We start from the raw sequence: 123,794 nt of genomic DNA on the forward strand, positions 1-123,794 counted from the left end.
TGTAGGTAACGTTTCCATTGGCACCTTCATCGGGATCGAGAGCTGATAGGGTGACCAAGGTTTTTCCAAGTGCCGCTGTTTCCAACACGTCACTCCCGTACTCCACTTCAGAGAACTTTGGGGCGTTATCGTTGACGTCAGTCAGGTGCACTGTGATGGTTGTTGTGTTCTGGTGAGAAAAGTGTAGTTTTCATGAGGAATGAGAATAAATCACTTCGTAATGATGATCAGTCTAATGAGATCTGATTTGTGTGTTTTAGTTTTTCTGAGCCTTAACGGGGACGTTGATCAGTGAAACTCTTTTTAAACCTGTGAACACCATTGAATAGTCTGATACCAATGTGAAACGACACCAAAGTGTCAAGTAATAAGGTTCATGTCTTTGGCCGCAATCCCTGAAAAATGTTCTGCCTGGCTGTGAACGCTGTTTCGCTGAGTTTTCTTTTCAAGCCGGACCGTTGTGACGTAGATGTGATCCGGGATTCCTTATATGGTCATGCTGAGACCCCTGACTTCTCTGTGCCTGGTGAGTGTGTTGGTGTTAGATCCAGAGAACATGACTCCCAGAAAATGTTTATTTGGATGTCCTGGAAAGGCATTTTTATTTGGCTTTCCTGAAGACGAAATCTTCCAGGCAGCAGTGGAAATTATTTCTTTTTCCGGGTCAGAAGAAGACAAATCCTCCAGTCTCTGTCTGCCAACGGCATTTTGCACGGCACTGTTTTGCAAGCGGTAAGTTAGAACTTTTCAGTGTCCTGTGTTTGTTTTGTGTTCGCTATAAAAGTTATTTTAGATGGTAAGGTTGAGTGCTCAATGAAATCAGCTGATAGGGGAATAGCGCAAAAAAGTTAGAATTACCACCAACGTCCGAAATTAACAGCCGTCAACGGAAGATGAATTTTCTGTTTGGCAAGTAAATAGCGGGGTTATCTGCCACACGGGGCAAGCGGGTGAATGTTTTCTACCATAATAATAATAATAGTAAGCGTTTTGGGACGCAAAGTGTGGGATCACTACAAGTTGAAATGAAAGCACAGTGCAGCAGGTCTGTGGTGCATCGGAGTTATCCTAGCATAACAGCACATCGTATGCTACACCCAGACGTAGCATGTTTATTATCAGAGCAGTGTCACTGCAGCAGGTTAGTGAAAATACAATCGTCCCGTAAGGGTTTCTGCCAGACCTTTTCAGTCCGGGCGCCCGGCCAGCGCTAAATTCTGCAGCGCCCGGACAAAGGACAGCGGGAAAAAAAAGCGCCGCGTTTGCAACTAATTAGCAGTTGTGCACCGCAGAGCAGCAGTGGCGGCCGCTTGGACACTCCGTGTGAGCAGCTCACTGATCGGAATCGCTCCCCACTCTCGGCAACGCTTGTTCCCCCCCCAACGTTCCCCCCTGGCTAAACTTTTATCCTGCAGGAAACACTGCAGAAAGCAAATAAATACTTTTACAATCAGCTGTTTACACGTCTGAGTCCCAGAGGAGAGCCAGCAGTCGTCACCAACTGTCTTTGAATGCACCACACCACCGAGGAGGTCCTTGAACGCAATGCGAAATTAAATGGAAGTGATTCCACAGAAGAGGCTCAATGTGTTCAAAAGTTAAGGCTGGATTTCTGAAGAATGTGCCATTTCACAAACAGCTGATATGGCAACGCTTGTCAGTTATCTCGACTTCCATACCGGCAAAGTGGGTGTGACCAATCACAGCGAGTGGAATGCGCACATGGATGAGACTGGGATGGAGTCAACTGAACAGAGCGTTTTCGGAGGAGGGAGGAAAAGCAAGGAAGCAGCGCAGTAAAAGAAACAGATCTAAGAAGCTTTCAGTGCCGGTTATCCTGTATAGGCCCTCTAGGGGGGGCTAGAAATGAAATACGAATGAGCAAAACCGGCCGATCAACGTCCCCATTAAATAAAGACTAATTAGCAACGACACACAACTATTTACATTCTAATAATCAGTAATTCATGATAGCCCATGATTGGTAGGATCATTACCTCCTAATCCTGACCTATTTCAACTTTAACCAGTATGAACACACTGATCTGACATTTCCTCATGATCCACAATATTTAAACACAAGTGAAATGAATCTGCAGTAACTTGCTAGGAAGCTACTGTGGAAAAGACACCATGTAGTCTTTACCACAGCCTGCAGATAGGTTTGAACTGGTAGTTAAAACCTGTAAGCATCATAAAACCATAAAAGTGTAAACTGCTATCAGCACAATGAATGTACTACAAGTTCAAAACTAAAATAATGTATTTGAAAATAACAGCAGATGTATAAAAGCAGTTGCCATGAAACTAAACCTCCAAATGTTTGGTTGCCAGTTTTATCAGGTGATGTTATCCAATCATGTATTTGATGCTTATCAGTGCAGAGATTGAATAATTTCAACATCAAGTATGTAAATATTTGTTCAGAGTAGTTTAACAGTAGTGTTCAGTTTTACAATATTTTACACTATATTATATGAAATACCTCATATTTTTACACAACTATAGCAGGTGTACTTATTTAACAGCTGGTCCCGTTAAAAGAATTGCTGTACATTTAAAACAGTGATATATCAGTATTGCAATGCACATAATTCATTGTATTTACTAGGGCTGTCTTCAAATATTCGACGATTCGATGATCCGTTCAAAGGGGCCTGATTCGAAGGCCAATCATACAGTCGAAGCATCGCAAAATGTGGTTATGAAATGAGGACCACTCCATTACAGCTGTATGGAAGATGATGAATGACTGATTTTACATTGAATTGCTTGTTTTTTTTCGAAATAAACATGATAAACCCTATTTGATGTACATGTTAGCCTATCAAATTTACTGTGGAAAATTCCCTTAACTTGTACTTTTATTCAACATTCTATCTATTTAGTGTTTGTGGATGAACCACCATGGTGTGTGGCACAATCCGATTTTGCGCAGAGCTCCATCACAGAGCAGCATCTCGGTGGTGATTTGGCTTAACTTTAAAAGGCTCACAATGTCGGGAAAAAACTTCAGCAGTGTGGAAACATTTTGATCAAGTCAAAAATGATCCAAAAAAAGTCAAATGCAAGTTTTGTCAGCAGCTCCTTTCATATCACTCCACAACAACTAACATGACTTTCCACCATAAACGGGTAAGTAGCCAGATAATTGGCGTAATAAAAGACTGTTCTGTCACTCACTTCTCATTTTTAATGCAACAATAGTACACCAGGTTTCATATCATGCTATGTGTGCTTATAGGACATATAATTATTTTTTCTAGATTCACCCGCACTATCAGAGTGGTGGCAGCTCATCAAGCTCATTTCTTTGATGTTTAGAGTTACCGATACTTTGTTCCAGTCTTTGTTTCAGTTGTGTGTAGGAAAAAATAAGGGCTGTTTTAGCTGCCTGTGCTGTTTTTATTTATTTATTTATTTTTTTAAATTATGGCAACATTCTGCTGTAGCCTATATTCAAATGATTATAAAACAAAAGGAAAAAACAGATGACACATTTGACTGTCAGTCGACGATCAGCAGGATCGGACGAATCAGATTCGAATATGTAAATTCTTAGTCGAGGACACCTCCAGTATTTACCTCCCTCTGTGGGCTGCCGTTGTCTGTAGCTTTAACAAGCAGTTGGTAGGTATCCGTCGTCTCTCGATCCAGAGGGCCGACAGCCAGCAGCGTCCCATTCTGCAACACAAGACGTCACCTCAGGAAGTCAAAAAAACATGCTGAAATATCACCTGTAGTAACAAATTCAGCTGAGTCTGAAGTTCTGGATTCAAACTGCCAACTACAGAAAGCACACTGAGTCACACTGAGGGACTCAGGACAGAGAACACGGTTCCTGCTGAGGCCAAGACATATTCCCACATTCAGTCACCTGTCTGAACCTGAAGAGTGGGTGTGGAGGCGAGAGGGAGAGCGTGACCTCTCCGTTGGCGCCCAGGTCAGCGTCTGTGGCGACGATGGTGAAGACTTCCCCTGGGGCTTCCTCTGAGTAGCTGCCCTCTGGGATCTGCAGGGGGTCTGGGATGGGGCTGAACTGGGGCGCATTGTCATTGTAGTCCAGGACGGTGATGTTGACCTGAGCTGTGGAACTGAGACCATTAACAGCTTGATCCACGGCTACAACCTACAGATGAAGGCAAACATACAGACTGAAGTTAGAGGAAAAAGAAGCAGTGGCCTTCTGCAAAGGGACGAGGCTGGTGTGAAATTACAAGCACTGAGTCCTACGAATTGACTCCATGGAGTAACTAGCTTGATGATGCATTTTTGACAACAACTGCTCCTCAGATGTGACATTGTCCAGAAAATATCGTAAGGAAAAAAAATTGCGATGGCTGTAATGTAAGCAATTTACACACAATCATGTTCGTACCTCAAATACATAATTGTCTCTTGTCTCTCGGTCTAAGGTGACCTTATTCCTCAGAGACACCACACCATGTTTAGAAATGTCGAAAGTGTCACTGGAGTGGAGGAAGGACCCATTGGAAAATCCACCCTGAAAAAGAAGAAACATTTTCATATTATATATACTGAATAAATCAAATTAACGTCTATTCAAGAAACATTTGAAATACATGCATCAAAAATGAAATTCAGTGAATTCTTTTAAAAATTGTTTGGAATGATGTTGTGAGCTGACTGAACTCACCTCGTCCTTGTCGGTGACTTCCAGAGTCAGAATGTACGAGCCACTCCCCAGGTTCTCAGGGACATCCACAGTATAGGTTTCCTGACTGAACTCAGGTCTGTTGTTGTTTACATCCGTGACCGTCACCACCACGGAGCTGTTGGCCACCAGAGCAGGATCCCCCCCGTCAGAGGCTTGAACCGTCAGATTGTAGACCTTCACCTTGCTGTAGTCCAGAGTCTGGGCCAGCGTCAGGGCCCCAGTCGAGGAGTTCAGCACAAATGTCTCAATGCCTGATGAGGGACTTCCTTGGAGGATGCTGTAGGTAACGTTTCCATTGGCACCTTCATCGAGATCGACAGCTGATAGGGTGACCAAGTGTTCTCCAGGTGCCGCTGTTTCCAACACTTCCCACCGATACTCGATGTCAGAGAACTTTGGGGCGTTATCGTTGACGTCAGATACTTCAATCACCAGGGTGGTGCTGGCTGATCTGGCTGGTCTGCCCTGATCTTCAGCCACCACTGTCAGGTTGTACTCTGACTGGGTCTCTCTGTCGAGCCCAACCGCCACACTGACCGTCCCAGACACGGCGTCAACAGAAAACCTCCCCTCGCCTCCGTTCAGAGAGTACCGGATTTCCTGGTTGAAGTTGCTGTCTTTGTCTGTAGCTGTGAGCACAGTGACACTGGAACCTACGCCTGCATCCTCGCGGATCACGTGTGTGAAAGAGTCAGAAGCAAAAACAGGGCTGTTGTCATTGATGTCCGTGACCTGAACCTCCACCGTGGCACTGTCAGTGCTGGCGCCGTCTGTGATGCTGATTTCCACAGAGTAGTTGTGTGGGCCGTTGTCATAGTCGAGCTTTATCGCTGTGGTGAATTCACCAGTGTCGGTGATGCTGAACTTATCAAAATGGGTCCCAAGTTGGAGTCTAACTGGCATTTCAGCAGCAATCGCAAGGAAATCAACCTGAAATTATAAAGAATGTCACAAAAGAATTCACAAAATGCCACAACGCTCCAATGAAAATTAAGAAACGTACTTTGAGAATCACGACTCCTGGATCCTGCTCCTCTTCAACAGTGCCACGGTACACCTTCTGCAAAAACTGAGGTTTTGAGTCACCAGGAGCTCGAATGAAGACCAGCGCTGAGGAGGAGAGGGGTGTGATGCCCCCTGGAAGAGAGGCAGAGACAGGTATCTTCACACATGTGCTCATGAAGCAGCGGCACAACTTCCATTGACAAACCAGCTTGAGATGTCATCGTTTATTGTTTTGCAGTTTTGACACTGTACCAAATATGTTTCAGTGAACCTAAATACTGCATGATCATAAACTCAGCTTAATATCTGTTAATATTTGTTCTGTAATGTTACACAAAGAAACTTGTCATTGGGGCAATCTTCTTGGCAGGATCCCTGGCTTTTCTTCAAGATCGTGTCATATTCATTTATGTTCATTTGGATGAAAAGATGAAAGCCTATTCAGCTTTAGATCAGATTTAGATTTTAAAGTTGTTGACTGTTTTTTGGAGATTAATATTAGGGCTATTGTATATCTATTAAATATATATTTGAGATCATAATCACAGCAATTTAGACAATTTTTGATTTCAAAGTGTTGCAAAGATTGCTGCAACAATGCAGGGGAAAAAATGGATGATTCAGATTTACCATCTGTGGCTGAGACATAGAGAGGGAACTCCAAAATCCTATTTTCCTCAAGAGGTATAGTTTTAGCAAGCGAGATCTGTCCAGTGGTCGCATCGAGTGAGAAATATCCATCATCGTTCCCGAAGTCAATGGAGTATCTGACCTCTCCATTCACACCAACATCTGGATCTTCTGCCTGAACCTTTGAATTACACAACAAAATTCACAGTCTTGACAGTAATCCAGACAAAAATAAAATGCCAACATGAGGAAACAGCACAAAAGTCAAGCTGTGGACGCAGATATTTAACGACAGAGGCGAAGTTTGGCCCTTGTGCTGCAGCAATGAGAACACACAGAATAAGGGTTAAAGGCGAAAATAAATGTTATGGGAAGATACAATGAACAACAAGTCTTAGTTTAATTTAGCTCAATTTAGATTGATAAAAAAATACAGTGAAGCCAGGATGTGTTTCCACCAGCATATAGAGAAAGAGAAAACAATCCTGAGTTTCACCTCGAAAAATCTGAAATACATTTCAGACTACTACAGTATTAACATGTAAATACAAAAAAAACAAATGTGGAAAAGACAAGTTGATTGTGATCAGACTTCACAAACAGCTCATATGTGCAGCAGGCTGAAAAGGCTGAAGTCTTGGGAACTGCCTCGTCTCCGGACGATGCTGTAGAAATACATTTGAATTGCCTTGTAGTGTAGTTACTGTCTTACAGTTTTTTTTTTTTATTGCTAAAACACGTTTTTCAAAACTGTACATTTTTTTCAAAACTGCACACACAAAACTCCAAATATCAAACACAAATTGCTAAACCCTGACATCCCCTTGCAAAACAACTCTGCCGTCAAATCTCTTAACATCTTGGAACTCATGGTTTTTTTTGGTAAACACAGCCATTTTTTCACATGACACACACATACCATTCATTGAATAAACACAACTAAGCTGTTGGCTGAACAGGAGTAAGCATGTACAGAACACTGTCGAGCAAAATTGAAAACACAATTAGAGAAATGAAACAAACTGAATTAATGACAATGCCCCCTTCTCTCATAGACGAAGAAAACATAGAAAATAAGGTCCGCCGACAGGGGGGGACAAACGGGTCTGTTGTCCCGGGCCCAGGGTTGGGGGGGCGGGGGGCCAGAATTAAAGGTGGGGGGGCCCATCCAGCACCACATTCACGGATCCCGACGCAGCATGCAGGCAACGCACTGCTACGCACCCCCCCCCCCCCCCCCCCCCCCCCCCCCCCCCCCCACCGCCTGCCCGGTCCAACGGTAGGGACTGGGCCCAACTAAAATTATGTTGTCCTGGACCCAGGCAAAGCTGTCAGCTGGCCTACATGCCATACATATGGGCGCTCCCCCCTCCGATGCTCGGTGTAAGCACTGCAACCCCCCCACCCCCCCACCCCTGCCCGACGCCCGTGTGGGCACCGCGCCAACAGCTCATCAGTGCCATTGAATTTTTTTAAAAATTACCAGTCCAGTTGATTTATCTTGTGACAGACGTATGAGGACTTATAATGAACTACAGGATGTGGACTCCTCATGTTTAATCATGGACATCAGCAGAAAAGGAAATTCAGATCGGCAGGTTATCACCAGCAGCGGCGCGCCGTGAAATTGGGACCTTTCACCTTTAAGAATGAAACAGGCAGCCCTGTTCCTATGAAGACTTCAAAAGTGGCTGCTGCTCTTCTCTGGTCAGACACTTACCCAACACAGGGCGTGTATGGAAATTTTCTTCATAACAGGGTGAGGAAATCAAGCTGTTTATTTCAGTGTGACGGTGCACTTTATAAAGAAGATAAGGAAGAAGAAATGACTGGATCATTCAACGTGCCACGCCCTTTCACAACCGCATCTCATAAAAATCTATTTCTGAAGGAACAAAGTGTGTTCTTGATAAAGACTGGCATTGCAGCGTTGAGAAAATTTAGACTTCTTTAGACTCTACAAATGAAAATCAAATGGAGCAAAAAAGAAAGAGAACAACTTTTGTAACACTGACTTGCATTCATATGTAACATAAAACAGTGAGGACGAGCTACAAACCTGAACCAGCAGCATTCCTTCAGTCTGATTTGCGTAGACTTTTCCCTCGTAGCGCTTGCTGGTGAACGTGGGACGGTTGTCGTTTTCATCTGAGAGAGAAACTGTGACCTGCGCCGTCACAACATGGTTTGGAGGGTCGCTCTCCGTGGCTTCGATCTTTAAATTCACCAAAGTAAAGAAGTTAGGAGCATGTAGATCTTGAAATGCCACTGTATGTATACAGTTAGGCCTCTTTCTATGATTTTGTTTCCGTCTGTGTTAAATCTGGTTTTACCTGAAATGTGAAACTTGGTGTGGTCTCTCGGTCCAGGGCTGTGGAGTTTCTGACCTTCACTGTACCATCAGAGGCGACAGAGAAAGCTTCTGATTCTGGATCAATCCGCAGAGTTCCCACAAACCCCCCCTGGAAGACAGTCCCATGAACGGTGAGAAATGAATTCAAGATCATGAAAGACTTGAGGGACATGATCTGGAGATGTACCTGATCCAGGTCTGTGACATGAGCTGTAAACACAATGGTATCAGCAGGAGAGTTTTCTGGGATTTCTACGGAGTAGCTAGGCTCATCAAATTCCGGACTGTTATCGTTGACGTCTTCAACGGTGACCAGCACCACAGCTTCAGCTGTCTTCGTGCTGTCGTCGCTTTGGGCTGCCTGGAGCGGGAGCAGGAAGACATGACAGAAGACCATCGAGGAACAATGTCTGCTTTCTCTGATTAGCTTGTGAGAAGAAGGCAGCTTCAATACTGGGAGGTCGGGATGTCCCACTTTACCTTGATGCTAACGGAGATCATGCTGCTGCTCATCTCCTCTCGGTCGATAGGAGTCAACACCGACAGAACTCCACTGCTTGAGTTAATATTAAAGTTTCCCTCATACTTCTCAGGGGACACTAAACAAAAACATATAGCAACATTAAGGTATCAGAGGAAGCTCACTCAGTTGGTTTTGAAGCTGTCTATATGAAAGGGAGCAATTTGCGCACATACACAACAGCATTCACAAAAATCACAAAATATGGAGTTCCCCAGGGCTCCACTTTCAGACTACTTCTTTTCATTCGTTATATAAAAGATTTTGGAAATTCATCTCAAATCACCCATAATGTCATTTTTGATGATGATACCAACATTTTCATGTCACACAATAATTTAGAGAAACAACAAAGTTCATGAAATCTTACTTAAGATAGACTGCTGGTTCAAGTGCAATAAACTTTGATTTAAATGTAACTTAAACACATTATATCATATTTTGATTCAATAGAAGCCAAAATTCTTTGAAAATATTCAGATCAAAAACAATGGTAGACCTATTGAGCGAGTAGAGAATATCAAATAACTAGTAATACATATTGTTTGAAAAAAAAAACCCAAAAAACCCTGATAACCTTACAAATAAACTATTCAAAAACTGGCCTTTTCCTCCAGCTCAGGCGTGATCTTCCTCTTGAAGCACATCATTAGCAATTAATATTTGAACCACATTTAAACTGCTGTATTGTCATATGGTGCAACACATATTTGGACAAATTACATACTTTACACAAGACAGTCAAAGGAGTGAAATCATGGGCAGATTTTAATGCTACCTCTGATTTAAGATTCTGAAGCTCACTGAGTGCAATAGTTTCCAACATGCTTATATAATGTAAAATGTAGTTTATAGACTAAATCCACAACTCTTCACCTCATTCCAGTCACCTCTTCACCTCATGAACACAACACGAGAAAGAAATACCTGAGAGGGAAACAGCCAAAGCTACAATGTACCAAGTTAAGTACTGCGTTTAAGGATCAAACATCACGAATGTGCTAGATCAGAAAATACAAGAATCAAATAGTCCCGATGTTCTTAAAAAGAAAATAAAAACACAATTGCTTCACAAATATGCTGAATACCGAACCCTGAAAGAAAGACTATGAAGCTTGTTTTTTTTTTTTTTTTGATATTGTATGTCTGATACTGCTTAAAAAAATTGAATATTTGACTAACATTGTGGAATCATAGAGACTAGATCATGGAAGGAACAAACTGTTTTAATTATGAGTTGGCTGATTTTATTTTTTTTTTCTTCTTTTTTGTTGAATTGTTTGAATTATGGTTGGTGATTAATATAAAATGAAGTAAAATGACAACTGTGGTCTGTGGAAATGGACAAACGGTGTCCTGTCTGTATTGATTGTTTATTAGGAGACATCTTGTTGATTTTGTACCGAAGCAGAATTGCACTGCACAAATGTAATTTATGGACTTGATAAGTTCTTTGAGATTGACAGGCGGATCGGTGCAGCGGCTGCAGTGATGCGGTCGTTGTATCGGTCCGTCGTGGTGAAGAAGGAGCTGAGCCGAAAGGCGAAGCTCTCGATTTACCGGTCAATCTACGTTCCCACCCTCACCTATGGTCATGAGCTTTGGGTCATGACCGAAAGGACAAGATCCCGGATACAAGCGGCCGAAATGAGCTTCCTCCGTAGGGTGGCTGGGCGCTCCCTTAGAGATAGGGTGAGGAGCTCAGTCACCAGGGAGGAGCTCGGAGTAGAGCCGCTACTCCTCCACATCGAGAGGAACCAGCTGAGGTGGCTCGGACATCTGTTTAGGATGCCTCCTGGACGCCTCCCTAGGGAGGTGTTCTGGGCATGTCCCACTGGGAGGAGACCCCGGGGAAGACCCAGGACACGCTGGAGAGACTATGTCTCTCGGCTGGCCTGGGAACGCCTCGGGATCCTCCCAGAGGAGCTGGAGGAAGTGTCTGGGGACAGGGAAGTCTGGGCATCCCTGCTGAGACTGCTGCCCCCGCGACCCGGCCCCGGATAAGCGGTAGAAAATGGATGGATGGATGGATGGATAAGTTCTTTGAACTTTTTTCACTCCTATTCGGAACAAATCTTTAATTTTCTTATGGAAGCAAACTTTACATGTTTATATTTAAACTGAATAAACAATGTTGAAATGAAAAGAATAAACAGAGCAAATAGGCCAAAGAAAAAAATCATAGTTGTTTTCATTTCTCTTTTTCTTTTTTAATTAAACTGGCAACTTTCATTAAATGACTGGGGATTTACCGGGGCCGATGCTGTAGGTTACAGTCGTGTTGATGCCAGTGTCTCCATCCTGGGCCTTTATGGCCTCTGGGTGAGTTATCGTCACAAACCCAATCTGAAATACAGAACATAGGTCAGCAAAACTGAAAGCAACCCTTCTCTGTAGCTCAAAAAGAGAAAGACTTAAAAAATTTGAAAATTTTGTGTTCCAAAAATGTCAGTTTTATGTTTTCTTCCTTTACCACGTCGTTTTGGTATTTCATTTGTGAGACTCACCTCATTTTCTTTGATAGCAGCTTCATACAGACTGTGGCTGAAATAAGGATTCAGATTATCAAAGTCTTCAACTTCAATCACCACTGAAGTGGTGTCGCTCAGCCCACCGGCGTCCTGCAGGCAACCCAACCATGTCAGACACTCAGACACACCCCAGCAACGACCAAACCGCTCCAAAGGTCAGAGTTCAGGAGGTGTGTGTACTCACCTGGGCTGTCACTACAAACGGTACTCTTTAATTAAGTTGTAGTTCAAACGTCTCTGCAGAACAAATCTTCCGTTGGTAAAGGAGAAGTCTTCTGGTGGAGGTTCCTTAAGAGAGACAACAGCCTTCACATTTCTCCACAAAACATTTTCATCATCTTTCTGTTTGTACAAATGCAAAGAGGAAGCGTGGACTCTTCAAAACACACACAAATATATTCCATGTAATCATTTCTATAGCAGCAAAACGAAATCTAAATAATGAAAAGTTTCCATAGATTATTCAGTGGAAAATCTCCATGACGGAAATTCTTTCTCTGTTTCTTCCTCAATCCAAACAGAAACATTTTAATTGCATGTTTGACTCAATGACCAGTTTGTCTGCCTGCCTATGATAGCTGTGTACAACCCGTAGCAAAAAGTATGGAATCACCAGCCTTGGACGAGCACTCACTCAGATATTTTATTCTGGAGAACAAACTCAGACAAAAAGCATGAAGCAATAATGAAGTTTTTCAAAAATGCAGTTCCTTGGTATTCAGAAACACTAAAAGAAATGAAGAAAAAACATTGTGCTGGTCAGTAAATGTTACTTTAATAGACCAAGCACAGGAAAAAAAATATGGAATTACTCCATTCTGAGGGAAAAAATATGAAATCATAAAAGAAAGACAAAGGAAAAACAATCCAAACACATCAGAACACATCACTAGTATTTAGTTGCACCTCCTCTGGCTTTTATGACAGCTTACAGTCTCTGAGACATGGACTTGATGAGTGACAAACAGTATTCTTCCTCAATCTGGTGCCAACTCTCTTTGATTGCAGTTGCCAGATCATCTTTGCAGGTTGGAGCCTTGCTGTCGACCATTTTTTTTCAATTTCCACCACAGGTTTTCAGTTGGGTTGAGAGCTGGGCTATTTGCAGGCCATGACATTGACTGGATGCATCTTTCTTCAAGGAATACTTTCACAGTTGTTGCTCTGTGGCATGATGCATTGTCATCTTGGAAAATGATTTCATCATCCCCAAACATTTTTTTCAATTGAAGGGATAAGAAAGCTGTCCAACATCAATTTAAAGTTGTGCATTTATTGAAGATTTAACCACAGCCATCTCCCCAATGCCTTTGCCTGACATGCAGCCCCGTATCATCAAGGACTGTGGGAATTTTGATGTTTTCTTTAGGCAGTCCTCTTTTTAAATCTCACTGGAGCGGCACCAATCAAAAGTTCCAGCATCATCACCTTGTCCAATGCAGATTCGTAGGGATGGGACGAGATCTCGTGTCACGAGATCTCGCGAGATCGAATGCCGCGAGATTAAGTACGTTTATATAAAGGCAAAAACTCTTTATTAACTGGAATATTGACAGAATAATACATTACATGGTGCACAGCCATATAAACACGTGCAAAACCCTGAATATGCTCATATTCATATTTAAAATCCAGTCGAAAAGGACATGAAATACTGTTCTGCGCATGTTCTATCTGCAAGGAATCTTGGTCTTTTGAGTACACAAACTACTTGTGACACAGTTTAATTGATACGACGTAAAGAAAATGTGCGGAAACGATCGTCCAGTTCTTCTTTTTTATTGAAAAAACGGTGCATCGCATCAATGCACATTTTACCACGTCTTGCCGGCTCACACTCTTTTTCTAACAGCATGCAGAGAGAGCCTGCAGCGGCTGCGGCACCCTTCTTCCTCTGTGGTGTCTGTGTAAAATAAGGTTGAACATGCAAACAGCGCACCTAGTGGCATGAAGTGCAAATGCAGTCATGGCGTCGTCTGTGCGCCGCGGTTTGAATGGGAATAGGGGAACTAGACGGCCGCCTAGGGCGAAGTGTACAGGGGTGGGGGGGTGCCGTGGCCGGACAAGGGGCACTCCGACATGACACTCCGTGCTCCGACGCTGCATGTCAGTACCGCCCCCCGCCCCCCCCCCCCCCCCCGTCTCGTGTCGTCTCGATCTCGTGGACTCAGTCTCGCGAGACATCTCGTCCCGAGAAATTTGTGTCTCGTCCCACCCCTACAGATTCGTGACTCATCACTGAAGAGAACCTTCATCAAGTTATCCATAGTCCATGATTGCCTCTCCTCAGCCCATTGCAGTCTTGTTCTTTTCTGTTTAAGCATCAGTGATGGTTTCCTTTTAGCTTTCCTGTATGAAAATCCCATTTCTTTTAAGCCATTTTGCACAGTTCTGTCGCATACATTGACTCCAGCTTCCTCCCATTTCTTCTTCATTTGTCTTGTTGTGCATTTTCTGTTTTCAAGATATATGGCCTTTAGTTGTTTGTCTTGACGCTTAGATGTCTTCCTCGGTCTACCAGTACGCTTGACTTTAACAACTTTCCCATGCTGTTTGTACTTGGTCCAGATCTTTGATACGGCTGACTGTGAACAGCCCACATCTTTGGCAACCATACGTGTAGAGTTAACTTCTTCAAGAAGTTTGATAGTCCTGTCTTTGGTCTCAAGAGACATCTGTCTTGTTGGAGCCATGATTCTTGCCAATGCTCTTGGTCCAGTAGCCCTCCAAGCTGTGATAACTGCACTGTTTTTAACTGCTGACTAACGAGCAGATGGAATCTGAGGCAGGTGCCCAATTAAGGAAAGGAAATTGACTGTGTGTGTCCTTATTTTCTACTCAAAATGGAGTGATTCCAAATGTTTTTCCTCAGAATGGAGTGATTCCATATTTATTTCCCTGCACTTGCTCTATAAAAGTAACATTTACTGACCAGCACAATGTTTTTTCTTCATTCCTTTCAGTGTAGATGTTGCACTTTGGAATGACCTCACGATTGTTTCATGCTTTTTATCTGAGTTTGTTCTACAGAATAAAATGTCTGAGTGAGTGCTCGTCCAAAGCTGGTGATTCCATACTTTTTGCTAGGGGTTGTAATACACTAATGATCTACTAAACATGCTCAAACCACAAACATTCAACATTTCCACCACTGTTTTGATGATCATATGTGATTGCTTCTAGTCTTCAAAGTTTCTAAATAAATCCCACTAATCCCCAAAAGTAAATGGACTACACTTATAAAGTGCTTTTCCTCTCGATTGGGAGACAAGTGCTCTCCTCCACTGAACAACAGCTGCTTTAAGTAATATCAGAAAGTGACTAAAACAGAACAACGACATGTCTATACGAAGAGGTTGACTTGACTGTGAATGTCAACGTCATGGTAACACTATCTCCATGCTTCACCGGTGTGATTAATAGTTGGAAAAATACTTCAGAACCACCAGTGAACAAAATCAAAACGAGGTCAACGTATTTCACAGTTAACGAGCGGTTATGAATTAACTTCAACAGTTTCCGTGTTGCCATGAAACAAAACACTTGCTGAGACTTCTCCACAAATAAAACTGGTTATTACGATTGAATATGTCACTCGGCTGTTTATTGGCGTGCTGTCTTCATCCACAGCTTCTACTTGGAGAACGAGTGAGCCCACAACATGAGTCTGAAACAGAAAAGATATAATGTTCACAAATTAAAGAAATACACACATTGCCAGTTTTACAAATAATAATAATAATAATAATAAAACGAGTTAGACTGGTAGATTTACTTTCCCATTTCTGGATACTCGTAGCCACAATTTGCCTAAACAAATGCTCAGTGCCAGACTGCACACGATAAGAAGAGCAGAAGAAAATTCCAGCTATAAGAGCAGTTTTAGACCAGCTGATTCAACTAAAGACTTGTTCTGTTAATAATTCCATTTTGGAGCATTGGTTAGAGTTAAACAAGTAAGAAAAACCTAATGTATGCAAAATTAATTATTCTATAGTTGCTCAAGAACTGTTATTTTCATCTGTCATTTTGTCTAAATTTGTGTTGCCCCTTTAATTAACTCCACATCAGCAATAGCCCGGCTCTAAGCTCCAACAAGCTGTACGTCGCTATAACACAGCGATCGTAGCATGATCCCAGCATGATTTTAGTTTAATTGAATATATTCATCTGTTTCCATTTCATACTTTAGAAATTAAAAAAAATCAAAGGATCATGATTATTTTGCGGTGACTCAAAACACAAAGTTAATTTTACATAATCAGAAATGTAATTTATAACATTGAATCGGGTCCACCATGTCATTACATGTGGAGCAGAGAGCTTGAAGCAATTAATAGTCTTAAAATACAAGTCCCCTCTACTGTTAAACAGAATTTATCCAAATACATGTTGACAATGTGGCCGTCGTGATAGTTTTCTGCCTCTACTGATTGAAACTGATCTACAAAAAAATACTGTGTCTGAGCAGACAGATGGAATTTAAAAAGGTGTTTAGTACGTCAAAGTTTGTGCTACAGTTAGACTTCCATAAAAACAACACATCCTTTAAATAATTAAAAGGTAGAAAACAATCACAGAGGAATGGGTTCACCTGGTATTTTTCTTTTCTCTGATCATTTATAGTCATGTGGCTCTCAATCAAGAGGTCTATTGAAGTTATTCACATTTTATTGTTATTAAAATGTGAATAACTTAAATAAAGTCAATTTCTCTGTCATTAATTTAATAACAGAGAAATATACTTCACAAAAGAAATGAATAAGATTAATTGCAGAGACACTAGTAGCTAACAGGTGTTATATTTTATGTTATTTAACTAAATATGATGACGAAAATGAGTTTGACTCTCCTGATTCAGGAGATCTTAAGTCCCTCCTTTTGAAATGTCTGTGACTTACTTCAGAAATCGTTTCTTCGTACAACTTCTGTTTAAATTTTGGTCCATTGTCATTGAGATCGTTGAGTTTCAGCTTCCGATAATTGTTATACTGTGAAGGTACAAACATCAGTGTGAACTTTTTGTTCTGTATAAGTCCGGGAATAATGTAGAAAGGCCTGAGATTTCACCCACCTTGGTAACATCGTCACACATGATGGAGTAATATAAGGTCCTATCGTTCTGTAAGATGATAAGCACAGTGAACCTTAGCTCTGAGCTGACGACTGACAGGAAGCTGCTCTAACCTCAAACTGAATGGAACTGAGTTAAATGATGAGACAATATGAAGCATGAACTGAAAAACTTCACGCTGCTGCTGCTCAAGTGGTGCCAACTTAGCTTAGTAAACCAGCCCCACCCACTCCTCATCCATATTTGGATTTTGGAGTTGCGCTCAGTCTGGCTAGGAGCCCATAGAAACTTCCTGCAGGGGGCGTCGGTTACTCCTCTGACTGACAGCGTACTTCAGCCAATAAGCGCTTCAAAACAAATACGTCATCAAAATGTGTTAGCTTCTCTAAGGGTTAGCTTTAGCTCTTAGCTCTAGCTTCTCTACTCGCAAAGACATGCAAAAACGTCTTTTTCTATTAGAAACTCGCCAGGCAGAGTCTTGCTCTTGCTTGATTGTTGTAAACACTTGGTATTTTGGCTATAACTTTACTTATTGCAGCTTTCAGACGATGGATAAAGTTTAACTTGGTAATCTCCGCTACGCGTAGTGATGGCGTCACTTCTGGTTTAGCCACCGGAATTCTCAAAATAATTTGAAAACAAAAAGCAACAATGCTGATTGGCTCAGCCGAGCGAGTCACATTCTCTTTCTATGTTTTCCTGCACAGACTGAGCCCAACTCCAAAATCCAAATCTGGATGAGGAGTGGGCGGGGCTGGTTTACAAGGCTAGTGCCAGCTGGCCCAATGGACAAACTCTCACTAACCACTACGTCTGCGTCCAGCGGCTTCTTGGTGCGAACAGTCGCATTTGTTTCCCCAACAGTGAAGTTCAGCTCCAGAAACTCCAGGTGTTCATCGAAGATGTAGGGCACCAGCTTGACATTGCTTCCTGCTTTGATGCCAATCACGAGCTCCACATCTCCTGCAGGACCATGTTAGGAACAATGGAGTGGTGAAAGATTCACACATCTGCTAATTGTTGCTACAGGTATGCTACATTGTTTCTCTATCCATGCATCATCCACTCATTAATCCATCCATCCATCTTTCCACCCACCAGTCCTCCTATTAATCCATCCATCCATCCATCAACTTTCCTACCCATCCGCCCGTCCATCCATCCATCTATCCATCATTCACGCATCACTCCATCCATCCTTCCATCCACCTATTCATCATCTACCCATCAATCCATCCATCATCCACCCATTACTCCATCCAACCACCCATGAATCTATCCATCCATCTATCCATCCACCCACCCATCCGTGCGTCCATCCATCCATCTATCCATCCACCCACCCATCCGTGCGTCCATCCATCCATCTATCCATCATCCACCCATCAATCCATCCATCAATCCGCCCCTCAATTCATCCATCATCCACCCACCGATCCATCCATCCATCCATCCATCCATCATCCATCTGCCCATCTATCCATCATTCACCCATCAATTTATCCATCCTCCACCAATCAGTCATCTATCCATCCATCCATCCATCTATCCATTCATCCATCATCCATCCATCCACCCATCCATCATCCATCCATTCAGCTTCTATAGAGTGTTTGCAGTCACGTGACCCGGGAGCTGGCAACCGGAGGACCGCCGCCATGTTGAAGTGAAAACAACCAGTGATACGCGTTTTCATTCATAGAGAGTAGTGCACGTTCGGTGTTCTTTAAATGCTGAAAATGTCGACTGATAAGGAGAATAGGGATATTGTTGTGTTGTCAGATCAAGTGGACAATCTTGACGTAACACACAAAGACCGATACTCAAGGCCGGATTAACCATTAGGGCAACTGGGTAACTGCCCAGGGGCCCAAGACCTACAGGGGCACACAGCAGGAGCCGCATAACCAGAGCAGAGGCGTAACTTACAGAGGGTTATGTGGTTATGAAAACCCACGGGCCCTCTTTTGGTGAAATCCACTGCAGAGGATTTTTGTTTGTTTGTTTGTTTAAATCCGAGGCGGAATGAGCAGCAGCTGCTTCTCTCCGGCCAGAGGGACGGCTGACATCAGTCAATTTCAATGACAAATTAAAGGCGCTACGCTAGACGCTGCAACGACAGCGTGTGGAAAATCCCCCTGATGGGGCCCTTTCGAAGTGCTCAGTGGTCAGTTGCTGGTAGGAGGGCCCCGACAGACGGCAGATATCAGTGACACAACTTGAAACCCCTGGATAATTTACAATGACACTTCTGGATGTGTTCAATGATGCGATGCAGCATTTTTTCAGTAAAAGAACGACCTGAACTTGTTCCCTTTGTAACCGGGTTGAAACGATAAAAAGTGGTTGTAAACAGTAACGGTCCACATGTCATGGGCTTTATGTTTGCACTTATGAGCGTTTCCCATACATCTGTTAACTCGTGATTAGATCTTTTTTTTTTTTTTTTTATGTAATGCAAAATTGCACTTAAGAAACATGGACATGTAAAAATAATTGTCGCTCTTAGAATTCTGAACTAGTCCTTTTTTTTGTTGTGAGAATGACTTTATGTTTGGTAATGAAAATGCTTTGAGCGTTTTCCGGCAAACTGCTGATTATTTCAGATTTTATCTTTTTCTTTTGTCCATGAACTGTGACTGCAATGAAATAATTAAAGCAAAAACTTTTGAACTGCTTTCAGTATCACTGTCCCTGTTATTTAGCCTCCTTTATATGTTTCCCCAAATTCAAGATTTTTACAAGTACGGTATTTGAAGTTTTCAGAGTGGTTGCTTTCTTTGAATAAAAAAGTGTGTTACTTTCTATGCAACCGGAGGGCTCATAGATCACCTTAGACCAGGGTACTTGCTCTTGTTCTAACACTAAATGTGTGTTTTGGAGGGCAATAAGAGCTTTAGGATTTTGTAGGCGTCAGAATTTTAGCTTTGGAGGGGGCACTTTGAAAGAACTTGGCCAGGGGCACGTTGGTGTTTTAATCTGGCTCTGCCGATACTGGGAGAAACTACGGATTTCAGGCTGCAGCAAGACCCGTACTTAATGCAGCCGCCTGTTCCAGCCATGCACGGCTGAGACTCAAGAACTCCCCAATTTGGAGTACGCACACATTTACTGTTATCTAATCGACAGTTCTTCGGCGCACACAAAAGCAGCGATGAAAGCATACAAGAGCCTGGATTCCTACAAGCATTTGTTTCCGGCTTTGTCGGAGCACTGGGACAACACGGACAACGTTCTTGTAAAGACTAAGGTGTGTAGATCTGCTAACTTACATGTCAGTGTTAAACTCCAGGTCAGAATGAAGTTGTTCATCACTCAAGTCATTTAACACGTTCGGCCCGATGGACCCTGTACCTGGTCCAACAGCTGTCTGCTCCAATTCAACGAGTGTAAGAACTGACTAAAATGCTGTGAGGATGATTTCTTTCAATTGTGTCTCAATATTTTACATACTTTATATTTTATGTCCTTACCATTTTGTGGTCATTTTCCATCTATTCCTGCTCTCCTCTGACCAAAATTAGGCGCAAAATCCTCTTGAATAGTGAAAGAGCGTCATGCTCCTGAATGTTTGTTTTCACTCCAACATGGTGGCGACTGTCCGGCGTGCATTGCGAGGCCGGGTGTGAAGAATGTGGTGTTGATCCAGGCTGAAGGCTGTAGTTAGCACCAGACATTCTTATTTGCCATTTCAATCAATCAATCAATTTATTTTTGTATAGCCCAGTATCACAACAACAGCTGCCTCAGAGGCTTCAAGATGTTACATTGGTTGGTAAAAATAAAAACAGTGAATAAGCATAATGTTAATATGTCAAATTCACAGTAACGAGACAAAACGAAGCAACCACCGCCTTAGACCCTCACATCCGGCAAGAAAAAACTCCAAAAACCCAGTGGGAAAAGAAGAACTCTCGGGGAGAACCACAGTATGGAGGGATCCCTCTCCCAGGGACAGACAGCTTTGGCAACAGCTAGCATGAGACAATAAGAAGTAAAGCCTAGGACTATGTTGAGGACAGTCCATTTGAAATGAACTTGAAAGCAATGTCACAATAACCTTACCTGAGTAGTTTTCATCCACAGGACCAATGTCTATATCTTTTGATGATGCGTCACAATTTATAGTGGTAATATCTTCAGAAACAGAAACAAAATAATAAGATTAGGCAAACCAAATTAAATAAACACACATTCTGTCACAGCAGACATCATTGTTCAAGGCACGTCATTTCTTCTTTCACGCTTGAAGAGTAGTCGGTAGGTTTGATCAACGGAGGAGCCTCTGGAGTTTAAAAAGTCACATCAAAACATAAATAACATGAACATCTGTTGAAGTGACTTAACATAATTCATTTCATTCTGGTGAGACGTATGAGGGACATTTTCGTGATGAACTTTACATTACATTTACTTTCACTGACAAGATTCCCAGTGATTTTTTTTTTTTTTTTAATTTAACGTGTTTGGTAAATATTCAGGAGGAGCTCCACTCTACAGTGGGGCTGAACAAATGGCTCTCGTGCCGTTATCGCTGCCATGTGTGGTTTTTTTTCCAGGATTCTGATGGGCTTGCATGTCTTTATCCTTCCTGCTGCTCTGCCCTTTGCTCACAGCAGCTGTTATGAGGTTTTTATGTAATTTCAAAACTATAACGGGGAAGTACTGTATCCAGTTTTGTAAACCCCGGCTGTGTGTTAATGTGGCCTCGGTGTAACAAATCCATCCAGACCTCTGAGCTTTTCCTCGCTAACACCGAAGGGGTGAAAGGAAGGGCCAGTACACACTACAGGATTTTTTTCAATCTTCCCCGATTCAGAGACCACATACTAGAAGACAACAGAAGACAGATCGCACCAGATTTTCCTCTCTTGATCTTCTAGTATGTGGTGTCACTCTGGAGCAGAACACACACTAACAGATTCTTCATCAGAGAATCGGCTCCTCACTCTTCCAAATCTGACGTAGTCCAGGGTGCAGCAGTAAAAGTTATCAGTAACAGTCTGTCACAAATACAAACTACTTTTTTGTTTAAATCACACCAACTATCTAAAATCATTCTTTTTGTCCCCAAGATTGGATAGTTTGAACCAGAATAAAAACTTATTGAGCTTTGATTAGGAAAAGTTTCATTAAATGTCCGCTCTGTCGCTCTGAAGGCTACGGAGCCCCGGACATGACATGGTAAAAACAAAAAATTAAATTGTGGCCACGAATTACTAATTCGTTCCCTCGAATAATTAAATCGTGCACACGAATTACTAATTCGTTCCCACGAATTAGTTATATCATTCATATACTGAACAGTTCAGTAAAGTTGGCAGCATGTTGACAGATACGGACTTTCAGTCTCAATAACTCTTTAACAAAATGTCAGTAACATACAAAGGGCGCTGCATCCCATCGTTGTGAGGTGGACGATATGCTACAAGTTCATTTTTATTAAAAATATCTGTCTATCAAGCAGCAGAAACAATATTGATTTCAATCAGCACCCGGTAGTGCTACGGGCTTCAGGGACTGTCTACAATTTACAAGACGCAGCAACAGTGAAGACAAATAGCTCAAAAAAAAAACAAACAAACAAAAAAAAAAACCAACAACTAAAACAACAACAACAAAAAAACGTAATACCACCACTGGGATTTACTACAGTGTCACCATAATCGCTACAACCTTCATTTGTCTCCTATCAAATTTATTGGATAAGGTATTTGTCTTCACTGTTGCAGCGTCTTGTAAATTGTAGACGGTCCCTTAACCCCGCAGCACTACCGGGTGCTGATTGAAATCAATATTGTTTCTGCTGCTTGATAGACAGATATTTTTAATAAAAATGAACTTGTAGCATATCGTCCACCTCACAACGATGGGATGCAGCACCCTTTGTATGTTACTGACATTTTGCTAAAGAGTTATTGAGACTGAAAGTCCGTATCTGTCAACATGCTGCCAACTTTACTGAACTGTTCAGTATATGAATGATATAACTAATTCGTGGGAACGAATTAGTAATTCGTGGGAACGAATTAGTAATTCGTGGCCACAATTTAATTTTTTTTTTTACCATGTCATGTCCGGGGATCCGTAGAAGGCACAGAATCAGCCGAAAGTTTTTTTTTTTAAATTCTTTTTCATGATGTTTTAATAATGGAGATAAATTAAAACATTGGGATTATTGCAGGAGTTGCAGGTTATGCAAATATTAAATGCGAAATGTTTGTATGAAATATTAAACATGTTCATTATCTACGATCTCCCCTCAAGATGCCTCCCGAGCAGCTCCGACCGGAAAAAATCTCTCTGAACACACTTCACACCACAGGAAGATCGGATCCAAGCTCATTTGCATACTACCATCAATCGGACCTTGTCGGCTTCGATCGGGGGAGGGGATCGGGGCAAAATTCGGCCCGATCATCCTGTAGTGTGTACTGGCCTTTAGGTGTGGCGCTTCATCATTCACACTTTTTCTGTTTAGCGTTTTACATTTAGCCCCTTTTAGAACTGTGTTTCTTCAAGTGTTTTTATTTATTTATTTTATTTTACTCTGTTAAGCGCCTTGTGCTCCATTTGGCGGTTGGAATGCGCTTTATAAATACAATTTGATTGATTCATTGATTGATCATTCAAACACAACACGTCGGTTATTGTAGTAAATTTTGGTATTGATAAATTTTCAGTATATCGCCCAGACCTAATGTGTATTTTTCGTCCAAAAAACACTTATAGTGGCATTTGACCAGCTTGTATTGTGTTATTAGTCGATACCCGAACAGTTTCATCACTTTACTTGAAGCACCCAATGAGCATTTACAGTAACTTAGAATCACATAATAATGCATTATACAAGTTATTATAATGCATCATAGCAGTGATTATGAGAAATTGTAAAGAGTTCTAATTTATAACAGCTTTGATAATCACAATACCCTTTGATCCTTGCAACAAAAATCGGTAATCAAGCGACCATCAATCATAAGGTCTATAGTACCTGATCTAACAAGCCTTTGTAAAATACTCTATAATGTGTTAAGCACATTCAATAAAGACTTAAGATTTAAGAGTGTTTCTATTAATAGACATAGACGTTTATAAGCATAAACATATGTATAATTCATTATGTATGAGGGCATTGTCAGTGAGTTGCTCACAGTTCAAATGTATTGTAATACCTGACCTTGTAAGTGATGATAAAATGTTGTATAGTGGGTTGTGACTCTTGTTATAAAGTATTATGATCATTTATGAGTGTTTATAACTCTGGTTATACAGTGCTATAATGGTATTATAATGCTTTATAAATGTACTTGTGATGCATTATAGAGGTGGGCTTCAAATAAAGTGTTACCGTGTGGTTATAAACCAGATAGTGACTGGTGATCTAAAAAGAGCCTCAAGCAGCAGCCAGAGTGCCCGAGCCCCCTCTCTTGACCAGCTGCTACTGATAACACAGATAATCACACACAGTATGGGAAGTTAGGATTTACCAAATAACCAAACAAGCAAGTTGAGAATAGGAGAAATGAGAATACTCAAAAGATAAACCCTGTAGCAACAAGGGTTAATGCAACAGCTCGGAAAGGGTGAGACACGGGTCTGCCGCCGTGCCACCAGCGCCTTAACAAGCTGAAAACAAGCATCTCTGCTATGTTGACACACTCTAACAAACACAACACAAGAACACTTTGAGCGATATTTGAAATAGGTGAGATTGAAATTTAAATGTGACATGAACCATGAAAACACGATTTGTGCTGCTGTTCAGATTTCCATTCCACAAATGCTACATCATGGAGCAAAATGTGATAAAAAAATGTAAGGAGTGTGAAGAAAATCTTGGTTTTCAGAAGTGTACTTACTGATTGGACTGGCAGAAATAACACACACACAGGCAGTGACAGCCAGGAGCAGGAAAGTGGACGTAAATCCACCGGCGTTCATTTTTGCTCGGTCGTGTCTCCTGTACTGCGGAGATCACCTGAAGCCCAGGTGCTGAAAAGCATTTGCACTTTACTCTGCCCACCTACATAACAGGCATGTTTTTATGACTGGTTGTAAAGTGCTTCACTGATAATGTCTGAGTTTCATTTCACCTTAAATCTATTAATCTCTCCCCAGAGGAAGGTGTCAGGACAGCATGTGTCCTTCTGTGAATTTTGACCCCGTTTATAGTTTTATGTGATTTTTTTATTTTTTTTTTATAGAGTTTATCTTTAGTGGATTGTCAAGTCTACTCCATGTGAGGCATGGGGAAAAAATGCTTATTCTTTATTTCATAAGAGATATCTTTCCAGTCAACCACAAAACAAGGCGTAGCCAGGAGGAAGTTCAGTGACTAAACCATAATAAACAGGTGAATAAACAGGCCCAGTCAACAACAGTCAGCTAAATGCAATAAATGTCAAAAACTATCCTGTAGGACGATGTGCAGTCAGAATCAACACAGAGACACTTTTATTTTCATGTGTCCCACAGCCCGTTGTTTCCTCAAGAAGAAGTACAAACATGATCACAGATTTATTCTGTTTAATGATTTCAACTCGAAATCTGAAATTCCTTTTGTGTTTGTCTTTTTTCTGCAAACCTCCTCCCGTCAGGCGTCTAGTTTCTCTGTTCTCCATGTGCCTTTTGTCGATTACTTACTGAATTCTGTCAGCTGTGCCTCATTGGCCCAGTTTACATGGGTGTTTTTTTCAATCCGATTGTAAACAATCGTATTAAACGGAGTGTATACATGTACAGCATACAAAGCGATCCACGATGAATCCTCGTTTACAAGGACCCTGGGTGAAGCGGATTATACAGCGTCCTGTGACATGCGCACAAAGTCTCACGAGGAACTTGTAGGTCTTTAGCTCCGCAGCAGCAGTCCTCAGCGCCGAGCAGAGAGTTTTTATCTGCTGATATCTGCTCAAATAATGTCCCAACATCTCCATGATACGCTGCTGAAGGAGCGGCTGCTCCCCTGGCTGCAGCACCGCTGCACCGAGCGGCACGTCTCGTTGTAAGCTCTGCTCCGCGTGTCGATGTTTCGAGTTAACTGGTGCCCGTGTTAACTTGTGACCAATACATGATTGAAAAATGTAGTCGTTCTGGCGAACGTCGGTTATCGACAGTTACAGTGAGTTTATACGTTTAAAGTCATTTGTTAGTCTTACTTTAACAACTGCTGTAATCAAAATGTGTTTACACAGACCTCTGCCGTCATTCGTTAACACGGAAACCAGTTAATCCATAACACCAGCCGGCGATCGCTTGTATTCTGCTATAGAGCTCTTTATACAACTCGCTATTGCGCGATTTGGTTCTATCTCGCCTCTCCAATGTTTTTTCTGTCGGGGTTTTTTACTAAAACGGTGTTTTTCAACCACCGTGGCGTTCTCTGCTGGTTTTTTGACTGTGCTGCTTCCCATTGTAACAGGCATGTGCAGAACAAACACTCCCCCAGTACAATCCGCTCCGCTGTCAGGCTCGTTTATAAGGGACACGGAGCGGATTGTCGATCGGCGTAGACCACCTCATACAATCGGCTCCAAATTACAATCCGCTCCGAGTGAAGCGGATCCACTCGGTCGTTTACATGACACATTTTACAATCCGCTCCATGTACAATCTGCTTATACGTGGTCCATGTAAACGTGCCTATTGTCTCTCTGACTCCCTGTGTGTATGGAACTGGTTTAGTCTGCGCTGTGTGTGAGCACAGTGTCCTTTGGAGACAGTTCTTCTGGCAAGATGAAGACAAAACAAAAACCTGTTGTGAGTATTTAACATTAACTTGGCACCAACAAAAATGAGACAACACGACTAAATATTAGCATAAAACACAAAAAGTTAAAAACGAAAGGTACATCACAACAAAGTCAATGCCGATCCCCCTCAACACTAACATTCAGCAAGACAAAAGTACCTTTACCAGGAGTTTGATGTTTTTGTTGTTGTTGATTACGATTATTGAATAAAACAACTTGTGAATGGATTTTGATGAAAAAATGACGGGGAAAAACATGAAGTGAAGTTTAAATGATCCAACTGCAGTGTCAATATGTACCACGTGAAGCAGACAGCTGGAAAGGAGGAATTGTTCCGCCAGCTTCCAATAATAAAACAAAGCAAAAGGAGATCTCATGACTAAGCTGCACAAGACCTGCAAACTGAGCACATGTGACTGAAGGGAAGAGTTACCAGAGTGAAAAAACTATATGAAGGATCAGGAACACTTCTCTCATCTTTTAATGAGGCCTTCATAAATGCTTAGAAATTTCAAGTAAAACATTGCGAAACTATAAAATTTTCTCTTTACACCCCCCCCCCCCAAAAAAAAAAAAAAAACATTTGGTAACACTTGAAGCCCCCCTGTATAACACATTATAAGTACATTATAGCACTGTATAACTATAGTTATAGACACTCATAAATGATCACAATGCTTTACAACATCCCAACCTAACCCTAACCCAAACCCTAACCCTAAACCTATGCTGTATAGTGGGTTATAAAGCATTACGATCATTTATGAGCATTTATAACTACATATAATGTGTTATACCTGGTGCTTCAAGTAAAGTGTTACCAAACATTTCAACAGAAGAAAACATTGAACTCAACAGACATACAAAATAATGGAGCTCCAACCTGTACTGCCATGCACATAAGCTGTAGGGGAGAGCGGGGTAATTTGTGCCAAGGGGCAAGTAGTGTCACCCCTATTATTTAGAAAACCATAGTAGTTTTTGGTCATGTGACCACATGTTTCTGAAGAGGCGTCCATTCCGCTCATCTTGCAAAAAAGGGAGACACATGGCTGGAGAGGTCAATCAATCAATCAATCAATTTATTTTTGTATAGCCCAGTATCACAACAACAGCTGCCTCAGAGGCTTCAAGATGTTACATTGACTGGTAAAAATAAAAACAGTGAATAAGCATAATATTAATATGTCAAATTCACAGTAACGAGACAAAACGAAGCAACCACCGCCTTAGACCCTCACATCCCGCAAGAAAAAACTCCAAAAACCCAGTGGGAAAAGAAGAAATCTTGGGGAGAACCACAGTATGGAGGGATCCCTCTCCCAGGGACGGACAGCTTTGGCAACAGCTAGCATGAGACAATAAGAAGTAAAGATCCAAAGTCAATTCTCCCAGGGATGCACAACATCCTAAACTGTATGAACATATTTTAGTTGCAGGCATTCCTGTAATCCTCTTGTGTTAAAGGCACTTTAAGTAAAAACTGGCACTACTTACCCCACTCTCCCCTACACCTTTTAGAAGTAATGAACAAACATTTATAAAACAACCACGTGGCAAAGTAACTCAAAAACTGTAATAAAAACTGTTTTACAGTGCAGCACATGTAAAAGGTAGAAACCAGCATATCAGTGTCGAGAACAGCTTTGTCACCCTCGTTGTTGATGTGCATCAAAGCAGAAGTCCAGAGTTGCACAATAAGGCCTGCTTCCCCATTTCGCATTTCTGAATCTTTGTTTTCAATCTGCAAGTCACAATGAAGAAATAGAATCAATTTTATCTGTCTTTAACACAAAACAAGTTGACCAATAAGCAAATAGTCTCTGAGGGGACGTTGTGAGTGAGACTTTCTTGGAAAGGTTTGATGCCTCTTGTAAATGAGACCCTGGGTCTCAATGGGATAACCTGTACAAATAAAAGTTAAATAAAATAAAAATAAAAATGCCAGTTCATACAATAAGGAAGTATCATAAATGAACCAATAAACAATGTTGTCATGACCTAAATTGATATGAGACACGATTATCTCACCGACATGACATAAAAACTAAAGCACTGTTATATAACTTAGAGAGAATTGTTATAAAAAGTAAGGCTTTAGATCAACACTTTGTGATTTTCTCAGTTTTTGATTCAGTTGCATGGAATGTCACTGGCTGTGGTTTGAGCCCTGGTTTGGGGCCGTCTCTTAAACAGTAAAAATAAACATTTTTAATGGAGTTTTATGCAATCCAGCCAACCAACAAGCCAACCAACCAATCAACCTATCAACCAACCAACCGACCAACCGATCGACCAACCAACTAACCAAACTATCAACCAATCAATCCACCCACCAGCCAACTAACCTATCAACCAACTGACCGACCAACCAACCAACCAGCCAATTGACTGACTGACTGATGGACCAACCTATCAACCAAAAGAGAGACCAACCAACCAACCAGCCAACCAGCCAATTGACTGACTGACCGATGGACCAACCTATCAACCAAAAGAGAGACCAACCAACCAACCAGCCAACCAGCCAATTGACTGACTGACCAATGGACCAACCTATCAACCAAAAGAAAGACCAACCAACCAACCAGCCAACCAGCCAATTACTCTGTCAAACAAGCAACCAACCAAGCAACCAGAGACATGAAAAAGAGGTCAAAAAAGAAGAAGCAAGATTTAGAAAATCTTTACAAAAAAAATCTATTTTCACAATTGTCACGTTAAGGAATCTGCAGACTTCCACAAACACCTACAAATGATTTCCCTTTCCAACATGAATGTTGTTTCAATCTAGTGCAGTTTGCATGATCTCCCTGCTAATGCATCTTTTTTCTCCAGGTACTGTGTTAACCGGTGTATCTATCAGGCCTGTAGGTGTGAATATTGAGTGTATTTGATTGCGTGGTTGCAGTGTGATGCACTGCTAACATATCCAGATGCTCACTAACCCTTCCTCTGTAGATTGGCTCGAGTTCCCTACATGACCTGAAGCTTGATGAAGCAGTTGGGCGTGTGTCTGCATGCTATTGGAATTTCTTTGCTTTGTTTTTTTTTTTTTTCTGTTGAACAAATTTCAACAGCAGATGACAAATCATCTTACACACCTGTTTAGCTTCCTGAATTAGACTGCGTGATGTTGCTGTAATTGCAGATCTTCCTCCTGATAAGGACATGTGGTGGGTTTAGAAACAGTATACATTACTTGTTAGTGTTGTCACTTCTTCACTGTCTACAGCTGACAGCTTTCATCAGACGAAGTCATTGAACAAAGCAGGTAAAAAAAAAAAAAACTATTCTTTTTCTAGTCGTTACTTGGTAAGAATGCTAATTATTATGTAGAGGAAATGTTTTTAAAGGATTCCAGCTTACTCATCATGACATTTCACTGTTTCTGTTTGAACTTGGGTTTTTCTCTTTCCCTGTCAGATCCTACCAACAGCAGCAGAGGTAAGATGAGCAAACACACCAACACACACCTACTGAAGTTTCACACACCTATAAAGACAAGTAAAAAGAGTTGAAAGAATTTCCAAAGCATTTAGTTCCGGGTTCCTCAATTAGTGGACCGCGGTCCACGACCGGACCGCGGCACACCTTGCTGCGGACCCAGGGCAAATGTATGGAAAAAAAAAAAAAGAAAAAAAAAAATCTTTCTTTAAACGCTCCGTGTTCCGTGTGAGCACCGTTCTGCGCCGCGCCGCTCTGCGCGTGGTGTAATCCCCGCTCTGCGGCACGCTCCGTCACACTGCACTGCTCGGGACCGCTCGGCACTGCCCGGCATCCCTCGGTATAGGAATTTCTAAATGAGGGGAAGAAAAAAAATAAATTGCAAGCAGCACTGGTGGGGACCTTGGCGACCCGTCAGATTGTGATTGAGACCGTCCTCCTACCCTGCTAACTGAAAAAACTATATTTAAAAGCTTTGAAAAGTTATTTTTAGCAAAGACCTGATAAAAGTTTGATGACAGCTGCTCCCAGCTGAATGATGTCATCAGTCTCATTCCATATATGGTCATAACAGTCACATGACCCCAGAGTGTGAATCAGGCAAAATGTAAGAAAATATGATCATTTCCAATAGGAGAATTGGTTATTTCTCAGTCAGTTTCATAGTTTAGACAGAAGAGGCCTCAGTTTGTGAAAAACGCGACATTTCCCCCCATCTGGCTCCATTATAACTGACAGCAAAGATGTTTTCACAAGGAGTGATTCTGAATGAAATTTTACTTTGAAAGGCAAATTCTCAGAATTCCTGTTGGATTTAGGTCGGAGGTGTCAGTGACTGGAAGATCTTGATGAGATCTAAGTGGCACTCGAGAGCATATTTGGGCAGTGATGGGGTTAATTTTTCCATGTCATTAGATTTTGAGCCTGTTATAATGTGTGTGCCAAATTTGGCGAGTTTCCAGGCTTAGTTTAGGTATAGAAATTTGGTTAATTTACTTACATGGGGCATAATAAACACAAGAAGAACAATAGAGACCTTGCCCTCTGGGTACACCTTGCTGAATCACTGAGCAGCCTTGCCCTCTGGGGCTCAGTTCCTAATAAAAAAAGCTAAAAAAAAAAACAAGCAAAACTGCTTCAGAAATAGATGAAGTTGACTCAATTTTCCTTTAATTTATTCTGAGTGAAGCAATGCTTAAAGGAATTTCCCTCCGGGAATGATAATGTGTCTATTCTATTTTAAAAAAAGGATCAAACACCCAAAAATTAGGCACAAAACCAGCTGAAAGTATAATGAAATGTGGACCATCCTATTTTGTAATTGAAGCTTCATAAATGCAACATGAGACACAGGGTTTGTACATGTTTCTCAACTACTGTAGGTATAACTTTAGAAGCCGCTCTCACGTCATTTTAAAAGTTTAGAACTGTTTTATGGCTTCAGGTAAATTTGATTCTGTGATAAATCAGTAAAATAGCTTTTTTAGTCATGAAGGTTTGACTTAAATTGTATTATGGTAATAACTGATTATCGATAATTATAATCAATGTATTTCTTAAAAGGGGGTGACATCTGCTTTATTTATGTGCTCAGATGACTGGAGTCTCATGGCTGTTACTCTCAGCAGCCTTGTTGCTGCTTGCTGGAAACTCAGACTCTGTGGACCAGAATCTACTGGCGAACATCATACAAGAGATCTGGACTGAGTAAGTTCACTGCAAAGCACATTCACAGAGAGCACTTCAAAACATCACTTTATAATGGAATAACGGTCTTGAGACGTGATCAGCCATTGGCTAAGTCCACCAATCTGCACCGTCACTTTAATTCAATCAGCGAAGACCATTTTAAACAGCACATCCATCTATGCAGAATCTGAATCAAATGAATACAAAACAAATATTTGATCTAAAGTGGGGCTGGACGATATGGCCAAAAATGTTATCATGATATAGGTCTTAATTTCGGTCGATACAATATAATTCCGATATCGATATAAATAATACAAAAGCCTCAGAAAAACTGTTAAGAATCATGTACATAAAATACTACCTGTAAAACTAGAAATTATTTATCCAGGAAGCTCCTCCAATATAACATTTTAGAAATAAAAACTACAATAAATTAAATGTTTACCTTTTATTTAAGAAATATGAAATCACCGTCAAATAAACAGAAGTTTCACCTTTTTCAATATAAATAGTTTAACTTGACACTTAAATACAGTTATGTTATTGTTATGGATTCAAACAAAGCTGCTTCAACCAGGAAGGAAAATAAAAGTGTTCAGAATTACTGCAATAAACAGAAAAAAGAGTGAGCAACTACAAACAAATATTACTGGGACAGGGGAGTTGAAATAACTGCCATAAACTCACCTTTTCAATATTAATAGCTTGTCTAAATTACAAGTTTTTATTATAAAAATAAAAGTGCTCAGAATTACTAAGGTTAAGTACAGAATTAGTTAAGGTTGTAGTGATTATGGTGACACTGCAGCGATTCCCTGTACTTTTTTTTTTTTTTTTTTTTTTTGTGGTGTTTGTCTTCACTGTTGCAGCGTCTTGTAAATTGTAAACGGTCCCTGAACCCCGCAGCACCACCGGCTGCTAATCGAAAACAATATTGTTTCTGACGCTTGATAGATACTTTTAATGAAAATGAGCTTGTAGCAAACAGTCCCCCTCACAGCGATGGGCTGGAGGCTCCTTTGTGTGTTACTGACATTTGTTAAAGAGTTATTGAGACCGAAAGTCCGCATCTATCAACATGCTGCTAACTTTAATAGACTGTTCAGTGAATAATATACCTAATTCGTGGCCACGAATTAATATTTCGTGAGCATGATTTATTATTTCGCGGCCACAAATTAGCTTGTGGAAGCTTGTTCAGTCGCGTTTACATCACGAGTTCTCATTTTGGAGCTCAAACTTACCGCGGTGGAGCTTAGCTTGTAGCCTGAGCTGAGGACAGCCAGCTGTGGCTGCAGAGTAGTGATCACTCTCTCGCTGCGCTTTCTGCTCGGTTTTAATCAGCGGCGCCGTGAACAGCAATTAGTGATTGTGGAATGCACTATATCGAAAATGTGTTTAAAACTCATATCACCGTTATTGAATAAAAATATACCGCGGCATATATTGATATTGAAATTTTGTCCAGCCCTATATGGAGGTAAATTTGTGTCTTTATTTTTCAATCAAAAAAAAAGCTGCTCCAATTGCAAAATATGTTTTTAATCAGAAAAAAACTTCAATCAAAAAAAGTTTTCAATCAAAGAAAAAAACTTGTTCAAACCCCAAAAAAAATTTGACATCCCAAAAAAACTGCATATAAACATGTTTTTTCTTTGATTGAATTTTTTTTTTTTTTGGTTGAAAATACATTTTTTGATTGAAGTCCTATTTTTGGATTTGAGCCATAGCCTATTATGGGTAGGACATTTGTTTCTTTATTATTCAATCAAAGATATAACTTCATTTAAAAAAAAAAAAAAATGTTTTCAATCAAAGCAAAAAAAAAATGTTCGGAGTGTTTCGACTTTTTTTTTGACATTCAAACACCTTTTTTCCGATTGAAGTGAAAAAAGTTTTGAAGCTTCTTTTTTGAAGCCTCTTTTTTGAAACCTCTTTTTTGAAACCTCTTTTTTGAAGCATGTTTTTTGATTGAATCATTTTGACGCAAACGACAGTGGGCGGAGCTTCTCCATTGGTCGGGCATGTTTGAGTGACAGGTGTCCACACCAATGACGAATCTCCCTAGAAGAAGCTAGAAGCTGGAAGCCAGCTGCTTGTGTGTGCAGGGAAAACTTTTTTTTATTGAAAAATACAGACACAAATTTACCTCCATAGCCCAAATCTAAAGTAACTTTTTCAGCATGTGATGTTCTTCACAGCTACTCTCCAAGACGCATGTTCAGCACAGCAGTGAGCATCCCACGGACAAACAGCGGGTACGACATCAACCAAGTCTTGAACCGCGCCAATGGTGAAGACGTGAAGAACACAATGAAAAGTGGCGCTGTGTACAAGCAAGGCAGGATTGTTGCAGCAATGTTTCAGCAGAAGAAAGGGAAAACTGGACAGGACATCCATGCAGAGTATCGTGTCCTACAGGACATCAACAACCTTGTCAACAACAACAACATTGATTTTGCTAATGATTTATTGATTTTCTATGTTCTTGGATCGCCATGTTACCACAGATGTACAGTTCCCAATGGTCCTGATAGCATCATTCCATACTTAGATGCAGTCAAGAGGTGGACAAATTATGCATTTGTGTTTACTCATGTGTTCAAATCCAAGAACCCAAACCTACAAACTACTGACGAGCAGCTCGAGACAGCAGTTACAAACCTTGGAAACGCCCTCGGCCTTGAAAACATTTTCCGATGTAAAGAAGACAACAACAAGAAGATGGTGTGCAACAGTTGTTCTCAAAATCAAAAAGTCGCAAGGTATTGTATTTCAGATGAACCTGATGACGTCCAAAACCTGCCAAGCAGTAGCAGAGGACGAGACAGGTCCCCCTCACAACCCAGAGGAGGAGACAGGTCCCCCTCACAACCCAGAGGAGGAGACAAGTCCCCCTCACAACCCAGAGGAGGAGACAGCAGAAGTAGGGACAGTTCACCCTCACAGAGAGACCCTTTAATCAACAGGAGTAGTCCTGATGTTCGTTCATGCAGTGGCCAAGGTGAAGTTAGAAAAAGCTGTTGTGCAAGAATCTGTGGAGCCCTTGCTGCCTGCTTTAGGAGCTGCTTCGGGCAACAGTCACCCCTCTACAACAAGAAATGAGAAAAACTATTTCAGCTCCCAAAGCAGCAACATTTATTCATATTTTTAATATTTTTGAATCAACATTCTGCTAGAGCTGCTTAGCAACTTGATGATGTTTGAAGCAACTTCTTTACCTGTTGACTGCACTGACACAAGTTGTGTGTCTCTAAAGCATTTTTAAAATTATGTTCTTTCTGATTAAAGCTTGACTCTGCAAATGTGCTCGTCCCTGACTCTTTCATTCTGTTTTTCTTGTCACATATTTCCCAGTATTAATGCAAAATTTCAGCAGTAATATGAAGATGTAATTACATTTTTACCTCATCTTGGATTAATCGTTATAATTTCCATATATAGAAAAGCAACATTTTAGCTTTGAAGAAACCGTGTGACAATGAAACATAAAGAAACAAAACCTGTCCAATCAAGTTGTGCGTTGAACTCCATGACACTCACTGAGATTTGACCAGCCTCTCTTCCCTGAGGATATATTACTTCCTCCTGAACTGATTGACTGACACAGCACCTCTGACACTGAGGAAAAACCCAACTCCAACTGGTAACTGAAGTCTTTCTGCATCACGGCAAGTCAAATACTTTCACCTTTGACAAAGTAAATACCTGAAGTGTGATTTTTGTGTGATTCATGAGTGCCTTTACGTATGTATATCGTCGATAAGAGGGAAAGTTTGTGAAAATAATGACCTTTTGGAATTTGAAATGAAGGAGCACTCTGTAGAACCGATGTCCTGAATAATTCTGATCCGTTTGAATCAGTTTAGTCTAATGGTAATAATTAGCATATGCCGCCCACAGTGGAGAAGTCAAAGAATCCTCCGAAACTGAAGAACATACTCAGAGAGTTTTGATGATTGGAATTGTGTTGAGACCTCCTGCGTCTGTCTCTGACTCTCCTGATGTCCTCGAATGCAGCCTGGTGTGAATGAGACTGATTCTGTCTGCTGGGAAGAGTAAAACATTCGATTCATCCCTCATGTGAAGTGACTCTTATCGACATGACATGAAAACAAATGTAGACTTGGCACGGCTCAGTCACAGCTTGCATGTATTTTAAAACTGTCTTATTGCTGATGTAAATCGTAATTTAAATGATTTTTTTTGATAAACCTGTCAGATGGCTGGTTTCTGCTGGAGAGCTGCTGCTGTTGCTTTGGTGCTGTCCGCTGGAGCCAGTTTAGCTGCTGTGAACCAGAACCAACTGGGAAACGTCGTCTCAGACATTCTGAACAGGTGAGTCAAAGTTTTCTAGAATGTCAGGGGAAAACCTGTCTGGTTTCAGTGCTCCTGTTTATGACTCAAGGAATACACACTTACCAACATTTAATGTCTGTCTGATAATCTGTTGTATTTAAGTAAAAGAAGAAGCTATTAAAAAAAAAAAAAATCTGAATCAGTTTTTTTAATTCTAAAGTCCGTTTTAAAAACACATAGTTTATAACTAAAATGACATTCAGATTGTATTACTGGCAGTGATCAATTGGATAGGCATAATATTACATAAGACAATGAATGATTAGAAACTGATTATATGTTTTGACCATTTTTAATATTTCTGTCAAATAAATTCATCTGAATTTTATCCTTTTTTGAAATTGTCTGAACTTTTGTTGTGCATCAACTGACAGAGCAGGACAATAACATCTGTTTACTGTCAGGTACAGACCGAGCTACGAGCTCCCCTGGGGTTCAAGGTCAGTTAATTTTATTTCTTTTATTTTATGAATTTATCTTGACCAACATTTAAACCATTGACTGTATATAAAAGATAGGTGGAGCTAACGTGGCGTCCCCCATAGCGTTCTGAAATCCTGTTTTGAAGCTTCCAGCAGGACGTCGCCATATTGAAAACTGTAAACCTGATGTAAGTGTGAGCAGTCCAGCCTGTCACATGACCACATCATTTGGACAGAAGAGGAGCTGTGATTGGCTGATTTATGCAAAACTTTAAGTCATAATATGGAATCAACAGATGGCTGATGACTGTGCAGATGACTGATCTGAAAATCAGAGTCTGGTCAAGACGACACGGTTGATGAAGCTACTGACAGAGACCAGAACACGTTCTGGAACCAGGATTTTAATATGTTTATTTGCACATTGCAAATTGGCAATTTTGAATGGGTTCCAATGGAACTCAGCTTCTTTTTGAAACCAACACCATCGCCCCCTGCTGGAATTTCCACGGAATTCCAGCTTTTCTGCACTTCAGCATTGGTTAAATTTCTCACCACTGTCTTGTCTTTGTCTTTTTCATGTTTATGTTCCAAAACTAAAAACATGAACACAATAATCATGAAACAGCAAGACAACAACAACAACGAGGGAATCAAAATTAGTTTGTTTTTTTCATGTTCAAAGATGGAGTGGGAGTTACTAATACCTACAGCATGACACGATGCTGCTTTGGCAAAATAATCTGAAATATGACCGCAGATGTTGATTTAATATTCCTTTACACCCTTGACTGACCATGCTTACAGATGTTTAAAATTAAGTATTGTGTTGAGGATGATAAGATGGATGGATTATCCACAGGATGTGTGATCAAGACACAAGGTCAAGCAATTTTGTTGCCTACAATGAACAACATTGACCATCTGAAAACAGAATAAACATATATACAGCAGGTAAATTGAGGCATTGAACATGTCATACTATTTTTTCAGTTACCATATTTCTTAAGGTGTGATTGACGTGTCATTCCCACCAGATGTTGGTAATAACTTATACAAAGAAATCAAACTATAGTTGTCCATCAATGAAGTAATGCATAATCATGTGAAACCACACAGGGAAAAAGTAGGGAACACATGAAGAAAGGGAGGTGCAAAAAAGCACAGAAAGCCAAGACAGCAGCTGAAATCAACCAGTCGACCAACAGTTAGAAACCAGTCCTGCCTCTTGTCAGTGCAAAGTCATACTAGTTGGTTTGATTCCCGACTGACGGCCCATAAGAAGGTGTCTCATTACCAAGTTGTCACACAGGAAACATCTCATGAAGGGGTAAAGCAAAGAGCTCTCTGAAAATTTCTTTTCCATAGCACCTTTAGAAATATATTTGAGAAAAATGGTGACAGTATATTTGTTACTGGTTTAATTGAAACACAGGACAAAACCACCCCTCTTCCCCCCAAAAAACAGATGTTTTTACTCTATGCTTGTCCAATTAACCTTGAGCTGTAATAATCGATTAATGACCAAATGATCCATATGCTTGAATTGTTTTTGGCAATAATAAGACACGAGTGACAGCACATTTTGGTTCGCTTTGGATGGCAGGAAGCAGGTTGGCGATCTTCACTGGCCTTGACACACTATATGAAGTAAAACTTGGTTAGTTGTTCTATTGACAAAAGAGACATACTCATCAAAATATGTGGTACATGCCACATCAGAGCTACAGCAGCACGAAAAAAACCTCAATCATTACATGACCCATCCATCCACACATCCATCCATCCATCCATCCATCCATCCATCCATTGATAAATGTTTTTAATTTCTGAACATTGTGTCTATCTGTATTGTCCAACAGGAGCTTTCCCATGTTCAGCCTGGCTGTCAGCATCCCTCACAACGACATCCAGAAAATGTATGACGTCAGTAAAGTCACTGACTGCAGCGCCCGAGTGAAGGAGGAGGTTCTCAAATGCAATGTGTACACCAGCGACAGAATGGTGGCAGCCACAGTTTTGAGGTGGCCCAATGTTTTGAGACAGTGTCCCAACGAGCGAGTGCAGTGGCGTGATGTTTTAGATAAATGTCCTGCAGGGGTCAAGACGTGGACTGATGTCCAGCAACGCTGTCCGAGTGCTGTTACCGACGGCACAGCCGACCATGCAGAATACCGAACCGTGCAGTCCTTACACGCCCTGCTCAAAAAACACAACAAAGATGACCTGTTGGTCTTCTATGTTCTTGCCTCCCCATGTCTGAACAGATGTGCAGATGAAAGAAATCATCGGAGCATTCTCAAACACATAAACCAGATTCTGAAGTGGAAAAACTATGCTTTCGTGTTTTCCGATGTGTTCAGTCCCCGCAGTGGTCAGGTCATACCGGAGGAGGATTTGCGCAGGGCACTTTGGCAGCTTGGAACATACAAGGGTCCCCTTGGGTCAATTGGCCTCAACAACATATTCCGATGCACAAAACAAAGCGCTGATAGCAGCAAAGTGACATGCAGAAACTGCTCACAAAATAATCTGGTTGCTCGCGACTGTTTTTCCAAATGATTTACAATGAAAAGAGAGACACTGCTGAGGCTGAACTTGTAATGGGAATTTAGTGTTTTGCCATGTTTGTTCTTGTTCTGCTTGTACTTGACTCTGCACCCATAGAGTGTAAACCACAGCCTACACCCAACATTAACACATTTAGTTGGTTTAACTGTCAACAGGAAATGTCTGTATCACATCCACTATGCTAATGCAGTCCTTAGTTGGTAGAACATCAGTATAGAGTATAATCACTCCTTATATGGGAATCCTGAAGAATTATATAAGCTAGACAAACAGACACACAACCAGGGATTGTTCACATGCAGAACACTGTGTTGTACTTCCTCTTTACAGGCAAATAAAGGATCATAAACTGCTTACCAATCCAGACCGACTCTGATTATTTCATGAAGAACCTCCACGACAAACTGCAGGTGACATGTGGTTGACTGAAAAACGTTCTAAAAGAGAAGGAAAAGATTATAGGATCAATAATAATAATGCATTGGTTTTATATAGCGCTTTTTCTGGACACTCCAAGACACTTTACATTGCATTATTCATTCTCTCCATACTGGGTGGTGGTAAGCTGCTGCTGTCGCCACAGCTGCCCTGGGGCAGACTGATGGAAGCGAGGCTGCCCCTCTGCGCCATCGGCCCCTCCAACCACCACCACCAACCATTCACTCTCACAACTTTCACACTAGGCAAGGTGGGTGAAGTGTCTTGCCCAAGGACACGACGACAGTTTTACGCCTGCGGGAGCGGGGATCGAACCGCCAACATTTCGGTTATAAGACGACCTGCTCTACCATCTGAGCTGCTGTCGGCCCTGTCAGAGGAGGAGTGATGAGGAACTCGTGATCCACAGTGGACATCGCAGAAGCAGCTAAACTTCGAAAATATGCAAAAACAACGAAAATGGATGTGATGGAAGTAATTTAGAAGAGAAATAATCGAAGCAATGCACATGTCACAGTGAGCCAATGCAAAGAGAAATGCACCACATATCATAGCTACCATCGGGCTACAGTTAAATGCAACAAAGGAATCCAATGCAATCAATGTTTGGAAGTGACAAAAAAATATATATATGATTGATCCACTTTCTCTGCCCTAACCCCCTAAAAAAAATACTAATAAAAAACAAACATGAAAAATGAACCAAATTTCCACTGACTAAAAATGTGGATAGTGCCAAAAGAACTGTACCCAAGCATTAACATTTTTCATAACTCCTGCGGTACCCGACACATCAGAACGGTGACCACTAGGAGGAGCGACAACACTGCCGTCTGCTGATTGGTCAATGATTCACCACAGTCAAATGCCTTTTTTGTTGTACAAACTTGACCAATAAAAGCAGATTCTGACTCTAATTATAGATCCTCTTCCTGATTTCTGAAGATTATTGTCATATAAGGACATGTGGTGGGTTTTAGAAACAGTATATATTACTTGTCAGTGCAGTCACTCCTTCACTGTCTGCAGCTGACAGCTTCCACCAGACGAAGTTATTGAACAAAGCAGGTAAAAAACTATTCTTTTTCTAGTCTCAGTCACAGTTACTTGGTAAGAAAGTTCATAATTATGTATAGGAAATCTTTTTAGAGGATTCCAGCTTACTCATCATGACAGGAATCTCTGCTTAAAGAGAAAACAGCATTCATATTTTGTGGTGTGAATACAGATGATGTTTGTCTTTTTCATGCATTTTGTGATCTGATATTTTATCAATTGACTGTTTCTGTTTGAAGTTGGGTTTTTCTCTTTCCCCGTCAGATCCTGTCAACAGCAGCAGAGGTAAGATGAGCAAACACACCAAACACACACCTACCAAAGCTTCCCACAACTATAAAGACAAATAGAAAGAGTTGAAATAATTGTCATAAAGCATTTAGTATGTTTCTATGAAAACATTTTCATGAGAATATTCTTTGCTCAGCATATTTGGGTGATGATAGATTTGTGTAAAGCAAATGATCATTCTCTGTTTCTGTATCACAAAAAACGTGTTGAGAAGAACATGTTCCAAAGTAACACATTACTGTAATTCAACCAATTATGGCAGCAATGCACAACTAACTGTATTCTCAACCCCTGTAATCATAGTCTCTGCTGTACTGCTGATGCTTCCTCTCATTATCAGTCCAGTAATTTCATGAACAATTATTATGTCCCAAATTTTGTGTAACAGTAAAAAGTTGCATTTTAGGTGTATGGAGAGCGGGGTGTTCTACTAATGGCTACCTGCAGTGAGACATATGTTTTCCCAGCTTCCTCATCTCGTTTTGGCATCCCTGTTAATCACTAGCTATGTTTCCCAAAAGCCTGTAGGATGTTCTTTACTGTGTCTCTGCGCAGGGGTTGTCGGTTGTCTGGTGTGTCGGATCGGACTGAAGGACTGTTGCCGTATCTTTATACTCTCCTTCGTCTCTTCACTCTCTTTTTTTATTGTTGCTTTGTCCCCCTGTCAGATCCAGCAATACTTTGTACATTTAGTAACAAACAATTATTCAAACTAAATAAAATAAAGTTAGAAACTATATTGTAGTCGTCCAGGAAACTGAGGCTCAGTAGAATTTCCAGTTTCTGTCTGATTTATTGCACAAATGGTTCAGTTCCAAGCGTTTCAGAACACGCACATCTCTCACGCCCAAAAAGAAGCACAAGAACTAACTTTCACCCCGGAAATACCCCTCTACTCCAGGGGAATCCGCCTCACAGGCCGGCCCACTATTTAAGTCCGCTGCAGCAGCCGCTACACTATTATCAAGAGGAGCTTAAAAGCAGAAGCTCCCTTTGGTAGAGCAAATTTGTTCTTCAATACTAGATAGAACAGGGAAAAACAGATAAAGAAAAAGTGGTCAAATGGCTTTGATATCTACTTGTTTATGTACTCAGATGACTGGAGTCTCATGGCTGTTACTCTCAGCAGCCTTGTTGCTGCTTGCTGGAAACTCAGACTCTGTGGACCAGAACCTACTGGGGAACATCGTACAAGAGATCTGGACTGAGTAGGTTCACTGCAAAGCACATTCACAGACAGCACTTCATAACATCAGTTTATTGAGGAATCACTGTCTTTTTATAAGCATCTGCTAATTTCACCAATTTCCACCATCACTTTAATTCAGTCAGCGAAGGCCATTTTAAACAGGACATCCATGAGTCCAGTTTTTTTTATTTAGATGTGGAATCAAATAAATTACAGTTATTGCACAAATATCTAAACTGAAATAACTTTGTGTTGTTTGTTACAGCTACCATGCTGGACGCATGTTCAGCATGGCAGTCAGCATTCCACGGAAAAACAGCAGGTACGACATCAACCAAGTCTTGAACCGCACCAATGGTAAAGACGTGAAGAACACAATGAACAGTGGCACGGTGTACAATCAAGGCAGGATTGTTGCAGCAATGTTTCAGCAGAAGACAGCGGAAACTGGACAGGACATCCACGCAGAGTATCGAGTCCTGCAGAACATCGGCAACCTCGTCAACAACAGCAACAATGATTTTGCTCATGATTTATTGATTGTCTATGTTCTTGCATCGCCATGTTACCACAGATGTACAGTTCCCGATGGTCCTGATACCATCATTCCATACTTAGATGCAGTCAAGAGGTGGACAAATTATGCATTTGTGTTTACTCATGTATTCAAATCTAAGGATCCAAAGCTACAAACGACTGACGAGGAGCTCAAGACAGCAGTTACAAACCTTGGAAAGGCCCTCGGCCTTGAAAACATTTTCCGATGTAAAAAAGACAACAACAAGAAGATGGTGTGCAACAGCTGTTCTCAAAATGAAAAAGTTGCAAGGTATTGTATTTCAGATGAACCTGATGACGGCCAAAACCTGCCAAGCAGTAGCAGAGGACGAGACAGGTCCCCCTTCACAACCCATCACAGGAGGAGACAGGTCCCCTCACAACCCAGCAGACGAAGAAACAGGTCCCCTTCACAACCCAGAGGAAGAGGCAGGTCCCCCTCAAAACCCAGAGGAAGAGGCAGGTCCCCCTCAAAACCCAGAGGAAGAGGCAGGTCCCCCTCAAAACCCAGAGGAAGAAACAGGTCCCCCTCACAACCCAGAGGAAGAAACAGGTCCTCTTCACAACCCAGCAGACGATGAGACAGCAGAAGTAAGTAGGGACAGTTCACCCTCACAGAGAGACCCTTTAATCAACAGGAGTAGTCCTGATGTCCATTCATGCAGTGGCCAAGGTGAAGCTATAGAGAAAATTGTTGTGCAAGAATCTGTGGAGCCCTTGCTGCCTGCTTTAGGAGCTGCTTCGGGCAACAGTCACCCCTCCACAACAAGAAATCTAGTGAAGTCAAGTTTATTTATATAGCACATTTACAAACGGTATAGCCGTGCCAAAGTGCTTCACAAAAAGTGCAAAGAATAAAAGCAATCATAAAGGTAAAACGACAAAATTAATAGACAATCATTGAAACACATCTCCAACTCGAACACAAAAGAGACTAGAGACAGGGTAAAAGCTTGCTGAAGGCCAAAGAAAAGAGGTGGGTCTTCAGAAGTGATTTAAAAATTCCCACAAACACAGCTACTCGGCAATGGGGGGGGAAGGGAGTTCCAGAATCTGGGGGCTGCCACAGAAAAGGCTCTGTCCCCCCTGGTTTTCAACCGAGACCTGGGAACGGCAAAAAGGCGTTGGTCAGCCGACCGTAATGCTCTGGAAGAGTTGAGGGGGCGGAGAAGATCGGCCAGGTAGGGTGGGGCAAGATGATGAAGCGATTCAAAAACTTTAAAGGATTAAAGGATTTTAAAATCAATGTGGTAGCGGATGGTGAGCCAGTGAAGGGAAGCGAGAACCGGGGTGATATGAGCGTGTTTTTTGGTAAGAAATGAGAAAAACTATTTCAGCTCCCAAAACAGCAACATTTATTCATATTTTTAATATTTTTAATCAACATTCTGCTACAGCTGCTAAGCAACTTGACGATGTTTGAAGCACACTCTGTAGCTGTTTGACTGCACTGACACAAGCTGTGTGTCTCCAAAGCATTTTTAAAGTTATATTCTTTCTGATTAAAGCTTGACTCTGCAAATGTGCTCGTCCCTGACTCTTTCATTCTGTTTTTCTTGTCACATATTTCCCAGTGTTAATGCAAAATTTCAGCAGTTATATGAAAATGTAATTACATTTTTGACTCATCTTGGATTAATCGTTTTAATTTCCATATATAGAGAAGCAACATTTTAGCTTTTAAGAAACCGTGTGACAATGAAACATAAAGAAACAAAACCTGTCCAATCAAGTTGTGCGTTGAACTCCATGACACTCACTGAGATTTGACCAGCCTCTCTTCCCTGAGGATATATTACTTCCTCCTGAACTGATTGACTGACACAGCACCTCTGACACTGAGGAAAAACCCAACTCCAACTGGTAACTGAAGTCTTTCTGCATCACGGCAAGTCAAATACTTTCACCTTTGACAAAGTAAATACCTGAAGTGGGATTTTTGTGTGATTCATGAGTGTATTTATGTATGTATATCGTCGATAAGAGGGAAAGTTTGTGAAAATAATGACCTTTTGGAATTTGACTTTTTTAGTGTCTGATTCTAATGTTTGGCGATCAAACTGATTTACCTGAAAAATATACTGGAAAGTTGAAGTCAGTGGAAAGGGCGGGATCTCTTTATTCTTTTCCTTTAACCATTTAAAAGTGACATTTTAAAACAAAACACATAATTAAGTGAGAGCAGAAAAAAAGAATCAGGAGATTTTTCTAATGTTTATTACCATATATAGTTAGATACGATTTAAAATAATAGATTTTTAAGAAATATTTTATCTGCTTAATCAAGGAGCCCTGAAATGAAGGAGCACTCTGTAGAACCGATGTCCTGAATAATTCTGATCCGTTTGAATCAGTTTAGTCTAATGGTAATAATTAGCATATGCCGCCCACAGTGGAGAAGTCAAAGAATCCTCCGAAACTGAAGAACATACTCAGAGAGTTTTGATGATTGGAATTGTGTTGAGACCTCCTGCGTCTGTCTCTGACTCTCCTGATGTCCTCGAATGCAGCCTGGTGTGAATGAAACTGATTCTGTCTGCAGGGAAGAGTAAAACATTCGATTCATCCTTCATGTGAAGTGACTCTTATCGACATGACATGAAAACAAATGTAGACTTGGCACGGCTCAGTCACAGCTTGCATGTATTTTAAAACTGTCTTATTGCTGATGTAAATCGTAATTTAAATGAATTTTTTTGATAAACCTGTCAGATGGCTGGTTTCTGCTGGAGAGCTGCTGCTGTTGCTTTGGTGCTGTCTGCTGGAGCCAGTTTAGCTGCTGTGAACCAGAACCAACTGGGAAACATCGTCTCAGACATTCTGAACAGGTGAGTCAAAGTTTTCTAGAATGTCAGGGGAAAACCTGTCTGGTTTCAGTGCTCCTGTTTATGACTCAAGGAATACACACTTACCAACATTTAATGTCTGTCTGATAATCTGTTGTATTTAAGTAAAAGAAGAAGCTATTAAAAAAAAAAAAAAAAAATCTGAATCAGTTTTTTTAATTCTAAAGGTGAAAATCCGTTTTAAAGCAACACTAAGGAACTTTCAGTTTTGGTTGATTTTGGCGGCGCCAGTGGACAAAAGCGGTAGTGTTTTGCCTGACCGAATACGAGAGTTCCCATGAGGCCAAGCACGTGGCGTAGTAAAATACTGCTCCTGGTGGCATGCTGTCGGACTGAACTCGCCTACATTTGTTTCCAGTGGCTGTGTGAAGGATTGATAGCGACGAAGTAATGAATCTAATGATGGCTAAACAATGTTATCTCATGATGTGACACATGCCGTAAAGCAGTCCGCACATTTGGAGTTTTTTAGTGTGCAGGGTTCCTACCACCCTCGTCACAGCTGCTTAGTCCAAGTCAAAGCAATACTGACGCCCTCAGGCCGTGACAGAGGGGTCATTCAACTAGTTGTAAGTCGATGTATCATCACAAAAGATATTAAAATGTTTTATTAAGGTTGAAAAGTTCCTTAGTGTCGCTTTAAAAACACATAGTTTATAACTAAAATGACATTCAGATTGTATTACTGGCAGTGATCAATTGGATAGGCATAATATTACATAAGACAATGAATGATTAGAAACTGATTATATGTTTTGACCATTTTTAATATTTCTGTCAAATAAATTCATCTGAATTTTATCCTTTTTTGAAATTGTCTGAACTTTTGTTGTGCATCAACTGACTGAGCAGGACAATAACATCTGTTTACTGTCAGGTACAGACCGAGCTACGAGCTCCCCTGGGGTTCAAGGTCAGTTAATTTTATTTCTTTTATTTTATGAATTTATCTTGACCAACATTTAAACCATTGACTGTATATAAAAGATAGGTGGAGCTAACGTGGCGTCCCCCATAGCGTTCTGAAATCCTGTTTTGAAGCTTCCAGCAGGACGTCGCCATATTGAAAACTGTAAACCTGATGTAAGTGTGAGCAGTCCAGCCTGTCACATGACCACATCATTTGGACAGAAGAGGAGCTGTGATTGGCTGATTTATGCAAAACTTTAAGTCATAATATAGAATCAACAGATGGCTGATGACTGTGCAGATGACTGATCTGAAAATCAGAGTCTGGTCAAGACGACACGGTTGATGAAGCTACTGACAGAGACCAGAACACGTTCTGGAACCAGGATTTTAATATGTTTATTTGCACATTGCAAATTGGCAATTTTGAATGGGTTCCAATGGAACTCAGCTTCTTTTTGAAACCAACACCATCGCCCCCTGCTGGAATTTCCACGGAATTCCAGCTTTTCTGCACTTCAGCATTGGCTAAATCTCTCACCACTGTCTTGTCTTTGTCTTTTTCATGTTTATGTTCCAAAACTAAAAACATGAACACAATAATCATGAAACAGCAAGACAACAACAACAACAACAACAACAACAACAACGAGGGAATCAAAATTAGTTTGTCTTTTCCATGTTCAAAGATGGAGTGGGAGTTACTAATACCTACAGCATGACACGATGCTGCTTTGGCAAAATAATCTGAAATATGACCGCAGATGTTGATTTAATATTCCTTTACACCCTTGACTGACCATGCTTACAGATGTTTAAAATTAATTATTGTGTTGAGGATGATAAGATGGATGGATTATCCACAGGATGTGTGATCAAGACACAAGGTCAAGCAATTTTGTTGCCTAAAATGAACAACATTGACCATCTGAAAACAGAATAAACATATATACAGCAGGTAATTTGAGCCATTGAACATGTCATACTATTTTTTCAGTTACCATATTTCTTAAGGTGTGATTGACATGTCATTCCCACCAGATGTTGGTAATAACTTATACAAAGAAATCAAACTATAGTTGTCCATCAATGAAGTAATGCATAATCATGTGAAACCACACAGGGAAAAAGTAGGGAACACATGAAGAAAGGGAGGTGCAAAAAAGCACAGAAAGCCAAGACAGCAGCTGAAATCAACCAGTCGACCAACAGTTAGAAAGCAATCCTGCCCCTTGTCAGTGCAAAGTCATACTAGTTGGTTTGATTCCCGACTGACGGCCCATAAGGTGTCTCATTACCAAGTTGTCACACAGGAAACATCTCATGAAGGGGTAAAGCAAAGAGCTCTCTGAAAATTTCTTTTCCATAGCACCTTTAGAAATATATTTGAGAAAAATGGTGACAGTATATTTGTTACTGGTTTAATTGAAACACAGGACAAAACCACCCCTCTTCCCCCCAAAAAACAGATGTTTTTACTGTATGCTTGTCCAATTAACCTTGAGCTGTAATAATCGATTAACACTAGGAATACCAGGATTTTCTGGCCTCCCTGGGAAACCCAGAGAGGCCAAAGTGGTCCAGTGCTTTTGAATACACAAGTCGTTCTCCTACAGCCAGCCACCTTTCATTTGTAAATGCAGCCGATACCTTCCAGCTAGTTGGTTCATGCATACCTCTGAGGGGGAGGAGGAGGCTTGAACAGAGCCAGGGACTACTTTGAGATTTCCTCCTGAGTTTGGCAGAGAAGATTCTTTCCAAACACAATTAACTTTTTTACCCATCACAAATTGTGATGTAACTCCCAAGGTTTGACTGGGACCCAGTTGAGACTGACAGGTTTCCCACAATCTCCAATGTTTGGAGTTTCTTTGTTGCAAACTGCATTTGGTCCTACAGTCCAGGCAGGCACATCACCATAGACAAACAGCTGTTCCCAGCAATGTGTCACTGTTGTTTCTTGCAATACATTGCAACAAAACCAGACCAGGTTGGGATAAAGTTCTGGGTGGCATGTGACCTGAAGACTAAATCTGTGTGCAACATGACCCCCTATGTGGGGAAAGACCCCAGCCATGCCAAGGGGGTGAGAGTGGGAGAAGATGTGGTGATAAAGCTGATGGAGCCGTTTCTGGACAAAAGCATAACGGTAACAACAGATAATTTCTTCATGTCTCTGGCTCTCGACAAACAACTCCTCCAACGGAAGACCACCATCCTTGGCACAATGAATAAAATTCGTCGGGAGGTGCCTGGATCAGCCAAGCAGACTGAATTCTGTGCATCATCAATAAATCACAGGAAGAAATGAAAAACATAAACTGCGTCAACCTCTTACTTCAGTTTTACATTGGATGCTGATTCAGTGTTATATTTTCTACAAGCACATACAGCGCCTTGCAAAAGTATATTTCCTCCTTGAATTTTTTGACCTTTTGTTAAATTTCATACTGCAAACATAAATACATAAAATTGGCAAATCGGCCAGAAAGACTCTTTCCAAAAAGACTGAATTTTTTTGTAATCCCAAGTTTTCTTTTTTTTTTCCTACCTATGAAACTCTTCCCCTTTTCCCCTGATTTTCAGTGCACAGCTCAGCGGCCGATCGCTGGCCTGCTTTTCTTTTGTAAATGCAGCCGATACCTGCCAGGTTGTTGGCTCATGCATACCTATTGGGGGGGAGAGCCAGGGAGGAAGATTCTTTCTCCAAACAATGGATTTGTTTTGTGTGGTGGGGGTTTGGGGGCCAGAGTGTGAAGGGGAGGAAGGCACTTCAGTGCAGGGGTAGTCTTGTGAAAAGGCCACCTCAAACCTCCCCTCAACAGAAGGACTGATTTTGTGGCACAGAGAAGAGTATAGTTTTGCGTTTGTTTCTCTGACAGACCATTGGGACCATTGCAGATCAGCTACATCTGTTCTAAGATTGCATTGCACTCAGACTCTGTTTAGTCATTAGCTCAACATTTGACCATTTAGGAAATAATCAGACAACTTCTGAAGCCACTATGAGAAAAGAGGGTGAATAATATTGCACATCCCACTTTTCAGGTTTTTATTTCTAAAAACAAGTTTAAATGTTGTACAAATTTCATTTCACTGCACAGTTGTGTCCCATTTGATGTTGGTTCCTCACAAAATATGCCAATTTTATAACTTAATGTTCAAAGTATGAAATTTAAGAAAAAGGGCAAAGAATTCAATGGAGGTGAAGACTTTTTCAAGGCACTGTACATACTATGTTATGACAAATATTGTTTTCATACACAGCACCCACAGATGCACTGTAAAATATATCTTATTTTTGGAACTATGAAATACACACACTAATAAAATGTGCAAACTGCCCAATTCTCGTGCAAAATGATACCTTACATCCACAACAAAATTTTCTCTTCTGAAAAAGGTCATTTGTGTCAAACTGATATAAACTATCACATGAAGAGAGTTTTAGAAGCATCAGCTGAACATTGATTTGTGTGCTACACTTCTCCCTCTGTTTGGGCCACATTCCTGCATGATGCATTGCGTAGTGGCTGCATTTACAAATGAAAGGTGCCTGGCTGGAGGACAACGACTTGTGTATTCAAAAGCACTGAGCCACTGTGGCCCCTCTCTGGGTTCTGGGATGGGTTGGGCCAAACCGGCCCCTGCTTGGTAAACCTAGTGTTAATGACCAAATGATCCATATGCTTGAATTGTTTTTGGCAATAATAAGACACGAGTGACAGCACATTTTGGTTCGCTTTGGATGGCAGGAAGCAGGTTGGCGATCTTCACTGGCCTTGACACACTATATGAAGTAGGGCTGTCGCGGTAAACCGGTATTGACGATAATCGTGGTATTAAAAAAATGAAATTTCAATATCGTGTTCAAAATGCGCCTATGATAATATCGTAAAGAGGATCTAGTGCCACTTGAAACGTGTTGAAGTGTATTTTCAAAATCCGCTCCTGTTCTTCCGCCCTGCTTCGTCTCCCTCCTGCAGCACCCCAGCGTCTCTCCCTCCCCTCGCATATAAACACAGCAGCAGCGGTTGCGGCTTGGCTCCTAGCTAGCGGGGCTCCCAGTTAGCGAGCGTCCCGAGTGAACTAAACATGTCGGCGGTGGACGACAACGACAGCGAGACGCTCTATCCACCCGAAAAAAGTGTTTAGCAACACTGACTGCACGTTGAAGCTAGCCGGGTAGTAGTGGGGCCCCATTAGGTAGGTTCCAGACGTGTCATTGTAATGTGTCCGGGGGGTTTCGAGTTGTGTCGCTGATATGCGCCGTCTTCTCCGCCGGCCCCCTTCTAGCAACTAACCGGTGAGTACTCGGAAAAGGGCCCCATGCGGGGGATTTTCGACACGTTGTCGTTGCAGCGTCTAGTGTAGCGCCTTAATTTGTCATTGAAATTGACTGATGTCAGCCGTCCCTCGGGGCCCCCTTCATCTCGGGGCCCTAGCCAGTAGCGGCGCCTCTGGCTGGAGAGAAGCAGCTGCTGCGCTCATTCCGCCTCCGATTTAAACAAACAAACAAACAAAAATTCTCTGCAGTGTGGTGGTGGGACAGGATTTCACCCCAACAGCGCCCGTGGGTTTTCAGAACCCACCAACCCTACGTAAATGACGCCTCTGCTGTGGATCCTCTGTTAATCAGTTCATCAGATTTTAATTAGTTGAGTGTAACTACACTTTTGGTATGCAGGAGTACAGTTACTGTTCTCATATTGTTTCAACACCTCATTTGACAGGTATTCTCAATTTAATTCATCTGGGAAAAGAGAGAAAACAAACAAAAATAAAATTAAAGATGAATCTGAATGTTTGTACCATTATTAGTTCTATTTTTGCTGATATCGTGATAATATCGTTATCGTGATATTTCTTGCCCATGATAATCGTGAAGAGAAAATTTGATATCGTGACAGCCCTAATATGAAGTAAAACTTGGTTAGTTGTTCTATCGACAAAAGAGACATACTCATCAAAATATGTGGTACATGCCACATCAGAGCTACAGCAGCACGAAAAAAACCTCAATCATTACATGACCCATCCATCCACACATCCATCCATCCATCCACCCATCCATTGATAAATGTTTTTAATTTGTGAACATTGTGTCTGTCTGTATTGTCCAACAGGAGCTTTCCCATGTTCAGCCTGGCTGTCAGCATCCCTCACAACGACATCCAGAAAATGTATGACGTCAGTAAAGTCACTGACTGCAGCGCCCGAGTGAAGGAGGAGGTTCTCAAATGCAATGTGTACACCAGCGACAGAATGGTGGCAGCCACAGTTTTGAGGTGGCCCAATGTTTTGAGACAGTGTCCCAACGAGCGAGTGCAGTGGCGTGATGTTTTAGATAAATGTCCTGCAGGGGTCAAGACGTGGACTGATGTCCAGCAACGCTGTCCAAGTGCTGTTACCGACGGCACAGCCGACCATGCAGAATACCGAACCGTGCAGTCCTTACACGCCTTGCTCAAAAAACACAACAAAGATGACCTGTTGATCTTCTATGTTCTTGCCTCCCCATGTCTGAACAGATGTGCAGATGAAACGAATCATCGGAGCATTCTCAAACACATAATCCAGATTCAGAAGTGGAAAAACTATGCTTTCGTCTTTTCCGATGTGTTCAGTCCCCGCAGTGGTCAGGTCATACCGGAGGAGGATTTGCGCAGGGCACTTTGGCAGCTTGGAACATACAAGGGTCCCCTTGGGTCAATTGGCCTCAACAACATATTCCGATGCACAAAACAAAGCGCTGATAGCAGCAAAGTGACATGCAGAAACTGCTCACAAAATAATTTGGTTGCTCGCGACTGTTTTTCCAAATGATTTACAATGAAAAGAGAGACACTGCTGAGGCTGAACTTGTAATGGGAATTTAGTGTTTTGCCATGTTTGTTCTTGTTCTGCTTGTACTTGACTCTGTACCCATAGAGTGTAAACCACAGCCTACACCCAACATTAACACATTTAGTTGGTTTAACTGTCAACAGGAAATGTCTGTATCACATCCACTATGCTAATGCAGTCCTTAGTTGGTAGAACATCAGTATAGCGTATCATCACTCCTTATATGGGAATCCTGAAGAATTATATAAGCTAGACAAACAGACACACAACCAGGGATTGTTCACATGCAGAACACTGTGTTGTACTTCCTCTTTACAGGCAAATAAAGGATCATAAACTGCTTACCAATCCAGACCGACTCTGATTATTTCATGAAGAACCTCCACGACAAACTGCAGGTGACATGTGGTTGACAGAAGAACGTTCTAAAAGAGAAGGAAAAGATTATAGGATCAATAATAATAATGCATTGGTTTTATACAGCGCTTTTCAGGACACGCTTTACATTGCATTATTCATTCACACCGTACTGGGTGGTGGTAAGCTACTATTGTAGCCACGGCTACCCTGGGGTAGACTGATGGAAGCGAGGCTGCCAGTCTAATTCCTTTTTGTTGTACAAACTTGACCAATAAAAGCAGATTTTGACTCAAATTATAGATCTTCTTCCTGATTTCTGAAGATTATTGTCATATAAGGACATGTGGTGGGTTTTAGAAACAGTATATATTACTTGTCAGTGCAGTCACTCCTTCACTGTCTGCAGCTGACAGCTTCCACCAGACGAAGTTATTGAACAAAGCAGGTAAAAAACAATCATTTTTCTAGTCTCAGTCACAGTTACTTGGTAAGAAAGTTCATAATTATGTTTAGGAAATCTTTTTAGAGGATTCCAGCTTACTCATCATGACAGGAATCTCTGGTGAAACAGGAAAACAGCATTCATATTTTGTGGTGTGAATGTTTGTCTTTTTCATGCATTTTGTGATCTGATATTTTATCAATTGACTGTTTCTGTTTGAAGTTGGGTTTTTCTCTTTCCCTGTCTGATCCTGTCAACAGCAGCAGAGGTAAGATGAGCAAACACACCAAACACACACCTACCAAAGCTTCCCACAACTATAAAGACAAATAGAAAGAGTTGAAATAATCGTCATAAAGCATTTAGTATGTTTCTATGAAAACATTTTCATGAGAATATTCTTTGCTCGGCATATTTGGGTGATGATAGATTTGTGTAAAGCAAATGATCATTCTCTGTTTCTGTATCACAAAAAACGTGTTGAGAAGAACATGTTCCAAAGTAACACATTACTGTAATTCAACCAATTATGGCAGCAATGCACAACTAACTGTATTCTCAACCCCTGTAATCATAGTCTCTGCTGTACTGCTGATGCTTCCTCTCATTATCAGTCCAGTAATTTCATGAACAATTATTATGTCCCAAATTTTGTGTAACAGTAAAAAGTTGCATTTTAAGTGTATTTAGAGCGGGGTGTTCTACTAATGGCTGCCTGCAGTGAGACATATGTTTTCCCAGCTTCCTCATCTCGTTTTGGCATCCCTGTTAATCACCAGCTTTGTTTCCCGATAAAGCCTGTAGGATGTTCTCTGCTGTGTCTCTGCGCAGGTGTTGTCAGTTGGCCACAGAGCCTGAGGATCTGAGCGGAGGACCTGCAGTGGAGACCTCTGAGGCAGTGGGATTCAGCCTACAAACCCTCAAACACAAGCACACGTCTTTGACCTCCAGGCCACCACTTCTGAAGATACTTTGTGTGTCACAACAGAACTGAAGGATGCGTCCTCCCCCTCCTTTGCTGAAATATCAATGAAGCTGGTGGAGGACTTCATTTAAAAGGTCTGCCTGGGCAGTTTCCACTGGGATGATGAAGCCACAACTCTCAACTCGCTGTCTCCCTGCTTCGGAGAAGAAGATGATGGCTCAAACCCTCGAATCTGGTTTGCTTTAACCATAGCGGTCACAACATTTTTATTAAGTTCAGGATGTCGTCTGATGAAAGAAACCACAAATGGAAACTATCTACAGACCCTGAGGAGTCAGCATGCCCTGTTCTCAGCGTTTCTGAAAAATGGACGCACAAATCTTCCGTCACAAAAACAAAAGACGCTCGTTAAGAGCTGGTCCCTGATGCTTTCTCAGCTCGCTCTGATTCTCATGCTAGTGGGTGATATCGAGCTAAATCCAGGTACTCAACTTCTGGAAACAACGCAAAGCACAACCTGTGCAACACCATCGGTGCCACTTTCATCTTTACACATCCAGTGCGCGCACCCAATCATGCACCAACGCCTGGCCTCCTGCAGTGTTTCACTCACTTGTGGGATTTGTGGGGCTGTGGCTTTCCCCTGACTGGTGGTGGTGGTGGCCCGTTGCTGTTCCTACCTGGCCAGTCCTTGGTGGTGTAGCGGGCGGCCTTGGTGGCGTGCCTCACCCTGGAGGGATAGCAGCTGCTCCGGTTTTGGGTCCCCTGGATGTGCGGGATGTGGGCTCGGCCGTCATGGGCTCTCTGTGTGCACGAGGAAGTGCTGCTCAACCCCTGGCGCCGGACTGGACTCACGGAACTTCACGGATTGCAATGGATCGCGGCGTAAATCCCAACGAAAGCAGCGGGCAGGTAACGACAGGCTCAACCTCCATGGGCTCATCAGCTGATCGGGGAGCTGTCAGGTCTGCCGACTTCTGCTCGCTTTGTGCAACGAGGAGGTTTTCTGATCGTCTTGTCCTGCCTGGAAACGGTAACGGCTGCATGCATGGTGGACCAGGGGATCGTGTGCTGAAAGACTCTGGGGCAAAATTTTTGGATCCTGGAGACAGCCTAAACCAGCACCTGGCACCGGTGACGCGATCTGTCACCTCTACTGGTGAGTGCTCAAAGTTACACACTCAAACCAGTCCACAAACATTAAGGCTGAGGAATCCAGTACTGAAAAGATATCGATCTTGTAATATTTTCAGTACTTTGAATCAAGCCAAAATCATATGGGACCCGCAGGTCAAGCCTAAAGGCTTATTGGGCGGACATTTAAATATAAGGAGCATGGCATCTAAACGTGAGGAGCTGGAAAATTTGCTCTGTAATTCCAACATTGACTTTATGGGCCTCTCTGAAACTTGGTTAACCAGGACTCTCCAGAGTCCCTTGTAAACATGCCTGGGTATAATGTATACAGGAATGACAGAGGCTCTGGTAGAGCCGGAGGAGTCCTGTTGTATGTGAAAAATACATTGAAAACCAAACAGATTGTTTGGCCAGAGAGTATCCAACTTGAATGTGTCGGAGTAGATATATCACTCTCACCTGTAATGTCTTTCATAGTAATTTGTGTGTATCGGAAACCTTCTGCTAAAGTAGATTTCTATGCAAATTTTAAAACTCTTCTGAAGCATTGTGATTTAAACAAAGAAATAATCATCTTAGGAGATTTTAATGTGAACTGGAATGAAAAGAAGGTCAGAAAAAACCTCAAGGAAATCACAGATCATCATAATTTTGTACAGTTGATTGACTGGCCAACCCGAATAACTTCTCGTTCAAAAACCCTTATAGATTTACTTTTGGTTAATCGACCCGAAAGGATTACAAAAATATTTAACTTCATGACAGGGTTATCAGACCACAATTCCTTTTTTTTTTTCAAGAAAACTGTCAAAGAAATGTTTGAAATATTTTTCTAAGCACACAGCTGTTTCAAGCATCATCCCAAAAAGTCAATTGCAGAATTTAGTGACAACTCTGCAAGAGATGGATTGGAGTGAAATAATTCAAAGTGAGGACATAGAGAACTGTAGCAACCCATTTCAACTCAAAATGATTGATGTAATGTCGAAATTTATCATTAAGGACAGTCACCACAAGCGAAAAGGCAATTTGTTACCCTGGGTAAATGATGAATGCAGAAAACTAATGAGAGAGAGGGACGTGCAGCTCAAAAAATCTTTGAAATCAGGTCTTACAATCGACAGACAGAAATTCACATCCTTAAGAAACAAAGTCACCAACACTCTAAGAAAGGCTAAAGCAAAATTATATATGGATATAATTACTGATGCTAAAGGAGATGGCAAAAAGATATGGCAAAATCTCAACAAATTACTTGGCAGGCAAAATAAAAAATCAGTCCAAGACCTTGAACTTAAAATTGATGATGCGCTGGTGACAAATCCAAATTCTCTAGCGAATGAGTTTAATCCGTGTATCATTCGTTCAATTGATATTCAATTAAGAATCAAAAAACAAAATATTGAAAAATGAGTCGTTTTTCTTTTTTTCGTTTTTAAAATGAAAAGAAATAAATGAAAATTGGTTTGTTTTTCAATATCCCGTTTGTTAAGACAGATCAAATAAAGGAAAGTTGAAATACGGCCACAGAGCAGACTTTAATGTGATTTTTCAATTTCTTCGATCTCCGTGACCCAGAAGTTCTATCGTCTGTGTTTTGGTTTTTGTCGGCGGGAAGGTGGGCGGGTCACGGGCATAGATATCTTATAGAACACGTGTTCTATAAGATATCTATGGTCACGGGACCCTGTGGGTCAGTTTAAGGCCAGCACACACTACTATACACTACTACAGAAGGATCAGGCCGAATTTTGCCCCGATCTTCTCCTCCCGACCGAAGCCGACAAGGTCCGACTGTCGGGAGTAAGATAATGATCTCGAGTCTGATCTTCGTGTAGTGTTCGGGGGTTCAGAGAGATGTTTTCCGGTCGGAGCCTCTCGGGAGGCGTCGGAAGGGGAGATCGTAAATAATGAACATGTTTAATATTTCTGATCGCAAATCCTGTGGTGCGTGGAGCTCTGAGAGGCAAAATTCGGCCTGATCCTTCTGTAGTAGTGTATAGTAGTGTGTGCTGGCCTTAAACTGACCCACAGGGTCCCGTGACCATAGATATCTTATAGAACACGTGTTCTATAAGATATCTATGCCCGTGACCCGCCCACCTTCCCGCCGGCAAAAACCAAAACACAGACGATAGAACTTCCGGGTCACGGAGATCGAAGAAATTGAAAAATCACATTAAAGTCTGCTCTGTGGCCGTATTTCAACTTTCCTTTATTTGATCTGTCTTAACAAACGGGATATTGAAAAACGAACCAATTTTCATTTATTTGTTTTCATTTTAAAAACGAAAAAAGGAAAAACGACTCATTTTTCAATATTTTGTTTTTTGATTCTAAATTGAATATCAATTGAACGAATGATACACGGATTGAGTTTAATCATTTTTTCAGCAATTCTGTTAAGGAAATAACTGAACTTTTTCCTGCCCCTCAGATAACATCTGGACATATTGACCCCTCGAGGCCTGTGTTCTATCTCAGTGAAATAAAAGAGCCCGAGGTAAATGACATCATTGGCTCACTTAAGAGTTCCAAAGCAAAAGATGGCCATGAGTTTGACACCTACACTCTGAAATTATGCAAAGACTCCTTAACTGAGCCTATAACACACATGATCAATTTGTCACTCAAGAGTGGAGTTGTCCCGTCCACCTGGAAGACGGCTTCAGTCATCCCAATCTTTAAATCTGGGGATAGACTGAATGCAGCTAATTACAGGCCCATCAGTATTCTTCCGGTGGTTTCTAAGGTGGCTGAAAAATGGGTTGCAAAAATGGTCAATGAACATCTAAATAAAGGTCTTTGCTCCTTACATCCTTTGCAATTTGGGTTCCGCACCAATCACTCTACAGAGTTTGCAATTAGTTTATTTTTAGAAAAAATTAAAAACAAACTAGATAACAACGCTTGTGTTGGTGCTGTATTCTTAGACCTGAAAAAGGCATTTGACACCGTCAATCATGAAATTTTATTGTCAAAATTAACACTTTTCAATTTTTCACCTGATGCTGTTCAATGGTTCAAATCTTATTTATCCTTTAGAAAACAGTTTGTTACGATTAATGGTGTCAAATCCCCAGCTCTGGATGTCCCTGTAGGAGTGCCGCAAGGGTCAATACTTGGTCCACTGTTGCTCTCCTTGTATATAAATGATCTGCCAAATACATGTGCTGAAGTGGACTTTCAAATGTATGCAGATGATGCAGTTGTCTTCACACATGCAAAAAGTCCTAATGAGGCTTCTTCCATCCTGACCTCGGCTATGGAGCAGATACATCAATGGCTTTTTAAATCTTGCCTGTTTCTCAATAGTAAAAAAACACTTCTTTAAACGTCTTTAAACACTACCCAGTCTGGTATATTTTTAAGAGGTGAAGAACTCGAAATTGTTCCTGATTTTAAGTACTTAGGTGTGATTCTTGACTCAACACTCAGTTTTAAAAAACATATCAAGAACCTATCAAACACAGTCAAGTTTAATCTACGAAATATATAACGCTTGGAGCCGCAAAAATGTTCTTACATTCAATGATTTTGTCACACATCGAATATTGTATCACATGCTGGTCGTTGACGAGTGTGGGTACTTCAAAATCTATAGAATCTCTTTACAAAAATTCATTAAAAGTTTTTGACAAAAAAACCGAGATCCCACCATATCTGTGATGTTTTACAAAAGCACAACTTCCTGAGTTTAGAGAATTTTAAGCATTTCAAATCAGCATGTTTTGTGCATAAAGTGTTTCATGGACTGGCACCCCTCCACTGTTGGACTATTTTAAAATAAAGACTGGTGCAAGGACACGTTCCACCTCTAGGGGCGACTGTGAGGTGCCTTTCAGAAGAACTGCTTTTGGACAAAATGCTCTGTCTGTGAAGGCCAGTAAGATCTGGAACGGTCTCCCCCTCACTGTCAGAGAATGCTCCACTTTTCCTCTTTTCAGAGCTCAGCTCAAAGTGTGGCTTAAAGCAAACCAGTCTTGTAATCACTGATTCTATTTTTAACATGTTCTCTTTTGTACTAATTGTGTTCCTTTCTTCTCATATCTGCCTAGGGACTACGGATGTAAATTAGCCTTGTGGCTCTAATCCGGCATATTTACGCCTGTTTTGTTTTGGCAATGCAGATGTTTATTAATGTGCACTGTCCCTATCAAATAAATAAATAAATAAATGATAAAAATTATCTGGTGTGTCGGATCCGACTGAAGGACTGTTGCCGTATCTTTATACTCTCCTTCGTCTCTTCACTCTCTCTTTTTTTGAACTTTTGTTTTTGTCCCCCTGTCAGGTCCAGCAATACTATGTACATTTAGTAATAAACAATTATTCAAGCTAAATAAAATAAAGTTAGAAACCATATTATCAAGAGGAGCTTTATACTCGGAAGCTCCCCTTGGTAGAACTAATTTGTTCTTCAATGCTAGATAGTAGAGGGAAAAATAGATAAAGAGAAAGTGGTCAAATGGCTTTGATATCTACTTTTTTATGTACTCAGATGACTGGAGTCTCATGGCTGTTACTCTCAGCAGCCTTGTTGCTGCTTGCTGGAAACTCAGACTCTTTGGACCAGAACCTGCTCGCAAACATTATAGAAGAGATCTGGACTGAGTAAGTTCGTCACTGCAAAACACATTCACAGAGAGCACTTCAAAACATCAGTTAATAAAGGAATCATTGTCTTTTTATAAGCATAATCAGTCACCTGCTAATTTCACCAATTTCCACAATCACTTTAATTCAGTCAGCGAAGGCCATTTTAAACAGGACATCCATGAGTCCAGGTTTTTAATTTAGATTTGGAATCAAATAAATTACAGTTATTACAGAAATATCTAAACTAAAGTAACTTTTTGGGTTTGTGTTGTTTGTTACAGCTACCATGCTGGAGGCATGTTCAGCATGGCAGTCAGCATCCCACGGACAGACAGCGGGTACGACATCAACCAAGTCTTGAACCGCGCCAATGAACGTGATTAAAAGTGGCAAGGTGTACAAACAAGGCAGCATTGTTGCAGCAATGGTTCATAAGAACCCAGGTACAACTGGAGGGAACATCCATGCAGAGTATCGTGTCCTACAGAACATCAACACCCTCATCAACAATAAAGATGATTTATTGATTTTTTATGTTCTTGGATCACCATGTTATTATAAATGTACAAAGAAATCTCATGATCAAAGTATTCTTAAATATTTAAATGAAATCAAGAAAAAGTGGAACCATTTTGCATTTGTGTTTACTTACGTGCACAAACCCAATAATCCAAATATACAAACTACTGTGGAAGACCTCAAGACAGCAATTACAAACCTTGGAGATGTTCTCGGCCTTAAAAAACATTTCCCGTTGTAAAAGGATGAACAAAAGCATGGTGTGCAAAAGCTGTTCTCAGAATGGTGAAGTTGCAAATTATTGTATTTCAGATACACTTAATGACAGAGCAAACCAGAGAAGTAGAACAAGAAGTAGAAGTAGAGGCAAGTCACCCAACAAGAATCTGGACAGGCCTGTTCAGGCCAGACATTCCTGTTTTAGCTGTATCAAGCAACATTCAGCTCCTGACGACAAGTAGTGAAAAACAATTTCTGCCCCAAAACAGCAACGCTTATTCATTTTTGTTAATATTTTTTTTATTGAACTTTCTGTTAGAGCTGCTAAATAACCTCGAGTTGGTTCTTATGCAATGACAATAAACTCTGTTGTGACTCTGATTATTCAGCAACTTCTTTTAGCTCTTTGGCTGCACTGACACAAGCTTCTGTGAAGTATTTGTAAAGTTTTGTTCTTTCTGATTAAAGCTTGGCTCAGTAAATATTCTCATCCCAGATGCATCCCAGATGATGTTGTATTTGTATGTGCATGACTCCAAGCTGGTTCAATAGTTCAAGACACAACAGACACCAAAAATTATGTGGGGTGTTTGTGAACCTTATATGATGTAAAACTTATTTTAGCCATGTTCTTTTCCTTTTATGCAATTGTAAACTGAAGTAAATTTGAAAATGTGTTTTGTCCGTATCTCTCTCACATATTTAACCTTCATTAAATCACCAGACGATGTTAAGCTGCTGCTGTTTAAACATGCAGACCTGTACACTCCGCAGTGTTCTGATGATAGCTCTGCTGTTTTATGAAGAAGGCTGCTGTCATTTTTCAGACCATTCCATCAGTCCTGTGTGTTTGTGTTTTGATCTTTCATTGGCCTGGGGGGTATTGCACAAAACCAGGATAAGGGATTAAGCTGGCAAACTGTTGCTATCCTGTGGCGATCTTGTGGTGATCCTGGACGAAGTTAGCCTCAAGTCGATTGCACAAAAGCTGGACAAGTTTATCCCGGACCAGTCACCATGGTGATTTATTCTCTGCAGCTAACCTGCTCCACAGCAGGCTAACTACCAGGATAAGATTAAACTGCTGTCAACAATGTGAGAAATGGGCGTGGCTTACAGCATTTCCTTGATTTTTCCACACATTACATCATTTAATGATCCTGCAGCCAAATCTTACAGCTGTAGTCGTTACATCTGCAGGGTCTGGTTGACTCTAGTATTATTTTGTTGCACAGATTATATGAAGACCAACATAACTTTAACACAGACGTTTCAGAATCCTTTCTTTATTAATACAAGTTCTACAATAAAAGGTTCACAATTATTGTAAAGACAATGAAAAAAAAAAACCTTAATGGGATTGGTACTAAACCACATTGATGTCAAAAATAAAGAATAAGAAATAAAATAAAACCACCCTGAAACTACATAATGAGTAAAATGAGAAACAAAGGAAAAATAAATGTCTCACACCACTGAAATGGACTACAATATAACAGACAGCATATCATTTTGTCTTAACTGTCTCCTGAAAATAGGAAAATAGTCCTATTTCAGGACTCCACCTTTAGGAGTGAAAGGGTCCCACATCATTCTGACTCCACTTTTCTAACGGCTAAAATCAGACAGAAATTAATTCTCAGAAGACAACAAATGTATCACTTATTTGATAATTGCTCTTTGGGCTACACGTAAGTAACTTACCAGACTGCAGAATATTTTTATGTTTGGTTTTCACCTGCTGCAGGTTCTTTTCTGGCCGACAGGTTTGTTCTTCATGACAGATGAGGGATGAAACAGAACACAGCATGAGAACAACTGATTGAATAGAGAACACGGACACAGAGTTGAAATTTTCTTAAATAAATATCCTAAATATTGGCAAAATGCTGTTGCTCCCGTGTATTTCCTGTATTTTATTTTATTATTATTATTTTTTTATGATCATAATTAGGGATCATATGCAGAATTAGGCCATTTTTAGTGGATGATCTGAGCGTCACTGTTTCACTTTAATAAAGCTGCTGCCTGCATGCAGTACCTGTCTTCACCATTGAAGCGTGGGGGCGCTGTGCCTTAAACGTCACTTAAAGCAGACGCACAGGCTGTAATAATGGATGTGTTTTGTGTAAAGTCCTCGCTCTGGGGCACCCCCCCCCCCCCCATATAAGAGAGCCCCCCCGACAGCCGCAGTACAGTCCGCACACTGCTCCTCATCCCACGTGAAGTAAGACGCTCGTCCTTGTTCCATTTTCAATCTGTGATTCTGTGATCGATCTCGTGGTCTTCTGAAGAACGCCTTGAACGCGCACTTATCCTGATGCTCCTCACCGGGCTTGAGTAAGCCGCGTCTTTTCATCCTGGCTCGGCAAACGTGCAACCGATTAATCCGAGAAAACACCGACGAGGCTTACTCAAGCCGCGCATTTTCATTTATCCTGGATGTATTTATCCTACTTTTGTGCAACACCCCCCTGGGTGTGTAAAGACAGAACCCCACAGCCAATTACAATCAGTATCAACCAGTCCGACCCCTTTGTTGACAAGCTTCCTGCTTCCTCCCACATGGAAAGCCATAACAAATACTGATTGGCTCAGAAGGAAGCCAATAGCTTTGCAGTGGGTGTGTTTGACAGTCGGAAAGAGGAACAGAGTGCAAATGTAGACTTTTTCAGAGTGAAGAAAGTAGAAAATGCTATATTAAACCAAACAATACAGTTTCAATAACCTCAACCTCAAAAATATTTAACTTGAATTAATATTATTAATGTTAATATTAATGTTCAAAAAGAGTCACTTCACTTAAGGGACCAGTTGGTTTAGGTTCTTAGTTCCAAGGTGAAAATATGTTTATGGATATGTTTTTTCAACACAAAAATGCACAAAGAACTGTGAGGATGAGGATGATCACAATCAAGGGCGTCAGTTTGTTTAGAAAAGTGGGGGGGGCAACTAGCTACTGGCAAAAAGTGACTTTGGAGCTGTGTGTGTGCACATGTGTGAGCGTGCGTGTGTGCGCGCACATATAAAAAGACTGACAATATATGCGTTCACTCACCAAAGCTGAGGACTCGCTTTAAAAGAAAGGCGCACCGTGGTTCTTCTTTTGGACAAACTTTTCAATGACTTTCATTCATTTTGATTTCCGACCGCTAGCTTTAGCTTTAGCTTTAGCGTTAGCTTTAGCGTTAGCTTTAGCGTTAGCTTTAGCGTTAGCTTTAGCTTTAGCAGCGCCGAACTGTCACGTCTCCCTGTCAGTCTCTAATCAGGACCTGCCCACATCGGCAGCAGCCAATCAATAATAGATAAATAAAAGTTGCTCGGTCTCATTGAACGCAGCACAGATATTTCAGATCGTCTTAAAGAATTTATAACATTTTACCTGCAGTCCTTTATGCTGACTCCTGGTGGCGCTGTGCTCCACCTGCCTCTAATGACCAGTCACCACTGCTTTGAGTTGTGCTTGAGAATGTGACTTTAACTGACTTTATTTTGGTATGGCTGCTGAGAATTATTTCACATTGTAGGCAATTGTCATGTTTTGAAAAAAAAGCCTCTGGCCTGAAACTTTAACCCAACTGTGTTGAACTTCATGTTGAAATCAGCTCCATGTCAGATACATCAGCTACCTGTCAACAGGATTTACAGCTCAGAGAGAACACAGAAACAAACCCCTGAACTCTATCATCACTAATAGGAACAAGGTTAAAGCATTTCCAGAATAAAAGAATAAACCTCGGCTCACTGGAGGACAGCTGGAGCTACATTAGACCACAGGCTGTTAGCAGAACATGTTATATCTGACTGGATGAATTTTGACTTCAAGCCTCACCATCCATCCCACTCAAATAGAACATTTTACTCACAGTAAATGGAAAATTTACAAACACAGTCAGGCAGCCACAGCAGAAACACCACAATGATCAGTCTGATGACTCTTTGTCAACTTTGTCACAAAAACCTGGTGAATCAGCAGAGGAAGAACAACATGAAGCCTTATTGTCTTACCTTTGTTTTTGAGAGGTTGGAAACATTTATTATCATTATTATTAGATTTAATTATTGGAGCAAAACTCTGACGTGACCTCTTACTGTTATGCTCTCTGGTGTTTCATGGAAGGTTTGATTCTGCTGTGCTGCGTTTACTGCCTCCTGTACAACCTGCGTACGGCCAGTCACTCTGTTTCCTTCTCTCATTAATAAAATCTGAGGAAAGATCTGATCACAAATCAACATGTCAGAAAGAATAAAGCAGCCGACATCAAAGGAGACAGTCTGTTAATCCACAGAATCACCATCAGACGTCCTCAGATAACTTTAGACTGATCAAGCGAATGTACCAACTCTACACACACTGACATGTCTTCGTCCTGGTAAAGATGCTCCAGAACCATTAAAGAAATATATCAAAATATTAACTGAACCATCGACACAAGAACAAACATTACTGAACATCCAGGGTGTGTCAGACACAGAGAACCATCAGTCTCAGGAGGGTTTCCATTATTTTACTTGTCCAGGAGCAGAGATCAACAGAAATAAACACAGAGCTGCAGAACAGGTGACTGAAGAGGCGACGTCTGCACAAAGAAAGAATAAAATCACAGTTAGTGAGATTATCTCCCAGGTTACAGATTACTAGTTACAACGGAAGTGCAGTGTGTATTTATCTGATCAGGATCTGGTTCTTGCTGGAGGTCCCAGTGGAGACCCTGGTCAGACCCTGGTTCTTGCTGGAGGTCCCAGTGGAGACCCTGGTCAGACCCTGGTCCGGCTCTAGCTGGTGGTCCAGTGTTCTCTTGTGAAGCAGAGAGACGCCTCAGGCTCTGCGGCGTCTGAAGACGAGGCTCTGCTCCACGATGTCCCAGGAGAGGCTCAGCAGTGTGGCTGCCTGCCATGTCCACGGAGACCAGCTGGGAGGACGGACAAGGAGGACAGATGTCATGTCTTCATTAGTGCTTCAGAACGGCAGGACAATGGTTTTGGGCATTTTTAAAAATGCAGATGTTACCTTGTAGCCCAGAACTCTGGACCTGTACGACCTCCAGTCCTCACAGCTGCAGTTCTGTTGGGGACAAAAGACAGTGTCTGAGTCTGTTTAGCTCTGTTTTCTATGTTCAATATGAAATGTCCAGCGAGCTGTGAACCAAGGGGCAGTCATCTCTAAATATTAAAAAAAAAAGTCTTCACTAAAGTGTGCACATTTAAACCTATCTTAAAATAACTTGTTTCCTTAATTAATTAAAGCATCTTCGATGCATTCTTCTTCATTACAGTTCAATATAAAAATATAAAATTCATCCCTATTCAAATCTTTCGATAAAACTCGCATTTCTTTTTAATCAAAAGCAGCAGGTCCGACAGGGACGATCAGTATATTCCTGATGATGAAGTTTAGCTGAGATTCTATCAGAATGAGTCCAAACAGTCTCAAAATGTTGCTGTGAGCATGTTGACAGTAAAGTTCTTCAGGACATTTCCACTTTTCAAAACAAACTACCGCCTCTTGCGTTTCTAACCTGGATAATCACAGGGTTAAACGAACAACCAAGTATTCAAACTCACCACAGGTGCTGCAGGAGAAAGAGCTGCTCTGTGTGGAGCTTCCACTGAACAGACGCACATTTACAGCAGCCGCACTTTTTTTTTTTAATCATCGTGAGTCTCTGCTGCCACCGGATGGTGCGTTCAGGAGTGTCGGAATGTTCTAAACTACTGAAAATAACCGGGGTTACAATGGCTACACGTGAAGGATTTGTGTGTGGTGGAGAAAAAAAAATAGCCCTGGCAAAAAGTGGGGGTTCACGTCCCCCCCGTCCCCCCCTAAACTGACGCCTATGATCACAATCACATGTAAAACTCACACGTCGAGCCTGCTGCTATGTGCGTCACTTCACAGAGGAACGATCAGCCAACTGTCTGAGCTCCGTTTTTGTGTGATACCATTTTAAAATACTTGTAACAGTGTTGTTTATCATGTTTAAGCATAGTTTTTCTAGAGAAAACAAAGAATGGAGAATTGAAAGTGGATGGAGTGGAAAAAGATCACTGAAATCATAGTAGAGCTTTTTGACATGGAAGTAAAAACATTCTCCCGAAACCTAAAGACAAACTCACACAATACTGAATAATATGGACAATATCTATTATATTATTTATTTATATTTATATATTTATTTATTATTTTTGAGTGTATTATGTCAAGATGCTTTCGAGGACTCTAAAAAAACAAACAAATGACTCTTTTCTCTGACCTTTGAGCAGCTGGTACAACAGGTCAGTACAGGTGAAATTAAACAGAACTGACATGAATCAACTAGAAGACCTCAACTCGGCAACCACATCTTACCTCTAATGCAAAAACTAAGAGGCTAATATATTTTCCTGTCCTTTCTTAATGTTATATTTAATACTCATTTTTCTCATCTGTGTGTCTTCCTTTTTTCTTTACGCTGTCTTGTTTCGTTCTGCTTATCAGCAAATGCAGATGGAACAAAACAACACTTATTCATCCTCGAAGCGGAAGTTAGATCAACATTATCGTGTTCATGATCTATGTGCACTGCTGCTGTCTTCAGATAATAATTTTAAAAAAAAGAGCCTTTGTCTTTTGTGGGATTAATCTGTGAGGAGAAAGATCAGTAAAGTACGAGCTGAAGAATGTAGTTTTGGTTCGGCATTTAATATCCCTTGGACATTTATTATTATTTTGAAGCATCTGATGGTGTTTCATTGTCACATTATTTTGTACTGCATTTTGTTAGTTATTAGCAGGGTTGGGAGCGTTAATTTGACAATGTAATCCATTACAATTACAAGTTACCTCTTGAAAAATGTAATCAGTAACTTTCCCCAACTACCACTAGATTTGAATAATCTGCCAGATTACTTTAAATTACTTTTGGATTTTTTTAATACCAGTTGTTTCAATAAAGTCAAGAGAGTAAAGAAGATGCTTCACAGGTTCAGTGTATTTGTTTCAAAGCAACTTTAACTTGAACAGACACGCTGAAAACCCAAAGTCTCAAATCAGGTGTCTCTATGTTGAATAAAAAAAAGAGGAGAAAATAAAGTCATGATCTTAAAAATTAGCTATTTGAATGAAGGCTGCTCAACCGCGGAAAACTGAACTTCAAGAAGAAATTCAACACTGTGGGACGGTCAGGTGGCCCCGGTTTGGTGAGACCACGAAAGACCTCTGGTCCTGGTCCATGTTCTGGGTCTCTGGTCCTGGTCCATGTTCTGAGTCTATGTCCTGCTCCATGTTCCGAGTTTATGGTCCATGCAGGGCCGGCGAATAGGCTGGGCATCCGGGGCACTTGCCCAGGGCGCCGAGCCATAGGGGGGCGCTTGATGTGACCGTGAGGCGCACCGCCCAAGTAGCGCTGCTGTGACGGCTGTTTGAGCAGCGCACTGCTTGGTTCGCTTGCTCGCGCCCCTCGACAAATATTGCCGACTCACGACAACTTTCGGCGATTAACGCCCCCCCCCCCCCCCCCCCCCCGCTCAACAACTCTCGCGGCGTGACTCTCCGCGACACTTACACGGGGCGTCAGGCTTGCCCAGGGTGCCTGAGAAGCCCGCGCCGGCCCTGGGTCCATGTTCAGAGTCTCTGGTCCCGGTACATATTTGGAGTCTCTGTTCCATCTTCTGGGTCTCTGGTCCATGTTCGCTGGTCCCGGTCCATGTTCGGAATCTGTGGTTTTGGTCCATGTTCTGGGTCTCTGGTCCATGTTCAGAGTCTCTGGTCTTGGTCCATGTTCAGAGTCTCTGGTCCTGGTCCATATTTGCAGTCTCTGGTCCATGTTCAGGGTCTCTGGTCCTGGTCCATCTTGAGGGTCTGTGGTCCTGGTCCATATGCATAGTCTCTGGTCCTGGTCCATCTTGAGGGTCTCTGGTCGTGGTCCATGTTCGGGGCAAGCAGAGCTGGTACTGTGTTGTTGTGCCAGTTTACTGATGTGAAATCTACGTTAATGTCAGTTTAGTTTATATCGAATGAGTTGGAGCCCCAGCACTGATCGAGACGCTGCAGCTGTTTCTTTTGTGCTCACATCATGTGTATTTGTTGTGTTATGACTTTGTGCCATAGTGTTGCAGTGAGTGCGCACTCTGTATTTTTCTGTTGTGGATCAGTTTGGATTTTAAAATGCAAACCTGCTAAGTAAAATTTGCTTTAATGAAAAATACCAGTGACTGGATTGTGTTGATTGTTGGCCTGTTTCATGTGTTTGAGGAGTAAGTTCCATTCATGCAATGCTCTGTGTATTACTGTTCATTTGATTTAGTTCGTCTTTACTTTCGGGAAAGAAAAAATACCTGATGCACTGTAAACCCGAATCAGTTTCCAGAACTCAAAAAAATTGAGGCAAATGATTCCCTCAATTTTTTTGAGTTGGATTTACTTAAAAGTCAAAATTTCTCTTAACTTAAAAGGGTTATTGACTTGTACTTGTACTGTTTGATAACAGTTAACTCAAACAAAATATTCAGCTCAACTCAAAGACTTGCAGTTAGTAGGACTTACATTTTTTGCGTTAAGGTAACTCAATTCTTGTCAGTTATTTTGACTTCAAGTTTTAAGTTCTCCAAAAACTGGATTAAATTCACAGAACTCAGAAAAATAAGTACAAACCAAATCATTACATGTTCCTGTAACTCAAAATTTATTTGTTTGTGTTATCAATGTTTTAAGCACACAGATCACGATCACATCAAATACACTGCGTTTGTTTCCTAAAAAACATGCCTCTCCAAAAATGGAGTTTAACTAACTTCAGTCATTTCTTCCCTTTTGGGGTTGCAGGCAGCTAGAGTCGATCCCAGGTGCTGTGGGCAAAGGCAGGGTCACCAGCTGACATTTACAGACAGACATTCACTCACACCTCAGAGCAATTTAAGGTGACCAGTTAACCTGACATGCCTGTTTTTGGATTGTGAGGAGGAAGTCAGAGTACCCAGAGAGAACCCCCACACACACACACAGGGAGAACATGCAAACTCCACACAGAAAGGCCCTGAGTTCCAGGCGGTATTTGAACCCAGTACCTTCTTGCTGGAAGGCAAGAGCGCTAACCACTACACTACCATGCAGCCACAGTCTAAACCAACTTAAGTAACAACTTTAACTAACTTAACATTCCAAATTCCTTGTTCAGCCTTCTAAATGTGTCTGGCCACTTCAATTATCAGAAACAATAATAAAGATTAAATAATGGCAAAATTAGAATCTTTCATTACAGTTAAAGAAAAAGTGTGTGCTTTTAGCATCTATTCCTGAGTAAGGCAGCAGAGCAGCAGTTCAGTTCAGCAGCAGTTTTTTTTTGTTTTGGTTTGTTTTTTTTTACCCTCTGTCGTGGTAGTCAGTGCACGGAATAAAAAATTCTGGATTGCCTTCAACACATAAGTAACTGATCATAGCAATCAGTTGTAATCACAGCCTATAAAACAGTAACTGATTGGATAATGAAAAAAAAAAAATAAATAAAATTAATGCTCTTTCCCTTTCACTATCATCTATGCATATGACACTTTTTCGTAATTGATTTGGAATGTTAAATTACTTATATGACAAAGACAATGTTTTTTCTTTAATTATCCGTATTTGAAACAATATAAATAACAGGATTTTATAGCATGTAATTAAATTACTTTTTTTAAGTTGACCGTAAGCGATGTTTTTGAGTTATGCGTGCTTCTATATAAGTATAGTTCAATTAACTCTAAGGTTATCAGTTAGAGACACTCAAAAGCAAGAACATGTTATACCAACTTAATATAATTAAGTCAGAACAACTTTTTCTAAAACTTTGAGTATACTCTACTTAATCTATTTAATTATTTTGAATATTCAGGTTTACAGTGTGTAGCATGTTGAGATGTGTTGATGTTGATAAGTTTGTCTGGAAAGATAACTTCTGGTACAAAATTAGTGAAGTTTTCTTAATAGAGAATTTCAAAATAAATAATAATAATGAATAAAGTCCGTCTTCACAAATAGTCAATTCAAATTTTTACGCATCTTCAAAAGTCCAATGTAGATCTCTCAGAAATTGTCAGGATGTGCAGGTTATCAGAATGACTTTCTGTTATTTTAATTTATATTCCTTAATGCAGTTAATGTTACATGCAAGGTGCAGTGTGTGTGCGTGACAGTCATGAAGTGTGTTTGTGTGAGAGGAGAAGTATTTCACCCAGTGTACCTCTGTACTGATAGCTGTGAATGTGAGTGTGTGTGGCTGTCTGTGTGTTTGTGTTTTCTCTGGAACGGACTGGTGACACGTCAGCTGGGACTGGCGCCAGAGCTCGACTGGTGCTCAGGTTTCACCGGCGCCACTGTCTTACAAAGAGGAACGTTAAAGTGCATTCTCACTGCTACATTTCACAAAGTCATCTTTGTGGTTGTGAGACTGAACGGTGAACACACTTTTCTGTAAGTTAATGTTTAATGGAATGATGAGTCGTACTCTTCAACCGCAAAAGTTGAAAAAATGGAAAATCAATGAAGACTAAGAGAGTGGCTGCCTCTTTCACAGCAAGGTTCTCATCACTTTGCTCTGTTTTTGTTTTCTCCCACAGTCCAAAAACAATTAAATGGTGAATCTAAGTCCGTGGCAGGTGGGAATGTGATGTCTCATTTCTTCTCAGTGTCGGCCCTGCATGGACACGGTGCATCAAGCAGGTGTGAACAGATTACATGCATGGGGACACAGTGAATAAGATGGCTAACGTGGGCCTCTTCTTCCCCTGCATGGTGATGTTCACATGTCTCTGCTACTTCATGTTCAACGATGCAACAGCGTGGGCATCTGCAAAGCTGTGGCCTGTCTGGAGCAAGTGAGCGGGACTGTGAGGCCTGTGAAGCTCATTGACCTGAGGCCGGCTGCAAAAAATCCAAAGTCTTCTTTGTAAATTCCTCTAAATATATTGTTTCATCTATATTTTGTTTATTACAATTAAAAAATACAGTCAATAATGTAATGAGTGTTGTAATCAACTGAAGTTTTTGTAACTTTTGTGCAGTTTTCTTAGCACAAATAGGTTTCGGTAATGTCAGAGTTCATTGGGGCTACATACTATGACCACTTTTGTCAATTATTGAAATTTATTTAAACAATTTTTAACAATCATTTTTAACAATCATGTAACTGACAGCATTTGTTAGTTATATGATTTATTTTTTCTATTACTTATTAAATAACAAATATTAGGTTATTGGCCATTATTGCAGTATTAGTTGTGACAGATAGCTATTGTTCCTACTTCCATAAAACATGTAGTAAACTCAGAATGGGAAAATACTGTATCTTACAGTTTTTAAATTTTAATATTTGATGCCTTTGGACATTCTTTTGTTCAAATATTTCTGAAATCAGGGTTGGAGATTTCTGGAAAAGTGCTTTAAAATGAGCAGATGCGAAGAACAGCGTTTCAAATTTAGGAAAAGGTTTGTTCCAACATCGTCGAAATAATTTGTACCAACCAGGTGCCTCTAGTCTACAAGTCTCAGAGATAAAGCAATTTTTTATGCTTTAAAAATAAATTTGTTGCCGTAGAACACAAATAAAGTTGCGCAGTCTCTGTGAACTGCTTAGTCATGGTTCCCTATATAACAGGCCATTTCAGTTGTACTCATCGCAGAAGCGTCACCTCAGTCTCAACCACCGGGACTTTGCAGGCGAGATGCCCACTTTCTCCTGTCTTTCTCAGCTAAAGGTATAAATAATATTTATATATCAAAAGTTGACTGATATATTTTACAGAAAGACAACTTTAACTTTGAATCTTTGAGACAAATGTGTGGCAGTTGTTGATTGTTTCAGGAAGTAATTCATCGAGTTATCATTGTTGCTCCAAGATGTGTGCAAATTATTTTGTGTTGTTTGTCTACGTAGCCCGATTTTTATAAACAGAATTTCCTAGATTTCCTGAATTACTGGTGGTAACATTTATTCATGTCAATTCTACAGTCTGTTCGAGTCAACTGAACCATTTGGGAATAAATATAAAGGTAGACTTGTATTTGTTGCCTCCTTCTGATTATGTTAAATATCTTTTAATCTTTTATTCAATGCCATCATCTGAACGATACTCGTCCATCCTTGTCATTACCGTGTCATCCATCTCAATGCAACTTGTTTAGATGACTGGCCTTTGCTGGACACCCGTTGTGCTGGTCTTTCTCCTCTCTGCTCAACATAGTTTTGGTGCAGTGGATCAAAACTGGCTCAGAAACATCGTCGAAGCTCTAAAGAATGAGTGAGTATATTTGTCTCTTGTGTCTCCAACTCTCCTACTAAATTTCTGTCATTTGCAGCATGAGACTGAAAAACACTAAAATGTGAAGGTCGACCGTTCATAGCCTTATAAATGACAACCTGAGCTGCGTTGCGTATTCTGACACCTTTGTTTGAAAACCAGCTTCAACCTCTGAAGAAGATTTAACTAAAGTAAGACATTGTATTTGCCTTGTTTCCTTTTTTTAACAGGTATGCACTTGGTGATGCTTTCACTTTGGCTGTGAATATCCCACAGAACCAAGACCCAGCTGATCTTAAACAAGTCCTTCAGAGCGACCCAGTGGACAAAGTGAAGGAAGCCGTTTCACAGGGTCAAGTGTACCAGGGCACCAGTGTGATCGCAGCAACACAATCAGATGGATTGTCACGAGTTCTTGAAAACATACAGTCCCTCAAAACTGACAATCAGGGAAATGTTCTGGTAATCTATTCTGAAGTTGCCCCAAATTCAAATGACAACAGCATGGCAGACAAAATTAACTATGTCCTTCAAAACTGGAATGCTTATGCATTTGTGTTTTCTAGAGTAGCTGATGTTCCCACTGCCGATACCTCTCAGCTGGCTGGATCTTTTAAGCTTCTTGACATTTCCAAACTAGGGCTTGATAACATTTTCCGTTGCTATAAGCCTGATGATTCTTTTCAGTGCACCAGCTGTTCCTCAGGGGGAGATGTTACACCCTCGTGTGTCGCAAACTCAGCTCCCGCAAATCAAGAGCAAGGCACGGTTGCAGACACAAGTGGAGATGCCGGCACAGGCGCAGGTGCAACTGCAGGTGGAGACACAGATGCAGGTTCAGGTGCAGATGCAGGTGCAGCTGAAGGTGCAGACACAGGTGAAAGTCCAGGTGCAGACACAGGTGCTGGTACAGGTGCAGGTGTAGATGCAGGTGCAGGCGCTGATGTAGGCACTTACACGGGGAATGGCATAACCATAGGTGCGGGAACAGGACTTGGGAAGCAGGGCAAGGCTGGCAAAATGAGAAAATGCAAGGGTCGTAACCAAGGCTGCAACCGCAAAAGAGGAAGTAGAAAAAGAAAGTCTGGCAATGTCAGAAGATCACGCAAGCGAGGACCAGGGCGCAATGGTAGGAAACAGGGTAAGTTTCGTGGAGGTGGAAGACGTGCCAGACGTAAAGGAGGTAGAAGAGGAGGTAAAAGTGCCAAACGTAGAGGAGGCAGAGGGGGAGGTAAGCGTAGAGGAGGTAGAGGGGGACGCAAAAGTGCCAAACGTAGAGGAGGAGGCAAACGCAGAAAATGGGGAAACCTTCAAGACATATTTTGGGAGTGGTAAACGGTTGACAACTGCATCTAATCAGCAGCGCAATACAACTCATGCTATGTTCCCAAAAAACACCTTCATTTTTAAACATTTAACAAGTCTCGTGTCAATAAATTTGCTTTTAATGCTAACAATAATTGGACATCTGAATGCATGTAGACAACCAACAAGTGTTGTGTAACTATTTTATCAATAAAGTCATAATTAACATCATCAATAGCAGAGATTTCATCAAACAGCTTTCAAATTGAAGATTGATGGAATATTGAAGAACTCTGTGGTTTGTAGAAACATACAATACCAAGATTTTTCTTTTCCCCTAAGAAAAGTTTATTATTAAGAAAAGTTATTCAGTAAGGATTTTAAAAAAAAAATTCAGATATTCAATTATTTTGTTGTCGTTAATGTGGTTGTTGTTGTTGTTGTTATCCTTTCCAATATTATTGAGAGAAGAGAAAGGAAAAAATATATACTTTTTTTAATCCTTGACATGTATTCTGTATGTTTTGTGATAAACAATGGCTTTCTCTTTTGGATTTGAATAAACCTTGGCTTGGTATTTGTTCTTGTTCTTATGATGTTTTTACTCCAACTTGTGGAAAGATCAAACAGGGGTTTCATAACGGAACTTAAAAAAGGGTCAGCAACATGTTCCTCTCATGAGTGTGCAACACCATGAAATATTTGCTTTACTTTTGAAACTATGCCTGATTCTGCCCCTCTCTAATAGCAGAACCAGGGTTCCCAGAATTGACTGAGCATTTCCAGCCCAAGCATAAAATGAAACCTGTCTCACTATAATAAAAACAAGTCACACTGACATCCTCTGTAGAAAACCCTTAACAAAATTGTGAAATTATTGCATGTGAAATAAAAACCTGGCACACAAATCTCCAAAACAATCTGTGTAAAAGTTATTATAGTCCTTGCTATGTCATAACTTTCAAACATGTTCTCTTCATTGTTGCCAACTGTATTCACAGTTATCTTTTTCATATTTCATAGCATTTTAGAGTGTCACTGATGATGATGATATCCTGTAGAGCAGATTCACTCTCATTTCAAAATAAAATAAACTGTTGACAAGACCAACAGCGAGTGTAAAAAGTTCACCTTTCATGTCAAATATTGCAATTCTTTTGAGAATAATTTCTCTAAATAATTCACAAAACTTACTGATTTTTTTTTTAACCTATTTATTCCTTTACTGTTGCAACAACACACCAACAGCTGGGTAACCAGCCTGTCTCACAACGATCTAAATGGGTGAACAATCAAATGCTTTTTTGAATTCTGCTTCACAATGATAGGAAGAGCCGTTTGTTCTGACTTTTTGGGAGGTGTCAGAAAAGTTACCACAAAGATAACTGACTTGTGGCAGCCAAGCGTTCGTAGTGATTTTAATTGTCACTTTTTAATCCTTCAATGTCAGCTTTCGATGTTGAAAGGTTACTTTTGCCCTACTGATGAGGTTAAAAAAATAAATAAATACACTTACAAACAAATCATATTCAAATAAGCACTCACACCTATACAAATTCTAAAAATGCCATAAACAGGTGAACACAGAAACTCATGCCAATTGTCACACTGACTGTGGCAGCTCAGTGATGAATTCAGACTATTGCCCCTAGTGACATTTAAGGTGATCAGCAAGATCGGCAAGAAATTCAAATATCTGCTGGTTGTTCAGTTTCTTTTAGGCACACACACACACACACACACACACACACACACACACACACACACACACACACACACACACACACACACACACACACACACAAAGGAAGGAGGCATGAGGCAGCTGGTCAAGGCAGCAGCGGCAGCAGCAAACGGGGGATGATAACTTCGTGTATGTGGCGCTTTCAATCTGCCTGCTGTAAGAAAGGCAGGATGATCTGGCCTCCATGTCTCTGACGTCACGCCGTTCCAAACCGCAGCCTCAGTACAGAACGCCGCGAGGGTCAAAATAGTCCCGACAATCCGCAGAAATGGTTGAAAGCACGAAAACAAACTCACATCGGCCACTGGCGGGTGAGTGTTTTTACACACCACACTATTTTTTTTTTTTACCAGCCATTGGCGTTTGCGGAGTATTTGATGCCCTGCGGATTGTGTTTAGAGTGGTGGCAATGTACACGGAAACACTCACCCCTGTCAGAACGAGTACAAGCTGTATTACTCACCAAATTGATGAAAAAACTGCCTACACTACAAACAAAATGCGACTCAATGTCACAACTCCATCTGTTTTAATTATTAATGGTGTTTTTTGACCTCCGTCATATAATTTATCATGAAAGCATTTCAACTTCCGCCGCTGAGCAGATGAACCAATCAAAGACAAGCGCTAGCACAGCCTCGTTTGCATGAAGCCTGCATAAGTACAGTCCCACCGCAGCAGCTCAACACCAGGAAGTGAAAATGCCTGAACCAGCCAAACCCGCGCCCAAGAAGGGCACCAAGAAAGCCGTGAACAAGACCGCCGGCAAACCGGGCAGGAAGAAGAGGAGGCCCAGGAAGGAGAGCTACGCCATCTACGTGTACAAGGTGCTGAAGCAGGTCCACCCCGACACCGGCATCTCGTCCAAGGCCATGAGCATCATGAACTCGTTCGTCAACGACATCTTCGAGCGCATCGCCTCGGAGGCGTCTCGCCTGGCTCACTACAACAAGCGCTCCACCATCTCCTCCAGGGAGATCCAGACCGCAGTGCGCCTCCTGCTGCCCGGCGAGCTGGCCAAGCACGCCGTGTCCGAGGGCACCAAGGCCGTCACCAAGTACACCAGCTCCAAGTAAAGCGCTCTGCTGCTGCAGTCACAACCCAAAGGCTCTTATAAGAGCCACCCACTTCCTCTGGAGAGCAGTCCATTTCTCACTCACTTCATATCATATGATCTGTCACAAATCGGCTATAAACTGTTACACTTGGACTCTTGACGTTTTCACTGGATAATAATTCTGCAGCTACAGCACACAAGCGTTTGTATTGCTGAATGGATAAGCCAAGTAGTTTATGTGTAGACTCAAAACCATCACCTAACGCAGTGAAAACTACTCCCTTCAGTGTGTTAAATATTTGAGATTGACACGTTTAATACAGTATGTAAGTACTAAGCATTTAATTTGCATTAACAAAAATGCCTTAACTTCATAACATTGCACTATAAGGAAATACCCAAGCTATGAGTTGAAAAAAATATTGATACGAAACATCCACACTAACATTTCATGGCATAGGTGAGCAGCTGCACAGGATACAAACAAATGTAGCCTCAGGTTAGAAAACGCCACGATTCATATGGGTTTGAGATCTAACCCAAGCATTCTGATTTCTTTTTTTTTTCTTTCTTTAATTATAAACGTCTATGACAGCTTCTTGTGAGCGATTGACCTCTGCTCAGCGTGATTCTGTGCCATCTCATTTGAAGCAGCCCCTGACCAAGGTTGCTACTCCTGCTACAAACTGCTAAATGTCACAATGTGTGACAACGTGGAGCAGTAAGGTTTATTTTTCCTTGGGATGTTTGAGGAATTTTACTCTCTCAAATGTAACTGTCGCAGCTGAACACTTTAAAAACATACTGGACCACGACCAGTCGTGAATCTTAGACTCCAGTTTATTGCCAACCATGCCATTAAAACAATTTGAATTTACCATCCCTCACATGACTGAAAGCAACTGCTCATGTAAGTTGTTCCTTTCTATTATCAGAAACGTTCCTTCTAAACATCTGTGGTAACTGTATTTTTTAGAGTATGCAACCGGTAATGCTGTCTTAAGCTGTCCCTGTCACTGATTTATTTTTTCTTTTCTAAGATGCATTGCTGTTTCTATGACTGTGGCCTTTTACCCACTTGACCCTTGTGACTCCAAAGAGATAGACGACTGCTCTTAAAGTTTGTGCTGTAAAGTTCAGCTAGGATTTAGATGGATGAAATGTTCAATTGGGGATGTATAATGTATTTCCTGTTTGTAATTCTCAACACAAATGTGAATACCAGATGTTTTAGACAGCAATGCTTTTAATTACTGATGCAGTGAGGATCCCTGTCGCCAGGTGGACATGTGACCACATCCTGAGTCCACACACAGCAGTAACAGCAGTGGTTCGCGTGCCCCCTCTGGTGGTGCATGGGGGCTGGTCACAAATAATAGTGTAAAACTGAGAATGAAAACATATACACCATATGGAATTCACAATTACAATAAGCATATGAGTCCATAGCTAATCAGGTAGGTCTCCACTTATGTATGTTAAAGGCAGCCATCATGGTAGAACTTAGAAAGCTGAACATTTTCTCAAATGGTACAAAGTTTGAGAGTGACTGGTTTGTAGAAAAACACCATTAAAAGTGGTCACTTTAGAAATTGATGTACCCAATTCATAATAGCATTGTGTGGATGAAAAAACTCACTGGAAAGTCCAGTGATGTGGTCGTAACACGTAGTGGAAACGGAGTCTGTGGTGTCAGAGAGGATCTGGTCCAAGCTGAGGTTGCTTGACCCTGTGAAATGTCTCTCAGTCCAACATGAAGCCCCGATCGGCAGAAATACAATTTTCAGCACCAAACTCAGATCGAAGAACAGTATGTGCCACTTGAGATCTTTCATCCCTGTCCCCAAACCAAGTCATCCTTGTCAGCAGCATTTATTTGTGTGGTAACAGTAATTCCTTTTCCACATAGCAGACATTTAAAGCTGTAATGTTACTTTGATGTAATTTCTATGTCATCTATGCAGCGTGGAGCAACGCCATAAATAATTCATCTATTATAAGTTGTCACATATTTGTTTGTTAAAAATAGACTAACTTTTTTTTTAATATATATATATATATATATATATATATATATATATACATATACGCGCAACTACTTTCTCACAGAAAATGATAAAGGATTCAGGTCTTTGACAGAATTCTGTGGCTCTTAAAAGAGCCGTTGTGTTTCCCCTGCAGAGAGTTTAAGCTCTCTCTCCGCGGATGCGGCGGGCCAGCTGGATGTCTTTGGGCATGATGGTGACCCTCTTGGCGTGGATGGCGCACAGGTTGGTGTCCTCGAACAGGCCCACCAGGTAAGCCTCGCTGGCCTCCTGCAGGGCCATGACGGCCGAGCTCTGGAAGCGCAGGTCGGTCTTGAAGTCCTGAGCGATCTCTCGCACCAGGCGCTGGAAGGGCAGCTTGCGGATGAGCAGCTCGGTGGACTTCTGGTAGCGACGGATCTCCCGCAGAGCCACGGTGCCGGGCCTGTAGCGGTGAGGCTTCTTCACTCCGCCGGTGGCCGGGGCGCTCTTGCGGGCGGCCTTGGTGGCCAGCTGCTTCCTGGGAGCTTTGCCTCCGGTGGATTTACGCGCGGTCTGCTTGGTACGAGCCATTTCTGGAGCTGTTTTCTTCAGGGATTGAGAAGAGAAGTGCAGACGGAGCGGAAAGTCGCTGCTCTTAAGCAGGAGGAGCAGCGGCGACGCGGTGACGTCTCTTCTTCTCATTGGTCACCAAGAGGGGGAGAAGCCCCGCCCACCTGAGAGCGAGCTGCTGATTGGGGGAAAGTCTGTTCAAAGTGCCCGCTTAAAGGGAGCGCTTCCGGTTAAGTTTTATTCTATTTTATTCTTTCATTTCGCTTTGTTCTGTGGAACCATACAGAAAAAATAGCTCACTAACTTACAAACGACAATTTTTATTTATTTAAATCCAACAAGCATCTCACTCTTCACCATCGAAGACACAAGCGCATCGGTTAAGCCTTGTGTTACACTGAAAGTAGTCCGACGAGCAACACATCACTCGGAACTATCGCATTGTTTTTTATAAAGTAACATGTGTTCCGAGGCTATTGGCCTTCGTGTGTGCCGTCAGCACGTGTAAAATAAACAAGAAGTTAATTTTTGTCCAAATGCATTAAAAAATGGTATTCACTTTAACAAAAGGTTTATTTTTGCCCAATAGAAAAAAAAATACTACAGTGCAAACGTTACAAGGAAGTGAATCAGCAGTGCTTCTCAATGCCACAAAGCACCTCTTAAAATAGGTTGACCTGTGTATACGTGACAAGAAAAACATACATTTTTTAGTTATTAGACAAATGAATTATCTAAAAAAATAGGCTCGATAACCAAACCAGTGCTGGGAGGTCTACATTGTGAACAGGGATCATCTGATCCCTGAAACAGCTGAGGCTTGTGTCAGTATGGCATCAGAAGAATGATCAAAAACATATTTATTTATCTGAAATGAACACATGCTGATTTGCTATGACACATAGCACAGTGTATTTATCAGGACGTGAAGGTGTGCGTTTTCTGTTAATCTGCTTGTTTGGGTGTATAGTAGCTTGACCGCATGTCAGATATGAGGATTGGACTCTTTGAGGAGGCTGTGGTGGCTCTTAGAAGAGCCTTTGTTTAGGGTGAAGTTAAAAAGCTCACTTCTTCTTGGCTGTTGTCTTCTTCACTGCGGGTTTTGAAGCTTTTGTTCCAGCGGGCTTCTTGGCTGTGGCGGGCTTTGCAGCCACCTTCTTTGGGTTATTCGGAGCCTTCTTAGCCGCTGCAGGTTTACTGACCTTCGCTAGAGGCTTCTTCGCAGCTGTTGCCTTCTTGGCCCCTGCTTTTTTGGGCTGTTTTGCCGCTGCGGGTTTCTTGGCTGCGACTTCTTTAGACTTTTTAGCCGCTGCGAGCTTCTTGGTTTTGGGAGCCGCTTTCTTGGCGGACTTCTTAGCCTTGGGCTCGGCCTCCTTACTCAGCTTGAAGGAGCCGGAGGCCCCGGTGCCCGAAGTCTGGACCAGGGTCCCCCTGGCCACCAGGCCCTTGACGGCGGTCTTGACGCGGGCATTGTTCTTGTCCACATCGTAGCCTCCGGTAACCAGGTGCTTCTTGACACCGGCCAGCGACACGCCGTTCCGCGCATTGGAAGCGGCCACAGCTTTAACGATGAGCTCGCTCACGCTGGGGTTGGTCCGGGCCCTCTTCGGGACGGCCTTCTTCGGGGCGGCCTTGGGCTTTGCCGGAGAGGCGGCCGGAGAGGCAGGGGCGACGGCTGGAGCTTCTTCTGCCATTCTTCCAAAACAACACGCTGGTTAGATTTGAAATCGCGGAGCAACGAAGATGAGGATCTCCGAGCAGCGGGCGGGTCTTAAACACACCATGAGAACCGTGGAGACTCAGCCCGGCGCCCGGCTCCGGCGCGCAGGCTGAACAGGCTTCACTTGTGTTTTCTGTCGGGGGAATAAAGAGCTCCAGACGGCTTTGTGAGCATCGCTGAGGGCTGAAAGTGGACGAGTCCACAGCGGACTGCTGTCTCTTCACCTTCAGCTCACATTCTCTTCTCAGGATCTCTGCGATTCGTTCCTGGAGCCTTCAGAAGTCACTCATTCAGTCCGGAGCTCAGCGCTTCGCAGCGGCTTTTCTCTCTCTTTCCTGTCAGAAAATACTTTCGGACACTACAATCATTAACGGAAACACATTCCACAGCTTCAGCACATGCTTTTCTATCGAGCTCGGGTCCAAACTGCTCTCTGCCGATGAGCATTTTGTGTTAAAGTGTTATTTTTTTAAGAGTATCAAACACAGTGATGGAGACGGAAGCAGAGCGCAGCAGCTGATTTCCTGCATCAGCTGTGAGGAGTTCCCACAAACATTGTTGAACCAATTCAAAGTGTTTCACAGGACTAAGTCAATTAATTCCGTGAACCAATTTCACAGTATGTAAAAGATCAATGACATTGTTAGGTCTGTTTTGAAAGATATTGGTATACTGTATTTGATTGCATTTGAGTTGTTCCCAATGAGGGCATTTACAATCTGTTTAAAAATGTCTTTCCTATGTTTGGTTCAAAGACTAGATTTGTATTTTGCATTTTTAGTATAGGGAGCTGGTCTACTTATTTTCATCTAACTGTTTTGAGATAACAATCTCATCTCATAACACAGACAATCATACATGCTCACATCCTCACCTGTGGGAATTTCAGGGCAACACATGCAAGTTTTTGGGTTATGAGAGGAAACCACATAGGGAGAACATGCAAAACTCCACACAGGAAAGGCCCAGTAGCGGTATTTGAACCTAGACAGTATTACTGGGAGGCTGTCACATCCGCCATCTGCCTGATGGATGTGGAAGTTTGAGCTAAAACAAAACAATTAGACAAAACAGGAATAATTTTGGGAACTTTTGATCTGATCCTTTAGTTTTTAGTTTAGTCAGGTTTTTCTCTGTCTCTACATTGCTTTGTATTTAGTTCAAAATGAATATGGTAAAGGACAAATTGTCAGCTGTTGGTGTTTTAAATCAGTGGTAATTGCATTAGTGCCTCTTGTATTTTATACAGACAATAATATTCATAATGTCTAAGCCCCTGTTGACTGTATCATACAGTAGAATTTATATAGATTTCTATTTTATTCTGTTTCCTGGGCCTTGAGTAATGAGTTTTGTCATGATGTCATGTCATCGTGTCATTAGACACTGTATGGTATAAGAACCACTGAATCCTTGATATTCCCCTAACTTTCTGATCTTCTAACTATGTACACATAGACATAGTCGCTTCGAGACCAATCTGTCATTAAGAACAATGTTGTCTTACTAATGACAGTGAAGAATAGAAACACACCTCCCGATAAAAACAAACTACAAGGACAACAACCCAGAAAAACATAATGATGAATTTCTCCAGGCTCTCTGACTTTGTTGCAGGAGTCTATGGTTGTGCAACGTTTACCTGTGTTCCTGAATTAAAACCACTGAATTCCAACTGCCTAATTCTGGACATCCTTTCTCCTCAAATCACAGTCATCTGAATTCAGGCATAACTTTTCTTCCCTCATTTTTTGTCAAGGTACTGTTGCCAATAATGGATGAGAAATATGAAAAATTAGACTGGAAACTTTTTAAAATTAATTTATTGATTTTATTAATCACAAAGAAAAAAGTGTTGGCTTATGTTTCATGCACATTAAAAACACACATTTCTGAAATAGCTCAATAAGTTAACTAACTTCATAAACTCTCTATGCCAACATGTCAGCGTCTGACTGAACATGACAAAACTCACAACAGTGAAATCCATTGAAATGTGGCGCTGATATGCATGCAAATCACCTGACTTTATGTCTATCAACCATTTGTATTCTGATATTCTGTGAAATATTTATCCAATGGGTAAAAAGGAAGGAGATAAGCAAGTTTCAAAATGCAACCTTTATGACAACTTTGGTCAAAGTTACACATTATTTTGTCATGGCTCAGACAAAGAACGTGTTTCTATTGTTGTGCAGTGCTGCGTTTGATGCTATTGATCACAGCATCCTACTACAGAGACTGGAACAGATTATCAGGATTAAAGGCACAACATTAAACTGACTTCAATCATATTTATCAGACAGATTCTACTTTGTTCATGCAAAGTATGACTCTTTAGCTCAGACTGAAGTTAACCATGGAGTACCACAGCACATCTCATGTTTGTTGCTTGTTGCTCTCTGTCTCTGTCCCGTACGTTTCTCTCTTTCTATCCCCAAAACCCAACAAGAGTATCAGAAAGCCATGACCATTGAGCCAGGTTCTGCAAAATCGTCTTTCTGTTAAAAAGTAATTTTCCTTTTTACCATTGCCTATGCTTAAAATTAAGTGACTAATATTAAAAGTGCCCTGAGATGACTGTGTTGTATTTGGAGCTGTAGAAATTAAATTTAGTTGTATAATTAATCAAAAAAGGGAAAAGGCTAATAATCAGTTCACACAACACACTGTAGTGGCTAAATGTCGGTTCTTAACTTCTTGACCATTTCAATCTGTGTATCATACACGGATTCATTTCCTTCCTGAGATTCATTCAAATAACCACTCAGTCAGACGGAAAGAACGAGTCTACTCATGTTAAAGTTTGAACGATGGTAGAAAACAGTGTGTTCACCCCGTCTTTAATGAATCTCTCACAAAAAAAAAAAAAAAACACAAATCCTTTTCACATCCGATAAATGCGTGAGCTCCAAAAACGTCATTGCTCAGCGTCAGTTGTTATTGGCTATTCACCCTGGTAAATCTAACATTCAACTGAATGCAAATTATACAAATACAAATTCTAACAGTAACGCAGCTATAGTATTATCACAGATATTCTGCAGCATGCAAATACTGAACATGTCCAAAAAATTACAAGTAAAAATGAACTTAAATTATTCAATAGAAAATGGCACCGATACACACATTTTACAAAAAATTGACCACTACAAAAATGGAAGAACAATTGTAAAACATGTGGCATTACATAGGTAGTATGGTGTGTTGTCAGAAGACACAAAAATGAGACCTCATTTATGTGGCAGTGAGGATTTCATTTCAGAAATATTTCAGGTTTACATGGCAAAATTCTGCCATGTCAATTTACATGGCGATAACAGGAAGACTGAAAATGATGTAGTTTCATGTTTAGCCACGAGTGGGGGCCATTGTTTTTACAATGAAGCCATATACACATACAGTCTGAGAACATGTTTACAGTGTTTACAAAGAAAAGCCATGGCCCATGGGTGTGTGTACATTGTGTGTGATACTATGAGACAAGACGGCAATCACATTTCATTTGTACATGTAGCATTTCTAGTTTTGTAAAAGAACTATAAAACACAATACATGTATTTCAATAGTTATCTGTACCTCCTTTAAAGCTGCAGAATGACATGGGCTCTTCATGTCTGCATCGCTGTCCCCTCACGTGACACACTTTGCTCCAATAGGGTTCTTTCCTTCTGTACAGACATCATTTTAGACCTTCCTCGAGGGGCTTGTTTTTTTTTTTTCCAAAATCTTTATTGGAAATATAGGCAGACAGACAAACAATTGTATATAAAATAAATTTCACAGTGTACATATTTACGACTGTATATTCTTTCCTTGAGGAGTTTGCAACAATGTATCGGTTTTAAATGACGTAATCATGTAATTGACCTAGATATGCAAATAAGCCACCACCAAATTAGATAATAATTTAACACTTTGTGTATGAAGACATGTAACAATTTATCACTTTGAAACATTTTTTATTTGGTTCACAAAGACACATTCACCGTTATTAAGACTTCAATGTAAATGCATTAGCTGAAATGGTTAAAAATTGATCTTTAAAAATATTTCCACAGTATTTATGTCAGATATCCAGGGTCACAACATACAGTCTGAGATATCTCAGGCCTTCACGATCTGTTTTATTTGAATTGAATTGAATTGAATTGAATTGAATTGAATTGAATTGAATTGAATTGAATTGAATTGAATTGAACTGAATTGAATTGAATTGAACTTTATTGTCCCACATGGGGAAAATGGTCTTGGGCATAGTAGTGCAAAGCTGCAGACAAACATTTAAAGACACAAAGCAACAACGTAACATTACAGAGACACGATATATACAGTAAAACAATGCCATTTGAGATAGATAAAAGATAAAAAAGTGTAGACTTGGACAAAGTGCAAATGTGTGCGCGTGCATATAGTTATGAACGGGAGAGCTGCGGGAAGAGAAAGAGTGGGCGAGGGTGGGCGGGGGATCAACATCTGAGGGCCTCCCTCCTGCCCCGAAAACTGGGAGCAACCCAGGGGGAGATGTACAGGACCCAGAACCCTCTCCATACAGGGAGGGTTTGGGGGGGTGGGGGGGTCCAGGGTAGTGGATCCACAGCTGAGAGGCCTCCCCACTACCCCAGACAAGGAGTGGAGGAAGACCAGGCTGAGCTGATTTGTTTGTTAAGCAGAGTAATGGAGGCAGGCACAAAAGAGAGCTTAAAGCAATTGTATTTGCATCTGCTAGCTCTGTAGCGCGTCCCTGACGGCAGCAGGTCGTACGCCGAAAACAGAATGTGAGAAGGGTCCGCTAAGATTTTAGAGGCTTGCCTGACCACAGCCTCCTCATACAGAAGCTGAAGCGGTTGGGAGTCTGATTTCTCCACTAGCTTTAGTGCTGTTGTAACGATTCTGTGTAACTTGGTCTTACTTTGGACTGTCAGGGAGCCGTACCACACTGCCATGCCATATCTTACAACGCTCGCAAAAACTGCACTGTAGAACATGGCCCTGATCTCTGCACGCACACCAAACAGACAAAGTCTTCTAAGGAAGTGCCGTCTTTGGGCTCGTCTGCTGCACAGATAGTCAACATGTTCACTCCAGCTCAGGTTGTTGGACACCATCAAGCCCAAGTATTTATATGAAGACACTTGTTCTATGGGTGTATTGGTGATGGTTACAGGGTCGTGAGTCATGGCGCCCCGAGGGTCAAAGATCATTTCTTTTGCTTTCTTTGTATTTAACAGTAGATGATGATCGTCGCACCAGGATTTAAAGGTGTCTACCTCCCTGAAAATACACGCTGGGGTCAGCCTTTGTGTCTAACAGGGAGAGAATGATGGTGTCGTCGGAGAACTTAATAATGTGGTTACAGGGGTGGGTGCTCTTGCACTCATTAGTATAGAGTGTAAAAAGAATTGGAGAGCTAACACAGCCTTGCGGGACACCTGTGTTCCTCTGTTTTGGAGTGGAGAGTGAACCATTTGCAAGGACCTGCTGAGAACGGTTTGTTAGAAATGAGTAAAACCATTTCACAGTCACAGGATTTACATTCAAGTCGATTAATTTCTGTATGGTCATGTTTGGCTGAATTGTGTCAAAGGCAAAGCTAAAATCTGTAACTAACACTCTGGCGTAGGCTTGGGGGTGCTCAAGGTGTTTGTTAATCAGATGTGTGACTGTAATTGCCGCATCCTCAGTGCTACGCCCCTGCCTATATGCGAATGTCCAGACAACTGTCAACCTCTGATTTGAGCGAGCTGACCACAATTTTTTCAAAACATTTCATTATTATTGAGGTTAACGCCACCGATCTGTAGTCACCATTTGTAACAGGACATGCAACTTTAGGCACTGGCACTATTACAGACTTTTTCCAGAGCTGTGGTACAGTATGGCAGTTGTATGACCTTTGGAAAATGGGGCACCAAGCCTGAGCCAGTTCAGCTGAACAGTTTCTAATCAGGGAGGCAGATAGTCCATCTGGTCCTGCAGACTTGCTTATGCAGACTTTACCAAAAACTGACTGTACCTGATGCTGGTTGATTTGAAGTATTTTGTTCATGATGTGCAAGGGAGTCCAAGATTTCTATGCCCTGCTGAGAGCAGCTGTGAGCCTCGAACCTTCGAAAAAAGTCATTAAGTTCATTTGCGCGTTTCCTTCCTGACTACTTTCAAGAGTTACGAGTTGCTTCTTGCTAGGAGCCATATTGCTGATGTTTTTCATATGGTCCCATAGGCGCTTGTTGTCAGCAGCTCTGTAACATTGCTCCATTAAAGTCCGAGTAAAGCAAAATCAGCCATTTTCTTCTAAACACCTTAAATAGGTCATAAATGTGTTTCTTTACAACATATAAAAGCCATTCCTACATTAATGATTAATTTTGGAGGTTGAGTTCACAGACTTTTTGCAGAGCTTCTATGTTCAGGATTTAATGGGTGTGTCAGAAATCAGGGCCACGTGTAACGCGGCCCTCATTGGCATAAACCCGCCCCCCGGAAGCTGAAGATATAAACATATCTAGCGCATTAACATCGGTGGTTTTCCCGCTAGCTTTCGAGTCTTGGATAGCATGTGGTACGACAGTTTGCAGCCAGCTAACCAGCCAGCTAGCCAGGCATGTCACCTCCACGTCGCTCGTGCATCTCTCCTGGTGCCGCATAGCAGTGTGCAGGGTAACGATGCCGTTAGCTAAATAAACCCGCGCGGCCTGCCTTGCGGGTTGCCCTCGTCCCCCCGGGGGTGGGGGTCGGCGTGGCCGGGTTCCGGGCGGTGTCTGATGCCGCCGCGGAAGGCGGGTCGGTTTCGGAGGGCGGTCGGCAGCGGCGACTCTGGACACACGCCGGGCCCTTTCCGTGGATCTCCCCAGCCCGAACGGGAACCGGCGGGTCGACTCGGCTGGCGCCTAGCAGCTGGCTTAGAACTGGTGCGGACCGGGGAAATCCCACTGTTTAATTAAGACAAATAAATGACCATTCTGATGGAGACTGTGAGGAATGGCTGAGCACTCTCAGCATCTGACTCAATTGGTCGGACTGGGTCCGTCTGATGAGGCTGTTGGCGCTGGCTCAATGGAAGCTCATTAGACGGACCCAGCTGGAGGCGGCTCCCCTCCCGCGTGTGGGCGTGTCTCCAGGCTTCTAGCTGACACCCCCCCCCAGCGTTTCACAGCAGAAGTGCTTGTTTTTCCATGATTTTGAGACCTTATTTATATACTTAGCATTTTTTTTTTAATCAGTCAAATTTGGCTCAGTGGTGAGTGACATGTTTATACAGTGTGATAAACTCACAACACATTCAACTCACAATTTCTGCTTATACTTTAAATTCAGATACTAACCTGTTTTGATCTTAAATTTGTAACCAGAAACAAGACATTGCTGCCCATGAAGGAGAGAGTGAGTGGCTCTTGAAAGAGCCGTTGGTTCAGATTCGTGGTGTAAGACATTACTTGGCCTTGGCCTGCTTCTCGGTCTTCTTGGGCAGCAGCACCGCCTGGATGTTGGGCAGGACGCCACCCTGAGCGATGGTGACTCTACCCAGCAGCTTGTTGAGCTCCTCGTCGTTGCGTACAGCCAGCTGCAGGTGACGCGGGATGATGCGGGTCTTCTTGTTGTCGCGGGCGGCGTTTCCAGCCAGCTCCAGGATCTCAGCGGTCAGGTACTCCAGCACGGCCGCCAGGTACACGGGGGCTCCGGCTCCCACACGCTGCGCGTAGTTTCCTTTACGCAGCAGCCTGTGAACACGGCCCACCGGGAACTGGAGGCCCGCACGGGACGAGCGGGACTTGGCCTTTGCCTTCACCTTACCGGATTTTCCTCTGCCACTCATGCTGTTGCTGTAGTTGCTATTTTTCAAAGAGAGATTCTCTGCGAAATGTGTCTCCGCACTCTGAGTCTCTGCTTATAAAGACTGAGCGCGCGGGACATTTCTAAACGCACCAATCAGAAGCCGCTTCTGCAGGGCGGTCTGCTCTCAGTTTAGGCGCGTGCTTTGAACTGGCTTTCCTCCAATCAGCAGCTTACAGTAAAACGCAACTTGCTCTCACGTGGCTCTGCTGACCAATCGGATGAGGATGCGTCACAGCTGAAGAATTCAGACAGATACTTTAAAAGCAGCTCGAGCGCCTTACTCTGGAGTATCGATAATTGTCGTTTACAAATCACAGATGGCTCGTACCAAGCAGACCGCGCGTAAATCCACCGGAGGCAAAGCTCCCAGGAAGCAGCTGGCCACCAAGGCCGCCCGCAAGAGCGCCCCGGCCACCGGCGGAGTGAAGAAGCCTCACCGCTACAGGCCCGGCACCGTGGCTCTGCGGGAGATCCGTCGCTACCAGAAGTCCACCGAGCTGCTCATCCGCAAGCTGCCCTTCCAGCGCCTGGTGCGAGAGATCGCTCAGGACTTCAAGACCGACCTGCGCTTCCAGAGCTCGGCCGTCATGGCCCTGCAGGAGGCCAGCGAGGCTTACCTGGTGGGCCTGTTCGAGGACACCAACCTGTGCGCCATCCACGCCAAGAGGGTCACCATCATGCCCAAAGACATCCAGCTGGCCCGCCGCATCCGCGGAGAGAGAGCTTAAACTCTCTGCAGGGGAAACACAACGGCTCTTTTAAGAGCCACAGAATTCTGTCAAAGACCTGAATCCTTTATCATTTTCTGTGAGAAAGTAGTTGCGCGTATATGTATATATATATATATATATATATATATATATATATATATATTAAAAAAAAAGTTAGTCTATTTTTAACAAACAAATATGTGACAACTTATAATAGATGAATTATTTATGGCGTTGCTCCACGCTGCATAGATGACATAGAAATTACATCAAAGTAACATTACAGCTTTAAATGTCTGCTATGTGGAAAAGGAATTACTGTTACCACACAAATAAATGCTGCTGACAAGGATGACTTGGTTTGGGGACAGGGATGAAAGATCTCAAGTGGCACATACTGTTCTTCGATCTGAGTTTGGTGCTGAAAATTGTATTTCTGCCGATCGGGGCTTCATGTTGGACTGAGAGACATTTCACAGGGTCAAGCAACCTCAGCTTGGACCAGATCCTCTCTGACACCACAGACTCCGTTTCCACTACGTGTTACGACCACATCACTGGACTTTCCAGTGAGTTTTTTCATCCACACAATGCTATTATGAATTGGGTACATCAATTTCTAAAGTGACCACTTTTAATGGTGTTTTTCTACAAACCAGTCACTCTCAAACTTTGTACCATTTGAGAAAATGTTCAGCTTTCTAAGTTCTACCATGATGGCTGCCTTTAACATACATAAGTGGAGACCTACCTGATTAGCTATGGACTCATATGCTTATTGTAATTGTGAATTCCATATGGTGTATATGTTTTCATTCTCAGTTTTACACTATTATTTGTGACCAGCCCCCATGCACCACCAGAGGGGGCACGCGAACCACTGCTGTTACTGCTGTGTGTGGACTCAGGATGTGGTCACATGTCCACCTGGCGACAGGGATCCTCACTGCATCAGTAATTAAAAGCATTGCTGTCTAAAACATCTGGTATTCACATTTGTGTTGAGAATTACAAACAGGAAATACATTATACATCCCCAATTGAACATTTCATCCATCTAAATCCTAGCTGAACTTTACAGCACAAACTTTAAGAGCAGTCGTCTATCTCTTTGGAGTCACAAGGGTCAAGTGGGTAAAAGGCCACAGTCATAGAAACAGCAATGCATCTTAGAAAAGAAAAAATAAATCAGTGACAGGGACAGCTTAAGACAGCATTACCGGTTGCATACTCTAAAAAATACAGTTACCACAGATGTTTAGAAGGAACGTTTCTGATAATAGAAAGGAACAACTTACATGAGCAGTTGCTTTCAGTCATGTGAGGGATGGTAAATTCAAATTGTTTTAATGGCATGGTTGGCAATAAACTGGAGTCTAAGATTCACGACTGGTCGTGGTCCAGTATGTTTTTAAAGTGTTCAGCTGCGACAGTTACATTTGAGAGAGTAAAATTCCTCAAACATCCCAAGGAAAAATAAACCTTACTGCTCCACGTTGTCACACATTGTGACATTTAGCAGTTTGTAGCAGGAGTAGCAACCTTGGTCAGGGGCTGCTTCAAATGAGATGGCACAGAATCACGCTGAGCAGAGGTCAATCGCTCACAAGAAGCTGTCATAGACGTTTATAATTAAAGAAAGAAAAAAAAAAGAAATCAGAATGCTTGGGTTAGATCTCAAACCCATATGAATCGTGGCGTTTTCTAACCTGAGGCTACATTTGTTTGTATCCTGTGCAGCTGCTCACCTATGCCATGAAATGTTAGTGTGGATGTTTCGTATCAATATTTTTTTCAACTCATAGCTTGGGTATTTCCTTATAGTGCAATGTTATGAAGTTAAGGCATTTTTGTTAATGCAAATTAAATGCTTAGTACTTACATACTGTATTAAACGTGTCAATCTCAAATATTTAACACACTGAAGGGAGTAGTTTTCACTGCGTTAGGTGATGGTTTTGAGTCTACACATAAACTACTTGGCTTATCCATTCAGCAATACAAACGCTTGTGTGCTGTAGCTGCAGAATTATTATCCAGTGAAAACGTCAAGAGTCCAAGTGTAACAGTTTATAGCCGATTTGTGACAGATCATATGATATGAAGTGAGTGAGAAATGGACTGCTCTCCAGAGGAAGTGGGTGGCTCTTATAAGAGCCTTTGGGTTGTGACTGCAGCAGCAGAGCGCTTTACTTGGAGCTGGTGTACTTGGTGACGGCCTTGGTGCCCTCGGACACGGCGTGCTTGGCCAGCTCGCCGGGCAGCAGGAGGCGCACTGCGGTCTGGATCTCCCTGGAGGAGATGGTGGAGCGCTTGTTGTAGTGAGCCAGGCGAGACGCCTCCGAGGCGATGCGCTCGAAGATGTCGTTGACGAACGAGTTCATGATGCTCATGGCCTTGGACGAGATGCCGGTGTCGGGGTGGACCTGCTTCAGCACCTTGTACACGTAGATGGCGTAGCTCTCCTTCCTGGGCCTCCTCTTCTTCCTGCCCGGTTTGCCGGCGGTCTTGTTCACGGCTTTCTTGGAGCCCTTCTTGGGCGCGGGTTTGGCTGGTTCAGGCATTTTCACTTCCTGGTGTTGAGCTGCTGCGGTGGGACTGTACTTATGCAGGCTTCATGCAAACGAGGCTGTGCTAGCGCTTGTCTTTGATTGGTTCATCTGCTCAGCGGCGGAAGTTGAAATGCTTTCATGATAAATTATATGACGGAGGTCAAAAAACACCATTAATAATTAAAACAGATGGAGTTGTGACATTGAGTCGCATTTTGTTTGTAGTGTAGGCAGTTTTTTCATCAATTTGGTGAGTAATACAGCTTGTACTCGTTCTGACAGGGGTGAGTGTTTCCGTGTACATTGCCACCACTCTAAACACAATCCGCAGGGCATCAAATACTCCGCAAACGCCAATGGCTGGTAAAAAAAAAAAATAGTGTGGTGTGTAAAAACACTCACCCGCCAGTGGCCGATGTGAGTTTGTTTTCGTGCTTTCAACCATTTCTGCGGATTGTCGGGACTATTTTGACCCTCGCGGCGTTCTGTACTGAGGCTGCGGTTTGGAACGGCGTGACGTCAGAGACATGGAGGCCAGATCATCCTGCGCTGAAGGAGGATTGTTGCTCTTCGGGAGTGCGTTTATTCTGGGATTCTGGGATGACAACAGTGATCATCATAAACAGATCAACTTCAGTCTCTGTATTTTCACCTTTCAGTAACATAAATCATTCGCATCTGTCATGCCATAGACACTAATACAAGAATTACTTCACTGAATGGAAATGATACAAACATATATGTGAATTAAACACCGCCCGCTTGGATGCGCAGGTGGGGGAGACGAGTGCTCTCACATACACACGAGGCAGACCACAGAGGTAGAAATGACACCGATGAATGACATGCAATATCGACATATAACTCGATTTCACCGGACTGGAATGGACTGGAAACACAAATGAAGCTATGTTAAACTCTACAAATTCAAGGCCAAGTAGAAAACGAATGGTGTTAGTTCAGTATATGGTTCAGGAAGAGCTTTAACTGTTGGAGTAACTGATTTACCAAAAAGTACTGTAGTCTCTGTGTGTTTTGTTGTGTAGGTAAACAAGACTCATTATTGGAAAGTGTTCAGAATTGAGATCTCTAATGACTTGTTATGTATTGTTGTCATTGCTATCGTTGCACTACTAATCAAAGAGAGTAGGGCATCGCCATAGCGGTGTTGATGGACAAAGGCTTACCTGGTGGCCTCTTCAAGAAACACAACGGCTCTTTTAAGAGCCACATAATTCTGAAAAGGGCTCATTCCTCGAATTTTCGATTCTTTGTTTGATTGATCCATATTCATGCCGGGGCTTAATCTAAGATAATTGATCTATGTTGCAAGCATTGTCATTTAGAATGTAAAACCAAATTCACAATGCGTCAGCTCTACCAAATACAGATGCATCATGATTATAACTGGTTAATGAAATCTCCCAAAATAATGACATTGCCTCAGTGTCAGTCAGCAAATGGGTGGTAGATGATTGAAAAGCAATTGTAGTTGTACATTATGTTTATGGGGAGTTCGGCTGTTTTCAGAGAGCTGCTTATTGGTTCTTTCAAATAGATCCTAATTTTGTAACCTCAGATTTTAGCCTTACCTGGCAAACATGACTGATGTACTGATAAACCCTTTTGCATTCAGTGATTTTCAGAAATATCCCTTAAGTTTCTTACATCTCTTTCTGCGATTTTGTTCTATTTCAAAGGCAAATATTCCTGTACTGTTGAAATCAATAATTTTTAAACTGATAGTTTTTCTTCATCACTCTAAGGCATGTTGTGTGTCATGAGGTGTTGGGATCATTGTCTGTGACAGCGTTTTTCTACTTGGTGGAGCATATGTACAATTTAAGACTTTGACAAAACTTGTATAACCTTTGACCTCTATTGTGGAGAGGGGTTGGAAATCTGCTTGACAGCAGTGCCTCTACAGCAGTCACAAATTGAGAGCAGCTTCAAGAACCCTTCATCAAAAATGTTCTAAAATAAAAATGTAATAAAAAAAAAATACATTTGTTTCTTATTTCAAACATTCACATAAACTAAATATTATACTGTCAGTGATGCAGCAAGTGTTCACTTACATTAAATTCTTGATTTGTGGAGTTATATGCTATTAGCTGTATAAATACCAGCAAATAAAGGCTGGAGCTGAGAGATTTTCAGATTTGGGGATTATTGCTACAAATGACCACAGAGGATGTTAACCAATAATAGAAATTGAATCATTTCTAAAGTATCAAATACGCAGATAAACAGGGAACATCTTTTGCTCCATACACAACCAGACATGCTCAATGTGCCTGGACAATTACAGAAGGCAATAAGACCAACACACAAGTAGAAAAACCACCAACCATTGTAGGTCTGAATATACAGGCTATATTATTGCTAAAAGCAGCAATAAGTAAATGCTGAAGCACCAAGAGGGTCACAAGACACATTTATTTTTGTCATACCTCAATGAAAAAATAGACAGACTTTGTAACAACTTAGAAATTTTTAACTTGACAGGGTTAGGTGATTTCTTTTCTTTCTTTATAGATAATGTTGTATTTTGTATGTTCTTTGACAATTTATACAATTTAACTAAAAAAAAAGCCACTTCATTCAAAACATTGAATCGCTGAAATACTCATTGTGGTTTCTTAAAACTGTGATTCTGCTGTTAATATCATGTCGCAAACACTAAAAGCTCAAAGACTGAATTAATGATGTAAAGGAGTGGTTGAAGAAAACTCTTGAAAAAGGTAACCTCAGAGCAGACGCTGAAGGTCTGAGGACTGCGTGAAACCATGAAGCATATTTGATCTGTGATGCTTGTGGTTAATTACAGTCAAAGTTTAATTTCCTGCACATGTAACAGCTTGGAAATGTGCACATAAGGCTGCCTCCAATCGCTGTCTGACGCAGGTTGCGTTTTGAGCAAAATCTCTTCTAGAATTATCCACCTGTGAAACATGCAATTAAACAGATGCAGATTTCATCAACAGTTATGCATTGTGGCCCAAACTCTCATGGTTTTATGCAATATTAGGCAACAGGAAGGCTTTGGCTGACAGGAAGGCTCTGGACTGAGTCAGGAAGTCAGCACAGAACATCATAGAAGTGCAGCTGTCCTCTGTGCAGCAGGGCCACAAGCATCGCCCGTGACAGTTCACACCCCGAACACAGCCTGTTCTCACTGCTGCCCTCAAGGAGGAGATACAGGTCCATCAAGGCCCGCACCTCCAGATCCATCAGGTCCTTTTACCCCAGTGCAATCAGAGTGCTGAACACAGTGCTCTGTTAAACTGTCCACTGTAACGTAAATACACTCACTTCTCAAGATGTACATATATTTATCTATACATACTTTTGTTGCTGCTACTGGGTCCCCTGCTGTACATCATCTGTACATTGTACTTTTTATATTCCAACGCCCCTTGTGCTTTGCTGCTCCTGTGTATATATTTACATTATTGATATTCTTTACTTCTTTTCCTATTTGCACCAAGAGTTATCTTAAATTCCATAGTACTTGTATGATGACAAACACATTCTGCCCTATTTTAACTCGTTACACATTTTTTTCTTTTTATTTTTGGGGTGCAAAGTAAGCCCCTAGGCCTATTGGATCTACTGGTTCCTGTACACCTACAGCTGACGACCTTCGAGGGAGAAGATCTTCTTACAGGCAAACTCAGCCTTGGGCAATAGCATTCACAGAGTCCAGTAATGGGGGTAAGGAGGGAGTTATTAGTGTGATCAATTAACTATTCATCGTTGCTGTGCACGCCTTCATAGTGAAATAATTACTCTCTGACAAACTCAAGACTCTGGATGAATAAACGGCCTTTGTCAATAAACACCCTCCAACAGTCCTCGAAAATCCAACGACCTTTTTATGGCACAAAGATACAAATGTGTTTAATGTTCTAAATCGTAACATGTTTTTTTAAAACAGCAAGTCGAAATAAATCAAAATTGAACTCTTTAATTCACTAGTGGGCGGCCCTGAAAAGGGCCTTTGTTTTGTTTGGTGCGGTCGCTGGACGGAGCTTCAGCCTCCGAAGCCGTACAGAGTGCGTCCCTGCCTCTTGAGAGCGTAGACCACGTCCATGGCGGTGACGGTCTTCCTCTTGGCGTGCTCGGTGTAGGTGACGGCGTCCCGGATGACGTTCTCCAGGAAGACCTTGAGCACGCCGCGGGTCTCCTCGTAGATGAGGCCGGAGATGCGCTTGACTCCGCCGCGGCGGGCCAGGCGGCGGATGGCGGGCTTGGTGATGCCCTGGATGTTGTCCCGGAGGACTTTGCGGTGGCGCTTGGCGCCTCCTTTGCCCAGACCTTTCCCTCCCTTTCCTCTGCCGCTCATTTTCAGATCTCAGAGTAGAAACACTGAATAAGCTACAGAGCGCGAGGGACGGATATATGAAACACATATGAGGACGTAAGAGAACACAGGGGCGGGGTTACATTCTTAGGCGGTTCTGATTGGTAGAACTGTTTTTGGTATGCCAACGCCACCAATTGATTGACAGCGGCAGGACCGAAAGGGTTTAAATAATACCAGTCATTGAAGAGAGATAATTTGTTTTCATGCGGACTCAAAACACATGTTTTTGGTAATTTCAACCAGTGTAATCTGCGCTGAAACTATGTTTTTAAAACTTAACGTTAAAATGAATAAACTCAGACGAATAAGGCCAAAAGGAAATCTGAAAATCCATTCGCTTTATTCATAATGAAATGTTTCTCATTTGTGCAATTTTTTGTTTTCAGTTGGCATTCAGTACTTATACAATAGTATCCCAACTGCTCACGAAAAAAGAATAAAATCAAGAAACGAGCCATGAGAATTGATTATGGGAATGGTTGGTCGTGAAATAATATATCCTTCAGACATTGCATTTGATAAGTGAAATGTGGGCTTCATTAAGCAGTTATCTTGAGAAACACGTGTGTGTGTGTGTGTGTGTGTGTGTGTGTGTGTGTGTGTGTGTGTGTGTGTGTGTGTGTGTGTGCGTGTGTGTACATGTACATGTTTGCCAGTCCATAAACAAATGGCTTCTCCAAAGCAGTTAAAGCAAATTTAAAGAAAAACATATTGAGCTTTTACTTTTAACATACAATGAGAGAAATTTTAAATATATTTTCATTTTCATCTGACATCCATCCATGTGATCACACAGCTCACCATGGGCAAGGGCAGGGTCAAGGAAGACAGGTCTCAGTCCATCACATGTGACCTCAGGTTGTATGTGGAGGAAATCCACACACATGGGGAGAACATGCAAATTCCACACAGAAAGATGTGATGCACTAACCATTGTCCTCTGGCCTCTTTCTGAGTAAGTTATTGAACTTTCATGTCGCAATTCTATTCACCAAGGCTGTATCATTCTTGACTACATGCTTGTCATTTGACTATTTCTGCTGCTGTAAACAATTATTCACTTCAAACATCAAACTTTATTTTCATTATTATACAGTATATTGGTACTAAACATTGCAGGAAAAACTCAGAGAAACAATCTGGCCATAGTCTGTCATCATTTCTAAACATTTCTAAACAGATTTCTTAAAAAAAAAAAAAAAATATATATATATATATATGTATATATATATATATATATATATATATGTATATATATATATTATGAATAAATATGATTACATTCATTTTCCTGTTAGCCAGGGAGGTAAACGGTTTCTATGTGCAAACGTTAGTGAAAATAAGCTAATTCCCTGAAGTGACAAAAACAGCAGTAGAGGTATTTCTGAAATCATAATACCAACTCCGGAGGGATGGAACTTATCTGACTCATTTTTATCTGTTAGTTTGTCTGGGCTGTCAGAGTTAATCACATTAATTATAATTAATTAATGTAGGGATGACTAAAGACTTAATCATGATCAATCACATAATTAGGCTTAGGGCATTTTTTCAGTTTGAAAACTGTATTTTTAACACATGCGTCATATTAATTTGGTCTACATGGCACTTTATTTTGAAAGAAAATCCAATGAGGTCCAAAAGGAAATTCTTTCTCTGTTTCCCGATGAAGATGCTCGGATAAGAAATTAGTGGCGGCAGGAAGTCGCCTTGCTGAAACTTCAGTAGTCACTTTAAATTCAACTGTTGAACTGATTGTTTGGACAGATGAATGCTGAAAACTGCCTTCAAATGCAAAACAACTGAATTTAAAAAAGAGAATTCAAAACGTGATTTATCGTGATTGAAAACAAATCTTTTCACAGCCCTATTTTTATCATGATGCACACCGGGTTTTTTTTTTTTTCTCGCACTGCAGTCACTGATCGAAAAATGGAATCTTCTTCTCATTTGTAGAAACGCACAGTGAAATTAGATAGACAACCTTGGACCGATTCTGTCAAACTTAATGACAATCTTTCAGAAATGTATTTCCAAATGCCACCTGTCAACACAAGCCCTTACATGCATGCTTCGTCTCCTTGGGTCAACTTCAGAGTATCAGATAGAAATGGATCGAGTTTTCGTAAAGCATCAATCATTATTGTACAAGCTGTCTTTCCCTTCTTCAACACCATGTCGACCAGCGCCTCTGCTATGTCTCTCTCTTGCTGTTTGGCTTGGATCTGCTCCTTTTCGCTGTAGTTTATGACCTCCCTTTGCAGAAAGATGTCAAGCAGACTCTTTACAACGGAGCCAGACACTCTGTCAATGAAGCCTTTTCGGACGGCGAACACCTTCTCCTCTTCCTCTGATGAGAAGTTCAGTGATTCCACATCTTGCGTTCCTGAATCACGACCTGGAGGATAAGTCAGCAAATGTTTTGCATTCAGTAATCACTGGAGAGTCATAAAAGAAAGCTTGAGATGATTTCATCAGTGACAGAAACTTTACTCTTTGTGTGTGGGTGGGGGGGACTATATGATAGATAGATAGATAGATAGATAGATAGATAGATAGATAGATAGATAGATAGATAGATAGATAGATAGTTCCTGAGTCAAAAGTGGGAGGAAAAAATATCAGTGCATCAGGCTTAAGCGGAAGGTCAAGCTGTCAAAAATAAAAAAGAGCGTACCAAGACAGTAACCGAATATGGCTTCACTGACAGCTGAATGCAAAGAAAAACTGGTGAAATTTTCAAACTCAAAGCTGAAGCTGCATCAGAGCACCAAACAGTCCGAGATGGAGTCTAAACCTAAAAAGTGGATGGTATTTTTGGTTCCCCTCGTCAAACTCATCAAATACACAATCCAACAACCCCAAAACACTTTGGTGGACACGTTATAATCCGCACATTCACTACGCTGTGGAACACCAACAAATAATATTGTAGCGTTACGACACTGAAGCAAATACTGGGAACTACCTTTTCTTTTGAAATCACTACGCCTGGACGCCATGTTTAGTAAGTAGTTCCGTCTTAGCAATCTTCGCATAAACAACTCAATCTCGTAATTTTGCATTAATATTTCACAGCGCAGTGAATGTGTGGATTATAACGTGTCCACAAAAGTGTTTTGGGGTTGTTGTATTGTGTATTTCATGAGTTTGACCAGGGGAACCAAAAATACCATCCACTTCCATTGTGTCCGTCCTGAAAAATCAACAGATTTCTGCTCATTTACCGAGACGAGCGCTCAGCATCGACGCTTCCGGCTCCGAAGCGGAGCAGTGGCACTGAGGCAGAGCGGCGGTTTACAAGTGGCGAGCCGGTAGTGGTGAACCAGGAATGGCGACGCAGCACGACGGCGGCACGGTTACACCGATAGTGAACCCGGGCACCAGGGACAGAGGTACGTGCCCGTGGGTACAGGTGTGTGAGGCCGTGCCACCAGCCCAACATGGCCGCAGCGTTGCACCGCGGACTTCACCTGCACCCCCTGGTCGTGAAGGCGGACAGGATCGTCGCCGACCTGTGGGAGAACATCCGCCGGCTGTCGGAGGAGCTCAGGGGAAAAGACGATCTGCTGGAGCAGGCCCGGACACTGGCCGAGGGACAATCCACGCTCATCTCGTCCTTCGTGAACACCACCGCTCCAGCTCCCTGGCTCCTCCTGCTCTACTCCGGACCATCAGGGCTCCTGGGCAGAGGTGGTAGTGCGGGGCCGCAAGCCTAAGCCCACCGCAGCTTCGCCTCCACTACCCCTCTCGAACCGCTTCCATGCCCTGGCGCAGTACGACGACAGCCCGGCGGGCGGTGAGGGTCCGCGGCCTGCTGCGGCCGCTGCTGCTCCCGCGTCTTCTGGTGGGTCCACCGCTCACAGACACGATACCCCGGAAGCCACGCTGGCAGACACCACCAGGCACCGCCATCGCTCTGCCACAGCTCCGGATCATTTCACCCCGGCCCCGGAGACGGATTTCTCCTCCGCGGTCCTGGCCCACTCCACCTCGGCCCCGGAGAAGGATCTCATCGCCGCGGCTCCGGAGAAGGAGCTCACCGCCCCGGCCTCGGATCACTCCGCCACGGCCCGGGCCTACTCCACCTCGGCCCCGGAGAAGGAGCTCCCCGCCGCGGCCCCGGATCACTCCGTCGCGGCCCTGGAGCCGCGGCGATCGCCCTGGTCCGCAGCCTCCGCTAACTGCCTGAGGCTGATCAGAGAGGCGGTGAGGAGGCATTCCAGGAGCCACCACCACCACTCCGGGGAGAACCTGAACCAGGACCAGGGCCAGGACCACTGCTCCAGCAGCGAGGTTGCTGCCAGCAGCGCCGCTGCACTGGCGGAGCGCTTCCCAGCCCCGGACACTGACACCGTTGCCCCGCAGCCGCCCCTGCCCCGTCCCATTTTTTCCCCACATCTCTCCTGGTTGGGGACAGTAGCATCAGGAATATAATATCCTCCACGGACTCCTGGAGCTCCTGCAGTCCCTCCCCTCCACTGTCCGCCGGGTCATCATGCACGTCGGCACTAACGACATGGCCCGGTGGCAGTCAGAGTCACCAAGCAGGATTTTAAAGACCTTTTTAACCTGTTGGAGAGCTGTGGGAGGTCGGTTTTTATCTCTGGACCTTTGCCGACCTTCTCCAGGGGCACTGAACGCTTCTCCAGACTGCTCAGCCTCAACACCTGGCTTCAGTGCTCCTGCTCAGCCTCCAACTTTTATTTCATAGACAATTTTAATCTTTTCTGGAACCGCCCAGGTTTTTATCACCAGGACAGACTCCACCCGAGCTGCTGGGCAGCTCCATTTTAGCAGGTAACATTCAGCACACAGTCCACACATCCCCCGCTGACTGACTACCTGCAAGCACCCCTCCATCCACCACACGCCGCACACACCCCTCACACACCTTGACTGCCTCCGGACACACTGCACACTGTACATAGCATCCCTGTCATCACCTCCTACAGACACCACATCCCCCGGACTGTTTTTAAATGACAAAGGACTCTTTTAACAGTAAAAGTCCACCGAGAGCCACATTCAGCCCGCCCACCACCATTAATATTGCGCTGCTGAATGTGCGCTCTCTCTTAAAGGTGCCTTAAGGAGTTTGCACGTTTTATGCAAAACAGCGCCCTCTGCAGGCCTTGGGCATAATGCAGCTTACTGAAAAACTCGTCCCTGTGGCTTGCGTGCACGGAAGAGGGGAACTCCGTCTTCGCTCGTTTAGTAGCGCTCAAGTAAGATTTAAGTTTCTTTTACCTGGTGGAGTCTGTGTGGAGCTGTGGCAGTGCTAGAAGCCAGTCTTTTCTTACTTTCTGGAAGATCCTGCTCAGTTGTTGCTCACTAAGCATCTGGCGGAGTAATGGTGGACAAAATGAAACCTATCCAGCCGGAGCGCGCATTACGTCATTCCTTTCAAATTCTCCCCAAAAAAAATGCTGGTGCCGGACCGGCACTGCAACTTTCAAGTGACAGTTTAGCGCTGTTAGAGGTACTTCTAATGAATATGTCAGGGCACATTGTACACATCATTAAAAATGTGTAACATATTTATGGTGGAAAATAAGTATTTTTAAGGTTGTAAAACTCCTTATTGCACCTTTAAACAAATCTTTTATTATTCATGATCTTATTTTAGACAATAATGTAGACAGTCTGCTTTTAACTGAGACATGGCGGCACTGACGCTCCTGTTATCCTCACTGAGGCTTCCCCACCGAGTTTTAACTTTATTTTCAACCAGACAGGGTAAGAGGGGTGGAGGGACTGCTTCCATTTCAAAAAACAGATTTAGCGCGTGTGCAGTAGGTTTTAATAGTTTTAGCTCCTTCGAGCACCACACCTTTGTTTTTAGCAGTCCCCCAGTCCTGTGTTTAACAGTGTACACACCCCCTCAGTACTCTAGTCTTTTTATCAATGAATTTTCAGAACTTTTATCAATAATTCATTCTAAATATAGTAGAATTTTAATAACTGGTGATTTTAACTTGCATGTTGACGACATCTCGGACTCAATGTCCAGAGAATTTTTAAACCTTTTAAACTGTTTAGATTTTAAACAGCATGTGGCACAGCCAACTCACAACAGAGGACACACCCTGGACCTGGTTCTAACCCGGTCTGTCCATCAGTGTGTCCTCTGCTGTTGACCTGGCTGTATCTGACCACCAGTGTTGGGAATAACGGCGTTAGAATAAACGGCGTTAGTAACGGCGTTATTTTTTTCAGTAACGAATAATCTAATTAGTTACTTTTCCCATCGTTGCAACGCCGTTACCGTTACTAAGAAAATGAAGTGGCGCGTTACTACAATTAGACTGAATGAAGCGCGAGTGTCCGCTGCTGCCGCACACATCAGCTGCAGGAGAGAGCAGGGAGGAGGGGGGAGAGGGGAATGGGTGGGGGGGGGGGGGGTGGGGGGGGGGGGGGGGGGGGGGTGATGAAGACGCGAGGATGATTGGCTGGGCGGCGGGCATGCCCTGCCCACGTGTCTCACTCGCTGCACGCTCTGACCGGTAAACACAACAAAACAGAGACAATGTCGTGAAGCTCGAGCCCAGGACATAGAAAGGTAGCGTTCTGAAACTGGAAGTCTCACTGGAAGACTTTATCCACGTCTGCCACATGCTAGCATGACACTTGTTGCTGCTGCTGCTGCTGCTGCTAACCCGACCTGAGCCCAAACGCAGCAGGAGGGAGAGGAGCCCCTCGGTTAAAACAAGCAACCAGCAGGCGACCAGAGCCGAGCTGAACACACTGGCTGCAGGTCCACTGGAACACAGTAGGCTTAATGTACAGTTACAGAGATTTCAGTACTTAATGGCCAGAAGTTTACATTTGTGTTTTCTTAACAGGCTGCAGTTTAGTTCAAATAAATACCAAATGTTCTAAAATACTGTATAAAGTGTTTTTATTCTTCAGTTGATATAAACATCTTTGATGTTATAGATGTTATAGAATGTGGTAATGTGTAGAACATGAAAAATAATGTCAGTTACTTTGCTGAGTAACTAATTACTTTTTCAGTGAGGTAACTGAGTTACTAACTCAATTACTTTTTGGGAGAAGTAATTTGTAATTCTAACTAATTACTTTTTTAAAGTAACTTGCCCAACACTGCTGACCACTACTGTGTGTTTTTTAACATCACCAGTTTTAACCAGCAGGAAGCCCCGGTGAGAACAGTGAGGAGACGCTACCTTACTTCTGAAGTGGCTGCAGATTTTATAGAGATCTTACAGAGCACTCCTGTGATTTTACCTTCACCCTGTGATTTTATCATTGATGATTTTAACAGTAAACTGAAGTCCAGTCTGGACTCAGTCGCTCCACTTTGAACCAAAACAATCAAGGGCCATTCCAAACCCCCGTGGAGGAAAAACGATACAATCATCAAACTGAAAAGAAACTGCAGGAGAGCTGAAAGAAGGTGGAGGAAATCCAAGTTGACTATACATCACCAGATTCTATGTCAACAGCTCAAAATCTACAATCATGCAGTTAAACAGTCCCAAACTTTCTACTTCTCTCAACTTATTTCAGACAATAAAGACAACCCCCGGTCCCTCTTCTCCACCTTCAACATTTTAACTGGTGCTAATTTTAACAAAGCTTTTAAGGTGCCGACAGACGCTCTCTGTGAAGACTTTGCAGACCACTTCAGAACTAAAATGATGGACATCAGGTCCAGCCTTTTACCTCAACAAGTATTATCGGTGAACACAGCTGAACCGTTGTCCATGCCTGAGGAAACACTGGACAGTTTTGACCTGGTTGATGCGAGGACTCTTGGGTGAGTTTTCTCCCAAGTAAAATCAACAACCTACCTTTTAGATCCCATCCCCACACCACTGTTTAATTCACTTTATGGATTCCTTGAGGAACAGATTTTAAACCGACACTAAGGAACTTTTCAACCTTAATAAAACATTTTAATATCTTTTTGATGATACATCAACTTACAGCTAGTTGAATGACCCTCTGTCACGGCCTGAGGGCGTCAGTACCAGAATCCAGGATTCATAGAACCGTAGTTACATGTGTAACTTTTGTTCTATTTCATCCTGTCAGACCGCCAAAGGCGGTGCATAAAGCACTGGATGACACATACCAACAAAGTCCCGAGGAATCGAAAGCAATCCCCGCAGAACAAGTGCTCATCACAAGATGACGACTGTCGCCCCAGGACCCCCTGAAGCGGATGACGCACCGTCACATTCACTCAGTAGAGCCGGGAACGTAGACGGCGGCGTCCATGAGGTAGCCGCACAGATGACGTGGAGTGGAACCCCCGCCATCGCAGCCCATGAAGTGGAGAGCCCCCTGGTCGACTGACACCGCGCACCATCCGGCGGGGGATGGCCCTGCGAAACATAATCCTGTTGAACAGCGCCCACCACCCAGTGAGTGAGTCGCTGCGTGGACAGCACCAGGCCCTTGCGAGGACCACTATAACATAGAAACAGGCAGGTAGACCGGCGCATCGAAGCTGAGGCCCGGATATACACATCCCAGGCACGAACCAGCACAACGGCTCGTCCGCCGTTGGCGGCCCCAACCATGCCAGCTCGAGGGGGTGGATCTCGCCCCCGGCTGTAGCCACCTTGGGAAGGGAAGAAGCATCAGGCCACAGTGTAACACCAGAGCCCTCAGCATTCCACTTAAAGCATAACTCATAAATAGCCAATGTGTGCAGTTCCCCAACACGTCCTAATAGAAAGAAATAGAAAGACATTTGAGATCCCAATCGGTCAAACGGAGCAGGCCGCAGGGCCCCCAACACCACCGGCAGGTCTCCTGATGGCGCTATGGGACGTGCCAGGGGATGGAGCCACCTGGCGCTCTTCAAAACAGAGACACATTCCTGTCAGAGCCCACTGAGCAACCGTGGAACCCTTGATGCCAGCAGGAAATCTCCGCCACATACACCGTCAGGGTGGATGGCGAGTGACGCTCATCCAACAGGCCCTGTAGGAAGACCAAGATAGAGGCGACCGGGCAACGAACGGCCTCAAGTTCCCGGCACCGGGCCTCAAACAGTGTCCACAGATTCGTGTACAAGCGCTGTGTGGCGGGGGCACGAGCACTGGAAACAATGCGTCCAACAGCCCCCCCAAACTCAAAGGAGACTCCGAGTGGCCACACCCACAGCTGCAGGCTGGGATGCACCAACCGCCCCCCCAGTTGTGACAGGAGATCCCACCTGGAGGGCAGAGGAATGGCAAAGCTGCAACAGAGCCTGTGCAGCATCGGGAACCAAACCCTCCCTGGCCAAAACGGAGCCACCAGGAGGAGATGGTGACCCCCGTGAAGGACCCTCATCAGTGTTGGAAGATCAGGGGAATGGAAGGGAAGACATACAGGGGAGCTCGGGGCCAGTCGTGCACCAGCACATCCTGCCCCAGTGGACCACCGCCGTTCCCGAGTGAAAATCACAGGGGACAACGGGCGTACACCCTGGACGCAAACAATCCACCGCAGCCCTGCCGAATAATGCCCAATTGCGGTCGACCACCTGCGGGTGGAGCAGCTACTCCCCGGCCCAGGGCCGCTGGCGAGACAGAAGATCTGCCACCAAGTTCTGCGTGCCCAGAATGTGTGCAGCCCTCAAGCTGAGAAACCGCGGGGCAGCCCAGGACAGAAGCTGCCGTGTCAGTGACACCAACCTCCAAGAACGCGTCCCGCCCATGTGGTTGATGTTGTGAACCACAGTGGTGCCGTCGGAATGCACCAACACTTGTCTGTGTCGCAGTACTGGTAAGAAGTGGTCCAACGCAAACTGCACTGCCAATAGCTCCAGCGCGTTGATGTGGTCCAGGTGCAACGTCGGGGCCCACGTCCCCTGAGCCGAACGCCCCTGCCATGTCGCGCCCCACCCTGAGAGAGACGCTTCAGTGTGGACCACCTCCCTCTGAGACCAAAGGGAGCCCAGTGGAACACCCGCCACAATCCACGCCCTGTCCCTCCACTTGGACAGGGATTCGAGGCAGGGGGTCGACACATGGAGCCGTCTGTACCTGTGCATGAACCTGGAGGGACCCAGGCAAAACCTGTTGAGCCACATTTGCATCGGCCGCAGGAAAAGCAGACCCAATGGTACAACCGTGCAGGCAGCAGTGAGCTTCCCCAGAAGATGCAGGTACAGGATGAAAGGGAGGACGCCCAGCTGGTCCATGAAACGGCCTACTCTTGGGGCAGAGGGCCGAGTGAGCTCGGTTACCGAATCCAACTCCCGGCCCAGAATCACTGTGCGTTGCGTGGGAATAAGATTGCTCTTGGCCAGGTTCCCCCGCAGGCCCAGCCGTGTGGCATGATCTAAGACAGACTGGGTGTACCATACCGCCTGAGCCCGAGAGGGGCGCACACCAGCCACTTGTCTATGTACGGGAGGATCTTCAGCCCGGTCGCCTGCAGCGGAGCCAGCGCAGCAGAAACACAATGGGAAAACACCCTGGGTGACAGGGAGAGGCCAAACGGAAGAACGCGAACCCAGTAGTGGCAACCCCTGAATGCAAACGCAGGAACCGCCGATGCCGTGTCGCAACCGGCACGTATGTGTATGTGTGTATGTATGTGTATGCGTATGTGTATGTCAGACCGATGGATGTGAACCAATCGCCCTGGGAAATCACCTGCAGCATCTCCTGTGTGTGCAGCATGTGAAACGGAAGCAAAAAACATTGACACCCCTCAAATCCAAAACCGGGCGCAAACCGCCGGTCCTCTTCGGCCCCAGAAAACAACAAGAGTAAAAAACCCCCCGGATCCCGTCGGGGTTGACGGGCACAATAGCACCCTTGTCCAGTACGTTGTGATCTCGGCATCCAGTGCCTGTGCCGTCGGAGGGCCGTGGATGACCGTCCATGTGACCCGACCGGGTACGGGTGGCCGACGGTGGAATTAGAGGCGGTAACCGAGGGACAGTGTGGCCAGCACCCAGATGCCCGGAGTGCTGCAGGTCCAGTAGTCCAGCACCCACTGGGTAAACAAACCCAAAATCGGCCAAATGGCCTCACCCCGACCCTGGGAGGGTCCAGGGGGACGCTGGCGGATGGCGCAGGCCCAGGAGACTGAGAGGACTGCACCCTCTCAGACCGTTGAGGCTCCTGGGCAAACACTGCACGCTGTCGGGGGGGGGGGCGGTTCGTTCGCACAGCAGGTGACACCCCCAGCTGCCTAGTAGATTCCCGACGCACCGTCTCGGTGCCACGGGCCGGCGCAGGGCGCCTATATGTAGGCCCAGAAGCCGGTGCCTTGTCCAAGTGGCTTGGGCAGTGCGTTTAAGCTCCGTTGTGTCAGCCGGACCAAAAAGTTCGCCAGGAACAACTGGAATGACCTAACGGTCCTCAGACCCGCCTCCAACAGCAGGGACTGCGTCAGTCAAACCTGTGGGCGTGTAAGCGTAAGCGTGGAAAGGAGGCAACCCAGCTCACGCGACATCAATGTGAACATCTGCAGCGATGCATCCAGCAGACCCAGCATCTGGTCCCCGACCGCCGAGGACTTCAACGTGGCCGAGAGATCCACAGGAAATGGGACAAGGATTTACCCATCCGTCCCCTACGCGCACCTGTGTCAGAAGCCCTACATAGGAGCTCGTCAGTCAGCCGACACCGTGAGTCAGGGCTGCGAGGGTCAGACCGAAGGGCCTCCTCAGGAGACATAATCAAAGAATCAATGGCCGGCTCCACAGGGGGCATGTGGCCCAGGCCATATTGAGTTGCACCCTGCATGGACGCCAGAGCCCTGCCGTCAGACGTCAACCACGACAGTGCCTCGGTATCAGTCCAACAGGCACACAGCTGCTTGACCTACTCCGAGGACGGAGGGACAACACAAGCCGGCCGCACCCTCTGGTGCCTGAAGAAAACGCTAACTGACGCTTCCGGGACCAGCGGAACGTCCAGATGCAGGTGGGCGAGAGCAGCGCAGACCACCGAGGGCCCAAGGGCCCTATCACACTCCTGGAGACCAACAGAGGTGTGAGACCCAGACTCCGAGGACCAGTGTCAGGAAGGATTCACTCTTTTCGCGTCTCTTCCGGGTAGCCCCCGCCGGGGTCCCCGTAGCCGGGTGCATTGGCTGAGTGGCTGGCATGAAATCAGACAGCGCAGCAATCGGCGGCTCCAGAGCGGCAAGGCGGGAAACGCACACCGCTCGGGGTCCAATAAGCAGTTACGTCAAACCTGCTCCGCAAGCCCCTGGCACAGATGCTCAATGCCCAAACAGGACGGCAAAGGTCATGACCATCGTCCTGCAAGAGAGGCACCAGACAGGCCCTACAGGCCAGGGTGTCCATCCTGGCGTCACACCCGAAGCCGCAATCCCTTCAGGTCGGGCAGAGAACGCCCCCCACGATCAGAGCAGACAGGAAGCATGCCGAATCAGGTCGGGCAGAAGATGCCACTCCTGACTCGGGATCCAAGGGGCACCGCCGTACACGCCCCCCCCACCCCCGCAGGCAGCCGTGCAGAGATGCACCAGCCGCAGGGAAATCCACAACACAGAGCAGAACAAAAACGGCCGCTCGAGGAGAAAGTGAAAAAGAAAAAGCAAGTAGCCAGACACAGCGGCACAGACACACGCGAACACACGCTGTACTGGAGCCACCACTTAACCCACGCAAGCCGAACACAGCTGCTGGAAAACACAATACTCACCACTCCGTCCGCTCCGGAAGAAGAAAACAGATGAAAATGAAACCAGCCGTCGGTGCCCGCACCCGCGCGGAAACAAGCCGGCCGGCCGAGCCACCTGTGCAGCCTCTGAAGGGCAGCAATGTTGCATCTCCGACCGAAGTCGCGAGGCTCCCCACAACAAGCGGCAGAAAAACGCTGGTATACGAGCATACGCTCACCAGTCCTGATCTCGAACCACTGCAAAGCGAGAAAAGAAAAAGGGACTGGCTTCCAGGGTCACGTGACTTATATAGGTGCCTGTAGGTCACCGGGAGGTCACAGGTGACTTTGTTTGTATACATTCTCGACCTGCGAGGGCGCAAAGATGATCATTCAGTGCTTTATGCACCGCCTCTGGCGGTCTGACAGGATGAAATAGAACTGCTGGGGTATTGTCAGGAAGGAGATAAGAGACATCAGACCCATTAATGAAAACGACCAGGGTTTCAAAAACTCCTGTCGGGGCGACAGTAGCTCAGTTGGTAGAGCGGGTTGTCTTATAACCGGAAGGTTGGCAGTTCGATCCCCGCTCCTGCAGGCGTAAAACTGGCGTTGTGTCCTTGGGCAAGACACTTCACCCACCTTGCCTAAGTATGAAAGTTGTGAGAGTGAATGGTTGGTGGTGGTCGGAGGGGCCGATGCCGCAGATTGGCAACCTCGCTTCCATCAGTTTGCCCCAGGGCAGCTGTGGCTACAATAGTAGCTCACCACCACTGAGTATGGTGTGAAAGGGTGATGTGATATTGCAGTGTGAAGTGCTTTGGGCTCTGTCATGCAGGGTAAAAAGCGCTATACAAGTCTACTCCATTTACTGTTTACTAGACCCTTAATTTTCATGTAAATTTTTTTGAAAATCAGTTTCATGCGATACTGAAATAAAACACATTTTTGCTGCTATTCTAATTCAGTGAGATGCAACTGTATTCAAAACATGAGCCACACAGAATGTCTCCCACTTAAAAGACAGTCTTTCTCATGACTCACCTGTAATATCAGATGTGCTGGGTTCATTGGCTGGAGGTAGAACTGTGAAGGAGGTAGATCCTGAGGCCGATTTTACACCTGAACCAGAGGCAAAGACCTGCAAGTTACTGCAAATTATGTGTAAGACATTCAGTACACTCATGTTTCAGGTGTTACTCTCTTCCAACACATTCTGCAGAGCTTGATAACGAGCAGATCATTGGAATCAGGTGTGTTAGAAGAGAGAAACATTCTAAAACATGCTGGGCAGGGCTCCCTGAGGACCAGGACTAAGAAACAATGCAGTATAAACATTAAATACTGAGTATCCAGCATGAACACACAACAAAGTTAATTGTATATTGCATATCATATTGCTCTTTCCATGCATGAGTGTAGTTTTAATAACAATACAAACAAGAGCACCCAACTGAAATGTCACCAAGTAAATGGGGTCTTAGACAAATGAATCACTATTCGCAAGTACTGACACACTCTAACCTTCTTTAGGAGTGAGGTCGACATGATACATCCACACAGATTTGGCTGGCTCCCCACAGACCGTCACGGTGGCTTCTGTTTTGAGTGGACTTAACCGGATCTCAAACGTTGGGTGGTAATTTGGTCCATACTGGAGGTCAAACAGCACACTCTGTAAATCATAAGAGATGATCATTTCAGCTTTTCAACTTTTCAACAGTGACATGACTGTGACAAAGTTTTGATAGTCAAATGAGTCTGGAGCTGTATTGATGTTTTTAAAAGCTTAAATCGTCAGTATTAAGAGCCAACTGGAATCGACTGGACTCAGTTTAGAGTTGCTCACCATGGGCTGGACTAACGTCGCCTCGGGACACTGCAGAGTGTAAGTGCGATCTTTAATGAGGTGACAGGAAGATGTGGCCTCAATGTAGTCTGCATTTTCCTGTTTTTGTTTCACCTTTAGCAGAAAAAAATTGCAGGTGATTAGCCAAGGCATATTGACCAGGATGCACAAGCCCTGGAGAAGTGTGATTACAACCATACACGTACTACACGTATCTTAACGTCATCAAACGTGGAATGCAATGCAATTTGTAGTGTTCTGTGGAATTACAATTAATAAATCAGTAAAACAAAAACTAACTATCATAAACTGAAGTGTATTGTAAATAATAATAATTTGACCCCATTCCCAAAAATCACGTGTGTGACAGGTCTGTCCTCTTCCTCTCTCTATTTTGTTCACATAAGACATAGATCATTTTAATCAACTTTGTGTGTTCTCTTCTTTTGCTTCTAACTGTGAACCAGGTCTTTAACACAAGTTCAGACAGCAGTTTACCAGTCTGAACTGTGGCCTCTTACCTCCTCCAGTGGGACGTTCTTTGGCAACAGGAAGACATTGATTTTTTGGCTCTTCTCAGTCCAGATCGGACGGTGGAACAGCAGTACTTGGCTACTTATCGGTCTTTGAATGTTTAGGAGCCCTCTGACAAAATCTACGACCAGGCCAAAGCCAGAGAAGTGACTGACATCCACAACAACATGGGTTTCATTTATCTTCAGTGGTTCAAGGATGTTCATCCCCTCATCACTCATGTGGACCGCAGACAGGTCATTAGAAAGTGCAACTGCAAATAGAAAGAACCTCTAAATCGGCATCCTGCCACATTCCAAAAGTTTCCACAACATATCATTCAAAAAATTCAATGATGCAGGTTTTCTATCGCCAACCGAGACAGACTTACCGGGGTTTGGTTCACAGTGCAGGAGGTGCAGCTGGGAGACAGCGTTGGTCGTACCTTCAATCTGAAACAGGGGACCTGCAGGGACTTTTCCAGCCGTTTGGAGGAGTTCCTCGTCCCACTGGATGATCTTGTACAACAACTCTCCCCGTCGAGTCATTGTAAAGCCCAGTCCAGTCAGCTGACACAGGAATACACCCGGACCCAGGCCTGTGAACCTGTGCAGCACAAGCCAAGTGTTCGATGTGCAAAGAGCCAACCCGAGCTCAGCATTTTTTGTCATTTCCCTAACATCACAGCATGACTGCCATGTGTACACATGTAAAATGTAGACTTCTTTCATCGGTAAGTTTCAAGTGTAGGCAACACACAAGCTTGGAATTCTTGCTGTCTTCAAATAGAAAGAAGGGGAAATCTTTTCAAATTTTTCTCTGCCACTTTCTTCTACCTTCTCTCGTCACCCTCAGTTCTCATCTTCCACCCTTCTGCCTCCCCCTTCAACCTGATCCCTCCCTGTTTTCCTCATATGCCCTCAAAGCTTAATCCATCACATACTGTACATTTACACCTGAACAGGCCGTCTGGAGGAACATGGAAGACCTGACCTTGGTAGATAATTAAACCATACTTTGCTTTGAACCACTCCAATCAGAATCACTTTTGCTGTCCCTCTCTCTCACACCTGCTGCTCATCACCTGTGGACTCCTTATATGCCTCCCACCCATCCTGCCTCCTAGTGCTCAAATATAGAAATGATAAATGGCTCTTACAATAAATTTATTTATTTATAACTCATGCATGATTATCCAGTAAGTGTTCACAAGCAGAATTTGAATGATGAAACATTATTGTTGAAAACACAGTGAGCTGTCGACTCATCAGCCGGATCTCTGTCTCTCACTTCTATCATTCACTTTCATTGCAACCACAGTTTTTGAAGGTTACGTTTTTTTCTTCTTATTTTATTGTGTCCACGTGAAGTTAGACAATTGTTTTTTTTAAATATACATCTGTTTAGTCAAGTACTCTATTTTTCTACATATTATTGTCACTTTTGCATCTAAAAAAAAAAAAAAACCAGAAGTAGTGTTGAATGAAAAACCAAATAGAAAAGACAAAATATTTCCAGGTGTAAAATACTGATTACCTGTATGAAATCCCTCCATGCCCATATAATGTTTTAGGCTCAAAGTAGAACGGACCCTGAAATAAAAAAAAAACACAGAATTAGCTTCATGGCACAGGTTTTAATTATTATACTTAACTAATAACGACAACTCAACCTTTTGGGTGTGGCTTGTTAGTGATAGTATAAAGGAGAACATAAGTATCTTTTGCCATGGACCATTGTTAGGGTTGCCTCAACCGATTGGACAGCTGATTCTGAACACTCAGAAGACAAAAGTCATTAAACTGTTGATTTCTTCATATGAACCTCCATTAAAGTATTGTCATGTGTTCAGTGTGTGATTCATGAACAGGATGCTGAAACACAGAAGGGCTTGTTGTGTTAAAGGCATCTGATTCCAGCAGAAGTAAGGTGCTGTGATTAGGACAGATCTCACAGGCAAAACTCTCTGTTAAAGACTATTTATTTGTTATTTTTTTCATAATTTAACTGCATATTTGAGTGAGAAATGTATAAGTGGGAACATTTCGAATCTATCAATATGCAAAGGCAGGTTAATCTGCCTGCAACTGAAAATTAAATGATTAAATAAAAGAGAAATGTGGCTGTGTGGACTTTGTGATACCTTGTTAGTCTCTGACCACTCGAGCTGTGTGTTTCCACTGTTTGAATCCGGTGTGAGTTGAGGGTCATCTGAATAAAGCAATGCAAGCATTTTCAATAAATAGCATTGACATGGTTCACACAGGACTCATGTACAGAACTCAGAGAGGCAGGCGTGAGACAGAAGACTGATAGTTGTACTTGGAATGTTTAGTACACAGTTCATCACTTAAACAAGAAAACACACAATTAGAGCAAGTCAAAGGCAAAAACAAGAATAAGACCACAGGAGTAAAAGAAAAGACAGCATGGAAAGGTCTGAAATGAGACATGCGTACAAAAAAATGGCAAATGACATGTGAAAGCACACCGCTTTCTCACACAGAGACAGATGGAACTTGGAAAAAAAAACAGTTGAACACATTCAAGGAAGGGAAGCTACAAATAGAGAAGAGAACGACAGACACCTGAAATGAGAGCAAAATTGGTACATCAAACACTTCAGCGAAAAACAATAAAAAGCCCAAACAAACTGGACAGACACAACTGAGACGAGACGAGACTCAACATGACTCGGATTTAGAGAACAACAGCATATAATATGGCCAAAGGTTTGACGACAACGACAACACTACAAACCAATGAAAACCAGAAATAAGATTAATGACTTAATCATGAAATAAGCTGCGACTGTTATTGCTCGGCACTTTCAGATGAGTCGAATACAAGTATTAATTACATAATGTTCCCAGATTATACAGTAACTACCAGTAGATGAGAGTATACTTGCCATCAGATGATGGTGGCGGTGATGACAATGTGGATGACGGTGACGCTGGTACTTCGGCAGCTGCTTCACTTTCTAACCTTCAAAATTTAAAACAAAATTCAAAAAGTAAAAGTTGATAATAACTTTATTGTAACAAAACCAGTAACACTTTTATGAAGGGCGAGACCGAGTGCTAAGCTTTAGCTTCTTTCCAATATCTAGCACTAATACGTGTACTTCATGAACGCCACAAAGCCTAATGAACACTCCATATGTAAATGATACGCAGAGGCTATGTGTTGCCGTGATGCACATCTGTACAGCCTCTGGGTCGAAGTTACACACACCTCTGTCAGCCTTACAATCTACAGTAGCGAGTAGACAGATGCTGAAGACTGAGGGACTGCGCTCGCTGTGTGCAGCCGCACACTCCAGCTCGCTGTTAATGAGAGTGTCGGTCATAACTTAGTCATGTTTAACATGTGGCATTGCTGGTGTGTGAGCTCTGAAACTCTTTAGCATGTAACACAGCTCAGAGTAAAATACCCCTGATCCACGATTCAGTTAAAACTGTTGGCCTGAATGTCACTGCTGATTCAGTTGCTGATTAAGTTCCTGGTGTTGTACCGACTATCTTTCTCCTCCTCTTGATACTTTGCCAGAACATAATTTATGGTCTGTTTTCTTTTTGTCATTCTCATTAACGTTAAATAATCTTCAAGCCATGGACGCCTCTCATCCTCTCTTCTCCACATGTCGTTGACGTTACTGACAAATGACGGCAGGTAATACTCCTAATTGTATCAGTTAGCTTTCAGGAATACGAGTATCCTGTAGAGTATTGGACCTGATGACAGACACTGGTATTGATTCAATACTACGTCAATGTACAATTACAGTTCTGGGAAAATTATAGGAAGATGACATGTTCAGAAATCTTTGTGACTTTGTGGAGTTTTGGTCTTTATTCTTTATTTACACTGAACTCAGTGACCTAAAAACATTAGAAAAGTCTAAGAGCTCAGTTATTGCTCTTATAGTGAAGAATAACTGCTGAGAAGTTTGAAGTAAATAAAACCCTTTATAGCCTCTGTTCCATTGCTTCATGGTCCGGTTCTGATGCTCATATGCGGACAGTCCATTCCTGGTGGCGGTCAAGGGTGACAATGAGCATCCTGACTAGTCTGCCTTGTGGGGGTTCACTGTGTTCAATGCTCAATTTCGATCAATGTTGGCCCAAAAGAAGGAAAAGAGGTGAATCTGGAAAACTGTCATGGCTAATCAGACAAGCTAATGCAGCTCAAAGTGCTGCAGGAGTTCACACCGCTTCTGGTAGAAAGGTTATGAAATGGACTGTCCAGGGTTTATCCTTCAGTGAGCTAAAACTGCACCAATTCCTCACAACCGTTAGATGGATACAATAGAATGGAAAAAGGATATGGCTGGATGAGCAGCTATATGATCCAGAATGATACATGCTTTGAAAAGAAATTGTGCAGTGTTTATATTACCCTTGCAAAGCAGGACCAGAATATTTCCAATCTTCAAGAAGCAACTTGCTCTGGGATTCAAAAAAGGAAAGAGTTGATTAGAGGACTTCTGCTGCAATTTTCTCTCTGGCCATGGCAGTAAAACACTATCTGAGCTGTTTTCAACTCCCACAATACCAATCAATCATTAAAATTTCTTTCTGAGGAGTTTTTTCTTACGGTCAAAGGTTCCATTTCAGTCTTTGTTGTTTTTTTATCCAAATTCTGGGGAGGTAGTACGCCACCTTATGGAGAAAAGAGAAAAGTAACAATTATCCCCATTAAAAACACACTTATGTCAATTACACCCAAAACGTGTGTGAGAGGCAGTGAGTGAGGGAGTGAGTGAGTGAGTGAGTGAGTGAGTGTGTCAGACCACACACCATCTTTCAAGCTGTGAAGACATGAAGGTAGTGCGTCGTATTCCACCCTGTAGAGTAAAAGTTGAGATTTAATATGATGAAAGGCTCATAACAAACAACTGTCAACTTGCTGTGTGTTGCACATTAAAAACCCTCCGAACAAAGAGTCACGGGATGGGAACAGATCAAACCTCTTGCTCTAAATATATTATAATATACGGCACATTATTCACAGTTTGCCTCATGAGCTGCTATAAATGTATTCATTGTCAAATCTCGGATTATTATTGTAATACCTACTGCCTCTGCTGTTGGTCTGAGAAGAATATTCAATTCAGTTCAGCCTCACTGTGTGGCACAAAGTGTTTCAAGACAGATCAAACTAACTCTGCTAATGTGGCTGACTTGCAGCACAACTTAAATACATTTTAGAAATATTCAGATCACTGTTGTTTTTAAAAAATAATGAAACCATGACAAGATGCGCTCAAAGCATTTACATTCCACAGTATCATTGTTGAATCAATCCAGCATATAACCGACCTCAAAGTCTGCTCTCTGTTGTCTGAGCTGTTCTTCACTTCCTCCAGTAACATCACTCCTTCATAGCTCAACTTATTTCCACTGATATCGAGCAAAATCGGATGAAAGTGTGTTTTCAGAGCTCTGATCAGAGCAGCACAGCCTCGATCTGAGAACTCGCAATAACTCAGCCTGCAGAGAGAAAAAGAATGGACTTGAAAAACACTGATGTACAAAATTTAATAGAAATCATAATTATTGAAAAAGACAAATACCACAGTTTGCTCAATCCGCAGTTGGGATTGCTCAGTCCGAGGGACAGCTGGACGATTCCATCGTCTTGCAGACAGTTAAAACTCAGGTCCAGCTCTTGGAGATGGGAAGGTTTGGACGTTAATACCGAAACCAAATGACCACAGCTTGTCTTTGACAAGTCGCAGTGACTCAGCCTGGATTAGGATTAAAAGAAAAAAAGCACTAAGACAATTTGAAAGCAGCATCATTCCTTCTTTCTCTTCTCACCTCACATTTTCTTTCTCATCTCTTCTAATCTTGTCTGAGAGTTGACTTTTCTCTGATGTTTTTTTGCTCCTAAAGTGGATTTAATTACTGGAAGAAGACCATTTTTTCACCCCTCCATGTCACCAAGCTTGTGTCTGATGTTTGAGGATGCTGTACCTGGATCCGTCACAGGAATACTGACAGTTGTAACTTAAACTTGGCAAGAAAAGAGTTTAGAATGAAAGCTGGAGCAGATTGAGGAGGATCCCCTCTTCCTGTGTGTTTGTTCGGTGTAATGAGATAGGAGTTTTCAAAAAGGAAGCGTCGTGTATGATATTTTTATTGCATTCGTAACAAATAGAGGAAAATTGTGTTTCCTAGCAATTTATTATTGTTGTGCTTTGATCCCTCGTATGTCTGAACATGTTAGAATGGAAAGCTCGGTGTTTTAAAAAAAAAAACCTTTTCCTAAGAAAGAGGCAGATCTATTGGAACATGAGCAGACTTACTTCAGAGTTTTCATCGTACATTGCGGATTCTTTAGTCCTGTACACAGCACCCTTATCCCTGAATCCATCAGATGGTTTCCAGTCAGATCCAGCACTTTGAGGTGGGAGAGCTGAGACTTGAATGTGGACGCCAGAGCGGCGCAGCTGTGCTTTGTTAATTTACAGTGCGAAAGCCTGAAATTGAAGAATATATATGTTAACCCTCATCATTACTGTGCGAATCAGCTGTGAAAAATATTTTCTGATATAGCATACATAACAAAGAAAAACTAGTCTCACCTCAGGTATTCCAGTGTCCAGAGCAGAGTCCTGGAGCCGGCACACAGAGATTCCACTCCTGAGTTTCGCAGGTTGTTCAGACTGAGATCCAGATGTTTGAGGTGTGAGCGCTCAGACTCGAATACAGAAGCCAGAGAGGCACAGCTCTGCTTTGTTAAGCCACAGTCCACGAGGCTGCAATTGGATGATAAATGTTAAAGTAAGATTTTCATCGTTATTGTTTTGTATGTGAGCTAATTCCTACAGAAGAATTTGATTGGATGAGAGATAGTCAAGATGAGTGGTGATATTCAACATACTTCACAGCTTAACACTGATGAATAATGACACGAATGATAAGGCAAAACTAAGACCAATAAGCCCCAGCCTGGGGTCTGCTGTGAAAGGGCCAGAGTGGACAAGATCTCAGATGAAAGGGGAAAAAATAATAATAATTGAGAGTCTGAAGGAGAAATCTGAGCAACAGTCTGTCTGATACACTATTTGCGAAAGTCCCAGACTGTGCACAAGCCCAGGACGCACTTCCGGTTGTCACTGGGCTTGAAACTATTCCTACAGAAACTTAAACAACACACAATGAGCAGCAGAGGGAAATATTTCACGTCTTACAGTTCAGAACGAACTCCAGACTGAATTGACTCCTTGCTGACACCTCCATTATACTATATTTGTACATTGATGCCCAAAATAAAAAGTTTAGGTCCCAGAACCAACCTTTGAGGGACTCCACGCAGCAACTTATGATAAAATACTGTACAAACTTACGACAACTTTTCCAGTGTGACAATTTGATTGTTCAGTAGAGTACACAGAGCATTCACTCCTTCATCCTGCAGGCGGTTAAGACTCAGATCCAGTTCCTTGAGATGTGAGGCACAGTCCAGCGAGCCACAGTTTTCCTCATTTAATTCACAGTGAATAAGTCTGTAATAGGAGTGTGAGTTAGAAGTGAACATTTTGAAAGAAGCATTTTTTTGTTTTTGCAGCTTGACAAGTCAGCCTGCATTGTTTTAATTGTTGTCTACCACTTCATATCACACAAAAACATTATATCCCAAAATTGCAGGGATCCAAGAGATGAAGATCTGCACTACTATAATCACAGCTCCAATAGCATCACCACAGTAAAGTCCAGAATCATCATGATCTGACAAGTTTGCTGTGTTAAACAGCTTCATGTCTTACTCTTCCAGATCTGGTGGCATTAATGTCTCAATTCCTATGGGAGTCTAACATGACACAGGCGAAAGCAGATCAGCCTCAGACGGTATTTGGACCATGAGGACACATGAAATACATAGTGTCCCATGGGAAAACCTATCTTAGTAATGGAAATGTTTAAGGGATTTCACGTATATAGCACTCAGTCCATCCGTGGATGGATGAATGATGGATGATGGATGGATGCTCCTCACTACAGCTAATTAATGTTTGGCAGTAATCTGCTTCACTGAGTCTTTCAGGGGCCAAAAGAACAGCGTCATGTGCAGGAAGTAGTGAGTCTAAAAACCCTTTTGACTTCCAACACGGCTACATTGTTAGTCTTTCTTTGCAGCAATGATTTCTGGGAGGGTGAAAAGCTGAAACGTTTTCCCACAGCCTGAACAGATTCGACACAGTTAATATGATGTTCTACAAGTAAGGAACTGGTTCAAAAGAAAGAAACCTGTTCATCTTCTTGACGGCAAGTCCCAAGACCGAACTCCAGAGCTAAACACAACTTTATATTTTCATACACTGCTTCCTTGGGTGAATTATGGGATTACCTTGGTGATTAATGACGTTTTTAATTCAGTGCAGCCCACCTACATAAACTCAATCAGCCCCTTTTCTCTGGACAGAGTACAAATCTTGTGGAAGTATTTTTCTGAACAATCAGTCACAAGGTGAAACTATAAAGTTAGTCTTTTCTGGATGACAACTTGTAACAATGCTGCCAAGAAGGACTTATTGGAACAATCATCAGACAATATACTGACCTTAGAGTCCTGAGGTTGCAGTGTTCACTCGCCAGTGCATCAAATAGGCGCGTCACTCCTGAATCCTCCTCGAATTTAATTCCACTCAAGTGCAGCTCTCTCAGACGGGATGTCTTCGACGAAAGAGCTGCGGTCAGTGCTGCACGGCATCGCTCTGACAAGCGGCTGTCATTCAGTCTGAAGGAAGAATGAAGTATGACGGCATAAATCGATTTCATGATGACTGTGAAATAAGGAGGCAAAGATCGGATAAATACCTCAGAGTCTTCACAATACTGTCTGGACGCTCCAGTTCAACACAGAACTGCTCCTTTTCCAACTCTTCCAAATCGCCCAGTGTCAGATCCACATGCTTCATTCTTGATTCCAGGTAATTATGTGGTGAAAACCTGGGATTGAAGATGTTAGTCATTTCACAGCTGCTTAAAAAGTAAAGCATATTAGCATGATTTGGTGATTCATCAGGTATCATAAATTGATATGGTAATGCTATGTGTTCCAGGTCTCCTCATAGCTTTGAGTTCCTGGATATTTTTGGATTTTGGACAAATTTAAGAAGGTTTTAAAAGACACTCGCAGGTCAGAACTCCAAGCTTAAACCCTAAAAATTCTGACGACTTTGAGTTTAGCTTTTTCATTGTGACTTCCCACAGTGAGAATCAACAATTTTTAAAATGTTGGTTTAATTATTTGAAACTTCCAATGACCGATCATGCATCCATATTTTGGGCTTTGCAGTTAGCGTTTGGTTCAGAAGTAGCCTGGAGATTGTAAAAACTGCAAATATGCATGTGCAGTGTTTCTGATGTTGTAGGCAAGTGTAATGGAGGGAATCAGATATGGGTCACTTGATGAAATACATGTGACTGCACAGTCAAAGTTTGAAGTTGAAATTAGGCCTCAAATCCAATCTGAGCATCAAGACTTGCAGGTAAATGAGTTTCGGGATGACAGGAACTGTTACTAAAATTTTATGACTTGCAAATATCTCAGTCCATCATATTCTTCAGGATTAGGTTAAGAGGTCAAAGTTCTGTTGGAGATTTGAGCCAAACTAATAAACAAAGTCACTAACTGTTGGCTTCGCAGTGGGTAGTGTAATGATAATGTATATTTGCCCAGTAGCCCAGTAGTTCATGTGAATGCTGCTTATACCTCCATACAATAGGGGACATTCAGGGTCGGTGAGTAGATCAACCTCAAGACTCTGGCATGTTTATGTGCTCCGGTCTGTAAATATGATGTTGGAGGTTCTCTATATAAAGTACCTTCCTCTTTAAGTAACGGTTTGGTTAATAAGAACCCACAACCCACAATGAAAACAATACAGGTATTTCCTTTGGAGAACATTGAACTTCTGTGAGGCAGGCATCAGTTACAGAACAGGTTTTTAAATATAGTCTGACACACAATGTAACGACGTGAGCAGAGCGTACCGTGAGCGTCCTTGCACTTTGGTGTCATACACCACGGAAGAGGAGTCTGCCTCATCTTCATCACTGCGGACACTCATGCCCTGGATTTCAGCCCTTTCAGAGGGGAATTAGTAACACTGCAATAAACACATTACAATGATTTAATGTGACATCATGAAAATACTATGACATACTATATATGTATATATATATATATATATATATATATATATATATATATATATATATATATATATATATATATATATATATATAAGATTTTGCACAAAACCCTCAAGCTCGCAGGCAGAGAACCTGAGCTTGAAGGAAATACCAGCCATGAAGGAAGAGAACACCATTTTTTTTGTTGTTTTGTTTTGTTTTGTTTTTTATATATATAAATGACTTTGCACAACTAGGCTCAACTGCAATCAGGCATGTAGGGCAGCAACAAAGGGTCACCATTCTTCTCAGTTCCAGGCCAGCTATAAATGTCTTTTGAAGCTGGTGTCCGGAGTTTCCAACGTATGTATCATTTTTTAACAGAGCTTAAATGTGTCAGTCTGGTTCTATACTACAACATAATATTACCATAAAGCAATATAAAAATGTATTTATGAGCTCTACCTTCGTCTCATAGACCCCCGTATTATCCGAAAAAGCGCCGGTCAGCTTCAGCTAATAGATTTCGAGCTTCCGGTTTGTCATGCTTGTCATGCATGTCAGTCAACTTGTGCACGCAGCCAGAGAGCACGGCCGCTCGCCCAGCAGAGGAGAGTTAGCTAGCTCTGCAGCAGCCGCCGCGCCTCGGATATATCCACTGTCTGCTGAACATCCACCGTAAACAGCTAAACATGGAGGATGCTGTAGGACTCGGAGGCTCTCATTTTCACCCGACAGATAATGCGCGTGCATTATTAAAGGGGCGTGGCTTGGTCGCTCCAGACGTTGGATTAAAAAACTCTCTCTTTCAAAACTTCGGACACGAGCTTTAAGTCATATTTACTTGATTACAATGGCTGTTTTAAGGCTGCCCTTTAATGCATATCTTGACACTGACCAACCACTTTATTAAGTACGCCTGTTCAACCACTAAAACAAAAGTCTGAACTGGTCAGAAGAGCCACATGCCATTATACATTACATATTGGACATATTTTTTGAGATGTTTATTTCAAAAAGTTCTCTGACACTGTCGAGGAGTGTGTATCTGCTGGTGAGCTGATGTGTTTACGACGGCGACCTCAAAAGGCTGAATGACTGCTGCTACAGGAAGCTGCTCCTGCAGCTGAGTTCACGTGTTTCGTGTTTCCTGTCTACTCTGGGGAGGATGAAGGTGTGCAGCCACATGCACTTGCTGGAATCCCCTAAAAAACCCCTCCTGACTGATGTTTTCCCCCCAGACATTCTGAAACTTACAGCAGCAGGCATGCATCTTTCCACACACTAGTCAGATTTTAAAAAAACAAAACAAAACAAAAACCTTTGACCCACTGATGCCAACATTTTTAGTTAGAGAAACTTGTGACACTGATGATGAATTCAAAGATCCAGATCATAGAAGTGAAGAGTGACCCGTTTCACTAAATCACACTTTAACTGCCTGGGGTCGCCGTCGTCATCCACGATGCCAGAGACAAAGTTTTACTTAATGAAATGTAGTTTTCGAACCATAAAAGATAGAAACTTACTTTGTTTTCCCTTAATCATGCTATCTGTATGAGGCCTTTGGCGAATTCAGACTCATGGCTCTGTTTGTCTGCAGCTGCAGACCGTCTGGGTGTACAAACCACAACAGTACTCACTGCTTCTGCTTCCAGAAAGAACTTTCTCACATCCAGCTCAGCCACACACCTCAATTATACACCATCTTCTTTTTGTTGGTTGGCATGACAGAAGAGGGCTACAACTAGCAAAAACTAAAGAAAATATATACAGCATGTCTTTTTTTTCATATTTTATTTATAGCTTTTTCAGTTTTAGATACACAAAAAACAACACACGCACACACACAACACACATTAGATGCGTGTTCAACAAAACAAAAACGAAAAAAGCAATAATAGTAATAATAATAATGAATTGGTTTTATACAGCGCATTTCTGGACACTCAAAGACGCTTTACATTGCATTCTTCATTCTCTCCGCACTGGGTGGTGGTAAGCTGCTGCTGTAGCCACAGCTGTCCTGGGGCAGACTGACGGAAGCGAGGCTGCTAATCTGCGCCATCGGCCCCTCCGACCACCACCAACCATTCACTCTCACAACTTTCACACTAGGCAAGGTGGGTGAAGTGTCTTGCCCAAGGACATGACAGTGTTACGCCTGCGGGAGCGGGGAT

General features: G+C 42.5%; 13 protein-coding genes and 1 long non-coding RNA gene across 20 annotated transcripts; 6 read left to right on the forward strand and 8 right to left on the reverse strand.

Annotated features, from left to right (window-relative positions):
* Positions 1 to 29,703: 29,703 nt before the first annotated feature.
* On the forward strand, positions 29,704 to 34,990 carry LOC115389912 (uncharacterized). Its single transcript, XM_030093497.1, has 4 exons — positions 29,704 to 29,820; positions 29,973 to 29,993; positions 31,588 to 31,700; positions 33,887 to 34,990. Exons 3-4 carry the CDS (start codon positions 31,588 to 31,590, stop codon positions 34,788 to 34,790), a joined length of 1,017 nt encoding a protein of 338 aa, XP_029949357.1. The 5' UTR covers positions 29,704 to 29,820; positions 29,973 to 29,993; the 3' UTR covers positions 34,791 to 34,990.
* A 5,498-nt stretch (positions 34,991 to 40,488) lies between these two features.
* LOC115389914 (uncharacterized) lies at positions 40,489 to 44,065 on the forward strand. 6 transcript variants are annotated; one of them, XR_003931630.1, is made up of 5 exons: positions 40,495 to 40,543; positions 40,771 to 40,816; positions 41,918 to 42,030; positions 42,277 to 42,906; positions 43,003 to 44,065. XR_003931630.1 is itself a non-coding variant. In XM_030093501.1 (5 exons), the coding sequence occupies exons 3-5, from the start codon at positions 41,918 to 41,920 to the stop codon at positions 43,162 to 43,164; spliced, it is 969 nt and encodes a 322-aa protein (XP_029949361.1). In that variant the 5' UTR covers positions 40,495 to 40,543; positions 40,771 to 40,816; the 3' UTR covers positions 43,165 to 44,065. The 6 variants fall into 6 exon arrangements, 5 of the variants coding, with proteins under 5 accessions (XP_029949360.1, XP_029949361.1, XP_029949363.1 ...); XM_030093501.1 differs by having other exon boundaries at positions 42,277 to 42,940; positions 42,973 to 44,065; XM_030093503.1 differs by having other exon boundaries at positions 42,277 to 42,940; positions 43,033 to 44,065.
* A 1,191-nt stretch (positions 44,066 to 45,256) lies between these two features.
* LOC115389494 (uncharacterized) lies at positions 45,257 to 52,150 on the forward strand. The gene is made up of 3 exons (XM_030092893.1): positions 45,257 to 45,397; positions 46,293 to 46,328; positions 51,451 to 52,150. The coding sequence occupies exons 1-3, from the start codon at positions 45,282 to 45,284 to the stop codon at positions 52,148 to 52,150; spliced, it is 852 nt and encodes a 283-aa protein (XP_029948753.1). The 5' UTR covers positions 45,257 to 45,281.
* Positions 52,151 to 64,892: 12,742 nt separating this feature from the next.
* LOC115389957 (uncharacterized) lies at positions 64,893 to 65,994 on the reverse strand. Its single transcript, XR_003931631.1, has 3 exons — positions 65,938 to 65,994; positions 65,384 to 65,437; positions 64,893 to 65,285 (listed from the first exon to the last, which is right to left on the reverse strand). It is a non-coding gene; the product is annotated as an uncharacterized LOC115389957 (long non-coding RNA).
* A 6,013-nt stretch (positions 65,995 to 72,007) lies between these two features.
* LOC115389910 (nucleolin-like) lies at positions 72,008 to 74,509 on the forward strand. The gene is made up of 4 exons (XM_030093495.1): positions 72,008 to 72,084; positions 72,339 to 72,379; positions 72,512 to 72,627; positions 72,858 to 74,509. The coding sequence occupies exons 3-4, from the start codon at positions 72,512 to 72,514 to the stop codon at positions 73,960 to 73,962; spliced, it is 1,221 nt and encodes a 406-aa protein (XP_029949355.1). The 5' UTR covers positions 72,008 to 72,084; positions 72,339 to 72,379; the 3' UTR covers positions 73,963 to 74,509.
* A 1,868-nt stretch (positions 74,510 to 76,377) lies between these two features.
* LOC115389942 (histone H2B 1/2-like) lies at positions 76,378 to 77,167 on the forward strand. The gene has a single exon (XM_030093531.1). It carries the CDS (start codon positions 76,378 to 76,380, stop codon positions 76,750 to 76,752), a length of 375 nt encoding a protein of 124 aa, XP_029949391.1. The 3' UTR covers positions 76,753 to 77,167.
* Positions 77,168 to 78,824: 1,657 nt separating this feature from the next.
* Positions 78,825 to 79,344, reverse strand: LOC115389922 (histone H3). Its single transcript, XM_030093511.1, has one exon. It carries the CDS (start codon positions 79,328 to 79,330, stop codon positions 78,920 to 78,922), a length of 411 nt encoding a protein of 136 aa, XP_029949371.1. The 5' UTR covers positions 79,331 to 79,344; the 3' UTR covers positions 78,825 to 78,919.
* Positions 79,345 to 79,702: 358 nt separating this feature from the next.
* Positions 79,703 to 81,109, reverse strand: LOC115389918 (histone H1-like). The gene has a single exon (XM_030093507.1). It carries the CDS (start codon positions 81,001 to 81,003, stop codon positions 80,374 to 80,376), a length of 630 nt encoding a protein of 209 aa, XP_029949367.1. The 5' UTR covers positions 81,004 to 81,109; the 3' UTR covers positions 79,703 to 80,373.
* A 7,352-nt stretch (positions 81,110 to 88,461) lies between these two features.
* Positions 88,462 to 88,875, reverse strand: LOC115389953 (histone H2A type 1-C-like). The gene has a single exon (XM_030093543.1). It carries the CDS (start codon positions 88,843 to 88,845, stop codon positions 88,462 to 88,464), a length of 384 nt encoding a protein of 127 aa, XP_029949403.1. The 5' UTR covers positions 88,846 to 88,875.
* A 292-nt stretch (positions 88,876 to 89,167) lies between these two features.
* LOC115389923 (histone H3) lies at positions 89,168 to 89,688 on the forward strand. Its single transcript, XM_030093512.1, has one exon. The coding sequence runs from the start codon at positions 89,183 to 89,185 to the stop codon at positions 89,591 to 89,593; it is 411 nt and encodes a 136-aa protein (XP_029949372.1). The 5' UTR covers positions 89,168 to 89,182; the 3' UTR covers positions 89,594 to 89,688.
* Positions 89,689 to 89,947: 259 nt separating this feature from the next.
* On the reverse strand, positions 89,948 to 96,484 carry LOC115389946 (histone H4). 2 transcript variants are annotated; one of them, XM_030093535.1, is made up of 2 exons: positions 96,158 to 96,484; positions 89,948 to 89,957 (listed from the first exon to the last, which is right to left on the reverse strand). In XM_030093535.1, exon 1 carries the CDS (start codon positions 96,473 to 96,475, stop codon positions 96,164 to 96,166), a length of 312 nt encoding a protein of 103 aa, XP_029949395.1. In that variant the 5' UTR covers positions 96,476 to 96,484; the 3' UTR covers positions 89,948 to 89,957; positions 96,158 to 96,163. The 2 variants fall into 2 exon arrangements, with proteins under 2 accessions (XP_029949395.1, XP_029949396.1); XM_030093536.1 differs by lacking the exon at positions 89,948 to 89,957 and adding an exon at positions 91,350 to 91,758 and having other exon boundaries at positions 96,163 to 96,484.
* On the reverse strand, positions 91,617 to 92,153 carry LOC115389938 (histone H2B 1/2-like). Its single transcript, XM_030093526.1, has one exon. The coding sequence runs from the start codon at positions 92,137 to 92,139 to the stop codon at positions 91,765 to 91,767; it is 375 nt and encodes a 124-aa protein (XP_029949386.1). The 5' UTR covers positions 92,140 to 92,153; the 3' UTR covers positions 91,617 to 91,764.
* A 1,329-nt stretch (positions 96,485 to 97,813) lies between the features above and the next one.
* LOC115389911 (uncharacterized) lies at positions 97,814 to 113,672 on the reverse strand. Its single transcript, XM_030093496.1, has 8 exons — positions 113,610 to 113,672; positions 113,003 to 113,058; positions 111,858 to 112,072; positions 111,475 to 111,740; positions 110,954 to 111,067; positions 110,629 to 110,779; positions 110,149 to 110,226; positions 97,814 to 98,894 (listed from the first exon to the last, which is right to left on the reverse strand). The coding sequence occupies exons 3-8, from the start codon at positions 112,012 to 112,014 to the stop codon at positions 98,557 to 98,559; spliced, it is 1,104 nt and encodes a 367-aa protein (XP_029949356.1). The 5' UTR covers positions 112,015 to 112,072; positions 113,003 to 113,058; positions 113,610 to 113,672; the 3' UTR covers positions 97,814 to 98,556.
* Positions 113,673 to 114,351: 679 nt separating this feature from the next.
* On the reverse strand, positions 114,352 to 121,558 carry LOC115389495 (ribonuclease inhibitor-like). The gene is made up of 12 exons (XM_030092894.1): positions 121,474 to 121,558; positions 120,295 to 120,426; positions 120,038 to 120,214; positions 118,824 to 118,982; positions 118,059 to 118,232; positions 117,780 to 117,953; positions 117,045 to 117,218; positions 116,791 to 116,961; positions 116,269 to 116,315; positions 116,066 to 116,130; positions 115,868 to 115,917; positions 114,352 to 114,454 (listed from the first exon to the last, which is right to left on the reverse strand). The coding sequence occupies exons 1-12, from the start codon at positions 121,548 to 121,550 to the stop codon at positions 114,352 to 114,354; spliced, it is 1,503 nt and encodes a 500-aa protein (XP_029948754.1). The 5' UTR covers positions 121,551 to 121,558.
* Between the last annotated feature and the right edge of the window lie 2,236 nt (positions 121,559 to 123,794).

This window comes from Salarias fasciatus, chromosome 6, assembly GCF_902148845.1.
Source record: "Salarias fasciatus chromosome 6, fSalaFa1.1, whole genome shotgun sequence".
NCBI classification, from domain to species: domain Eukaryota; kingdom Metazoa; phylum Chordata; class Actinopteri; order Blenniiformes; family Blenniidae; genus Salarias; species Salarias fasciatus.

Bases quoted from the DNA above. Each gene is read 5' to 3' on its own strand.
- LOC115389494 (XM_030092893.1), top strand. From the start codon at position 45,282: ATGGCTGGTTTCTGCTGGAGAGCTGCTGCTGTTGCTTTGGTGCTGTCT. The intron at 45,398-46,292 runs GTGAGTCAAAGT...GTTTACTGTCAG, and splicing joins GTCTCAGACATTCTGAACAG to GTACAGACCGAGCTACGAGC. The intron at 46,329-51,450 runs GTCAGTTAATTT...ATTGTCCAACAG, and splicing joins GAGCTCCCCTGGGGTTCAAG to GAGCTTTCCCATGTTCAGCC.
- LOC115389953 (XM_030093543.1), bottom strand. From the start codon at position 88,845: ATGAGTGGCAGAGGAAAATCCGGTAAGGTGAAGGCAAAGGCCAAGTCC.
- LOC115389946 (XM_030093535.1), bottom strand. From the start codon at position 96,475: ATGAGCGGCAGAGGAAAGGGAGGGAAAGGTCTGGGCAAAGGAGGCGCC.
- LOC115389911 (XM_030093496.1), bottom strand. From the start codon at position 112,014: ATGACTCGACGGGGAGAGTTGTTGTACAAGATCATCCAGTGGGACGAG. The intron at 111,068-111,474 runs GTAAGAGGCCAC...TTTCTGCTAAAG, and splicing joins AGAACGTCCCACTGGAGGAG to GTGAAACAAAAACAGGAAAA. The intron at 110,227-110,628 runs GTTAGAGTGTGT...CCTCTGGTTCAG, and splicing joins CGACCTCACTCCTAAAGAAG to GTGTAAAATCGGCCTCAGGA.
- LOC115389910 (XM_030093495.1), top strand. From the start codon at position 72,512: ATGACTGGCCTTTGCTGGACACCCGTTGTGCTGGTCTTTCTCCTCTCT. The intron at 72,628-72,857 runs GTGAGTATATTT...TTTTTTTAACAG, and splicing joins GTCGAAGCTCTAAAGAATGA to GTATGCACTTGGTGATGCTT.
- LOC115389912 (XM_030093497.1), top strand. From the start codon at position 31,588: ATGACTGGAGTCTCATGGCTGTTACTCTCAGCAGCCTTGTTGCTGCTT. The intron at 31,701-33,886 runs GTAAGTTCACTG...TGTTCTTCACAG, and splicing joins ATACAAGAGATCTGGACTGA to CTACTCTCCAAGACGCATGT.
- LOC115389942 (XM_030093531.1), top strand. From the start codon at position 76,378: ATGCCTGAACCAGCCAAACCCGCGCCCAAGAAGGGCACCAAGAAAGCC.
- LOC115389938 (XM_030093526.1), bottom strand. From the start codon at position 92,139: ATGCCTGAACCAGCCAAACCCGCGCCCAAGAAGGGCTCCAAGAAAGCC.
- LOC115389923 (XM_030093512.1), top strand. From the start codon at position 89,183: ATGGCTCGTACCAAGCAGACCGCGCGTAAATCCACCGGAGGCAAAGCT.
- LOC115389918 (XM_030093507.1), bottom strand. From the start codon at position 81,003: ATGGCAGAAGAAGCTCCAGCCGTCGCCCCTGCCTCTCCGGCCGCCTCT.
- LOC115389495 (XM_030092894.1), bottom strand. From the start codon at position 121,550: ATGAGTGTCCGCAGTGATGAAGATGAGGCAGACTCCTCTTCCGTGGTG. The intron at 118,983-120,037 runs GTCAGTATATTG...CTCCTATTACAG, and splicing joins TGCAACCTCAGGACTCTAAG to ACTTATTCACTGTGAATTAA. The intron at 116,316-116,790 runs GTCGGTTATATG...TTTACTCTACAG, and splicing joins AACAGAGAGCAGACTTTGAG to GGTGGAATACGACGCACTAC.
- LOC115389914 (XM_030093500.1), top strand. From the start codon at position 41,918: ATGACTGGAGTCTCATGGCTGTTACTCTCAGCAGCCTTGTTGCTGCTT. The intron at 42,031-42,276 runs GTAGGTTCACTG...TGTTTGTTACAG, and splicing joins GTACAAGAGATCTGGACTGA to CTACCATGCTGGACGCATGT.
- LOC115389922 (XM_030093511.1), bottom strand. From the start codon at position 79,330: ATGGCTCGTACCAAGCAGACCGCGCGTAAATCCACCGGAGGCAAAGCT.